Consider the following 144179-nt stretch of genomic DNA (forward strand, 5'->3'; position numbering starts at 1 on the left):
TAGTATGAATCCAGAAGTTTTTAAAGAATGGACTGGAAGCAGGTGTAGCTAGAGGGTGCTTTCAGTCATCACAGAGAGAAATGAATGGTAGAGAAGGGATGGAATTGGGGGGGGGGCGGTCGTCACCTCAGAGCTGAGGTTCATTCACCAACTGGCCTCAAGCAATTCTTAGCTCTGGGAAGTCACAGATCACTGAGGATCTGATGAAAGCAGTAGTCACTCTCCTCGGAAAGAATGGGCATAGGCTATCCTCCACAAAATTCAGCAGAGGATCTAGATTAAAGTTTTTATTTTTGCTGTTTTAACCAGATGTTTTAACCTGAAGGGAAGGTATACAGAAGAGGCCAGGTCCCTGGCCTCAAGAAGCTCGCAGTCTAGTAGCCAGGAAAAAGCAGTAAAAACATATCAATACACACATAATAGTGTATCATGGGGGAATAGTACATCGTGGGGGAAGGAAGAGTTCTGGAATGTTGAATTGGAGAATTTGAACCGTGTGCTTTGAGAGGCAGCAGATGAGAAGAGGCAGGTGTGGTGGGGGGGGGGCCTAAAAGAATGGAGGTCAGCCTAAGGCAGGTGGATAAAGGAGGTCCTCCAGTGGGAGCCCCGGAAGGCTGCGTCTGGAAGAGAAGTTAACGGTGAGCGTGAGATAAAAATAGCCTTGATCCACGCTGCTGCCAGAGGTCACTGACATAGTGCCACTGATTGGCTGCGGTCTGCGGTGGGGAAAGCTATTCAGATGCCGATGAATACAGTTTTATAGCCGACTCAGACGAGACACTGGCAGGAAGAGAGCAACCTGGCGCTGGGAGGGCGGCCTTGGAGTCTCCGCTCATTGCCAGGGTCAGAAGTTGGCCCTGTGTTTGCTCTTCACGATGAAAGAAAACCGCGGGAGAGCGCTGAGCGGCGGAGAACTGCATTCAGCCAGTGGGCACGAAAATGAGTTTTAGCTGCTCTGTGCAAAAACCCTAGGTGTGGGGACAGAAGGGAGCCGACCAGCAGGTTACAACAGGTCAGGAATAAATAACCACCAGGCGGAGGATCCCAGATTCAGTCCTTCCTTTTGTTGAGTGAGGAGCGAGCACCAGGCAATCGCGTTCACAAAGGCTTTGGAAAGAAGCGGTTCCACCGTCCCCGCTCGGCTCCAGCCCCGGGTAACTATGCGGGGTCCCGAGGGGTGGTGGAAGCCGGAGGCCCCGCGGGGGTGTGGAGGGGGGTCACTCTCCCCGGGAGGCCTGGAAGCGGGACCCCAGAATAAGCCGGGGGCGGGCCGCGGCGCGGCGGGCGGGCAGATCCCACCCCTTCCTGAAGGAAGCGCCCTCCTCGCCGCGACTGCCGCCGACGCCGCCGCTGCCGCCGCCTCAGGTCACGGCCCCGCCAGGCGACAGCGGCCCCGCCGCACCGGAGCAGGTAGGCGCGGCGCCCCCTCTTCCGCGCGGGGCCGCCGGGCAGCCAGGGGGCATGGGGTTCGGCTCCGCGCCCAGCCCGGAGGCGGAGAACAGGGGACTGCGGGAGCCGCAGCGGGGCTCGGGCGGCGGGGTCTTCCCGGCGGCGGAGCCCTGCTCGGCGGCGGCCCCCACCCCGGAGCGCCGCGGGCTCGGCGCCGCCTCCCGAGCCCCCGCGGGTGCACTCCCGGAGCGAGGCGCGGTGGCTGGCGGCGTTTCGGAGTCCCGGCCGGCGCGCCTACTCCCCGCCGCCGCCACCGCCGCCGCCGCCGCCGCCGCCGCAGTGCCGTCAGCCGAACCCCTGCGCCTCCCGCCCGCTACGGTTCGGATCCCGTCTTTGACAGGTGTGCCCTCCGCCCCCCGCCGCCCCATCCGATACCCAGGCCTTTTGTTGTCGGGGGACTCGGAAAAGACCCCAAGTTTGGCCTCCCGGTCTCCCTGCCGTTCGCCGTTCACTTTCCCGTTAGCCGAGACAGGCTGGCGGGGGCAGCAGGGGAGCCGGGAGGGAGGCACTAACTTGCCTTGCCCTGTGCGCAGCTCTCCGCTCTAAATGAACAATCTCGCTTTCCTCTCCTGGGTGCACACTTGGGAAGAAATGGGATTTTCGGTTTCTCCGGCGAGATGCCGGTGAGTGGGCGACCGACCGAGGCTGTTTGACCATCCACTGCAATAAAAGCATGATTAGCTTTGGGTTATGGAGAGAGCCCTTGTCGAGTGATTTTCTCCTCCTTAAACGAATCAAATGAAGAACGAGAGAGTTTTTCCCATTCTAAATTCATATTCCTTTTTTCTCTACTCACGCCTCTCCTCCGTCCACCCCTACCTCCACGGCACTTTATTATATCCCAAACACTTCCCTGATTTTTTTGGTCAGGTTTATTCCGGTCAGACCGTCTTTCACGGCTGAGCCAAGGACTGTGACTACAAATGTGAGAACACAGCCCAGTTGGGATGGAAACCCCTCTCCTGGAGTGAACCCGGTCCCACTTCCTGTGGGAGACCAGGAGAGGTCCTGTTAGGCAACCACATATACTAATAACATGGGTTTTTAAAAAAAGTTCTTGGATCTGTTACAATAACACAGCCTAAACTGTAATATTAGTTTCTGCTTCTTCATTTCTCTGCTTGAATCAAAGGCAGATTTTTAATAATTCAGGGTTGTAACTCCATTCAGGGCTGCAGTTCATCAAAAAGATAGGCAAATGTGGATGTATAAACTCCATGGTAACAGTTAATAAGTTGACCTACTTAAAGTTTTCAAGGAAAAATTGTTAGATTCATATGTGTGGTATTTGCAGATCATAGAATTTTACATTCTCAGCTCTCGTGCATTAAATAATCCCAAACTTTTTCTTCTGTGCGTCCCAGACACACCATGTTTCTATGATTAACTATAGCTACCATCTTTTAATGAGCTAGAAATGTGAGTTTAATCTTCAAGGCATAAGCATAAGAATTTTAATGGTGTCTTTTATTTATACAGTATTTAATAAATATTTTGCAAGCTCTCCAAGTTGGAAGTTCAAAAACTGGACATGATAAATAAGTTTTGCTAACAATAATGACAGTTGGTAGATGTTATGACACTGAACAAACATATTAAAGTGTTTGGGAAACGCATGTTTATTATAATCTGCCATTAGCTGAAGGAAATTTGTTTGTATTATTTAAATTGACCTTAAAGTATCCTTATAGCAATTACTTAACTCATGTATTTCTCATCAAATGCCTTTTACAGGTTGCTTGCTTTCGGGGAGATAGTTTACTCTGTGGAGTAATTCTTTCTTTTTTTTTTTGCATGAACATAGTAATGCCTTACGTTTAGGCTTTGTTCTAGAAATACCACAGTCATGCTTACTATGACCTTGCAGGGTTTTCTTGTACTCACTTTATCTGCTTTGTGTTCATCAAGAGTGACGGCACTTGACTTTACACTCCTGTGTGTCCTCCTGCTTTGTTTCCCCTGTGACCTAGACACACCTCTGCAGTACAGTGGCCAGATTAGCAGGGCAGCCTAGAGTCATGAAGAATGAAAAGCTAGCTGGCCCCTGCAATCCTAGCCATTTGGTTTCAACCTAATCCGGCCACTTGGGATCAGTTCAGTAAACAATTAAGCAAACAGACACTGACAAGATAATGTATTACCTCTCAATCTTCCCCTTCAGAAGAAGAATCTACAGCATTCAGAATCCACACTATAACAGTGATTAGGTGCTGTGTGAGGCTCAAATGATATATATGCGAAATTTCTCAAAATGTGATACAAAGACCAAATGTTACAGAATCTAAGTTCATGAAAAAGCTAGGAAAAGACCCAGGTGTGTAATATATATTTTCTTAATCCTAAGGGCAACAACAGATGTGCATCCCTACTTATTTTAACTATAAACTTTAATTCCCGGAGCTGATGGTGCCATATATCTTTATGTTGTTTTTTTCATAATTTGCTCTAAGCACTAGCTCATAAATTAGTGGAACTTGTTTAAGTTATTATTATCACCAAATATCATTTCCTAGCATGTTTGGATTTTGAAAGATAACTTGTGGCTATGGAAAGTCTTAATGCAAAGAGATTTTACACTGGCCAACTGCAATGATATTTTGAAATAATAATGAAATCTTTGGCAGTAGCCTTCAAATTCAACCCCATGGTATTCTGAGTCAAACCAGCTCTGCTAGGTAGCACTTGGAACTCTTAGATGAAGGGAGAAATGAACAATTTTCTTTTTAGCATCTGTGAATGGCCTTTCTCTAGATCAGTGCTGTCCAATGAAGCTTCGCACAGTGATGGAAATGTTCTATAATCTGCACAACATGGTAGCCATGAGCCACATGTGGGTCTTGAATCCTTGAAATATGTCTAGCGTAATTGAAGAACTGAATTTGAAATTTTATTTAATTTTAATTAATTTAAACAGCCACATGGGGCTAGTGGCTACCATACTGGACTGTGCAGCTTTAAATTCTCTCCACCCATTTCCTGCAGAGATAGCACTTAATGACAATTATCCTTAATCAGAAGAAAGTGGAGATTGGCATTGATAGAACTAGGAATTAAGATTTCACTTTGTAACCCTGTTATTATGAAAAAATAGTTGCAGTTACTCTGAAGAAGGTGTGTTATGCTGAAGTTCAACTCTATTCTAAAAATAGTTTCCCTTTTTAATTTCCTTATGTCTGCTAGCCACAAAAATAAGCATCACCCAGAGTTGTTTAGATGCTTGGCCCCATGTGTCTGTGTTCTTGAACTTGCTTTATTATTTGCTCTTTTGCACATTATAGAATCATTCATTCTTAGAGTCAGTTTCTGCACTTTTCAGTATTTCAAAGGGAGGGAGATTTAGAGGGGCAGGAAGTTGATGATGAGGTACAAGCAGCCCCCCTACCTCTCCTGCACTCACAGAGACCCTATGAAAAGTCTGACAAGTGAGTGCCCCTCAAGGAGTGGCTGAAGCCTCTGTCTTCCTTGGGCCCTTCTTGTCTGGTTTCTTTCCCTTAGGCTTCAACCCAGACCCTCCCACCTAGCCCAGCCCCTAAGGATGAACAAATCCACTTAAAAAATAACCTACCTTTATTTTAGTAAAACCATTAGAATGGGATTTTATTTAACATCTACTATGTTGTTTCAATTTTTTAATTAAGTTGGCTTTCATTAAAGCCATCATTTTCACGATTGAGAGGGACACTTTTTTTTAACATCTTTATTGGCGTATACTTGCTTTATAATGGTGTGTTAGTTTCTGCTTTATAACAAAGTGAATCAGCTATACATATACATATATCCCCATATCTCCTCCCTCTTGGGTCTATCTCCCACCCTCCCTGTCCCACCCCTCTAGGTGGTCAAAAAGCACTGAGCTGATCTCCCTGTGCTATGCGGCTGCTTCCCACTAGCTATCTATTTTACATCTGGTAGTATATATAAGTCCATGCCACGCTCTCACTTCGTCCCAGCTTACCCTTCCCCCTCCCCATGTCCTCAAGTCCATTCTCTACGTCTGCGTCTTTATTCCTGTCCTGCCCCTAGGTTCTTCATAAACATTTTTTTTTTAGATTCCATATATGTGTGTTAGCATATGGTATTTCTTTTTCTCTTTCTGACTTACTTCACTCTGTATGACAGACTCTAGGTCCATTCACCTCACTACAAATAACTGAATTTCGTTTCTTTTTATGGCTGAGTAATATTCCATTGTATATATGTGCCACATCTTCTTTATGCATTCATCTGTCAGTGGACACTTAGGTTGCTTCCATGTCCTGGCTCTTGTAAATAGAGCTGCAATGAACATTGTGGTATGTGACTCTTTTTGAATTATGGTTTTCTCAGGGTATATGCCCAGTAGTGGGATTGCTGGGTCATATGGTAGCTCTATAGTTGCTTTTTTTTTAACACCTTTATTGGAATATAATTGCTTTACAATGGTGTGTTAGTTTCTGCTTTATAATAAAGTGAATCAGTTATACATATACATATGTTCCCATATCTCTTCCCTCTTGAGTCTCCCTGCCTCCCACCCTCCCTATCCCACCCCTCTAGGTGGTCACAAACCACCTAGCTGATCTCCCTGTGCTATGCAGCTGCTTCCCACTAGCTATCTATTTTACGTTTGGTAGTGTATATATGTCCATGCCACTCTCTCACTTTGTCACAGCTTACCCTTCCCCCTCCCCATATCCTCAAGTCCGTGCTCTAGTAGGTCTGTGTCTTTATTCCCATCTATAGTTTTTTAAGGAACCTCCATACTGTTCTCCATAGTGGCTGTATCAATTTGCATTCCCACCAACAGTGCAAGAGGGTTCCCTTTTCTCCATACCCTCTCCAGCATTTATTGTTTGTAGATTTTTTGATGATGGCCATTCTGACTGGTGTGAGGTGATACCTCACTGTAGTTTTGATTTGCATTTCTCTAATGATTAGTGATGTTGAGCATTCTTTCATATGTTTGTTGGCTATCTGTATATCTTCTTTGGAGAAATGTCTATTTAGGTCTTCTGCCCATTTTTGGATTGGGTTGTTTGTTTTTTTGATATTGAGCTGCATGGGCTGCTTGTAAGAGGGACACATTTTTAATTAGACTTTTTCTCAAGACACTGTCTCTCATATTTCTTGGGTGAGTGACCCTCCTTCACCTATGTATCCCAGCCTAGGTACCTGGGATACCTCTCCCCAGGCCAGAGCTCGCGGTCCTGGGCGTTCACCTTCTCCGGGAAGGAATCTCCCTAAATCAGTTATTTGGAAATTTGTCAAAGGTGTTTGTGCATACTAAAATATAAATTAAATTAACCCCCAAATTGTCTCTGCCCTTAAGGTGTTAACACTATCGGATAACATTTCCCAAATTAGTGTCCATTCCACGAGGGGATGGAGATGCTTGAGTAAATTTAGGAACTATTCCATTTAACCACCCACCCCCTGCCCCGCCTTCTTTTTGAGATTTACGATGCACTATAGCATAGTAAAGTCTCTAAGATGAGATACGTATACTTATTTCGCTTTTTTATTGTTGATGTTTTTCAAAAAATTTTTCATACAACACTTATCATAATATTTTTCAAAGCATGTGTCCTGAGTTATGAAATCAATTTAACAGGTTAGCATCAGCATTTTTTTTAATGAGATGGGATATATAATAGAATAGGAGTTATCACTGTGAATCCCTCTTAGTGAGGGTTACTAGTGTTTGATGAAACGGTTTGGTTCCCCCATGCATGCAAGTGCAAGGCCACGAGGCAGTGGCGAGTGGTGGTCAAGAGCACGACAGAAACAGGACCCCTGGGTTCCAATTCTAACTCTCCATGTACAGTAAGCACTATATAAACTTGGTCATTATTCGTTTTTTATTATATAAATGTGTGTGTATACTGGATCATGATGTAAAATACTACCTCTGCAACTAGGCTTGAGAATCACTTTGGGAAACACCGATCTAAGACAGGACTCCATGCTAAATGCTGAACCTGGGCAGTCTGCTGACCGAGCCCACAAGTTCAACAATTTCAGCTCCCATATTGCAATGCAACAGTGATACATAGATGGACATCGGCAGACCCGTGAGACTCAAACATTGTACAGCATTGCAGAAGTGTGGAAGTGAGCTGATGACAGTTGTTTTCTGTGTAAGATGAGGCCTGATGAGTGAGAGAGGAGTCATTGCACATTTAGGCTGGAAGAGACCTCACTGCTGCCAGCCTGTGGCCTCTGAAGGCTAATGCCCTTGGACAGGCAGCCTGGGGCCCAAAGAAACCCAAATGTCCCAGAGGCTAAGAGCTCAGTCTTCCTTCCCTCCTGACCAATTCCTAACTTTTGCATACTGGTTTGTAGCAAATAGTCACAAAAGTCTAAATAGATATGTTTGTCCCATAAATCCCCCACTTTTTACTTCATTCTAAATTATTTGTTTTTCAAAATCACTTTCTGCCTGTTAGTGCTTCATGATTTATTTTCAATATGATAAGTGGAAAACAATGTTGCTTCAAGAATTTCATATAAAAGGAGATGTCTTAAAATTGAGGCTGGGAGTCTCCCTGCCCCGACCCAGTGCAATCTGGAAAGTAAAACTGATTTCATTTTGGAAGTAAAGTTCAGTTTTTCTTAAAGGTCAAACTAAATGTGAGCAACCACTTGTCCATAGACTTTGTCAGTTAGAATAAAAAAGGCAACAGCTTGTCATCATGGTTACTTTCCTTCTTTAACAAGTACAGAGGCTGTGTCTAACATACTAAAAATTCATAAGATATGCAGATTTTGCTCAAGGCTTCAGAACCATCCGTATCCGAGGACCATGATACAGACTCTCTGTGAAATGCAAAGGAGTGAGATGAAGTGTCTTTGACAAAACATTGAAAGTCATGTAATACTTTTAGGCTAATGTAGACAAAGCTTAAGAAGTAAAAAAAAAAAGAGGAAGTAATTGTGATTAACTATGGCAGTAGTGGAAATTAGCCTGTAGTTTAAATGGTGTTATGTAACAATGAAGTAATTATAATGAATTATAATGGTTTTCAACTGAATGTAAACATAAATGTCTCCAAAAATAGCATAGCCTTATTATTCATCAAATATTTCATTTATTAACAAAGTAGATATCTTCCTGGGTTTTTTTACACTTATGATGACTTAGCTGCCAAAGAAATATTTTAAATGGTAATAATTGGAAGTTTTAAAGCATAAATTAGAACTGTACATAGCTAAAATAGGTGGTGTATTTTTTTAACTGGGCTGGTTAATAAAATAGTCTTCAAATTATTTTTTATTCTATTGATTCATGAGTGAAAAGGTGTTAATTAAGAGATATTGATACCATTGTAAAACAATCCAAATAGAAATATAATTTTTTACTTAACTTGGAGTGTTTGTGAATTAGAATTCTGTAATGTAATTGTCCTGGAGTTTCAATGGGAGTATATCTCCTGGAATTTCTAAGTTCTACTTTTCACTAAAACTTAAAGTGTATTTACATAGAAACACTAGTAACTAAAATATATCTACATGCAGTAGCAGGAATATTAATTTACAGGTGACAGTTTTTCTTCCTTGTGGTATTATGTTCCCATGTAGCCTAGACTTCAAAAGTATGTCCTTTTGAAAAATTTGCCAGTCTTGTCAATGACAGCACAGTGTTTACAAGAACCATATTTATCTCCCTGTAATTTTAGCAGCTAATAGAATTGTTCTTGAGAAAGCTGTCTTTTCTATGACAGTTTGATTGGTGTTTTTCCATTTAATCTGAGCTTATATGTGACATAAAAATTGATTATATGAAAAAGAGTGGGTTGCCATTTGTATACCAAAATTTTGATTGTATAAATAAGAAAAATCTTAAGTAAACAGCCTAACGTACCACCTAAAGGAATTAGAAAAAGAAGAATAAACAAAATTTTGATTATATATGTATGCATGTAAAAATAAAGACAAAAATTTTCCAGTAACTGATTTGGGGGACGGATACCATTGTGGTCAAATAGTGGCACATTGTGTTTTTTTTAAGATCAGGCCACTGACCCAAGTGAGTGTTCACTTGCAGAGCCATAAATTTGGCAGTTCAGAAATGGTATTCTTTATTAGCTATTGGTCAATATTTGTGAAATCCCTAGAATGGTCCCTGGCCCAGAGTAACATTTTTTTCACTGTTACTTCCCCCTTATTCATAACATAGGTTTTAACTCATGTCATCACACGGATAATTAAAGAGGATTGTTTTGGATAACTGCTCCCCTACTGAGCATCTATGAGCTAGAAAAAGCCTTTGGAAGTCACATTGTTTCTTAGAGTCTTGGCATGACCACAGTCATCACAGAGAGATGATGTGTAGACTCCATTCTACTTTAGTCCATGAATATTTTACATTAGTTCTTGACATGCTGTTTATCCAGGCTGACTTAACAGGACTCTGACATAGAACCTAGGTTCGCTTCAGTTTCATATAACTCCTGGTTTGCTTGCTTGTTGCCTGTTTACCTTGTTTTTCCAATTAAATCATTGGTGTTTTTGTGTGTAGAAATTACTATGCCTTTTTTTTTTTTTTTTTTTTTTGGGTATCCCACTGGGCTATCTGAGAACAGGAGTTAGCAAACTATTTTGAAAATAAAGTTTTATTGGAACACAGCCATGCCCATTGGTTATGTATTACCTGTGACTGTTTCTCCACTCCCACCACAGAGCTGAGTAGCAATTAAAACAGAATCCATGTGGCCCATAAAGCTGAAAATCTCTACTCTTTGGCCCTTTATAGAAAAAGCTTGTCAACCCCTGTTCATTTGATACTCTTCCTATGGAATTCTTGAAGAAAATGTGAAAAAAAATGGTCTATTACAAATTATCTGTGGCTAATTGCTTTCTGTAGGGACAAATTTCATACCTGAATGACTAAATGAATGACAGCTCTCTTCCCTCTTCCTATTTCACTGTCCATTGGCTATGAAAGAAGGTGGTATCAGCCTAGGCTTAGGTGTCATGTAGACCTGGGTCACTAGCTGTGTAACCTTAAATAAGTTACTTAATCCTCTTTAAGTCATTGTTTCCTCGTGTACAAAATGGGGATAAGTAAGGCACCTACTGTTGGGAGACAGTTCTCCATGCGCCCCATGCATTTCAACAGGTTTTTCAAAGAGAGGCACTGACTGCCCTTTCAGTCTAAACTGTCTTTTTAAGGGTGTTTGTGTAGTAAATGGTCTTGGATGATAGACATAGTGTTGCCCTCAGAAGCCGAGAGCAGGCATGCTTATATCCAATATAATAGATTTAAGTTCTTGCAGCTGAGTTCCTCTCCATTAATGCTACTCACTGCATGTGCAGGAGTTACATGGCCCTCTTTTGATGCCCTACAGGAACTGGAGTTGGGGAACTAGTGCAAGGAAATGCTGATACTCTGGCTACTGCTGTTGCTGTGATAAAGTCCTTTGTCTCTGACCCAGAAGTCTTGCGTCTTCTGCCAGCAGCCAGGAAACTGTGGTAGGCTAACTTGTGCAAATAAAATCTCAGCCCTTTCATAGTTCTTGGATAACTATTTTATGGAGTTACTATGAGAATTGAATAAGGCAATGAATGTAAAACATTTAACACAATGCCTGGCATATAGTAAGTGCCCAATAAATGTTAGCTATTAATTATTATCTAGCTGGCTATTAACTCTACAGTGTGAAATTGAGTCTCAGTTTTGTGTGGGCAACTTCTATCTTAAGGTAGTGGTTTTTCAAGCTATAGGCCACCAGAGCTATGAGAACTGTTAAGTAGGTTTATTTTTCTTTAATGAAACAGAAAATAGAATATAATAGAATTATAAAATATCCAAGTGCAAAACATGTAGTAAGGATAAATATTGATGTGTAAAAAAATTTCTGTTATATACATGTATATCTGTATACAAGGTTGTGATAGAAAATATATTTTTTACTGTCACACACAGGCAAAAAAGTCGGGAAGCCACTGCTGCCCTAATACATAGATGGGACTGTTCAGAAAAACTTTTGTTCGTGATAGCATAGAATTCCTTTCTTTGTTCTTTTTCCCGAAAAGGGGTGAAGAGTCACCATCAGTCATCTGAGAAAAAAATGACCAGAGATGCAGTGTGTTCACCCTCTGCATACCATGTGGCTCATTTTGCCCATGATGAGAAGAAAATGAATATAAGCACCCAGATTATTTTCAGAAGAAAAGAATATTTTTGTATTAGCAGTGTCCAACAGAACTTGCTATGGTGATGGAAAGGTTCTATCTCTGAACTGTTCGGTACAGCAGCCACTAGCTACTGAGCACTTGAATGTGCAGCTGGGGAACTGGACTTTTAATTAAAACAATTTCAAATTTGGATTAGTTTAAGTTTAAATAGCCATGTGTGGTTGTTGGACAGCGTGGCTTTTGCTTGAACACCCAGCTATGGTTTTCTCACAGCTAACTGCATGATTTGGCTTTTATTAAGTCCTAAGGGATAGCACCCTCCCCTTGGATTGTTCAAACAACCACTGACCTTTGCCCGTGGAGGGCTTGGGCAGACATTGGGGTGAAGAAGTGCTTAATGAGCTACTGACTTGGCCACAAGTCAGGGGAAAATGGCAAAGAGCCAGACGGCAGAGGTTCTCAACCCTAGCTGTGCAATAGAATCATCTGAAAATCTGTAAAAATCCAGGCTGCACCCCAGATCAGTTAAATCAGACATTTTCACAAAGCTTACCGGGTGTTCTATCATACTCTGTCAGCTGGGCAGCATCACAGGTGGGCAAGGCAACCCATGCACTTTGATGATGCACTACCAGAGTATCACAGGCATGCCCAGGATCAGATGGACAGGGGAATGGGCACATGAAAGACAGTGGACCCCTCTTATTTAAACAAAAAGACTCCAATTTACTCCAGTCGTCTAGGTGGCATCCTAGATGATCTGACCATGAATCTGGCCTCAAAATCATTAGATACCTTCTCAGTGAGTTCTCCGGCACTAAACCACAGCTACTCACTCTCAACCCTCCACCCAGATCCTCGTCCAGCTGGTACCTTTTCACCTCAGAAATTTTAACCTCAGTGTCTTATTCTCTGAACGTAGCTATGTATCCTTCCAACTCTTTCATACCCTACTTCTCTACCACTTTATCTTCATTAAGATGTCATCTCTTGACTTCTTCAATTTCCCAAAGTCTTCTTTATACATGCAAATCTATTCATACCCATCTTCATTTCCTTTCCTCAGAGGATGTGGTATCCATTTTTCCCCGTGTTTAAGGTTAGCCCATTACTTGAGCCCCGAATGCCATCTCCTCACGCCTTCTTTGGAACCTTTGCTCTATTAATATTCCTCTCTCTTCTGTGGTCTTGAATCTCTCTCTGCTCTTTACTGGCTCCCTCCCATCAGCCAAGTGTCACTGGCTGCTTCCTATCAGCCAAGTGTTTGGAGGTTTCTTCCATCCTAAAAAGTAATTCTCCTGGGTTAAATAAATTAAGGTAGATCTCTGCAATAGACTATTATGCAGTTATCTGAAATATTGATGGCGGAGTATGTATCTTGCATGGAAAGGTGATCACAAAAATAAGTGGAAAAAGTATTAAAATAGCTTTATCAAGTGAATTTCTTTTTTATATTTTATTTTCTTTTTTATATTTTATTTACTTATATATTTTATTTTAAGTGTGGTAAAAAAAAACACATAACATAAAATTTACCATCTTAGCTATTTTTAACTATACAGTTCAGAGGTGTTAAGTATAGTTACATTGTTGTACAGCTAATCTCCAAAATCTTATCATCTTACAAAATGGAAACTCTGTACCCATTAAACAATAGCTCCCTGTTTCCCCCTTCTCCCCCAGCCCTTCGCCACTGCCACTGACTTACGTCTCTATGAATTTGGCTACTCTAGGTACGTCATATAAGTGGACTCATACAGTATTTGTCTTTTTATGATTGGCTTATTTCACTTAGCACAATGTCCTGATGGTTTATCCATGTTGTAGCATGTCAGAATTTTCTCTTTAAGGCTAAATAATATTCCATTGTGGGTATATATCACATTTTAAATGATTTCATTTTTGAAGAAAAATATATTTGTTAGTATAGGTACGTATGTATAATATATAAACACACATACATATATATAAAAGATTGTACATGAGAATGTTAACAGTGGTTATCTCTAAGCTGTGGGATTTTGAACACTTTTCATCTTCTTTTTCCTGATGTGTACCTTCTACAGTATTTGCAGTGAGCACACTTCCCTGGCGTAAATGCCAAACGAGGAACCAGACATTCAGCGGCGCTGCATCAGCTACAGTGTAGTCATCCCTGTGCCAGGCACCTGCCCTCCTCCTCAGCTCATCCTTCACCACTCACTGCCTTACCCATTGTGCTCTGAGCACCACAAAACTCTGGTTCCTGCACGCACAGGGCTTGGATGCCTTGGTTGCTTGCCCCGTGCTCGCCACCACAGCCGCGTGGGAAGACTCCACGCCCCTGAAGACTCAGCCCAGGGTCATTTCCTCCTTGCTTGCCCTCCCCCTGCCCTCCGTGCTGGGTTAGCTTCCTCCCTTCAAAGCTTCCTAATCCCTGTACCAATCTGGTGCTGCACTTGTTTCCTGATTGTCAGTGAGTGGCCTGGGGGCAGGGGACTGTGTAGTCATCCTTGTATTTGCAGCCCGTAGCGCTGGGCAGCTTGGGGAGCCACTGGTTGTTCAGAGGGGCTGGCTTACTGGATGCTCAGAAATGAGGCTGGAAGGGGAAGTGGAAGACCTCCCCCAAGGCCCTTCATTCCACTACACCCTGCTGCCCCTTGCATGAGCAGTGTGAAGATGTGAAAATACTTTACATTTTACTAAAAATAAATTAGATATTAAAATTATCTAAAGCACTGCGTTTCTATCTTAATGATACTGGTGAACTCTGGCCCCTGTCCTTGGTCACATGGGCCATGCCTGGTCTCCTGTTGTGTTGGGCTCATAACACACATTTGGTAAATACCTGTTAACCTCCTTAATGACCCTAGTAGCTCCCTGTAATCAAACCTCTCTTCCGTAAATTTAGCTACTTTGGCAGGCTGGGATAGGGGTTATTTAGGGCCATGGGAGGCCTTTACTGTCACCCTCCAAGTCATGTGATAGTGACTAGCTACCTACACTACATGTATGGTTGATCCCAATCAGGACCCTTTTGAGAAATAAAAAAGAAGCAAAAAGATCTACTGCTGGCATGGCTTGAGTGCTGTGTTTAAGCATCCTGTGGGTAAAAGCAACTAATGAATCCTTGCTGCACTTGATGTTGCCAGTTAAGCCTGGGCCAAGAGGGGCTTAAAGGCGTATGGGGAGTAATAGTAGTCCACTCTGAAAGCTGGAATGCGCCAAGTGTGGTGAAACAAGTTTTGCAGGCCAGTACAGTTAGGTAGTTTGGGACAATTCTCTTACATTTAAAAAAAGGATTCTAGGCCTCCTTTAGGGAGCATTAAAAAGAGCAGAAGGAAAAATGAAAAATAGTTTTAATGACTGTGGAACTGAATCATTTGGGGTCATCTTCAGCATCTCAGACCACAAGGATGTATCTTGGTTTTCCTTGGGAACAGTGGCCCAATGTAAGTGATTTACCCAAAGTATCTGAAATATTTTTAGCAAAAATTATTGATGACAGGACATTTAATGTTTGAAATGATAGGTTTTTCAGCTGTTGAAATGATATGTAGTTTATTGGCATAGGTGGTCTGTGCTGTTTGCATCAGAATCACAATAGCTTAGTTTAATGTTTCCCACTTAACGAGATCAGACTCTTTTTGTAGAAGTTTGGTTAGACTAGATAGTCCTTGCTATGATATTGTTGGGTTTTTTTCTTTCTTTTTTTTTAATTTCATTTATTTATTTGGTTGCCCTGGGTCTTAGTTGCAGCAGGCGGGCTCCTTAGTTGCAGCTTGCAGACTCCTTAGTTGTGGCATGCGAACTCTTAGTGGCAGCGTGCAGGTCCCTGTTTTGTTTTCTTTTGTTTTTCCCAGTAGGCCAGAAAAGGAAGCAGCAACGTTACTCAGAATAAGAATTAGACTTGGAGATGTAAATGTCAGCATTTAAGCCCTGGCCTGACCACCCTCTAGCTGGCTGTGTGCTTGAATAAGTTATTTAATTTATGGAAGCCTAGAGTTTCTGTTGTTCATCAGTAAAATGTGGGTTTGTCTGTCTTGCTCACTAGACTGTAAGCTTCTTCAGAGTAGGGGTGGTGTGGCTCATCCATCATTGGAAACTCGATACATGGGATGAGGCCTGGCAGGTAAGAACTCTATAAATATTTATCAGGTAAAGGAGATTCATCTTACTTACTTTATAGGTTGTTTGAAAGAGCAGGTAAGATGAGCAGCAGTAGAGTATAGTGCTCAGAGCTCAGCCCCTGGGTCCCAATCCTGGCTCCAGCAAGTGACGGTGGGTGAGTAACTATTCTCTGGGCATCTGTGAAAGTGGATGGTGGTACCTACCTCCTAGGGTTGTATTAGATGTGCCTGTGCACAGTAATTGCTATATACATACCAGCTATTGATGTAACATGTGAATGGGTTTTAAAAAGTGCTATTCACATAAAGGTAGTACTTTTCAATGATGTCTTACCAAGTGTTGGACACACTGAAATACTTCCAGTACTGGGTCTTTTCTTATCTTAACTAGAGGTAATTCAGTTCCGTTTCACATTTTCTAAAGCCCTCTTACAGTGTCTTTCACCTGGACCCTTTTAGTGACACCCATGATCACCTGAATGCAAAGTATAAGTTCAGAGAAGGCCTGACCTTGGCTGCCCTGGCCTGGCACTGCTGCCTGCTCTCTTTTTACACTGTTTGCTATGTAGAAATAACTCTGGTCAGTTCCCAGGCAGTAAAGATTGTTAAGATTATGCTAAATAATTCTGATTTCATATGTGCAGACACTGTAGTAGTTTCCACTCTGGTTTCCCTGCCTCCTGCCTCCTGGCCACTAGAGCCTCATGTGCGCAGTGTGCTGTCTGCCTCATCTTGCCGTTATTTCACTCTCGTAAGGTCTCCCCAGCCCAGGAACCCTCTTGAGATAGTATCTTATTATAGGACCAAATCCAAGCTACCGGTGTTGCCTTTCAAGGCTATGCATAATCTGAGCCTTTTTTTTAAAAAAATTATTTATTTATTTATTTTTGGCTGTGTTGGGTCTTGGTTGCTGTGCACGGGCTTTCTCTAGTTGAGGCGAGCAGGGGCTATTCTTCGCTGTGGTATGCGGGCTTATTGCTGTGGCTTCTCTTGTTGCAGAGCACGGGCTCTAGGCACATGGGCTCAGTAGTTGTGGCTCGCGGGCTCTAGAGCGCAGGCTCAGTAGTTGTGGCGCACAGGCTTAGTTGCTCCGTGGCATGTGGGATCTTCCCGGCTCAGGGCTCAAACCCGTGTCCCCTGCATTGGCAGGCGGATTCTTAACCACTGCACCACCAGGGAGGTCCCCTCTGAGCCCATTTTATCTGTCCATGTTTTACTTCCAATTCCTCTCTAATGTAGACTTTTACTGCCCACTCACTGGGATGTAGTCTTGTCTTTCTTTCATTTTCATGATTCCCAACACTGAAATGACCTCCCTGCCCATTCTATTTATTTACATTTGCCCATGGATTTAAGACCCCCCTTTTTCATAAACCCTGTCTTTCCTGAATATCAATTGGCTTCTCCTGTATTTTTACATTTGGTTATATTTAATATAGAGCTTTCTTAGGTACCATTTTGAAAATTAGTATCTTCTCATTAATGACTCAGATGTTAACTTGATAATATTAAAATTATTATAAGCTTACCAGTTACACATTCAGGAAAATTGTACTAGTTTCTTACTGGTGTAAGTTTTAAAAAATTTAACTTTTCCTCTTGGCAGCTGTAATTACACCACACTGCCTATAAATAAAGCCCTGGAGTCCAGACCATATGCAGTAAAACAAAATAATATAGTTGAGCAAGGAAGGGCTACTATTGCTAGTATGGGACTCATAAGTCTCTATTTCTTGACTTTTATAATACATGAGACTTCGGCTGTTGCGTATATCAACATTTCTTCACTATTAAACCATGGATAGACAATAGAATGAAGAGCCAGAACCCTGATATCATTTAAGGACATAGTAAGAATTCAGTAACTGTTGTGGAAAGATTAGTTTGTGGTTTATTTTTGGCTCCTCAGCGATTTAGTCTGATTTGTACATGTCAATTCACTTTTCTGTACTAATTTAGTAGATCCTCTAAATATTAGAATTTATTAAACTTAAGATATAATGGACTTCCCTGGTGGCGCAGTGGTTAAGAATCCGCGTGCCAATGCAGGGGACACGGGTTCGAGCCCTGGTCCGGGATGATCCCACATGCCTCAGAGCAACTAAGCTCCTGAGCCACAACTACTGAGCCTGCGCTCTAGAGCCCACGAGCCACAACTACTGAAGCCCGCACGCCTAGAGACTGTGCTCCGCAGCAAGAGAAGCAGCCACAATGAGAAGCCTGCACACTGCAACGAAGAGTAGCCCCCGCTCGCCACAACTAGAGAAAGCCTGCATGCAGCAACGAAGACCCAACACAGCCAAAAATAAATAAATAAAATAAAATAAATTAAAAAAAAAAAGGTGGTTAGAATTTGGGGCCTAATATGTTGTTGTATGTCAATTATACCTCAAATAATAAAAAGAATTTGGGATATATACATGACTTCCTAGGGGAAGGGGAGAAGGGGAACTTAGGGAAAAGCAAATTATTTTTCCTAAGGAAAAATCCTTAGGGAATGGGCCCTTCCTTGGGAGAACAGACGTGTGACAATATCTGACTTTTCTTCTGTGCAAAGAGATTAGAGTTGCTCCTGAAGGGATTTAGAACAACTGAGTTCCTTTGGGGAAGCTCTTCTTTTAGGCAGATGAGGGATTTCAGGAACTACAACACCTTTACTTCAAAATAGTTCCATATCAAAGGGGCATGTTTTGGGGTAGCATATCCTGATCCCCTCAAATCTCACACAGTGCCTTTTCAGTGTCTATTTAAGTGATAATTTTTTTCCTTCTTTTTTTTTTAAATGTATGTTAATAAAATTCCCAACCCATCCTCACGCTTCTGAAATAATTCATATACCTAGTTGTAGCTTATTCTTTTCGTACACTCTGAATTTTATTCCTTACAAAAGCAATCTCTCCACCTGTGAGAATTTTAGTTCTAAAAAGTAGGTTGCCTGGCAAAACTACAGTTGTCAAAACCAAGGTTTTAAAGGAGACTGAGGTAAGGAACCAACTTCAGTTTTGAATATGGAACTGAATTCAGTAAAGGGAAAGTTCTACGTGGTAACCTCTTCCAACACAAACCAAATTTGTTGATACTAAAACCTGTGTTGATAGGTAACTTTTTTCCTGATTCACATTCTTTAGTTGATCAGAAAACATTTCTGTGGTTTTCTAATTCATTGAGAGACTGAATATGCTTTGGACTTGAAGTCTCCCTTTTTGTCTTTACAAATTTGGCTAAATTCTCCTTAAACTATGGTCATTTGAGGGGATTATTAGAGTACTTACTGGAATGTTCGGGGAGGTTCCCTAATGGTCAATCCATCAGGGAGTCAAAGAGATCTTTCTGATCCACTCAGGAGACGCACCCACAAGATCCAGGGACAGAAATGATTGCTGTCCTTTTTTTTTTTTTTTTTTTGTATAAGGGCATAAACTGTGGATATGTGAAAAAAATCAAGAATTTATATATATATATTTTTTTTTTTTTTTTTTTTTTTTTTTTTTTTGCGGTACGAGGGCCTCTCACTGTTGTGGCCTCTCTCGTTGCGGAGCACAGGCTCCGGACGCGCAGACTCAGCGGCCATGGCTCACGGTCCCAGCCGCTCCGCGGCATGTGGGATCCTCCCGGACCGGGGCATGAACCCGTGTTCCCTGCATCGTAAGGCGGACTCTCAACCACCGCGCCACCAGGGAAACCCAAGAATTTATAATTTTTGATAAAGAATTATAAAATTTCACCAAATCAAAACTGAGAGTTGATGTCTTTTGTTTTTAATCACAAATGAAATTGTTCTATAGGGTTTTTTTTTGGAGATAATGCTTTTCAGTTTTTGGTATCAGAAATATCCTATTTTCAAAAAACTTTGGGTAGTTTCCCATCTATTTCATGTTCTAATATATTTAGCTTTAAAATTAGCTTTTCCTTAAAATTTTGAAACTGTTAAAAAATAATATTCAGAAAAAGGAAAATTCATGACTCTCACACCAGATATGAAAATGAACATGCATTACAGACTTCATTGTACTCAGTAGTGACGGAACCAGGCACATGTTATAACTAGTTCAAAGAGAATTTTTTTAAATGGACACACTTACAGATCCACAATACTGAATTATAGATAAGCAATATTGAAATGAATTAATAAATGTGTAAATGAAAACAAAAGCTTTCACAGGGAAGAGGAGAATCAGTTGAACTTCTACCAGACAGAACAGAATTTGCATGTCAATTGATAAGAATTATTTTGCACTGCTCTCAGTTACCTATAATTTACAATTGTAAAATAGCTTTCATAGAATCAGATAACCTGGAAAGTTGTCCTCTAGATGATACGGTTTTCCACTACACACAACTTTTTTCCTACAAAAAATGACACATTAGTAAAGCTAAAGAAATAATACATTTATTCAACAAAAGTTTGAATTTCTATCCAGTGTCAATTTCTTTCTGAATTTGATCCGTTTGGATTGCCTACGTTTAGATTCAGTTTTGGAAATTCGAATATTTCCAGAATATAGTCTATTTCATTGTGATTTTCAAATGTATTAGCATTCAATTGCTTATAATATTCTCTTATGATTAAAAAAATCTGTATTTTCTAGAACTTTCTTTTAAATTATTTTTGAATTCCTATGATTCAAATATCAAAAATTATTGTTATATGGTGAAGTATATCTTTCCTATCTTTTCCCCTATCTGCCTAATTCCCACTCCTCCCAACAAGTAACTACTATTTGTTTTACAGGTGTGTGTGTATATAAACCCGTACACATATGTGCATATATATACATATATATGTATATATATATGTAGTAGACTGAAAAAAAAAACCCCACACAACATGAGAGCTGTGAGTTCAGTTTTACTGGGGGCTGGCTGAGGACTGTGCCTGGGAGACAGCCCCTTTGATAGCTCCAAGCCACTGCTCTGAAGAGGTGCAGGTGGGGGGAGATCAGTATGCACGCGATTTTGGTGAAGGGGGCATGTGCGTCAAGCACACGTTTTGGCAGAGGCTTGCTGCTGGTCACAAGGAGCAGATGTCTCCGTTAATGATTTTAGTGCTTTTCTACGTGTGAGAAGGTGAAAGAATTTGTGTTCATAAAATTTCCTCCTGAAAATATCTAACTATCAGAAGGCCCGTTCTGCCACTTTTTGCCAGAACACAGAGTGCCTCATTCCTCATCTCCACCCTGAATTCCTTTCAGGGTGTGTTGGAGGTCAGAGCCTGCAGTGGTTAATGACCTAATCCTTGTAGAGCCAGATGGGAAGCATCGCTTTTTAGCTGGCAGCACCAATGAATGTAAATACACATTGTAGGGCTTCCCTGGTGGTGCAGTGGTTGAGAGTCCGCCTGCCAATGCAGGGGACATGGGTTCGTGCCCCGGTCCGGGAAGATCCCACATGCCGCGGAGCGGCTGGGCCCGTGAGCCATGGCCACTGAGCGTGTGCGTCCGGAGCCTGTGCTCCGCAATGGGAGAGGCCACAACAGTGAGAGGCCCGCGTACCGCAAAAAAAAACCCCAAAAAGCAAACAAATAAATACACGTTGTAGATATTTTCTGGAGCCTGTGCTCCGCAATGGGAGAGGCCACAACAGTGAGAGGCCCGCGTACCGCAAAAAAAAACCCCAAAAAAACAAACAAATAAATACACGTTGTAGATATTTTCTAACAGTATTTTTGCATATTTTTATTTTTAAGATATTTGATTTATGAAATTTTCTGTGGTGGAGGTAGCTGGTTTAAGAACCAGCTCTTGGATTTTTATGTTAATTTGCTCTTTTTTATAATTCATTGATTGTTGCTCTTAACTTTATTATATTCTCCCTCTTAGTTTCCTTACATTTGTCCTTTTTTCCCCTAAATTCATGAAGAGAATTCTTCTTTTATTCTTCCTTCCTTTTTTTATTATAATGAAAATATTTAAGGTCACCCATTTATTCCTGAGTATAACCTGGGCTGCATCTTCCTATGTACAATATTTGACAAATTCAGAAAGATTTTGCTGGTATGCATTATCACCAGCACTAATTCTTGTCATTTTTATTAAAATTTTGCTGACTTCATAAGCAAACATGTTATCTCATTGTCTTACTCATACTCTTTCATAGGTTCTCCACTGGCTTCTTATTCTCAGCCTATATAAACCATTGTGCTCCGTCTTGCCATAGTTCCCATCCCCAAGGATCTTTGATCCTGGCTCTTTGAACTGTTGCTCCATCTGTCTGTTTATAGCCAAAGCCCTTGAAAGAGTACCCACTGCCTCACCGCTTTCTCAACCCAGTTGTACTCTAGCTTCTGAGCCATACTTTATGAATACCATTCATGCCAGTGTCACCAATGGTTTCTGAGTTGTCAGATCCAATGATTCCATGTTGTTTCTGGTCTTTGCTGAGCTCTCAAAATATTTGGTGTTGTTGACCATCTCTTTTCTAACAATATATTCTCTCCTCCTTTTGCTCAACCTCCATGACCACTTTTTCAGCCTCCCTTCATTGCCCTCTAAACATGAGTGTTCTGCACCCTTTCTTCTGTAAAATAAATTTCATATTTTATGGCAAGAGAAGAAAAATTTTTTTTTAATAAATTTATTTATTTATTTTTGGCTGCATTGGGTCTTTATTGCTGCACGCGGGCTTTCTCTAGTTGCAGCCAGTGGGGGCTGCTCTTTGTTGCGGTGCACAGGCTTCTCATTGGGTGGCTTCTCTTGTTGCAGAGCATGGGCTTTAGGTGCGTGGGCTTCAGTAGTTGTGGCTTGTGGGCTCTGGAACGCAGGCTCAGTAGTTGTTGCACATGGGCTTAGTTGCTCCGCAGCATGTGGGATCTTCCCGGACCAGGGCTCAAACCCGTGTCCCCTGCATTGGCAGGCGTATTCTTAACCACTGCACCTCCAGGGAAATCCCCCAAGACAAGAAAAATAAAAAATTTTCTCTGCCGTTTGGCCTCCTCTCTTCCCATTTTGTATCTGCATTATGCATGGACCAAACCTCCCACATCAGCAGAAATACCTGCTCAACCATAAACAGCAACATTCTCCCAGCATCAACAAGACAACTCCTTAAAAGATAACATTCCTCCTTGATCTTGTAAGGGACCACAATGACGGTTAGGTCTGGATTGTGTAAAATGTCAATAATATGTCATTAATGTACAGCCCTTGGTCTCAGAAAACTTATATAACTGTTTTGACTTCCAAGGGACAGAGCAGTTCTTGGAGCTTTCTGGGATGCTGTCCCCAGGTTATAATCCTCAAATAAAAATTTTCATTTCTTTCTTAGATTTCTTTCTTAATTTTCCGTCAACTCTTCTCACCCTACACAGTATGTCTGAGTTATTGCAATGGCTACCTTGGCTTGAATTTTGAATCTTGGCTTGAACCTCTATGCATCTGACTCCCAAACCTCTGTCTTTAACTTCACCCTCACTTCTGAGAGATGTACTTCTTTTCTGAATGTCCCAAAGGCATCTCAGATGCAGCTTGTCCAGACTATCAAATTTGTTTGCTTCCTTGGGCATCTTGATTCTCCTTTTGCTACTCCTATCTTAGTTAATAAAACCTTACTTGTCACTCAGTCTTTGCCTTTGCTCCCTTGGGTTCTGCTGCAGCTGCCCTGCCTTGGATCCATCAGCTATCCGGCTTTTATGCTTTTATATATTGGCTGTTGATCACTGATGAAGAAAACTCTAGGCAGAGGTCTCCAACCTTTTTGGCACCAGGAACTGCTTTCATGGAAGACAGTTTTTTCATGTACAGGGGTGGAGGGTGGTTCAGGCAGTAATGTGAGCGATTGCGCAGGCGGAAATGCCCGCGAGCGACGGGGAGCAGCAGGTGAAGCTTCACTAGCTCACCCGCCGCTTACCTCCTGCTGTGCAGCAAGACAAATTCAGGATCTCCAGCCTAATTTAGGCCTTCAGGTGTGGAGCTGGATGGTTTTTATAAGTCTGCTCACTCTCCCAAAACCTCAAAGTGATTACCCTCTCCAGGCCCCTTATATCCCACTGCCTTTAATTTTTTTTAAGTCTTTATTGAATTTGTTACAGTATTGCTTCTGTTTTATGTGTTGGGTTTTTTTGTTTTTGTTTTTGGCCGCGAGGCCTGTGGGATCTTAGTTCCCCAACTAGGGATCGAACTGCACCCCCTGCACTGGAAGGCGAAGTCTTAACCACTGGACCACCAGGGAAGTCCTGCCCACTGCCTTCTCTTTCTGTCTCTCTCAACAGATGTACTTTGCTTTGGCTTTCTACTTTCCCAGGAAAAATACTGGAAATTATCAGGCATGAACTAACGGAGATTTTCACCCTCCTGTCTTTTACCGCCTCCCTCCTGTGGCGGATAATCCTCACCGCACTGTTGAGCCAGTCCCGCCCTGCAGGATCTGGAGCGACTGTATACTGCGTCTCTACCTACTAACGTTTTCAACCTTCTGCTTTTATTCCCCATTGGCCATAAAATATGCTTGAATCTCTGTTTTTTGAAAAACAAGCTTCTCTCTTGACCTTTATCTCGATCTCCTTTACTTATGGTCGCATACCTTTGCTTTCCTAGCCAAGCTTCTCTGGAAGGTAGTCCACATCACTTTATCTACTTCTTCACTTTCCTTTCATTCTACATTGTTGCAATGCGACTTCTCCCGCCACAATTCTGCTGAAACTGCTCAGATAAAGACCATCACTGATCTACTAATTGGCAAATCCCTTGGCCTTTCTTCATCCAGCGACTTGACCTCCTTGCCTTTGAGAGAGGTGACCATTCCCTTCTTCTCAAAACCTTTCCCTGGCTTCCATAACAAAACTCACTCTTGTTCTTCTGTCTGGCTGATTATTCCCACTCACTCTGCTTTGTCCTCCCACTCGTGGTGTGCCTGGGCCCTCTGTCCTTGGCCCTGCTGAGCTCTGCTCTGCTCTCTTCCCCTTCCCTCTCCACTCGCTCATCTCCTGCCCTTTGCGCACTCTCCTTAAGTGGTATCCCCCCTGCACTTCATGGCTCCCCCTATCACCAGGACGTTTAACTCCCAAATCAATATGTACAACCTGACTGCTTTCCTGAACTCCAGCCGTGGATCATCTCTTGCCGTCATGCCTCAAAGACACTGTAAAACTTGACTCATCCAGAATAGTGGGCCAAGAGGGCAAAGCAAGTATTATAGAAATAGTAAGAGAGAAGGGAGAACAAGAGGGAGGGTCATGGGAAGGGGAAATAAATTGTCAGTGAATTTTTATGTTTCTCCCACTGTGCTTCTGCTGTGTCAAGGATGCTCGCCACCCTATCCCCACTTTTCCACACTAGAGCCGTAGTTTTCAGAGTGTGGTCCCCAGGCCAGTAGTGGCAGCATCACTTGGAAACTTGTGAGAAATACAGATTCTCAGGCCCCTCCCCAGGCCTACTGAATCAGACACTCAGAGGTGAGGCCCAGAAATCTGTGTTTTAATGAGCTCTCCAGGTGATTCTTATGCCTGCACTAGTGAATTCCCTATTCATTCTTCATGGCCCAGCGTCAGTGTTACCTCATGTGCAGAGCCCTCCCCAATCCTCTCATACAAAATTAATGACTTCCTCCTCTGTTTTCCATTGTACTTTATCCATGCCAACTATATAGCACTTATTCTATTGTAGTTAGCTCTTTAAGAATCCTTCCTCCCCCACAGATTATAAGGTCTGGGGTTATTATTGATCTTTATATTTCTAGCACCAGACATGGTGCCTGGTATGAAGTAGACATGTTACATTATCACAAATTACTTTTATTTTTTCTGCTCCCATGACCCCTTGTCACTCCCTTCTTACCTGTTCTTTTTCTTCCTTTCCTGGAACCTGGCTTTTGGGTATGAATAAATCATCACAGTGAGATCTTACCATTTAAAGGCAATGTTTTCATTGGGTTCAAGCACTCAACCCTTTCATATCTATCAATCAGGGTTCAAAGAGAGAAGCAGAACCACAAGTAGAGATATTTAGGGGGGTGTGTGTGTGTGTGTGTGTATGTGATTGGATGATTGGTTACAGGGATTTGAACTTACACGATTATAAGCTAGTTAAAATGTCTGTGCTTCTAAGTTGGAGCTTGAGTCCACTTGGTCAGACATTTGGGAAGGGAAAGATAGATGAAAAAGGGGTGTGTAGGGAGAGCAAAGGAAAACTGGGTCCCACAGCACCTAGTGGAGTTCATGAGCATGAACTAGTACCCAAGGACAGACTGGAACCAGTCCTGTCTCCAATCTTGGTGACATGGATGTCCCATCAGTGTAGCGAGTGCCTGTGTCACAGAGCTAAACACACTCCCCACCCAGCAGTTGGAGGCGCTGACGGAGAATCCGGGAAAGGGGAGCAGCTTCAGGCCCAGCGGCTGCCCCTCACTGAAGAGGGAGCCAGCAGATAAACAACTGCGTGTGGGAGCCACAGAAGCGCCTGCCCCAACCTTCTGAGTGTGAAAACAAATGCTTCTGTGCACCTAAAAGTACTCCAAAATAAACTTTTTTTAAAAAATGGCTGCTGCTTCACTTTCACCTCCAAATCTCATGTGAAAATATCCCTGTGTTGGGCTTCCCTGGTGGCGCAGTGGTTGAGAGTCCGCCTGCCGATGCAGGGGACACGGGTTCGTACCCCGGTCCGGGAAGATCCCACATGCCATGGAGCGGCTGGGCCCGTGAGCCATGGCCGCTGAGCCTGCGCGTCCAGAACCTGTGCTCCGCAACGGGAGAGGCCACAACAGTGAGAGGCCCACGTACCGCCAAAAAAAAAAAAAAATTCCCTGTGCCCCATTCTCACCAGGAACATATCGGGAAGGAAATTCTGGAAAACTTAGTTCAGGCTAGCAAGTTGACACCTTACATAGCCACCACAATATCCATGAGTCTGATTCTGAAATACCTGAGATTTACTCTCTGAACTGAAAAATCTGAGATACGGGCAATATTTTGCAAGAAAACCCCACTATGGGCTGGGTGGTGGAGGAAAACTCTTCTTAGATTGGCTGGCAGTGGAATTGGTTCCAGAAAGATAGATAAGAATTACATGGGGGAAGACTAGGACATCCCAGGGGAGACAAATCATGATTCTCAACAAAAGACCCTCAGTCACCAGTGAAAGGCATAATTATGCTGAGGACATTATCTTTACTGAGGTAAGATAGATTTTAGAAAGATTATCAGTAAGAATTAAAAGCAAAGCCCTCTAAATTTAATTAATTAGAATATCCTTCATGCATTATAGTTTATTGAGGTCTTTTGTATTAGTGAGTGTAATAAAGGATAATAGAGTTTAGTAGAATGTAGTGGGCGAGAGCCTGGACTCCCCACTTACTAGCTCTGTGACCCAGAGCAATATATTATACAATACTTCTGCAAGCCTTTGTATTCTCGTTTGTAAATGAGCACTAATAATAGTCTCTACCTCATAAATTATTGTGAGGACTTAATGAGAGAATCCATGTAAAGTACTTGGCAGAATACTAGGGACATAATATGTTAACTGCTGCCAATGTCTCATCATCGGTGCTGTTGATGTTGTTACTGATAATGCTATTATTTCTCTAGGAAATACTTCTCAGGCAGGTTGGTTCCAAAGGTTCAGTCATACCTTTACCACTCTAACTATGAAGCCCATTTAGCAGACAGGACCCAGCATTCTTATCAGAAGAAATTTGCTCTCCTTCTATTAATCTTTTCTTTGGATTCAAATATAGTTGCCCTTATCTCCTCAGCCTCAACTCCAAAATGTATCCCTCCACTTTCCTGTAAAAGTTCTCTTTCCTTTGCCTAAGTAATGGGCTTTGCAGCTTTTCTCCACTACCTGTGCTACCAGGCCTTGGGCAAGGATGGTTTGAGAGCCCAGGGTACAATGGCTGGAGCCCCAGCCTGCCTGCCTGTTCACGAGGGGTGTGGCTGTGTGCACACCACCCATGGTTGGTCACCTGACCCACCCTCAGGTGCTAACAGGAAAGAATGGGATGTGGTTAAAGCAATTTTATGGTCTCCCTGTAGCAGAGTACAGAGACTTGTTTTGTAGGGACAGGGAGAAACAGACTGAGTCCGCCCACAGCCATGGGTATCAATTTATAACCATAATCAGAAGCTGTTAAGCCTTTTTCTGCCTAAGGGAAAGTCCTGCATATCTCTTTATCTTTGTTAAACAATAAAAAACAATGAATGGAATGTTATCCTTTAATTAAAGAGCTATCCTAACCTCTTTTTTTAAATCTTGATCATTTTTGAGTTTTCATAAATCTCTATCTCTATCTGTAAATCTTCAGTCTCATCCTCTCCCCCCACCCCTCCCCATCTTTAATTAGATTTTCTGGTTTTTGGCCACTTTAACTGGAGAAAAATCACTGAAGTACAATTTGAAAATAATACAGTCCCTTCTGGTTTTATTACTCATTTTCAGTATTGGTTGGATCCCCAGAATGTACTTTCATTTACATACTTCTCTTTTAAAACAAAATCTATGGATCCTATCAAAGCAATACTTTTTTTCTTCTTTACTAAGCCCAAACTGACTTTACTCCAATTACAAAAATTCCTACAGCAGAATAAATTAAAGGGTTCCTAGTCATTGAGATGTGTATTTTGCAGGCCCTGTCTCAGCTATATTTCCAAGAATGAAATGCCTCAAGCATTCTTTCTGCTTTCATGTCCCACCTTCAAAGTATTTCTTGAATTCATCTCTTTCATGATGTCTCAACTGCTACTGCTTTGGTTCAGGATATCAGTGTCTCTGCAGGACAGTGCAAGAACTCCCCCAGTACCTCAGCCATACTGAAATCCTGTTCATTGGTAAAACAGGTTCATAATCGAATCGTGTTTCCATGGCTTTGTTCAAGCTGTCCCCCTGCCCAGGATGCCCTTTTAGCTTTGTCTGCCTGGTGAATTCCTTCAAGACCATCTGAAATGTCACCTCTCTTTTCATCTCTCTCCAGCTTCCTCAGTGGGATCATGCATGCCTTACTTTGGGCTTGGTAGAGCTTCTTTGTATTATGAAAGTCATTACATTTGCGTTTGTAATTATTTGTTTCCATCTCCTCCTCTAGACACCTTGAGGGCAGAATCCTTGCCTTCTTCATAATTGTAACTTCCCCACTACCTAATACAATACCTGATCCAGGGAAGGCACTTGGTAAATACTTGTTGAGAGAATGAAAATGCAATCTCCTTTTTTAAGGTTGGTATATAAAGAAGAAGAAAAAACATAATAAAGAAGACTATTACTTAGATATTTTTCTGAAGAAACTAGAGAAAGCCACAAGTAATTTGTTTCTCGTTTAAAAGAAATGGGCTATTCCTTCACAGCCAGAGGATAAAAGGCAGGATTCCCAAGATACTCTTCTCTCTTTTTAGAAATGTATAATATCTACCTAAATGTACAATGAATGTCTTTGTAGAAAGAAAAAAACAATTTTTTTGTTCAAAAAAGATCAAAGAATAAAATTGTACATCTGAGATAATCTTAGTCTCTACAGCCCAATTTTGTTTTTGTTATTTTAATTAATTTATTTTTATTTTTGGTTGCGTTGGGTCTTCGCTGCTGCGTGCAAGCTTTCTCTAGTTGCAGCAAGCGGGGGCTGCTCTTCGTTGCGGTGCATGGGCTTCTCATTGCTGTAGCCTCTCTTGTTGCAGAGCAGGGGCTCTGGGCTCACAGGCTTCAGTAGTTGTGGCATGCGGGCTCAGTAGTTGTGGCTCACGGGCTCTAGAGCACAGGTTCAGTAGTTGTGGTGCACTGGCTTTGTTGCTCCGCGGCATGTGGGGTATTCCAGGACCAGGGCTCAAACCCGTGTCCCCTGCATTGGCAGGCGGATTCTTAACCACTGTGCCACCAGGGAAGTCCCCCAATTTTGAAGTATGGTAATGTTTTTAGTTGTTGTGTTTTAATGAAGTAGATTATTTTGACCCTACCTCGTCTTTCTTCTCACTTTATTATCATATAGAGTGCTTCAGGACCCTACAGTTGGCTATCTGATGCCTCTCAGAGCAGTACACTTTTTGATTTCATGCATTAAGGTGCCAAATTTTCTTTGCACCCCAAATAAACCTAGAAGCATCTCTTTATCTTTGTAAATCCACCATTTAACTGAACTGGAAATAAAATTTTGCATGCTACTGACCCCTAACTGATTTTCAGATTATGTTCTGTGATGTTTTGTTAGAGCTTACTTCCATCATGTCAAAACCATTTCAAGAATAGTCAATGTTTTGGTTTCTCCACATTGTTTCATTTGGTCAGTTGTGGATTTTGGTAACAAGGACAGGGGATGCCCAGGCTAGCTCACCATTCTTAACCAGAGAACTCCCAAATCAGAGACGTGTGATTAGAACATGGAAATGGCAGGCGAAAAAAAAAAATCCATACCCTCATGGAGCTTACATGTAGCCAAAGAAGAAAGACTGCTAATAAAATGGATAAAATATAGTGCTGGGTACTGTGGAGGAAAATAGAGCAAGGAGGTTCAGGGAATTCTGGAGGTGAGGAGTGAGGGTGATTTAAATTGGGTTTTCAGGGAGGGCCTCCTCAAGGAGGTCCCATTTGGGTGAAGATTTGCAGGGGTGAGGGGGCAGTCATGTGCATTTCTGGGGGGCAGCGCAGGGAGGTGCTGGGGGTATCCAAGGTCCGTCTGGAGGCCAGAGTGGCCGGAGCTAGGGGAAAGACATGGACAAAGTCAGAGAGGAGTTAGCCTTCGGAGGTAGGGGTTGGTGTTTACCCTTAGCAGGAGTTGGGCTAAAGAGTGGTCTGATCTGACTGTGTTTTAAAATGATCAGACCACTGTGTTGAGAAGTGGCTAGGCTTAGGATCTCTTTTGGAACAGGATTTCCTGGCACACGGAAGGTAGGGTGTGTGAGAAATTGAGCCATTTAAGGCGACCCTGAGATTTCAGCTTGAGAAACAGGAAGGGTGGAGCCACCATTAATGAGGAGTGGAGACTCCAGGTTTGGGGCAACAAGGTCAAGAGGACATCTGTGTCTAGTGATGTATAAAGCTGCCCGTGGTGTGTTAAGTAAAAAATTTCAGGGCTTCCCTGGTGGCGCAGTGGTTGGGAGTCTGCCTGCTGATGCAGGGGACACGGGTTCGTGCCCCGGTCCGGGAAGATCCCACATGCCGCGGAGCGGCTGGGCCCGTGAGCCATGGCCGCTGAGCCTGCGCGTCCGGAGCTGTGCTCCTCAACGGGAGAGGCCACAACAGTGAGAGGTCCGCGTACTGCAAAAAAAAAAAAAAATTTCACACTTATACATATGGTGGGGAAAGCCTGGGAAGAAGCATGTTTAAGTGCTAGCAGTTAACTGTTTAGGGTGTGGCATTACTGGAGACTTCACCTTCTATTTTTCATGTGTATACAATGCACAAGTCCAGGTGATATGAGGGGTACAAAAATGTATAAGACATGGCCCTGACTGCAGTGCATGTGAGAAGGCAAAGAGCAGAACTGGATAAGGTAGGGCGATCAGACCCGGTGAGTCTACCCAGGTCCAAGGTCTAAGCTCTCAGCTTTTCAGGTTTCCTTCATCATTCTCCAGAAGGCGCTCAAACTCTGAAGGCCAACTCACACCAACAAATTCATAAGACATTTCTAAACCAGAATAGAAATGTATTCACAATAGGTTTAAAGTAATATTAATTGTTTGCTTAGGAAAATCCTTTCTTGTGAGTAACTCCATTCAGAAAACCATATTATAAGCCAAAATGTGACTTGGTAAATATAGATTTAGAACAATAGAAGTGAGGATATTTCTACCAAGCAAGGCTACTTTGGCAAATTGCTATTCTTTTCTGTCGAGTTGTTTCTTTCCAGAAAACTAATCATCCTCAGAATCAAAGAAACTTTTCCCCAATCCAACACTATTCAGACACACTAAAAATTCTAATGGATCAACTTGCTCAGTTCACGAATCTGCCCTTAATTCACACCAGGCAAGGTACAATTCAAGATATTAAGGGGAGTGTAACTAATTTGAGAATCTGAATAATATGCTAGAAATTAGTTATCTACAGAGAGAGAACAGGTTATCTATTTGCTGATGAGCTATTTCTAAAAGAAAACTATTGTCTCAATCTGTTTTTTGTAAGGGAACCAATTACTGCAGAGACATTAAAGGAGAATTTTGCAGATACAATAGCTGGAAGGAAAAGTAACACGGGCGGATGGCAAGTCTTGAAAAGTAGAACAGTACTAGTCCAGAAACTGGGCAGCCAAATCACAGTCAGAAAGAGACTTGGGCTAGGTATGGTAGAGGGAACTGTCAAAAGTTTAGGAAAAATCAACAGAAGTAAAACCATTGAGTCACTGAAGTAATCATACTAGTTTACGTTTATTGTGAACACACGAAAAAGATAGTTTGCAAGACAGGAGCACTCAAACCAAAACATGGAATGAGGCTCAGAGGTGTATTGCTGTAAAGCAGCTGATATAGTACGGAGGCATTGGTTGTTTATTCTTCACAGTGATTGGTTACGATATTAGAATTTTCTTAAATGAAAGGAATTGGTTCGTGATGACCTCATATCAATTCAAGAGAACAATTTTAGTTTCGCTTATGATTTTCAGAGGCATAAGCAAGAAGTGACCCAGGTCACATTACCATCGTTTTGGCTTGCAAAATAAGCTAAATTAAGCTTTGCTTTTATAACTAAACTGGTTTTTTCTGCTCAAGGAATTTTCAAGTCTAGTCTCCATTTGTGTTTGATTTTAGCAGTCCCCTGCTTTGGTCATTCTCTCAGCAAGCTCAGAGTGTGAACAACTTGTATAGCATTACTCTTGGTTACCGTTGTTGCTGTAGCCAGGCTGAAGAATCACATATTCGCTGTATCCAATATTTGTCAGGACAGAGGGTCATGCAATTGCTGTTACCAACAGTTGCATCGTCATCATAGACCTGGGAGGTCAGATCATTGAGTTCCTCAAGTTGTCTAATCCTGATGGTGTTATCACTGATGTGTGTGTGGCTGCCCAAAGGTATTTAAAACGCTTAAGAGGAAACAGCACGCTGAAAAAGTTAGTCAAGGACTGAAAAATTCCCCCAGCAGAGATTTCCAGAGGCCAAGATTTAACCAACCAAACAACTCAAATGGATTATAATCAGATTCAGACTTTACCTTTCTAAGTCAATCTACATTTCTATTTTGAGTGATTTATGTAGCACAACATGATGTATTGACAATCACATATTCTCATGATTACTTAGGACAGGATGAATGTGAGGATGTTTTATTTCAGGAGGTGGTGCTGCAGGTGAGTTTTCACCTAAGTTAGGCCTCTACATGCTGTGGGCAATCGGGTAATTTAATAAGAGACATTTCTATGGAAAGAAAAGGAAAACAAAGGGTGATAGTTTCAGCAGATTAGACATTCAGTTTCTGAATTTGGAGAACAGCTAGTTGAGAAAATTTCTAGTTTTGAGTTCGGAGCATCTCTAGCAGATGGAATGAGGATGGCAGTCTCAGTCTGATGGATTTCCCTGGTTTGCAGTTTGACTGTCTTTGATGAAGTCATCAGGTATTCTATTGAACTTTCTTGAGTGGCCCATATAGCAACAGGCATGAAGGTTCCAAATGTGATTTACTGTAGTAATTTCTCTGAAGTTTAAAGTAGATAACAAAACCTCAAAGACAATGAACTGGACCAGAATCTGAGAATAGGTATGCTACAGTTTTCTATTGAGATACAATTTTTATAGTAACCCATTTTTATCAAAAATATTTACAGTGGGGCTTCCCTGGTGGTACAGTGGTTGGGAGTCCGCCTGCCGATGCAGGGGACGTGGGTTCGTGCCCCGGCCCGGGAGGATCCCACATGCCGTGGAGCGGCTGGGCCCGTGAGCCATGGCCACTGAGCCTGCACGTCCGGAGCCTGTGCTCTGCAACGGGAGAGGCCACAACAGTGAGAGGCCCGCGTACCGCAAAAAAAAAAAAAAAAAAAAAAAAAAAAATTTACAGTGAAACTAATTTGTTTGTAAAACAAAATAATAAGTCTAGTCTTATTATTTACATAAATGTAGTAACAATAATAATTCTATGCAATTCTCAAATATGACATTTCAGCCGAAGTTTTGGTAATATTCAAGGGGCTTTACTGATAAAGTCAACCTTAGGTCTTTAACGTTGTCTGGTAATAAGGAATCTCAGATTAGATCTTTAAAGTCTATTTAGGATAAGAAGCCAAGCTAAGGACTTGTCTAGTTGTGTCCTGTTACAAGGAGAACAGATTCTTATTGAGCTTATACAAATACATATATTGTCATGAAAAATAAAAATATTTAATAAGGGTTTCTGAATTCTGGGGGAATCGAATAGTGAGAAAAAGAGAAATGTTTCAACTTTTGTTTACAAAAGTATACTTTATCAAATTGCTGTAAGGTATAAATAGTTTTTTTAAAAGAGAGGAGGAAAGAGGCTCTTTAAATCTGTAAAACAAATCATTAAAGAAGCAGCAATGTTTTCAATGAAGTCATAAAAATTGTAGTCATCTTCATCAGTTCATTCAGTCTCCTGTAATTAATTTTTGTTTTGCTTCATCTTGGGTTTGAAGCTTTATGAATCTATCAGTTTTCCATTAGCATTTAGAAATTCTTACTCAGTTCAGTAGTATGATGTTAAAGTTGCCAGCGTCTTGGCCTTGAATCTCTTTGAATATAAAGAGATTTTTGCCTGTAGTTGATAGTAAATGCTTTCAGCGAAGAATGGAGAGTAAAACAATAACTATCTGTGAGTGACAAAAGACTTAAATAGCCATCGTTAAAGATCTGGTGAGAGAAAGTTCACCTAAAATGATGCAACTGAGAAGCAAATTGTTATTTTTGTGATACACAAGATTGTAAAATAATAACTGGAATTATGACTGATAGTATTATACCAGGACACATCAGATTTTTAGGAATTTTCTATAATTTCTGGAGCACTTATATAACCATGTAAATATAATCTAAAAAGTTTAAACATTACTTTTTATTTGACCTTGTTTCCCATGTAATTTAACATATCAAATAAGCCTAAATAAATTAACATTTTTCTTTTATAAGGAGAGAGAACAAATCTTTTGAGATCTTCCCTGGGCCCTCTGGAAAATCCCAAATTTAGTTTGAGGTCAAAAAGACTTCATTCAGAATTTGATTTGGGGAAGTTTGTCCAAAATGTCAAACGGTTTAAAACACTTGATCAAACAGGATCACAGGTCACTGTGAAACAATACCTAGTTATACATTCAACCAAAGTGACAATTAAAAGATTTCAAAGGCTAATAGAGAAAGTTATATAGTTGTAAAAAACCTTAGCTCTTTTAATATGGAAAACTCAGTTTTCTTAATCAAAGACATGATAAAGACAACGTGAAGCCCCAGAAATTATTTTGATAAAACACAGAGTCTTTGTTTTCTAGGCAGCTTACTTTAAGGGTAAAGAAGAAGCTTGCAGAAGCTTATCAAGAGCAGACCAATGGTCCAATAAGTTTTAGTTTTACATAAGGACACTACTTATTAAAGCTTATTTTTTAAAATCCTTATAACAAAACCATTTAATTTTAGCCAGCTTTGACTTCACAACATAAAATTTCTTTTCCACAAACGTGTAACTTTCTATATCCATTTAGGTTTTGTCTTATTTTTTTCCTTTCTTAATCTGGAACAACTAGTTATTTTATTTTAGACAGCATTTCTCTCTTTTTCCCTGACAAACTCATTCTATATTCCTTGCATACTCTGCATATAAAATTACATCCCATTTTCTTCCCATATTTTGTATGCAAAGTTGTTTCCCTTCACTCTTATTGTTTCTTATAGTTTTGTTTTTATGTATTGATTATAAATTTTAACCATTAGTAAATTTTACCTTCCAGTGAAAACTGGGAAGCAGGCAATTGTGAACTGTCTATCACATATTAGCATCCAGTAGTAGATTAGCAAATTTATATAATTTAATAATATATATATTATTTTATATATAATATATATAATATAATATAATATATAATATATAATAATATATAATTATGAAAACATTCTTTTTAGAGACATGTTTTTCATAGTATAATTTTTAATGTGGTAAAAGATATTTATTAATAAACCTAAACATATTTTGTCTCTCTGTAAAAATTAAAAAACCAAAAGTAGATAAACTTATGTTTAGCAATCAGTCTCAGTATATTATCTTATTTGGATATCTAAATATTTGAATATCTAGATATCAGTGAATATCCATTATTTAGTTTAACTTAGTATAAACTTTTCTCATTTGTTTATTTAAATTACTTTTTAAATTTACTTTTAACAACCATGCTTAGATTATACATCAAACAGCTAAACATTATCTTAAGTTATTTTTCTTGTTGACAAATTTTGTAACATAGAGATAGCATGAGCTTATGTGACAAGCAAACCCAAGGAAAAGTTGTATGTTTGTATTACATTTAATGTTGACAATCCTGAAGACATGTCTGTTTTTATTAACCCAACAAACTTAAACTAGTTTTTTTTTCCAAATTAGTTGTTATTTTATTTAAAAATTCTTTTAAGTTTTTATACAATTTTTCAAAGTTACTTTCCATTTACAGTTATTACAAAATATTGACTATAGTTCCCAAGTTGTACAATACATCCTTGAATCCATCTTACACCTAATAGTTTGTACCTCCCATTTCCCCACCCCTGTGTTGCCCCTCCCCTGCCCACTGGTAACCACTAGTTTGTTCTCTCTAACTGCGTCTCCTTTTTTTTATTATATTCACTAATTTGTTGTGTTTTTTAGATTCCACATATAAGTGATATCATACAGCATTTGTCTTATTCTGTCTGATTTATTTCACTTAGCATAATGCCCTCCAAGTCCATCCATTGCTGCAGATGGTAATATTTCATTTTTTATAGGTGAGTAGTATTGCATTGTATATGTATACCACATCTTTTTTATCCATTCATCTGTTGACAGACACTTAGGTTGCTTCCATATCTTGGCAATTGTAAATCATGCTGCTATGAACATTGGGGTGCATGTATCTTTTCAAGTTAGTGTTTATGGATTTTTTTGGATATATACCCAGGAGTGGAAATGCTGGGTCATATGGTAGTTCTATTTTTAGTGTTTTGAGAAACCTCCATACTGTTTTCCACTGTTGCTGCAATAATTTACATTCCCACCCACAAATGTATGAGGGTTCCGTTTTTTCCACATCCTTGCCAGCATTTGTTATTTGTGTTCTTTTTGATGATAGTCATTCTGACAGGTGTGAGGTGATATCTCATTGTGGTTTTGATTTGCATTTCGCTAATAATTAGTGATGTTGAGCATCTTTTCATGTGTCTGCATTTCCTCTTTGGAAAAATGTCTGTTCAGTTCTTATGCCCATTTTTTAATCTGGTTGTTTCTTTTTTTGTTGTAGAGTTGTGTGAGCTGTTTATACATGTTGGATATTAATCCCTTATCAGTCGTATCATTTGCGAATATTTTTTCCCATTCAGTAGATTGCTTTCTTCATTTCGTCAGTGCTTCCTTTGCTATGCAAAAGCTTTTAAGTTTTATTAAGTTCCATTTATTTATTTTTTCTTTTATTTCCTTTAAGAGATGGATCCAAAAACATATTGCTGCGATTTATATCAAAGAGTCTTCTGCCAATGTTTACCTCTAGCAGTTAAATTAGTTTTTATTTATCAAAGATTATCCCAGATCATGTGAACTTGAAAAACATTTGGATTAGATTTTACATTTCTGAGAGTTTTAGGAATCAATTTATATGAGCATTTATTTTTCTTTAAGTCAATTAAATAGAACTCTTAAAAATATCACATGTACATAATATACATACATACATACACGTAAACATATAGACAGACACAAAGAGAGATCTTGTGGCCTTCATTTAAAAATTTTAGCCACGTTGGGAATTCCCTGGCAGTCCAGTGTTTAGGACTCCAAGTTTTCACTGCTGAGGGCCCAGGTGCAATCCCTGGTTGGGGAACTAAGATTCCGCAAGCCACACAGCGTGGCCAAAAATAAATAAATAAAAATTTTAGCCATGTCTTAGGTACAAGACAAAAAAATAACTGGATCCAAATTGTGTTTTGGGCCGGTGGACTCGGTTAAGATAACCTGCTCAGTTAGACAAAGTTATTTACAAAAGATTTTTTTTTGCATTCTGTAAGGATTCTTTTAGAGAAAATATTTTTGGAGTCATTTTGTCTTTTAGAAGCTTCTGCATGCCAGTCAAAGAATGCATTCCATTATCTCTGAGAGGTTTGGGATCCTCTCTTTTCCAGGGTCTCCCTTTAGGTGGACTTACCTCAGTTAAAATTTCCCCAAAATGGCCACTGCAATTACAAATTATTCAAAAGTTCACCCATTTTTCCAGAAAGGCACAAGATCCTGGTCCCTAGTGGGTATACATATAAGAAGCAGGAGTCTTTTAAGGGAGAAAGAGGAACTTTAGATCAGGTAGACCCCCTCTCTGCCTTTAGATTCCCCGAAACAATCTATGGGGAGCCCAGTAATCCAACGGCTGCCTAAACCCCAGGGAATCACGGGTTTCTCCCCTCACAGACAGAAGCGTGACTTAGCAAGAAGCTTCAACAAACAGAAACAGAGAGCAAGTGTGCACAATAAGGTTGGAGAACTCAGAATGCAAAGAGAGGAAAGCTCAGACCCAAGAGAGACTTAACCCCCAAACTCCAGGGTCCGCGAGAAAGCAGTGAGCTCAGTGGGCTGTGGGTCCTGACTCCTGATTGCTCACCAGCCTTGGAGTCATTGGGGGAGTCTTCTTTGGATCCCACTTCTGATGCTATGAACTGTCAAAAGTTCGGAAAAAAGCAAAAGTAAAACCAATGAATCACTGAAGTCATCATACTAGTTTAAGTTTATTGTGCACACACCAAAAAAGACAGTTTGCAAGACAGGAGCATTCAAACCAAAACATGGAATGAGGCTCAGAGGTGTATTGCTGTATTGCTCTAAAGCAGCCTATTGATTGTTTATTCTTCACAGTGATTGGTTACAATATTAGAATTTTCTTAAATGAAAGGGAATTGGTTAGCGATGCCGCATTATCAATTTGGGGGAACGATTAAGTTTCACTTTTGACTTTCCCAGAGGCAGAAGCAAGAAGTGACCCAGATTGGCCTTGCTTGTCTTGCAAAATAAGCCGAATTAAGTTTTGCTTGTATAACTAAACTGATTTTGCTCAGGGAGTTTTCAAGTCTGGTCTCCATTTGTGTTTGATTTTAATGAAACAAAAAAGAGACACTTGGGAGAGACGGCATGTGTGTCCTAGGGGATGATTCCTCTGCCTCCACCCTGCCCCTCCCTTCCACTCTCAGGAACTGAGTATCATGTATGATCACATATGATCCATCTTCACAGGGAAGCAGAGATGGGCCGCAGAAGGGAGCTGGCATCTGAGCTGTGAAAGGGGCAATTGGGAGAGCATTGATTGACCTAAAGAAGTAACCCAGGACCAAGGCCAAAGCATCCGGGGTCTGGTGAAGGACACTCGAGCCTTTGGAGAACCACCAAGGGGCACAATGGCTGGGCCCAGCACACTGAGTGGTTCAGAGTTCCAGTTTCACGCCAGTCACTACTTTCTGAGAGTTGGGAAGCATGCCAGTCTCTTAGCAGGATGCTTGTAAGTCGTTATTCAGATGTGTTACTGCTCAAAGTGCTTAATTTCATTGGTTCACTATGGAGCCACTTTTGTTGGTGATTTTGCTAATTTTGCTCTTAATTCTGCAGGCACACCCTTATGTATACCCTGTAGCCTTCTAAGTGCTTAAAATTAACATGCGGTGACATCATCTGTGGGAATGAGGATTTGAGGAAGACAGAAGAGGTTGATGATTTATGAGGTCTATTCCAGGTTGTTTTTTGTGCAAGGGAACTGTATGAAATGAGAAACTGCATTAGGTCACCTTTCACAAGGTGTGTGGAACGCCAGCTGGGTGTGGAAGACTAGGCATCAGGCAGTAAACTACATTTTATAAATCCCTGGTTTCACTGATTTTTATTCTGGTGATGTAGTGGTTCTGAGTGTTCGGGGGAGTTCAGGTTCTGAGTTGCTGATTAGTTCCTCTGGCCTTGAGAAAGATGCAGGATGATGTACAACCTTCTTCACTGCACATCTGAGCTCCACAAAGCAACCTCTGGTCTCATATATTTCATGTGGTTTTTTGGTCCTTCCAAAGACGTCATCAGCGTAATTTCTAGGAGACAGTTTGAAGGATTTTTGTACCATACCCTGCTTCACCAAGAGAACATTAAAAGCTTACCTTACTTTCTCTTTCAGGTTCCTCACTGAATTCCTGAGCAGTCACTGTTAAGCTAGAATAAATTTGCACATTTCTACTTTCTTTTTCTGGACCACAAATGGGTGGGCACTAGTGATATTAAGACAGCAATTTATAATAATAGGCTTCCAATTATTGAGCTCTTGCCATATACTTATCAAAGAGCCTTACATGTTTTAACTTCCTTAATCCTCATGGCAGCCCTAGGAAGTAGGTATTATTATGATCCCATTCTATAGATGAGAAAATTGAGGCTTAGAGAGGTTAAGCGATTTGCACAGCATCACCCAGCAACTCTGTGGCAGACTCTGGATCCAGGACACATGCTTAGGGATCCAGCTCTATTCTGTGTTCCCACTGTAATGGAGAGTGGAAGAATTATCATTTTGACTCTCACTTTTGATATATCACATCCACTGAGCAGCTGCCAGTTTGTTGGATGAGGAGATACAAGTTCAGTGCTTGGGGCTTGATGGTCATGTGCAGTAGTAGCCTAGCATTTTTCAGCCACATAAGATTCTACCTGAATTTCCTTCTCAGATCCCCATGTCTTGAACTTACCGAACTTACCTATCCTTTGGGGATTTCTTTTTTGCTCTTGTTTGCTTCATGTTTGTTTCAGGCCTGTGGAGTTGGTGTCAGAGCCCAGCAAGAGAGCGCCAGCATCACGAGGAGTCGTCGTTTGTTTTGGCACTTGGAGCTGTGACTGTGGGTCAGAAGGGGTTGTTGTGATGCTGTTTCAAAGCTCTGGATCAGGGACTCCCGGGCACAAGGATTTCATTTCCAGTTAGCCTGTGGTCAGATGGCTTTATAGTCTTTTTTGTGTTTGTTTTTTGCCTTAGGGATAGGAAGGCACATGAAATAATTGCATGTGGCAAAGAGTCTAGACAAGATTCTTTAGAACTGGTGAATCGAGAATGTTAAAAGCAATGATGTCATTGTCATCTATAAAATAAAATTAATAATATTACTCAACTTTTTTATACCTCCCAGGATGCCCTGAGGATTCATTTGATTCCAGATCTATAAAATACAACTAGCTCTTTAGGAAAAACATATGTTTGTGTATTTGTAAAGACTTTTTGAAAATTATGTGTAAAATATTGGTCACTGCTAAGTGAGGAAGATGTCCCCTGGCCTTAATTATTTCATGTACTTAGAGAAAACACCTAGTCACTTGGAATGCTTGGGTATCATCTGATCATCAGGGCAGGATTCTCTTAAATTGTTGTCACCTAAGAATCCATGTACTTCTCCAATAGCTCGTGGACAGAGTGGCTTCATCATTTTTATGGGAAATGATGGCAGGTATCAGATAAGATATTTGGGCTGCGGTGAACAGAGTATCTGAATGTATTCGCTGTGGTAAAAGGTTCAGCTGCTGTAAAAAGAAACCCAACAACAGTGTGGCTTAAAAATGAAGTTTGTTTTCTCAAGTATCAGTCCCGGGCGGGTGTCCCATATCAGCGGGAGAGGAGAGATTCATGACAGGCCGTGCTCAACGTAACTTCTTTCTTCTGGTCACCACTGTCTCAGCCCGTAGGAAATGAGTGTTTGAGAGACGTGTGTGCTGGGACGGGAAGTGGCACCCATCTCTTCTACGCACATTCCATTGGCAGGAATTCAGTCCCAGTGCTACTTCACATGCAGAGGAGGCTGGGCAGCCAAATGATGCCTAGCTATTCTTTTAACACAGTGGAAGAAGGGGAAAGTGGATTTTCATAGACAGCTAGCTAACAATCTTTTTAAATTTTTATCGAAATATAGTTGATTTATAATGTTGTGTTAGTTTCAGGTGTACAGCAAAGTGACTCAGATATATATACAGATTCTTTTCCACTATAGGTTATTATAAGATATTGAATATAGTTCCCTGAACTATACAATAGGTTATTTATTTTATATACAGTAGTGTGTACATGTTAATCCCAAACTCCTAATTTTTGCCTCCCCCCCTTCCCCTTTGGTAACCATAAGTTTGTTTTCTATGTCTGTGAGTCTCTGTTTTGTAAATAAGTTCATTTGTATCATTTATTTAGATTCCACATATAAGTGATATCATATGGTATTTGTCTTTCTCTGTCTTATACTTCACTTAGTATAATAATCTCTAGGTTCATTCATGTTGCTGCAAATGGCACTGTTTCATTCTTTTTTATGGATGAATTAATTTTCCATTGTGATATCATATGGTATTTGTCTTTCTCTGTCTTATACTTCACTTAGTATAATAATCTCTAGGTTCATTCATGTTGCTGCAAATGGCACTGTTTCATTCTTTTTTATGGATGAATTAATTTTCCATTGTATATATATATACCACATCTTCTTTATCCATTCATCTGTTGATGGACACTTAGGTTGACAGCTAACAGTCATATGATTTTGTCTCTGTCTGGCATACTTCACTTAGTATGATAATCTCTAGGTCCCTCCATGTTGCTGCAATGGCATTATTTCATTCTTTTTTATGGCTGAGTAATATTTCATTATATATATATATATATATATATATATACCACATCTTCTTTATCCATTCCTCTGTTGATGGACATTTAGGTTGCTTCATGTCTTGACTATTGTAAATATTACTGCAGTGAACATTGGGGTGCATGTATCTTCTTGAATTATGGTTTTCTCTGAATATATGCCCAGGAGTGGGATTGCAAGATCATGTGGTAACTCTATTTTTACTTTTTTAAGGAACCTCCATACTGTTTTCCATAGTGGCTGCACCAGTTTACACTCCCACCAACAGTGTAAGAGCGTTCACTTTTCTCCATACCCTCTCCAGCAGTTATTATTTGTAGACTTATTAATGATGGCCATTTTGACCAGAGTGAGGTGATACCTCACTGTAGTTTTGATTTCAATTTCTCTAATAATTAGCAATGTTAAGTATCTTTTTTTGTGTGTGCTTTTTAAAAATTTATTTTATTTTTAATAGATCTTTATTAGAGTATAATTGCTTCACAATACTGTGTTAGTTTCTGTTGCACAACAAAGCGAATCAGCCATATGCACACGTGAGTCCCCATATCCTCTTCCTCTTGAGCCTCCGTCACATCCTTCCTACCCCACCCCTCTAGGGCACTGCAAAGCACTGAGCCGATCTCACTGTGCTATGCTGCTGCTTCCCACCAGCCAACTATTTTATATTCGGTAGTGTATACGTGTCGATGTTACTCTCACTTCGCCCCAGCTTCCCCCTCCCACCCCATGTCCTCAAGTCCATTCAGGGCAGATTTATTCCTGCCCTGCAACTAGTTCATCAGTACCTTTTTTTTTAAGATTCCATATATATGCATTAGCATATGGTATTTGTTTTTATATTTTATAACAGCTTTATTGGAGTATAATTACTTTACAATGGTGTGTTTGTTTCTGCTTTATAACAAAGTGAGTCAGCTATATGTATACATATATCCCCATATCCCCTCCCTCTTGCGTCTCCCTCCCACCCTCCCTATCCTACCCCTCTAGATGGACACAAAGCACCGAGCTGATCTCCCTGTGCTATGCGGCTGCTTCCCACTAGCTATCTGTTTTACATTTGGTAGTGTATATATGTCCATGCCACTCTCTCACTTCGTCCCAACTTACCCTTCCCCCTCCCCATGTCCTCAAGTCCATTCTCTACGTCTGCGTCTTTATTCCTGTCCTGACCCTACGTTCTTCAGAACCGTTGTTTTTTTTTTTAGGTTCCATATTTATGTATTAGCATACGGTATTTGTTTTTCTCTTTCTGACTTACTTCATTCTGTATCACAGTCTCTAGGTCGATCCACCTCACTACAAATAACTCAATTTCATTTCTTTTTATGGCTGAGTAATATTGCATTGTATATATGTGCCACATCTTTTTTATCCATTCATCTGTTGATGGACATTTAGGTTGCTTCTGTGTCCTGGCTATTGTAAATAGTGCTGCAATGAACATTGTGGTACATGTCTCTTTTTCAATTATGGTTTTCTCAGGGTATGTGCCCAGTAGTGGGATTGCTGGGTCATATGGTAGTTCTAATTTTAGTTTTTTAAGGAACCTCCATACTGTTTTCCATAGTGGCTGTATCAATTTACATTCCCACCAACAATGCAGGAGGTTTCCTTTTTCACCACACCCTTTCCAGCATTTATTGTTTCTAGACACTTTGATAATGGCCATTCTGACTGGCGTGAAGTGATACCTCATTGTAGTTTTGATTTGCATTTCTCTAATGATTAGTGATGTTGAGCATCTTTTCATGTGCCTCTTGGCCATCTGTATGTCTTCCTTGGAGAAATGTCTATTTAGGTCATCTGCCCATTTTTTAACTGGATTGTTTGTTTTTTTGATATTGAGCTCCATGAGCTGTTTGTATATTTTGGAGATTAATCCTTTGTCTGTTGTTTCATTTGCAAATATTTTCTCCTATTCTGAGGGTTGTCTTTTTGTCTTATTTATGGTTTCCTTTGCTGTGCAAAAGCTTTTACGTTTAATTAAGTCCCATTTGTTTATTTTTGTTTTTATTTCCATTACTCTAGGAGGTGGGTCAAAAAAGATCTTGCTGTGGTTTATGTCAAAGAGTGGTTTTTCCTATGTTTTCCTCTAAGAGTTTTATAGTGTCTTGTCTTACATTTAAGTCTTTACTCCATTTGGAGTTTATTTTTGTGTATAGTGTTAGGTAGTGTTCTAATTTCATTCTTTTACATGTAGCTGTCCAGTTTTTCCAGCACCACTTATTGAAGAGACTGTCTTTTCTCCATTGTATGTTCTTGCCTCCTTTGTTATAAATTAGGTTCCCATATGTGTGTGGGTTTATCTCTGGGCATTCTATCTTATACCATTGACTATATTTCTGTTTTTGTGCCAGTACCATACTGTCTTGATTACTGTAGCTTTGTGGTATAGTTTGGAGTTGGGGAGCCTGATTTCTCCAACTCCATTTTTCTTTCTCAAGATTGCTTTTACTATTCGGGGTCTTTTGTGTTTCCATACGAATTGTAAAAATTTTTGTTCTAATTCTGTGAAGAATGCCATTGGTAGTTTGATAGGGATTGCACTGAATCTGTAGATTGCTTTGGGTAGTATAGTCATTTTCACAATATTGATTCTTCCAATCCAAGAACATGGTATATTTCTCCATCTGTATGTGTCATCTTTGATTTCTTTCATCAGTGTTTTATAGTTTTCTGAGTACAAGTCTTTTGCCTCCTTAAGCAGGTTTATTCCAAGGTATTTTATTCTTTTTGTTGCAGTGGTAAATGGGAGTGTTTCCTTAATTTCTCTTTCTGATTTTTTGTTGTTGGTGTATAGGAATGCCAGAGATTTCTGTGCATTAATTTTGTATCCTGAAACCTTACCAAATTCATTGATTAGTTCTAGTAGTTTTCTGGTGACATCTTTAGTATTTTCTATACTATGTATAGTATCATATCATCGGCAAACAGTGACAGTTTTACTTCTTTTCCAATTTGTATTCCTTTTATTTCTTTTTCTTCTCTGATTGCTGTGGCTAGGACTTCCAAAACTATGTTGAATAAGAGTGGTGAGGATGGACATCCTTGTTTTGTTCCTGATCTTAGTGGAAATGCTTTCAGTTTTTCACCATTGTGTATGATGCGTGCTGTGAGTTTGTCATATATGGCCTTTATTACATTGACATAGGTTCCCTCTATGCCCATTTTCTGGAGAGTTTTTATCATAAATGGGTGTTGCATTTTGTCAAAAGCTTTTTCTGCATCTGTTGAGATGATCATATGGTTTTTATTACTTAATTTGTTAATGTGGTGTATCACATTGGTTGATTTGCATATATTGAAGAATCCTTGCATCCCTAGGATAAATCCCACTTGATCATGGTGTACAATCCTTTTAATGTGCTGTTGGGTTCTGTTTGCTAGTATTTTGTTCAGGATTTTTGCATCTATGTTCATCAGTGATATTGGTCTATGATTTTCTATTTTGTGATATCTTTTTCTCGTTTTGGTATCAGGGTGATGGTGGCTTCACAGAATGAATTTGGGAGTGTTTCTCCCTCTGCAGTTTTTTAGAAGAGTTTGAGAAGGATTGGTGTTAGCTCTTCTCTAAATGTTTGATAGAGTTTGCCTGTGAAGCCATCTTGTCCTGGGCTTTTCTTTGTTGGGAGCTTTTTAATCATGGTTTCAATTTCATTACTTGTGATAAGTCTGTTTATATTTTCTAATTCTTCCTGGTTCAGTCTTAGAAAATTGTACCTTTCCAAGAATTTATCCATTTCTTCATGGTTGCCCATTTTATTGGCATATAGTTATTTGTAGTAGTCTCTTACAATCCTTTGTATTTCTGCTGTGTCAGTTGTTATTTCTCCTTTTTCATTTCTAATTTTATTGATTTGCGTCCTCTCCCTTTTTTTCTTGATGAGTCTGGCTAAAGGTTTATCAATTTTGTTTATCCTCTCAAAGAACCAGCTTTTAGTTTTATTGATCTTTGCTACTGTTTTCTTCATTTCTATTTCATTTACTTCTGCTCTGATCTTTATGATTTCTTTCCTTCTACTTTGGGTTTTCTTTGTTCTTCTTTCTCTAGTTGTTTTAAGTGTAGTGTTAGATTGTTTATTTGAGATTTTTCTTGTTTCTTGAGGTGAGATTGTATTGCTATATACTTCCTTCTTAGAACTGCTTTTGCTGCATCCCATAGGTTTTGGGTCGTCATGTTTTCATTGTCATTTGTTTCTATGTATTTTTTAATTCCTTCTTTGATTTCTTCAGTGATCTCTTGGTTATTTAGTAACGCACTGTTTAGCCTCCATGTATTTGTGTTTTTTACAGTATTTTTTCCTGTAATTGATTTCTAGTCTCATAGCATTGTGGTCAGAAAAGATGCTTGATACAATTTCAATTTTCTTAATTTTTCTGAGGCTTGATTTGTGACCCAAGATGTGATCTATCCTGGAGAATGTTCCATGTGCACTTGAGAAGAAAGTGTATTCTGCCACTTTTGGGTGGAATGTTCTATAAATATCAATTAGATCTATCTGGTCTGTTGTGTCATTTAAAGCTTGTGTTTCCTTATTTATTTTCTGTTTGGATGATCTGTCCATTGGTGTAAGTGGGGTGTTAAAATCCCCTACTATTATTGTGTTACTGTCGATTTCTCCTTTCATGGTTGTTAGCATTTGCCTTATGTATTAAGGTGCTCCTATGTTGGATGCATAAACATTTATAATTGTTATATCTTCTTCTTGGATTGATCCTTTGATCATTATGTAGTGTCCTTCTTTGTCTCTTGTAACAGTCTTTATTTTAAAGTCTGTTTTATCTGATACAAGTCTTGCTACTCCAGCTTTCTTTTGATTTCCATTTCCATGGAATATCTTTTTCCATCCCTTCACTTTCAGTCTGTACGTGTCCCTAGGTCTGAAGTGGGTCTCTTGTAGGTAGCATATATATAGGTCTTGTTTTTGTATCCATTCAGCCAGTCTGTGTCTTTTGGTTGGGGCATTTAATCCATTTACATTCAAGGTTATTATCGTATATATGTTCCTATTACCATTTTCTTAATTATTTTGTGTTTGTTTTTGTGGGTCTTTTTCTTCTCTTTTGTTTCCCACCTAGAGAACTTCTTTAGCTTTCTTGTAAAGCTGGTTTGGTGGTGCTGAATTTCTCTTAGCTTTTGTTTGTCTGAAAAGCTTTTGACTTCTCCATCAGATCTGAATGAGATCCTTGCTGGGTAGAGTAATCTTGGCTGTAGATTTTTCTCTTTCATCACTTTAAGTATATCCTGCCACTCCCTTCTGGCCTGCAGAGTTTCTGCTGAAAAATCAGCTGATAACCTTATGGGGATTCCTTTGTATGTTCTTTTTGGTTTTTCCCTTGCTGCTTTTAATATTTTTCCTTTGAATTTAATTTTTATTAGTTTGATTAATATGTGTCTTGGTGTTTTTTTCCTAGGGTTTATCCTGTATGGGACTCTCTGTGCTTCCTGGACTTGGGTGACTATTTCCTTTCCCATGTTAGGAAAGTTTTCAACTGTAATCTCTTCAAATGTTTTCTCAGACCCTTTCTTTCCCTCTTCTTCTTCTGGGACACCTATAGTTTGAATGTTGGTGTGTTTAGTGTTATCTAGAGGTCTCTGAGATTTTCTTCAATTCTTTTCATTCTTTTTTCTTTATCCTGTTCCTTGGCAGTTATTTCCACCATTTTGTCTTTGAGCTCACTTATTCATTCTTCTGCTTCAGTTATTCTGTTATTGATCCCTTCTGGTGATTTTTCATTTCAGTTATTATGTTGTTCATCTCTGTTTGTTTGTTCTTTAGTTCTTCTAGATTTTTAAGTATGTTTTCATGTGTCTTTTGGCCTGTATGTCTTCTTTAGAGAAATGTCTGTTTAGATCTTCTGTGACATTTTTCTTGTGTCTGTTCTTTTTTTTTAAATTGTGGTAAAATATCATATAAAAGTTACCATTTTAAGTGTATAATTTAGTGGCATTAAGTACATTCACATTGTTTTGCAACCATCACCTTCATCCGTCTCCAGAACTCTTCTCATCTTGCAAACTCTGTAGCCATTAAACACTAACTCCCTATCCCCTTTTTCCCCCAGCCCCTAACAACCACCATTCTACTTTCCAACTCAATAAAGTTGATTACTCTAGGTACCTCATATAAGTGGAATCACACAGTGTTTGTCCTTCTGTGACTGGCTTATTTCACCTAGCATTATGTCCTCAAAATGTCCATGTTGTATAGTATGTCAGAATTTCCTTCCTCTTTAGGCTGAATAATACTCCATTGTATGTTTACACCACATTTTGTTTAGCCATCCATTGATGGACACTCATTGCTTCCACCTTTTAGCTACCTTGAAAAATGCTGCTGTGAACATGGGTGTGCAAATATCTCTGAGTCTCTGCTTTCAGTCCTTATGGGTGTGTATCCAGAAATGTGTTACTGGCCCATATGGTAATTCTGTGTTTAATTTTTTGAGGAACTACCACACTGTTTTCCATAGCAGCTGCCCTATTTTACATTCCTGCCAATACTACACAAAGGTTCCAGTTTCTCTCCATCCTCACCAACATTTGTTATCTTCTGGGGTTTTTTTGGTTTTGGTTTTGATTTTGATAATAGACATCCTAATCAGTGTCATGTGGTACATCTGTTTTTTGATGATGTAGGTTTCTAAAATTATTTTTCTGTTATGGTAAAATATATATAACGTAAAATGTACCATTTTAACCATTTTTAAGTATATAATTCAGAGGCACTGATTAGATTGGCAATGTTTTATAACCATCACCACTCTATTTCTAAAATTCTTTCATCGCCCCATGGATGAAGTTTTTAAAAGTGAATTTTAGACACTATGACAATTAATCCCCAAATACTTCAGTGTGCATCTCTAGAAAATAGATACCTTTTCCTATATAATACAATATTTTTATTGTAAGAGCCTTCACTTACATTCCATTGGACAGAACTTACACACAGGGCCACACTCACTTGAAAGGGAGGCTGCTAATTATAGTGTAGTTGAGCAGCCACTTGCCCAGTTATAATGGAAGAAGGGAGAGCAGATTTTGATGCTATACCAACCTACAGTAATAAAGCAATGAAGACTTAATTGGTTTACATTACAAGAAGTTTGGGAGCTGGTGATATCGGGAATTTAGTACAGTGTCTAATGAATGATATTATCAAGGAGTCAGTTCTTTCCATCTGCTACTCTGCCATCCTTAGTATTTTGGCTTTGGGTCCTTGTGTTTGTTGTCTCATGGTTACATGATGGCTGCCATAGCACTAGGTATCATACTTTCACAACAGCATCCCAAGGGGGAAAGGAGAAGAGTGGGCAGAAAAGAGGCTTTCCGTTTCATCTCATTGGCCAGGTGCAAGGGAGTCTGGAAAGATATTTGTCTAAGGAAAATGAGATAGCTATAATTGACTTATACTGGCCATGACTTATACTCTTGGGCCGAACACATTGCTATGCTGGGTAAAACTAGATTCTGTTAGCTAAGAAAAAGAGGAGAAATGATTTTTGAGTTGGCAATTATATTTGCCATATGTGGGAAATATTTTTATTATTGAAGGTATAAATGGACTCTGAGGAGGATCTTGGCATAGAAATTCTAAGAGGTTAATATTGAATTGAAATACTGGAAGAAGGGACTTCCTTCTGGGATTATTCCGTGAATGGTGTGAGGACAGTATGTTCCATCTATTTCTGAGAAAAAGAATCATTTGGGCCACTAGCGTGAATGGATCCCTATAAGTCATTTGTCGACTGAATGAAAGCGATTGATTTTAGAAATCAAGAGCCCACTGAAGAAAAACCAGTCACCATTCATTCCACATAGAAACTATCATATTCCTTTGGAGATGGTAATATTTTAAAGAATTCCATTATTAATTAATATATTGTTTCTTTCCAGTGCTTGAGGAAATTATTTTGGCTCAAAATTGACCTCATAGCTTGAATAGTATTGTTTATATCTGTATGATTAAAGGAAGTCATATATTTTTATATGACACCAAGTCACTCAAGCTATCATGCTTTCCCAAACTTAGGATTTTGAAAGCAAAATTTTAACCATCAGCATATTGAGTTTGCTGTATTGAAGATCTCTATGCTGACTTACATCTGAGACCCTGTAAACATTTTAGGGCTGAAACAAAACAAAACAAATAGTCCTTGTCTTTACCATCTATAATTGTAAATGAATTACAAAATAACTCACGCTCTCCGCATTTGTCTATGATACATGTGGAAAATAACTCGAGATTCCCAGAAGGTTAAAAAAAAATCAAGGGTGCTCTTGGTCCGTAGACACTGCAACAATCCTGGTCATTAGTGGGTGACTCGTTAATCTTTCCTGCTCCATGCCAGCTGGCCCTGGGAGCAGAATGAAAAATTGCTTTGGTAGAGAGCTTATTTCCTGATAAATTACAAAATTTTAAGACAGATAACTGAAGACCCCGAAGACCACTTGCAGTGGCATATAGTTAAGACTTATTGAAAAGCCATCAAATGTTAGGCACTGTTATCAGAGCCTTAAATGTATTTTCAACCCTCATAAAAACCCAATGAGTAGGTACTATTATTGTTCCCACTTTACTGATGAAGAAACTGAGGCACAGAGAGGACTGAAAAACCGAGATCACACAACCACTATAATAAGTGGCAGAGCTGGGATTCCAAGCCCTGGTAAGCTGGCTTCTGAGTCCATGAACTCTAGCTGCCTCTCACCACTACCCTAGGTTATACAAAATCCTTCCAGTTCATACCAAGCAAATCGTTTCCAGCCCCAAAAGATATTATCTTAACTTTTGAGACATTTCACTGTCATAAGTAGTTTCTTATTAATAAAGTTTTAAAATCTGTAAATCAAGATGATCCAATGGGCTTTCTTTTTCCATTTGTTGCTTGGAGGAGTTTTACCACCACCTGAAAGAACGGAAAGTTTGTCTTCAAGGATTATTATTGGTAACAGTATGCTATATTCTTTGACTTGAGTAGCTTCATTAGATTATACTATAAGAATCATCTGTTTGGAATTTGGTGATATAATTATGAATATATGACCTCAATTTTATCAAGACCCGTTCATGTAGTTGGAGTCAAATCACGTTTTTCAAATCACGTTCATGTAGTTGGAGTCTTGGGTGCTGAGCAAATGTGGGCTTAAGTGACACTTTGTTTCTTTCCATGAGATTGTAAATTTTCAAATGACCAAGTGTTCTCTTGAGCATTAAAGCTCAAGGAGCATTAAAGCTCAAGGAACAAAAGTGTCGACAGCAGAGCCACTGCAAACGTTTGACAGTTCATTTTTCTTTCTGAGGAAGAAGGAGCACTCAGGGAAGCAGGGAGCAGATTGAGATTTTCAGCCTTTGACTCTGAGTGCTCAGCAGTCCCCACTGTGCGGTCCCACTCCTACCACAGATTCCATGAAAGAGACTGAAGATCGCTCAAACTTTGAGAATGCTATTTATTGGAAGAAAAGAACATGCAAGAGAAATGTACAGGGGATTAGCAGTACTGGCATTCGAGGAGGATTTGACCATCTGGATAACAGCTTTGCAAATCATTTGGGTAAATGACACCATTTGGAGGGGAGTCTTCCAAACTGAGTCTAAATGCCAGAACCCTTTCGAGAAGGTTTATGCAATTCTGGCTCTTTTCCTCCTTTTGTCAGAAACGCATTACGTGACCTTGTTCCAGATATAGTTTACCATTTGGGACATGGAAGCAATTATCCTAAGTTTTTTCCTATGAGGTATTATTGGAAGATTAATATCAATGGAGTAAATATTACACAAAAATTTTAAAAAGTATAATTCAGAATGCACAGATAAAACTATCTTAAGAGTATGGAGTAGTCCTTCCTTCTTCTCCTCTTTCTTTAAAAAGGCAAGGAAAAATGTATCCTCATAGCTGGTAGGTACCATGTTGATGCAGCTCAGGGAAAGAGTGGAACTTGTCCTTGCTTGGAAATATAAGTAAAGTTTGTGTGACACTTTCTACTGTGATAGGAAGAATTGGGCCAGTTTATTTTAATGGTGTCTGGAAGGATGGGAGAAAGAGAACCACCTCTCAGTTTTAACTTTTAATTCTTAGATAACATTGAGGCAATGAAGAGAGTTGATTGAATAGATCTATTCATTTTTTTCTTTTAGAAGTACTTCCAGTCAAACATCTGAACTTGTCAAGACAGAACACCTTATGAACCAAACCAAATCAAACATTCATCTCCTGGCATCTCCAGAAATCCTCGTCCAGCACAGAAAGTAGAGAGTATATCAGTGTTTTTTCTATTGCAGGTTCTTTGGTTACATTATCAGCTGGGTATGCGCTAAGGAAAGACAAATAGATTATTTTGGACGAGAAAAGTATATGTAACAGAGTCCCCTTCTTTGGTTAACACAGTCCCACCAGGGAGGGAGAAGGAAATAAAAGCATCAAGATATGTCAGATGGGGTACTGGTAGGTTAACAAAACCAGAAGCTGGTCCTGAAAGAGCATTTTACTTTGATTTTCTGGTCTCCATGATAACTCAAAGGTGGGTAAGGAGGTGAAGTAAGTAAGGGAACTTCCCCCATCTACACACATACACCTCACTGTTCTGTTCTTAACCTCATACTCGTCAGTTGACCAAAGAACCTGGCATGGTAGGGTGTATTATGGCTTAAATATATGTGCTTCATTGTAAGAATCTTCTTTACTACTTATTACTAAGTCAGAAGACTGACTTAGCTCATCACCTATTTCCTGATCCTTGTTAAAGTGATTTATAAATGGTCTAGGGTCTAATACAATTGAATAAGACAATAGAAATCTATTGTTTAAAAAGACATAACCAGATCACAGATTTAAATGTAAAATTATACATCTTTTAGGAAAAAAATACAGGAGGAAATCTTCAATATTAAGGGCTAGGCAAAGAGTTCTTAGGCTTGACATCAAAATCATGATCCACAAAAGGAAAACTTGGTAAGTTAGAACTCATCAAAATTTAAAAAGACAGTCTTTTAAATAAATAGTTCTGGATACTATCAAGAAACCAGAAAATAGGGAATTCCCTGGTGGTCCAGTGGTTAGGACCCCACGCTTTCACTGCCAAAGGCCCGGGTTCAATCCCTGGTCAGGGAAATAACATTCCACAAGCTGCACAGTGTGGCCAAATAAATAAATAAATAAATAAATAAATAAAATCTGACACAATCCCTGTTTAAATAAAAAAGAAGAAAAAGAAACCAGAAAATAACAAGTGTTGGTGAGGATGTGGAGAAACTGGAACCCTTGTACATCACTGGTGGGAATGTAAAATGGCGCAGCTACCATGGGGGTTCCTCAAAAACTTAAACATAAAATTACCACATGACCACCAAGTACCAGCAATTTAATTCCTAGGTATATACTCAAAAGAACTGAAAGCAGGGACATGAATAGATATTTGTGTATGTCATACATATGTTTATAGCGGCATTATTCACAATAACCAAAAGGTGGAAACAAGCCAAGTGTCCATTTACAGATGAATGGGTAAACAAAATATGGCATATACATACAGTGGTATATTATTCAGCCTTAAAAAGAAATGAAGGGCTTCCCTGGTGGCGCAGTGGTTAAGAATCTGCCTGCCAATGCAGGGGACACAGGTTTGAGCCCTGGCCCGGGAAGATCCCACATGCCGTGGAGCAACTAAGCCCATGCATCACAATTACTGAGCCTGTGCTCTAGAGCCCACGAGCCACAACTACTGAGCCCGTGTGCCACAACTACTGAAGCCCATGTGCCTAGAGCCCGGGCTCCACAACAAGAGAAGCTACCGCAATGAGAAGCCCGCGCACCACAACAAAGAGTAGCCCACGCTCGCCGCAACGAGAGAAAGCCGTGCACAGCAACAAAGAACCAAAGCAGCCAAAAATAAATAAGTAAAATTAATTAATTTAAAAACAAAAAGAAATGAAGTTCTGGGACTTCCCTTGTGGTCCAGTGATAAAGAATCTGCCTTCCAATGCAGGGGACACGGGTTTGATCCCTGGTTAGGGAACTAAGATCCCACATGCTACGGGGCAACTAAGCCCGCACACCACAACTACTGAGCTTGCGCACCTCAACTACAGAAGAGAAAACCTGCAGGCCACAACTAGAGAGAAGCCCACGCACTGCAAAGAAAGATCCCGCATGCTTCAACAAATATCCCGCGTGCCGCAGCTAAGACCCAACACAGCCAAAAATAAATTAAATAAATAAAATTTTAAAAAAGGAAAAGAAATGAAGTTCTGATACATGCTACATCATGGTTGAACCTCAAGAACTTTATAATAAATGAAATAAGCCAGACACAGAAAGACAAATACTGTATGATTCCACTTACATGAGGTAGCTAGAGTAGTCAAAATCATAGAAATAGAGAGTAGAATGGTGGATACCAGGGGCTGGGGGAGGAGGGAATAGAGTTATTGTTTAACGGGTATAGAGTTTCAGTTTGAGAAGATGAAAAGGTTCTGGAGATGAATAGTGGTGATGGTTGCACAACAATATGAAGGTACTTAATGCCACTGAATTGTACACTTACGATGGTTAAAATGGTAAAATTTTTACATTATGTATATTTTATCACACATACACAAAAATAATTTTTAAAAAGACCCTGTATAAGAGGATAGAGATGCTACAGACTTGAAGAAAATAAATTGCAAACTACATGTCCAAAAACAGACAAGTATCTAGAATATATGAAGAAATCTCAAACTGTTTTTTTATTCTCAACTGTAAAAAAAAAAAGAAAGAAATCCAAGTTGAAAATGGGTAAAAGACAAGAATAGACATTTCACTGAAGAGAGCATACAGATGGCAAATAAGCACAGGAAAAGATGTTTAATATCACTAGCCACCAGGGAAATGCAAATTAAAACCACAATGAGATATCACTCTATGACTCTCAGAATGGCTAACATAAAAAATTGTGATAGCACCAATTAACACTGATTATTTAATGATAACACCAAATAGTGATATCATCGATAGTGATAATGATGTGAAGAAACCACATCAATCATACATTGCTGGTAGGAAAATAAAATGGTACAGCTGCTCTGGAAACAGTTTGACCAAGTCTTTAAAAACTAAACATGTATTAGCTTTGCGCAGTGGCAGTATTGTAGCCAATGAGGTTTATCCAAGGCGTGCTTATTGCTAACTGAAAACTTTTCCCAGTACCCCACCACCATAACGACTTGAAATATAGTCCGCAATGGCAATTTTTGACAGTCTCTATGGAGATTGAAAGAAAAAAACTAAACATGTATTAGCAAATGACCCAGCAATTGCAATCTTGGGTGTTTATTCCAGAGAAATAAAAACTTATGTTCCGAGACTTCCCTGGTGGCGCAGTGGTTAAGAATCCGCCCGCCAGTGCAGGGGACACGGGTTCGATCCCTGGTCCAGGAAGATCCCATATGCCATGGAGAAATGAGGCCCGTGCGCCACAACTACTGAGCCTGCGCTCTAGAGCCTGCAAGCCACAACTACTGAGCCCATGCGCAGCAACTATTGAAGCCCACGCGCCTAGAGCCTGTGCTCCACAACAAGAGAAGCCTCTGCTCGGCACAACTAGAGAAAGCCTGCACGCAGCAGCGGAGACCCAATGCAGCCTAAATAAATAAATAAATATTTTTAAAATAGTAATAATCAATTTAAAAAAACTTATGTTCCCACAAAAACCTGTACACTAATGTTCATAGCTTCTTGATTTGCAATGGCCAAAATCTTGAAACAAACCAGATACCTTGTAAGAGGTAAATCAACACAATTGGTCCATCCATACCATGGAATACTACACAACAATGAAAGCTACCAAACTGTTGATCAACACAAACCTTAGATGGTCTCCAGGGAATTATGATGAGTGAAAAAAAGTCAATCCTAAAGGTTGCATACTATATGATTCCATTTGTATATCATTCTTGAAATGGTAAAATTATAGGAATGGAGAACAGATTAATGGGTGCTAGAGATCATTAAGGAGGGTGCAGGGGAGGGAAGTGGGTGTGGTTATAAAAGGGCAACATTAGGGATCTTTGAGGTGTTGGAACTGTCCTGTACCTTGACTGTAGTGGTGGCCACATGAATCTACAAATGTAGTAAAATTGCATAAACTAAATACACGTGCACACACACACACACACACACACACAGAAAGGAGAGCATGTAAAGCTGGTGGAATCTGAATAAAGTGAAAGGATTATATCAATGTCAGTATCTTGGTGTTGATATTGTACTGTGGTTATACAAGATGGGAAGACAGAGTGAAGGATGTACAGGATCTCTCTGTTTTCTTTCTTACAACTGCCCATGAATTTGCAGTTTTCTCTAAGGGGAAAAAAAAAAAAAAGCATAACCAATGTAAACTTCCAAGGCATCCTTTTAGGTTAAAAAAGGGAAATTTCATCTATCATTAGGCAAGGGATACAGTATGGTTTTCTCGTAATTTGTATACAAGGTTTCCCTATGAGAATTAAACTAGTAAAAATAAAACAATTTAGGGCTTCCCTGGTGGCGCAGTGGTTGAGAGTCCGCCTGCCGATGCAGGGGACACGGGTTCGTGCCCCGGTCCGGGAAGATCCCACATGCCGCGGAGCAGCTAGGCCCGTGAGCCATGGCCGCTGAGCCTGCGCGTCCGGAGCCTGTGCTCTGCAACGGGAGAGGCCACAACAGTGAGAGGCCCGTGTACCGCAAAAAAAATAAAAAATAAAATAAAATAAAACAATTTAGGAGAGTAGCCATTAGCCACCTTAGCTGCTTCCAAAACAAAGTAAGAAAAGCAATGCATACTTAATGATAACCAGAGGGTAGAAAATTAAGAAGGTGGGCCTTCAATATATGTGTAAGAAAAAGGTATTAATTAATTTTTTGGAGCATCATCTGAAGAAAGAAACTATTATTAATACTATCAGGAAGGGAGTCTGCCCTGTTCTAGAAAAGCGGGAGCCCAGAGAAGAAAGTGTTAAGCTGTCGTGAGGCCCTGCCCTTGTCCTAACAGGTGTATTGATCTGCTTGGCAGTTAAGAGTTGGCAGGGATGCCACTTACAGAACATGTGTTTATGTGTGAGGTACTTTACCTGCCTTGTCATTAATCCTCAGCACAACTCTACAAAATAGAAGTTATCTCCATCATTAAACTAAGGCTTAAGAGATGAAATAACTTGCTAGTGAAATAACTTACTAGATCACACAACTAGTGAGTGGCTATTGTGCTTGATGCCTTGGTCTTAGAATTATCTCATTAACTCTCTTCACTCTAACTTCCTGCTTCAAAATTTTGATTTTCCATATAGACATTCCTAAAAGGGAAGCCCATGTGAATATTTAACCTTTTGGCAGTTCTGTTTTCACTGTGTATCAGTTAAGTTGACACTGTGATTTACTCACCAGCCTAGTGTGAAAATGGTTCATAGGCATGAGTTCTTCTGCAGCTGATTATTCTGGGTATACAGGAGCATTCTGTTACTGTAAAAATATAAGATACTGAACTTGGGTTAATTTCCAAGGTACCACCACCCTGTGAGGCTTCAGTCTTTGATGCCCTTCTCCCTCTCTTAGAATTCAGTCTTCGTGCGGCAAGATGGGGAAATGGTGTTGCTGATTTAAGTAAATGGCTCAGGCTTACGGAGTCAGTTACAGGCAAAGAAGAAGTTGAGAACTAGGTCCCCTAACTCTTACTCCAGTGTAACCCTTTTGGCTGTACTCATCTTTTCAGAGCACCCTATTTCAAGGGGCAGATCCAGAAAAATTGGTTTACATGCTCAGTTAACATCCCTATTTTCTGTACTCCCTCTGCATCTTGGCTACTGGTGGAATTATTTTTGTTAGCATTATTGATAGCTTTATTATGAGCTCAATTTTCTGGACATAAATAAATGAATAGACACTGAAAAGTCATATTGTATTTGTTTAAAATGTTCATCGTTTCGACATCGTATAAACTGGGCAGCCATGCACCACTGGCTCAGATAATAGCTTTTATATATTGCATAGACTATTACATATAAAGAGTTATACTCATTAGACCTCAGTATTTCCACTGCCTGGTATAGTACCTGGCACAAGTAGGTTGTCAGTACCTGTGAACTGGATCAGATTGGATTAGACTGAATCAAATTGATTGAAAGTGGCTCTAATGTGTTTCGACTCCTAGATTCTGTAATTTATTTAACACCCCTACCCAAGTAGGTGTTTACACTACAGCATGTCTGTTCAAAGACACATTATTAGGTCAAGTTGTCTGTCCCCTGATCTGAAAGATCTACCTAATCAGGTAGGTCAGTTCTGGGAACTAAGACCTTCCTGAGACCGCGCAGATTACCAGCCTGGAAGGGAAGGCTGTGTTCTCTCTCTGTTCTCAGCACTGGGAAGGGCCAGGGAGTCTCAACACATGATAGCAGATATTGCAGAGGTGCTCAGAAATGTGGCAGCGCTGGTTCAAACCCAGTAAGTGACTTTTTGAAGTTAATTGTAAAACCCCAAATAATGAGCAGTGATATTTCCTTAGAGGTGCCACTTAATCACTTTACCCTTCTCTTTGTTAGGTCACCTGCGGAAGTCACTAGGGCACTTTATTTTCTTGAAACAGGTTTTTTTCCATCTTGAAAGAGTGAGATCAATTTTTGCCTTAGTTATTAATACCTGTTCATTTTATTTCAGGGGTACAGGCATGGATGGGAAGAAATGCAGCATATGGATGTTTTTACCCCTTGTATTTACCTTATTTACTTCAACTGGATTGTGGATAGTGTGAGTATTCTCTTATTTAAGGACTCAGGTGCAATGTAGATAAAAATGTCAAGTGTTGATAGTATGGTTGCCCCTTCGTATCTGCAGACTGCACATCCTTGGAGTCAACCAACTGCAGATCAAAATTATTCAGGAAAAAAAATTCCAGAAAGTTCCAAAAGGCAAAACTTGAATTTGCTGCTCACTGGCAACTATTTACATAGCATTTACATTGTATTTACAACTATTTATATTTTATTAGGTATCATAAATAACTTAGAGATGAAAGTATACAGGAGGATGTGCGTAGGTTACAGTTGACCCTTGAACAACAGGAGTTTGAACTGCGAGGGCCCACTTATATGTGGTTTTTTTTCAATAAATACTACAGTACTGTATGGTCCATGGTTGGTTGAGTTCGAGGATATGGACCCTTGGATGTGGAGCTGACTATGGGACTTGATTATCCACAGCATCTGGTGTCCACTGCTGGTCCTGGGACCAATCCCCCACATATACCGAGGGACAACTGTTCATATTCATATGAATGTATTTGTAAATACTTTAAAATAATGTTTACTAATTCAATCATGCTAAATTCCCCATTTCTCTTCCCTTCTTGTTTCACCCAAAGTAGATAATAAGAGCAAGTAACAAATTATGCAAAGCAGGTGGTGAAGAACACTGGTGATGTGGACTCATTATTTGCAAGATTTGCTAATTTGACATTAACATGCTATAAAGATTCCATTCACAGTCCCGTTGATAGTCCAGTTTTTTGGTGTGTGTGACTGGGTCTGGTATGTTTATAAAATGGGTATCATTACATTAGAAGTCTTGCTTATCACAAAACATTCCCACACTTGCTTATTTCAAGTACTGTTTACTTCTAGAAAATTATTTTAGTTCCTTGCAGTTCATTAAGAAAGGTGGACACGTATTCCTGAGAAATTAGAAACTGAATCCTAATTTTAGTTGCCCAAAGTTGTATGGTCTTACTTCTTTGCTTCCCGGTTTCCAGATTATAATGATTGCCATTAATTAATTGCCATTAATTTTCTTTTGAAAATTACAGAAATACTATTAATGACATTTATGGTTCAGAGGGCTAGGTGAGCTATAGGTAAAGCATTGTAGTAAAACAACATTGTCCCAGTTAGAAAAAAATGAATATGATTTAATGTGGTTAGTCCAATAAAACTGGGAAACAAATGATTCTTGGGTTTTTTGTTTTGTTTTGTTTTGTTGCGGTACGCGGGCCTCTCACTGCGTGGCCTCTCCCGTTGCGGAGCACAGGCTCCGGACGCGCAGGCTCAGCGGCCATGGCTCACGGGCCCAGCCGCTCCGCGGCATGTGGGATCCTCCCGGACCGGGGCACGAACCCGCATCCCCTGCATCGGCAGGCGGACTCTCAACCACTGCGCCACCAGGGAAGCCCGATTCTTGGGTTTTTTTACATTTCTTTGTTTTATAAATTTTTTTGTTTTTTCTTCATAGATACTTTATAGCTGTGGAGGATGACAAAATTTTCCCATTAAACTCAGCTGAAAGGTAAATTTATCTCTGGGTAATTCTTTGTTCATCAGTAGATTTAACAAAAACTTTGCCACTGATGAAGTTAAGCTATGCACAAGTGACCATGCTTTAACCTGAGCTTCTGGGTTTTCTTTTGTTATCCAGGAAACCTGGTGTGAAGCATGCACCGTATATAAGGTAACTTGATAATTCTCTTCTGATCTGTTGGATCTTAAGAAAGTTTAGGGTGTATTAGTTCTGGCTGCTAAGACGAAGTAGCATAGACTGGATGGCTTATAAACATGAGAAACTTATTTCTCACATCTCTAGAGGCTGGAAGTCCAAGATCAGGGTGCTAGCATGGTCAGGTTCTGATGAGAGCCTTCTTCCAGGTTGCAGACTGCCATCCTCTCATTGTGTCCTCACATGGCAGAAAGAGGGCAAGAGAACTCTTTAGGGTCCCTTTTATAAGGGCACTAATCCCATTCACCAGGGCTCCACCCTCATGATCTAATCACCTCCCAAAGGCCCCACCTCCTAATGCCTTCACATTGGGGGTTAGGATTTCAGCATATGAATTTTTAGGGGACACAGACATTCAGTCGATGGCAGAGAGTTATCAATTTTACTACAGTAATAATAAAACACTTCCTGTTTTTCAAGTATTGCAGGTGATGAACCTCCTGCAAGCTGTGTGTTTAGTCAAGTTATGAACATGGCAGCATTCCTAGGTAAGAAGAGCATAAAGAATGCTTTATGTGCTTTGGTATGTTTCTTTTTTATTTTAAATTCTCCCAAACTCATATCAAAATCATGGTGGACTTAGTTGATAATTCGGTATCATATCATGTCAATATGCTGAAGAGGGCTTTTTGTTTTGAGGGTCTTTTTTTTCTCATGAATCCTTTTACATTCACCTGCTTACCTTACGTTTTCTTTTCCCTTTACCATCTTTAATCATTTCAGCCAATTCTTGACTTTATTTCTTTTGCTGCATGAAATAATATATTTCATGGGCCATAAAATCCTGCATGAGAATGTAATATTGTGCAATATGTTTGCTTTAAAAAGAATGCCTTATTTTTTCTTTCACTGACAAAGATGAAAAAATGCTTAGGCTCTGTGATAAATATTGATGGGTGTAGATATTGTCTTTAAATCTAAAGGTCAGCCTTAACATTAGGGTGATGCTCTCCCCTCTGCCTATACACATATCAAGCTGGCAAATGGAAATGTAGGTTAAAAAAAAAAAGAAAGAAACCTTTTGTACTCATGTCTGGCCCCAATTCCCCACTTTTCCTTTAGGGACCAAGGCCCTCATTTAATATCCTGTCCCCTTTGTACTGTTCCCTGGGGATCGTGGGAACCAGCCATGCTCTCTGTCTTCCTCCAAATTGACCTTATAGCCCATTTCCTCCAGGCCAGGACTCTCGGTGTCTTTCAAAGGGTCAACCAGCTACCACCACTGGCATATTGTTGGGTCGGCCAGTGACAGCTAAATTTTTCAACAGTGGTTTTCTGGAAGTGTTTATTTTGCATAGTAAGACTTTCACTCCAAGTAAGAGAGAATGATGATGTTATTACCAAGGGAGTATTGGCACCTGTCCCCCAGAGAGGTGCCCTGTTATTTCATCTATTTATAAACACCCCACAAAGAAATTTCTATTCACTCTTACATGTTCCTTTTTAATGTTTGCTGTAGGAAAAGGGAAGACCTGTAGAATTCCCTGGAAAATCCAGGGAGACTGTTGGTCCAACATGCAACACAGGCAGAATCTTAGTTGGTTCAGAAGGCTGATAATGTGAGAAACATGGAGAATGTTCCCTGTGAGGCACCAGGGGAAGTGCTAGTGGGTCCGGTTTTGTGTCACTGCCTTTACCCTCAAAGTTGCCAGGAGCTGTAGACTCACTCTTTTTTCCTAGCCTTGACACTACTCTTCTGAAGAGCTCTAATAAACATATTCATGCTAAGGCATAAATGACCTCTAAGGAGATATTTGCATTTAATAGAACACAAAGTCCCAAGGGTGAATCTGGACTTGCAGGGTCAGGGACCCTTCCCAGCCCCTCTGCAATCACACCACATAGGCCTGCAGGTTGTTACAGACTCATATGATCATCCCCACGGAGCACAATAATAACAATAATTAATGGCAGTCACTTAATATTCCAGGCACAATGCTGAGTGCTTTGCAAATACTACCTCTTCTAATCATGATACACAGGAGACTGCCTTTATGAGGAAGGAGACTGCCTTTATGAGGAAGCTATCACAGGCTGTCTGTCCTCCACTGGGCTTTAAAGAAACCAGTGAACATGTTGGAAACAATATATTATCCTTTATATTCTTAAGACAAATTGATATGTCCCAATAGTCTTTAGTGTAAAATCTAAAATATGCCAGTTTGCACAGCTCACAAATTTATCCAGTTATAAAGCTGATGATTAACTCATTATAAAAGCATTTCCAAAAACACAGTCATGAAAACAAGTTCCCCTCTTGCAGATGACATTCGTCATCATCTGACTCTCCAGTCCTCCCCTGCTCCACCAAGAAGCAATTAAGTTTTTACTAGCTTTTGCTCTAAGGTATTACAGCATCCAATATTTATACTTTATTATCTTTCATCATTTTTAGTGCCATCTGGTAGACACAGAACTGATTAAGATTAGTGTTCAGTGGGAGTGAACCAACAATTATTTATCTGGGAATGAAAAAGAATCAGTTTACTAATGATTCTTGCTCTAAACTGTGGTTGCTTTTGTCTCCCCAGGCCTACCCTCTTAGACCTCAGGCTGTTACTTTAGACGACATCACTGACTATAAGAAACAACATAGACCACCTGTAAATCACTGCTTGTTGGCAGCTGTATAGATGATAATTTATAACCTACAAATGAGTTGGTGTAGCAAAGATCTTATATCTTTTTGATGGACTAATCAAAGATCAAATGCTCAGTGATTTCCTTATAGAATTAGTTATGCTTTTTGTCCTGAATCCACACTTCCATTTCTCCTGGGGGGTGGGGTGTAAAGACCTAAGACAAATTTCTTTTTTTTTTTTAGGTAAGAAGTGGATTTATTTAGAGAGAAACACACTCCACAGACAGAGTGTGGGCCATCTCAGAAGTCAAAAGGCCCCAGGTTACAGGGTGGTTAGTTTTTATGGGCTGGGTAATTTCTTTTTTTTTTTTAACTTCCTAAATTTTATTTATTTGTTTGTTTGTTTATTTCTTTTTATACAGCAGGTTGTTATTAGCTATCCATTTGATACATATTAATGTATACATGTCAATCCCAATCTCCCAATTCATCCCACCACCACCACCACCCCACTTTCCCCCCTTGGTGTCCATACGTTTGTTCTCTACATCTGTGTCTCTATTTCTGCCTTGCAAACTGGTTCATCTGTACCATTTTTCCAGATTCCACATATATGCGTTAATATACAATATTTGTTTTTCCCTTTCTGACTTACTTCACTCTGTATGACAGTCTCCAGATCTATCCACGTCTCTACAAATGACCCAATTTTGTTGCTTTTTATGGTTGAGTACTATTCCATTGTATACATGTACCACATCTTCTTTATCCATTCATCTGTCGATGGGCATTTAGGTTGCTTACGTGACCTGGCCATTGTAAATAGTGCTGCAATGCACATTGGGGTGCGTGTGTCTTTTTGAATTATGGTTTTCTCAGGGTATATGCCCAGTAGTGGAATTGCTGGGTCATATGGTAATTCTGTCTTTAGTTTTTTAAGGAACCTCCATACTGTTCTCCATAGAGGCTGTGTCAATTTACATTCCCACCAACAGTGCAAGAGGGTTCCCTTTTCTGCACACCCTCTCCAGCATTTATTGTTTGTAGATTTTCTGATGATGCCCATTCTAACTGGTGTGAGGTGATACCTCATTGTAGTTTTGATTTGCATTTCTCTAATAATTAATGATGTTGAGCAGCTTTTCACATGCCACGGCCATCTGTATGTCTTCTTTGGAGACCAAGAAAAATTTCTTAAAAGGAATATTATTTTCTGCTCTGGAGAGGTTGTGAGGATAAACTAATAGCTGAATGATTTTGGTCACCTAATAGCAGCGTCTTTCCCTCCTTCAGCCAAAACATATTGATTGTCATGTTCTACTGCTGTCATAAATAAGAATTATTGATGCATAAACAGTAAAACTAAACAAAATGAAAAAGAATTTGGCCAGACACCAGTCTAGAACTGCAGTGAAGAGCTGCTGTTTTGAGTTTGAACTTTAAAAACCCGATCAGCTTCAAAATAAAAGAATTTAACAAAGGAAATAAGGAATTACTCTAATATTTATATTTTTTAACAGGCAGATAAATTAAATAAGGGACACTTGTGTAGCAAAGGACTGTTGGGAATATCAAAAACAACAAAAGGGTGGGTTTTAAAAATCTTTTCTAAAACTGTAAGTAAAATTTTAAATTTTTAAATGAAACAAAAAATATATCTATTGAGCAGAATGTTAATGTGGTAAAAATTGGTTGACATATATAAAGATGGTTTTGAAATTGCCCTACTGCCCAAGAAAGCTTTTTCAATAAGGTATAATTAAATCATTACTTGGTTGTAAATAGACTTCATAACAGATAGTCTGAATCTGTCTGCATTTAAACCTGTTAATAAAACTGTTAATGGATCAGAAGCTTTATTATTTCCACAACCATAAAATTTCAACTAGACCCTATTATGGAAAGAAATTAGGCCTAGCCTCAGCTGATTAATAATGGAGTTAATAGGTTAAAAGGGCCAAGTGTGGTGTTTGGAATGCTGTTCTGGAAGTTGGGAATGTTGGGATGATTCCTGTCTTCAGGAAAGTTTCTGTTTCCTGGTTAATGTCATCATCTGTTCTTGATGAAATGACTTACCATCCGTATTACAAATGAGAAGGCTAGCAATGCTGGAGCCAGGAGAATAGTACACATCCAGAGTTCACTGGAGAGAAATGAGTAACACAGACAGTGGCACTGACTGTGTCCCTTTGGGTAGAGTGGCACAAACTACCTGGATGGTCAACGTGAAGAGCCATTTCGGTGTCTGCTTTGGCAGTGGGTTAGGGCTTCGGCGAGAGTTCCGACACCATCCTAGCCCTCCAAACTAGATGACAACCAGAAAGTTCCCAGAGCCATACTCTCCACTAGTCGTTTTTAAAAGAAATTAAATGTGCCGCCTCAGTATTCTGTCATTATGTGCTGACTAATATCCACACACAATTAATTAGCAAATGTCTCCCCTGGTGCCTTGTGTGGAGATTTCTGGTCTAAATCTAATGACTTCTTTATCTGAAGATCACTTTGTGTCAGGGCGCTTATGTTGAATTTCTCGTCTCCCCACTTCTTCCTCCTATTCGTATCCCCCAAAGTATTAGAAATTGTGCTTATTTTTTCATCCTCTAGGATAGGTATTGTCAACATTAATAGACTTCTGATAATATGATAACTCCTAACTTGATCCCTCAAACCATTAGGTTGAAAAACTATTATCAAAAAAATGGTTCTGAAGAACCTAGGGGCAGGACAGGAATAAAGACACAGACGTAGAGAAGGGACTTGAGGATACGGGGAGGGGGAAGGGTAAGCTGGGTTGAAGTGAGAGAGTGGCATGGACATATATACACTACCAAATGTAAGATAGATAGCTAGTGGGAAGCAGCCGCATAGCACAGGGAGATCAGCTCAGTGCTTTGTGACCGCCTGGAGGGGTGGGATAGGGAGAGTGGGAGGGAGGGAGACGCAAGAGGGAAGAGATATGGGAACATATGTATATGTATAACTGATTCACTTTGTTATAAAGCAGAAACTAACACACCACTGTAAAGCAATTATACTCCAATAAAGATGTTAAAAAGCTATTATCAACTCAAGTATAATCTATTAATTTGAGGATGAATCATGGGCATTAGCTTTAACATAAATATACTAAAAGCTAAATCAGATCCAAACAATTTAAGATTTCATAGATTGCAGTTTATTTCTATTTTGTTTCCAGAATCCAACTATTAACCAAGTTGTATACCACTCTTTGACCAGAGGTACTTGGAACTGAAGTACCTCTGTTACTGAACTGAGTACCTCTGTTAGTTCAACTCACTGAACTAACTTTGTAGCTTGAAACTATGAAATTCGTCATACTTGGGAAATGCAAACTTGTGAATGGGTTTCTTTGTTAATGGCTACTAATAATGGCCTGAAATCAAGGCAGACTTACAGCAAATAATTACCTACTAATTGTTGTATAAATAGAATGATTCTTGAATTCCTAATTGTCTTCCCTGCTAAACCTTAATGTCAAAATAAATTGCCTTAGGAAGTAGTAAGTGCATTTCTTCATATTAGATATAACATATTAATTGCAAGTGCTTTTTAAAAATCATTTGTAGACTGACCTCTCCCAGCTTTTTGTATAAATATGAAAATATCCCTGCACCAAGCAATTAATAAAAGGAGATTCTTAGATTAGTGACTTGAGTATGGACTGGCCTCAAGGTTACTATTAGAAGTCAGATTTGAAATCTAAGTAACTTCCTTTTTCTCTCTGCAGATTCTCCAATGACAATTTGATTCAAAAGAGTGGGATTTTAAAATAAGTAATTAACATCATGTGAAGAATTGAGCTTTCTTAATATAATCAATATGATTTTCAGTACATACCAAACCCCCAAATCTGCTATGTTAAAATACAGATTCCATGATTTTATTGCTGTAACTGCTCTAATTTGGGTGAGCTGTCTTTGTCCTTTGACAATGAACACCTGCAGGTAGAATCAGAAGGGAGAGGGAATAAACCAGTAATAAAGGGATTTGTACATGTGCCTTTATCTTCCTTCCTATCCCCGGGAATGATTTCTGGCACAGGGGCCAGCAGGTTTGTCTAGATTGGTAACCTTGTCTTCTTCCCCGTGTTTTCTTGCCCTATCTGTTCTAACACGGTTCTAAACTAAAGGCTGATTGAATCAGTGAATTCCCGTGCCACGGGCTGTCTCTCTGTGTCTGATCTGTTGTGTGCCAAGCCTCTGTGATGTTCTCCTAAGCCAGTCTGTCTTGTGCTGACCTTGTTTTTGAAAACTCTGAGAACAACACTAGTTGTTACCAGTCTATCATCTTGCATCACCCAAATAACATATAGCACGCTGCTTCAGTTCCTCTCTGCTTTCCCCAGGTTAGCTAGAATAAAACATCTCAGTAATCAGAAACATCGCATGGAAAATTTCTTTTAAAAATGCATCGGTCATTTTAGAGATTTAAAGGTGTACTGTGGCAAAAAGTTTACTTCTGCACATTGTGGCTTTAGAACGCTGCTTCCTAGTCTGACTGTGTGATTTAACTTTTTCACTTATAACATTTTGTTTTATTCCCAGCTCTGGTGGTAGCTGTTCTGCGCTTCATACAACTGAAACCAAAGGTTTTAAATCCATGGCTGAATATTAGTGGATTGGTGGCGCTCTGTCTGGCTTCCTTTGGAATGACCTTACTTGGTAATTTTCAGGTACTTCATTTGGCCTTTTTCACCTCCATCTCACACTTCACCTATATGATGATCACAGCCACTGAGTTATAGTCACTATGTGGCCCATAGAATTCTCCATGAATCTTTAAAAAAATGCTAACAGTGGTTCCTGATATGCACAGTTTCTCCAGCAGTCAGCCCATCTGTTCTTTGAGCCTCGCCTACGTAAGTCTGAATTAAACATGAGAAATTCCTCCCTGTGCATTGGAAATACAGCACAGCTATTGGGAAACGTATCTACTAAAATAGGGCTTTCAAACCGCTATATACTTTTTTTCATAACAAATTGTATTCTAATGTACGTTTCTAGAAAATTAATAGGATCATTGCCTTTCTGTAATTAAACATTGAACATTCTTATTGGATGAAACCTTGCATTTTAGATTAGCAAGCTCACATGGGAGTCAGTTTGAAAACCCAGAATTTCTCTAGAACGCCTGTGACTTGAATAAGGAGGTACTAACCCTCACTCTTCTTCCCAGAGATGTAGAAACCCAAGGTCACTTAAGCATAATTTCCCTTGCCAATACCCTCACACAACTCTTGACCTAAATGACTTCATTTGTAAAATAGACATGGAGACCCTGCCCAGTTACAGTAGTTTTCTGTTTTCCCTGCCTCCATTCCCTCCCCAGCATCCTCCGGCCTCTGTGATATACTACTGCTAGAAACTTCCTCCTTACTGTCAAACACCAATCCTGACACTTCTCCGCTGTCTGTTGAGTGAAATCCAAATGGTGCAGGCATTCCAGACACTCAGCATTCTAGTGAGTGTTTAGGAATGTTCTTACTGAAAATATGGTAGTGGATTTTCTAAGACTGTCTCTCGTCCTTGACCCTCAGTGCTGATAATTCATTAAATTAGGATAACTCATTCCCCAAGATGTCCCCTGGCACACAGTAGCAACTCAATAAGTATTCTTTTTAATAAATAAATTTATTTATTTATTTTTATTTTTGTGGCTGCACTGGGTCTTCGTTGCTGCACGCGGGCTTTCTCTAGTTCCGGCGAGTAGGGGCTGTTCTTTGTTGCAGTGCGCGGACTTCTCATTGCGGTGTCGTCTCTTGTTGCGGAGCATGGGCTCTAGGTGCACGGGCTTCAGTAGTGTGGCACGTGGGCTTAGTTGCCCCACGGCATGTGGGATCTTCCCAGACCAGGGCTTGAACCTGTGACCCCTGCATTGGCAGATGGATTCTTAACCACTGTGCCACCAGGGAAGCCCTTAATAAGTATTTTTTACTTAATGGGCTGTCTGACAGATAGGCAGGCAATCCCACCCATTCCTATAACTATTCTAGATTTCATTCCGTATCAACCTAGATAATGAGAAAGCTGCATTCTTAGAACATATTGGCTAGGAGGATGAATTATCAGGAGAATATTTGAGAGTTTATCTGTTAAGCTCCAAAATGTTAGGGCACAGAGCATTTTTTATTGAGATTTTGGTGGTAGTCTTTCCTCCACTTATCCATCTGTGCTACAGGGACTGGCATGTTGTAAAATGCTCAGTAACTATCATTTCTCTCAACCAGGTCTTAGATGGAAGTTACTGAATAGACATTTTGTTTTTCACTAAAGTTCCCCGAAGAATCCCAGTGATTGGGTTGTTTGGGTGAACCACAGATATTCAAAACTGTAAATGATGACGCTATATATGAAGAACATTTTCTGGAATATCTACAGAGATTACACAGGAAACAACACATTAGTTGCCTGTGGAGAAACCAGGTGGCTAGTATATGAGATAAGAGACAGACTTTTCAATCTATACTCTTTTTACAATTTTTTAAAGTTTGGCCCATGTAACTGTATCATCTATTTTTAAAATTAGAATTAAAAAATAAATGAACAGACTATGTAGACCATGGAAAACCAATTTCCTAGTAGTAAAATTTGACTTGGGGAATCATTACTTAAAGTGTTTCAGGACTTTCCTGGCGGTCCAGTTGTTTGGACTCCACGCTTCCAATGCAGGGGGTGTGGGTTCGATCCCTGGTCAGGGAACTAAGATCCCACATGCTGCGCAGCCAAAAAATAAATAAATAACAATAAAATAAAATAAAATGTTTCAAAAATATGTGTTTTGAACTGTGAGGGGGGGGGAAGTGGCTTCTTCAAAGAAGAAAAAATCCTACAGCCAAAACAATAGAAAAAAATTGTAAAGGGAAAGTAATATTGATTTGATACAACCATTATTCATAGCAACGCTAAACAATAAAACACCTGAAGGCAATGGCGATTCAAAAAGATATTTTCACCATGTTTTTAAAGCCATCTTTCAACAGTAGATTTTATTACCTGTGTTTCCTATATATGTGGGGTACATGTGTAGTTAAAAATATATGCAATTAATAAAGGTGTTTTAAGTGACAGATATATTTTTTAAATCAGTGGGTAATGATTTGGGCAGTTTACATCTCTAACCCCCAATTGAAATAACCCAGATGGGTCTCCTTTAACCTATTAACTGTATAAAAGCCTTGACCAGGGATCTTCGAACACTGTTGCCCTTTAATGGGTCTCCGGATATGGCAAAAGCTCATTAAGTGCAGTTTTCTTATTATAATAGGAAACAAAACAAAAGCCCATTAACAATGAATTGGCCACATTACATAGACTGGCCAGTTTTGTAAGAGTAAAGAACAGCTCAGGTGTTATTAGTTGTCCCAGCCAGTGAAATCTTGACCTGCTTAGAATTGGCCATCCTCAATCAGTAAATACACAGCCGGATTCTGGTCTCATTTCTTAGTGTAGAAAACAGAGTTTGGGGTTTATGTCTGTAGAAACTTTGACATTTCTCTTTTTTTTGTGTAACTCTCCTGCTTTTTTCTTTTACTTTTCTACAAATCTTTTCTGGAAAATAAATTCAAAGAATAAATTACCACTGCCTGTATGATTCTTCCAAACAAACGTTTTGAGGTGTGGGCATACTATTCATTTCTCTTCTTCCCCTCAGAGTTGGAACCAATGGAGAATAGACACAAAGAGCCAGTGGAGATGAAGGGTTCTACTCTTTCTACAACCTATCATCCCATTATTGGGACATCTCTTTACCTATTTTTTTCTCCTTCACGTATTCCATTGGCTTGTATGTATTTTCTAAATGGGCCTCCACAGGTCATTATCTGTTCATCCCTTAGCTCACAAATGATGAAGAAATCCATAATGTCGGAACTTCCTTGACTTTTGGATTTGGCACACTGACCTGCTGGATCCAGGCTGCATTGACACTCAAAGTAAACATCAAGAATGAAGGACGGAAAGTTGGAATTCCACGAGTTATTCTCTCAGCATCTGTCACTCTCTGCGTGGTCCTCTGTATCCTTTGAATGTGAAAACGTTCTTTGCCAGTGAGATTAAAACACAGATAAGTTGTCCATGTAGAAGATGAGAAGAGTGCCATTCTCAGTTGGTTAGGATATACTGTCGTATCAACTCAGAATATTAGACAAAAAAGAAAAATAAATAGGTATAAAAATGAAAACTTTCAGACCTATTTTTCATGCCAAAGAGGAGATGGAGAACCAAGCTCTGCCTTCTCAAAACGGTTTCAATCTGTAGGAATGGTGCCATGCATTCTCCTTTTGATGTAAAGTTTCCTTTTGTGAAAAACATAGAATGCATAACCAAAAGAGAATTGTAGGGTTTTTTTCCTTCCATCTTGAAAAATTCTTTTCATTTTCGACTTTATTAGTGGCTCTGTTATTTCATTTAATCTATTAACTCTAAAATGAATTTCTAGGGACAAAAATACATTTATACCTTTCAGGAAAACAAGTAAGCTTTTCTGGAAAAATTCAAGAACTAGATTACCACTGCATGTACTGTTGTCCTAAACAAATAATTTTGAGGTGCTATTTATTTCCCTTCATCCGTCGGAGTTTGAACCAATGGAGAACAGTCACACGGAGCCAGATGGGGATGAAGAAATCAGCCTTTATTCCTAGTAAACTTGGAAAGGAAAATTGTGCAGGCCTCTTATCTTACACCCTGGAATTCAATCTATCCACCCAGTAAGAAGCAGAGAAATCAGGGAAAGGCAGAGGAGAGCACTACACTCAGCTGGAGCCCAAACAGATCGCAGAGGGACTGGTCTAGGGTGGAGCACAGTGACCCCACCTACTATAGCAGGGCCCAGTGGAAGTCGGCCAGTAACCACCCCACCAATCAGATCAGTCACTCAATCCTAAGTGTTTACTCCATTAGGTCCTCTGGAAACTGGAGAAGAAGGGAGTTCCTAGACGGCAAACTGTATAGCTAACACAGTTACAATCATCAATATAATAGCCAATATTTATTGGGTACTTATAATGTGCTAGGCAGTATTCTAAGCACTTTAAATGTGTCAACCCTTTTAATCCTCACTTAACAAGTAGGAATAGTGAAAAACGAAGGTTAATTACCCAAGATCACACATGGTATGTGTCGATTTGTTCTGAACTCAGGCTCAGTTCTTATACTCTTAACCACTATGCCATCCCTCCTTAGAGTGGCTTTAAAATACGAAAATGTTGGGCTTCCCTGGTGGTGCAGTGGTTGAGAGTCCACCTGCCGATACAGGGGATGCGGGTTCGTGCCCCGGTCTGGGAAGATCCCACATGCCGCGGAGCGGTTGGGCCCGTGAGCCATGGCCGCTGAGCCTGCGCGTCCAGAGCCTGTGCTCAGCAACGGGAGAGGCCACAACAGTGAGAGGCCCGCGTACCACAAAAAACAAAACAAAACAAAAAAAAACCGAAAATGTTTAGCGTTTGGAGATGTTCATTAGTGGAGTATTTGGAGCCATTTCTTTATTCTTCCCTCACAAACTGCCATTCAGTCATTTTAGCGGTTTTCTTAAGTCTCATTAGATTGAGAACATTTAAGGACTTGAAATTCAAGCCAAAAAACTTGCTTATTACTAGCAACCTGATAAAATATTTTATGAGTAAACGGGTCAGAATTCTGCCAGTGCAAGATTTGAAGATATATTCCTCCCCTGTAAGTTAATATTGCTTTGGCAACATTTTGAACCCTCAGTCAGAAGAGTATGTACAGATTTTAAATCATTCTGAGTTTTGAGCTTATACCAAACAATTCTGATCCACGATATTTCCGAAGACTTGGAACCATTTCGTGGTTCCCAGGTGAATGAATCCAGGCCTAGTCAGGAGAGCGAAGTTTGGCTGAAGTAGTTGTCACAGAATTTTTCACTCTCTGAAAATTTCCCAAGATTTTAAGGCTAAGTTCTGAAGGTAGAACTAATTCTAAGGGAACAATTCTGATTTTTCTAAATAACTTTATTTAGTCCTTGGCCTCTTAGCTTTTCACTATAGAACGTTATGAACCTCTCTCCTCCCCAGCTCCTACCTTCATATATACTGATGTGTGTGTGTGTGTACATATACATACACTCTGTGTATAGTCAGGCATAGATGAATCATCTGTTCTTCGGTTTTTTAATTGCCTGCTTTCATTTAAGTTTAAATGCAACACCAGGAATGAAACCAGCCTATAGAATATTGTCTGAAAGGCAATAGTGAAAACTAGAGAGAAGAAGAGGGGCCACTTAGACCTTATTAGTATCACTGCAGAGACAAACACAGCCTATATGGAGGTAGTTAGCTGTTTGATACGTTCACATTGTTCCATCGTCATTTGCAGTGTCTTTTTTTTTTTTTTTTTTTTTTGTGGTACGCGAGGCTCTCACTGTTGTGGCTTCTCCCGTTGTGGAGCACAGGCTCCGGACGCGCAGGCTCAGCGGCCATGGCTCACGGGCCCAGCCGCTCCGCGGCATGTGGGATCCTCCCGGACCGAGGCACGAACCCGTGTCCCCTCCATCGGCAGGTGGACTCTCAACCACTGCGCCACCAGGGAAGCCCTGCAGTGTCTTTTAAAAATACAGCGTTATTTTTCTGGCCAACTAGTTACTTTGGAATTGTAATTCTTTAGCTAGTCTCACAGTTTATTAGGCAGCCGTAGAGTATAGTGGTCGAATGCATGGCCAGGGAGTCAGAGTGCTTGTGTTTGAATCCCAGTTCCACCAGTTAATACCCGTGTTACCCATTTGGCCTCCGTTTCCCTATTTTAAGCGAACTGCTGATAACAGGATGTTGTGATGAATAAGTTAGGTTTTCCATGAAAGCACCTAGAAGCATGTCTGGCACAAAGTAAGGGCTCAATAATGTTACCTTGTATTATTTATGTAGATGGTGTTCAGCTGGCTCTGTGAAGCTCTTCTGCTAGTCAGGGGGAGAGCCAGGCTTTTCCCGTAACCTGTCTCTGCCCAGAAAAGAGCCCCGTCTTAATGTGGCCGATGGAGGAACTTGCCTTGACTACTTCTCCCCAGACTTCATCCTCATGGCCCAAGGCATCCACCTGTACGCAGCCAGGGTCCAGTGGGGCCTGGTCATGTGCTTCCTGTCTTACTTTGGCACCTTTGCTGTGGAGTTCCGGCATTATCGTTATGAGATTGTATGTTCTGAATACCAGGAGACTTTCCTAAGCTTCTCAGAAAGCCTGTCTGAAGCTTCTGAATATCAAACCGACCAGGTGTAACCCATCAGTTTTTCCTTGCTGGTGAGGTGGGTGTAGCATCAGGGGAGGGGCCAAGGCACACCCACAGGACTTGACACACAACCTCATGACACATCGTAAACACAGGCACGTGCACACGCACACACTCACACACACATTCATGGCCACGTTTGCCAAACGAGCGTTTCGGGGCGAGTTATTTAACAAAAAAGCACAAGCCCTATGTGTCGAAATACACGCTGTTAGCACTGAAAATATAATGCACGACAGAGCAAGAAGCTTGTGCATGATCACCTCTCTTTTCCCCTCTCTCCCAGCACCCCCTGCTCTTCTTGTCCTCTTCACATATTCCAGACATCCTGATCACCCTACCTTGGGCAGGCCAAATGTAACATGGGAATAATGCCAACTCCCAACTGCCTTCAGATCCAGAGGGCTTGGAACCAGCTCACGAGGACATTCTGAATCTGGCACTAGGGCTCTTGAATGGACAGAGTGTCATTTGGTTGGATGGAAACTGTATAGAGATGTGACCCCGTGTAACCTGTGGATGATGTTGGATCAAGGATAGAACTTTCCCACAAAAACTCCCTTCATCATCGTTCAGTGGCTGTCTGAGCAGATTCGACAAAAGGAATACGCTACGAGCTGTGAGGGGGAAGCCCACCACCACGATTTGGACTTTACTGTGACTGAGAAAATATTTCCAAATGTGAATATTTGTAGGCCATGGTCTGCCATGGAGAGATGGGGGTAGCGAGGGTGTGGTTTCAGTTTTGCTTCCATAGTATGCTATGTTCAGTTTTTATTTTCTATTTCATAGTTTGCTTTGTTTTCTTTTTTTTTTTTTTGAAGTAACTACCATGGTTCTCTTGGGGCCTCACGGACAGAGAAGATGTAGGCCAAACGCAAGAACTGAGCTTGTTTGGGGTTCAACATGATAAAAGAAAAAAAAAAGAAAGGTCACCTGCAGGCTTAATTTGCTGCTTTTATGTTTGAAGCTAAGAAAATGTTCACAGAAAAGCACAAAGAAATACGTGTGGAGGTAATAAAAAGAGCTCCTGCTGGACATTTGTAAAAGAGAGGAGTTTCAGAGGATCGTGTTGTAAATCCAAATCAAGGAGGAGTTTCTTAATATGTATCTGTTGCTCAAATTTAGTATTTTGGGGGGCGGGAGGTTAAGGGCTTTTCATACTCAGAATTTGTAGAAGCCAATTAAATGGTTACCCTCCCCGAAAAACAAATTGGTTCAGTTCGTCCCCTACAACACATCATGTAGTTCCCACCTGTGAAGAGTTTAGAACTCAAACTTTATTCCTGGGCTTTAGAGGATGTGCTTCATAAAAAAGGGCAGAATTCTAAATCAAAATGCGTTGGAGTGGGCCAAGCTGATGGACCCTCCGTGAGTGCACTTTGTTTCAAGAAATCCCCAAACTTACTTCATAGGGGCTTGGGATTTCATGGAATATAATGTGAAAAAATGTTTTTTTAATCCAACCCAAACTCTGAGCTTCTTGAGGAGGGGGTTCAATGACTTTTCATCTCTGTATTTATCCCCACCTCTTAGCACAGTGCCTGGCACATATTAGGTGCTCAACAAACATCTGTTGAATAGAATTACTGGTAATTTACAGTACAAAAAAGGAGTATCAGAGAAAGACTCAAAGATGTGTGAGAGAATGGAAGATGACTGTTTCATGCAAGACAGGAATGGAAGAAATCACGAGGGTTAGATGGGGGAGGCAGAACACCTCTAAGGGACAAGTAAAATGTGAGAAAAAGAGACAAGCAGAGAGTGTTCTCCTATTAGAAAGTCATCTTACTGTAAATAGTCCAAGGTGACATTTATTATTTTTGAATACTGCTTTTGGGGTTTTTTTTTCATTTTTATATTTTAAAAATTTTATCAGAGAACAAAGATTTATGAAGTTTTCTTTTACTCTACACGATCCAAATTAAATAGCTTTTGGTGATGCACCGTACACTTTCTTAAGAGTAGATCTAATAGCGCATTTTAACAGAATCAAGCAATGACTGGCATTATTCATCGGGATCTGACCACTAAATAAAATTCTTTTGTGCAGAATTGTGATTTTTCTTTTGTCTCTTACAAGAACATTTCTTCTCTAATATTAAAGCATGTGTAAACTGACTCAGATATTATGTTGAAAACTTCAGTGTGACATTGGCAGCATATTTCTAGGGTGTTTTCCAACACTAACAACCAATTCTCTGATTCTCTGGACACCAACTGGGTGTCCTACAATTCAGTTCAATTCTGACACTACCCAAAGTTATCCTCAGACCCCACGGGTTTAAAGGCTTGGTCCCGCAAGACCTCCCTCGCTTCAAATGCCGGTTGCAAGTATCATGTCCCCAGGTAACCCACACTTCGGTCCAACCTGGTCATAAAATTGGAGGGTTCCCACAATTCCCTTCCCTTCTGGATTCAATAATTTCCTGGAACAGCTCGCAGAACTTGGGAAAACACTTTACTTCCATTTTCTGGTTTATTATAAAAGATATAACTTGAAAGCAGCCAAATGGAAGAGATGCATGGGGCAAGGAAGGGGAGGGATGCAGGGGCACAGCATCCTCCCAGGGTTCAATGTGCTCACCAACCCAGAAGCTCTCTGAATCTCACTATTGCTGAGTTTATAGAGCTTCCTCTCCAGCCCCCTCTGCCACCCCTGCCTGGAGGTCAGTCAGTAGGTCTAGCCACTTGGTCTTTCTGGTGACCAGCTCCAACCTGAGGCCATCTAGTGGCCTCACCCTTAGTGATCTCATTAGCATAAACTCAAGTGTGATCAAAGGGGCTCATTACAAAAAACAAAAGCCATTCCTATCACTCAGAAAATGCCAAGAGCTTTAGCAGCTCTTGGCAGGAACCGGAAGACAAAGACCAAATAAATTTTTGTATTAGACCACACAGACACATAAAGATCAAGATTACAGAACCTCCTAGGAGTTAAGGACCACAGCATTCATCCAGAAGGACAAGGCCAGGGAATCTGCATTTGGAGTGAGCATTCCTGGAGGAGCTAACAGAGATGACCCAGAGAACAAAATAGTAAATATACTACACTATGTGTCTGGTAGTCCAGCTAAGTCTCTTGAAGAAAAGTTGCCTTCCTGGTCAGGAGAGAAATATTTTACGAACAATGTTAACATTTTCAAGGTTCAATAGTTTTTGATTTAACGGAGAACTGACAGTGAGGTCAAGTTTTATTACCTGTGTTATTTATTGGGTTTTCTTTGCCCCTGGTATGGGAAAGTAAAACTTGCGTACCCTGAAATTTGCATTCTGCTGGTTATTGTGGAGACTGGTACATCACTGTTTATTTTGGTCCTTAGGCATTGTGTCAGGATGGATCGGGTTTTGCTATCCCAAAATAAAACTAACGAAACTAAAGTTTATTACTCATGCTAGGTGTCTAACCCGGGTTATCAAAGGAGCTCTGCTCATCACTATGACTCAGACCCTGGCTGGTAGATGCTCTGTCTTAACACTGCTCCCACAGTTGCTGTCAGCCAAGGCAATGTGGGAGACAGCTCACTGGTCTTAAAGCTGCTCTGAAGTGACAAAACCACGTGGCCATACCCTAGAGTGGCTCTCCTGCCATGGGCTCAGAATGGGAGAAACATTTGTGAACAGCCTAGTAACTTACTGGCCACAGTAAATGGACTCCTGGCCACATGTGTTTTGTCCCTCAAAGTAGTGGGAAGTTGGGGAAAGAGAATTCCACATGTGAAATAAGTTGATTTTCACAATCCTCAGTTCCATATCAGCTCAGATTCCCTATTAACATTCCTCAAAGTGAGGGTTCCAAGAAACAGCAAATATCCAAATCTGAAGTCCAAGGAAGGGAGGGTGGGTGAGAAAGCTAGGTTCCTCACTGGAAAAGCAAAGATCTTTCCATTAGCATAACTATTGTTTTATTTCTCCTATCTTAAAAAAAAAAAAGTCCATATTTGCTCTCTCCAGCCCCTCTCTCCCAATTCTTTCTTCTTCTTTTTTAAAATTTATTTATTTATTTATTATTTATTTTTTTGGTTGCATTGGGTCTTTGTTGCTGCGCACAGACTTTTTCTAGTTGCGGCGAGCGGGGGCTACTCTTCGTTGTGGTGCGCGGGCTTCTCATTGCAGTGGCTTCTCTTGTTGTGGAGCATGGGCTCTAGGCGCGCAGGCTCAGTAGTTGTGGCTCGCGGGCTCCAGAGCGCAGGCTCAGCAGTCATGGCGCACGGGCCTAATTGCTCCGCGGCATGTGGGATCTTCCCAGACCAGGGCTCAAACCTGTATCCCCTGCATTGGCAGGTGGATTCTCAACCACTGCATCATCAGGGAAGCCCCCAATTCTTTCAAAAAATTTTTAAAAATTTTGTTGAAGTATAGTTGATTTACAATTGTGTTAATTTCTGCTGTACAGCAAAGTGACTCAGTTATACATATATATTTTTTTCATATTCTTTTCCATTATGGTTTATCACAGGATATTGAATATGTTCCTTGTGCTATACAGTAGGACCAATTCTTTCCTGAACACACTCCAGTCTTGCTTGTTACCACTTCACTGGACCTGCTCTGCTCAAGTTCTCCAAAGACCTTGTCATGTTATATACACAGTTCATTCTTTTCATACCTTACCTAGCAACACTTCACAACTGGATCACCTACCTGCATAAACATTTTCTTCACGTGGCTTCCAGAACACCATGCTCTTTTAGTTTTCCTCCTGCTTCTGTCCCCTCCTCAGTCTCCTTTGCTGGGCCTTCTCCTCCCTGACATCTTTGAATGTTGAAGTCCCCCATGGCTCAGGCCTTGGAACTCTTCCTTCCCATCTACACCCACTCTCTTGGTGACCTCATGCAGTCTTCTAGTTTGAACAATTGCCATATGCTGACCCCTCCCAACTTCTCCAGCCCAGACCTCTATCCTAAATGCCAGACCTGTATATACAACTACCATTGTGACATCTCCCCTTGAAGGGCACCTAAAGTTTAACAGTCCTGATCTGATCTCTTTAAACTCACTCCTCCAGGAGTCTTCCCATCTAAGTTAAGGACAACTCATCTTTCAGTTACCAGACAGAAACCTTGAAGTAATCCTTATCTCTTCTTTCTCTCACACCCCACCCACATCTGTCAGCAAATTTGGTTTGCTCTATCTTCAAATTATAATAGAATTCGTCCACTGCTACCATCTAATCCAAGCCACTGCCATCTCTCCTGGACTTTTAGAATAGCCTACAAAAACTACTTTCTCTGCTTTTTCATTTGCTCCCTTCAGACTGTCCTCAGCACAGCAGTCACAATGATCTCAGATCATCACTCCTCTGCTTAAAATCCTCCAGTGGCTTCTCTTGTACTCCTACTAAAAAACCCCGTTCACTAAAATGCCCTACAAGCCCCAACAGGACCTGCCTCTCCATCTTTCATTTCGCCTGGTCCACTCCCTCTGCCTCCTTGTGTTCCTCCAACAGCCAGCCATGCTCTGACCTCAGGACTTTTGCACTTGCTAAAACCTCTGGCTTGGACAATCTTCCCCCGTCTCTCACCTTCTTCACCTACTTAAGTGTTACCTTCTCACTAAGGCCTCCTTGGCCTCTAAAATTCACCCCCCTCAAGCCCATCCCAACACTGTCACTCTTTCCAGCTTTATTTTGCCCCATAGCATTTTTAAAAACATGGTCCTGGGCTTCCCTGGTGGCGCAGTGGTTAAGAATCCACCTGCCAATGCAGGGGACACGGGTTCGAGCCCTGGTCTGGGAAGATCCCACGCAGAGCAACTAAGCCCATGCGCCACAACTACTGAGCCTGCGCTGTAGAGCCCACGAGCCACAACTACTGAGCCTGCCTGTCACAACTACTGAAGCCCGTACGCCTAGAGCCCGTGCTCCACAACAAGAGAAACCACTGCAGTGAGAAGCCCGAGCACCGCAACAAAGAGTAGCCCCCACTCGCCACAACTAGAGAGTCTGCGCACAGCAACAAAGACCCAACGCAGCCAAAAATAAATTAATTAAAAAAAAAAAACATGGTCCTGTGATTACTTAAAAGTCTGACATATGTAACCCTCTCTAACACATTTTACTTATTTTATTATCTCATCTTCTCTACCCCTAAAGTGCAAGCTCCACAAGGGCAGGGATTTTTGTCTGCCATATACCTGGCACCTAGAACAGTGCCCAGCATATAGTTAAGTGCTTAGTAAATTTTTTTAACACCTTTATTGGAATATAATTGCTTTACAATGGTGTGTTAGTTTCTGCTTTATAACAAATTGAATCAGCTATACATATACATATGTCCCCATATCTCCTCCCTCTTGCGTCTCCCTCCCACTCTCCCTATCCCACCCCTCTAGGTGGTCACAAAGCACCGAGCTGATCTCCCTGTGCTATGCGGCTGCTTCCCACTAGCTATTTGTTTTACATTTGGTAGTATATATATGTCCATGCCACTCTCTCACTTCGTCCCAGCTTACCCTTCCCCCTCCCCGTGTCCTCAAGTCCATTCTCTACATCTGCATCTTTATTCCTGTCCTGCCCCTGCCCCTGGGTTCTTCAGAACCATTTTTTTTTTTTTAGATTCCATATATATGTGTTAGCATATGGTATTTGTTTTTCTCTTTCTGACTTTGGTAAATATTTTTTAAAATAAATGAATGACTGGTAGCTACTATCCCCTTCTTTTTCTTTTCTTCTTTCTTTTTTTTTTAATTTAGTCTCTTAAATATGAGCTGCTCAGTGTTCAAGGCACTTAGGAAACAATAGTAACAGGGTCAGATTTCAGAGGATGCAACTGTCCCCATGCTTCTCATAGCAAACAGCTTTATGGGTCTTAAGGAGGAAATTCTAGATTAAAAAAAGGGTTTTTCTTATGATGTCTGCAGCAACTAGTACACGTTAAATACCCAAGTTCTAAATAGGACCTAAAATAATCCTTATGCAAACTCCGTGTCAGTACCTGATTTTCTCTCATGGAGCTTCAAAAATAAAATCGTTATTTTTGGATAACTGGGTCCTTACCTGAGGAAAATTGCATCTATTTCATGGTTTTAAGACAGGAAGCTGAGATGACTCTGCAGGTCATACTCAGATATTTTAAATTTAAATCGTCAAAAACTCTTCTTACAAATACTGTTTGGATTAGGATAAAGAAAATGGTGTAAGTTATTGAATGAATATTTTTGTAGAAAGTAGAACTGAGGGATTTAACAGTCAATATTGGAATAATATCTAACACCTCTAGATTTTTGTTAAACCAAGTTTAGATTTGTAGCCCGGGATCGTTCAGAGGGGCTGGAGCAAAAGAGCTTTGACTAAACACAGGAATAAAGTGGATCCAGGGACTAGAAGTACTCCAGGGACTTCCCTGGCGGTCCAGTGGTTAGGACACCGCACTTCCACTGCAGGGGGTCTGGGTTTGATCCCTGGTCGGGAAGCTAAAATCCCACAAGCCGTGCAGTGCGGCCAAAAAAATAATAATAATAAAAATTTTAAAAAACAACAAAAAAATAAAGAAGTACTCCAGAGACTACCCAGTGATTTGCTTCTTGAATGGCCCTGGAGGCGCCTTCTCAAAATACAGCCGACTTCCATGTCATATCTATAAGCATTATCATTTCTTGCCCTTGGAAAGCTTTAAATGCTACCTTTCGCTAGTATGAAACCTGAGAGCATGATGCCTATTATTACTGGCAGTCTTTTTCTACCCCATTGCTCTGTATTCTGTAAGTAATAATGAACTCCTGGAATTTCAAGCACAGGCTGTTAGGAATGGGAAGTAAAGAACAAATTTGTGAGGCTGTGAAAAAGACAGTGGGTGTCACTTGCTACCCATGTGAGGAGGGTGAAGGGGAAGGAAAAATCAGAGACATTCCGAGGTTTCAAGCCTGGATGATTGGGAAGGTGGGACACTCACAAAATCTAGGAAGATAAGAGATGCCACTGTTTGGAGGGAGGAAAAGGGAGCACGTGAGGCAATCTTGATGCTCCTCACTTGCACTCTGCAGCACAGGCCCTTTAAATCCATCTGTGCTGAAAGGGATGAGAAGTCTGTCCACTGCTTGATACCATATGACACACTTGGTGACTTTCCAGTTACTGTGGCTGCCTAGCAAATTACCACAAAATATAGCGGCATAAAAATAACTATGCATTATGCTCACAGATTCTGTGAGTCAGGAATTCAGACAGGGCACAGCAGGGACAACTTATTCCTGCTCTACGATGTCTGAGGTCTCAGCTGGAAGACTTGAGGGCTGGAGGCTGGAAGCATCTGAAGGCTAGTTTATTCCTATGTCTGCAGATGGAGGCCAGCGTCAGCTTGGGGCCTCCTTTCCTCTCCCCAGGGGCCTCTCCACCTGGTCTCTCCCTATGGGCTAATTTAGGCCCTCACAGCATGGTAGCTGGCTTCCTCAGGGCAAGTGTCCGAGGCCTAGCTCCTGAAGAAAAGGATATAGAAACTGTATCCTTTTCATAACCTACCCTGGAAAGTCACAGAGCATCACTTCTGTGGGCCTCTTTTGGTTGGAGCAGTCATAAGCTCCCACCTAGATTCAAGGGAAGGGAACAAAGGCCCCCACCTCCTAGTGGGAGGAGTGTCAGTGTCACACTGTTAAAAGAGCACGTTGGGTGACATCAGTGAAAATGGAGGAATAAGGAACATCAAAAGTGCTTCCCTCCAAAAAAGCAACAAATAGACTGGCAAAAACTGTCACAATCAACTTTTTCAAAATTCTGGAAAGTTAGTAAAAGCTTACAGCAGCCCGGGGGAATGCTTAGTCAAGGCAAAAACAGCTGAATCTCAGTAAAGACAGAGAGCTTGGTGGTGTTTTAACTCACCTTTGTCCCATCCCTGCTCCCCAGCTCAGGGGTAGCCTAGACAATAACAGCCTGTATTTCTGGAACGGGTGAGAGAACCAAAGGGAGCAGAAAAATGGACCTCATTTGCCAAGAACTGTGGTTGTTTGTTTTGAGCTGTGTATTAGCTCAAGCTGCAGTCACAAAATACCACAGGCTGGTTGTTTGAAACAGCAGAAGTTTACTTTCTCACAGTTCTGGAGGCTGGCAAGTCCAAGATCAAGGCTCTGGCCGATTCAGTTTTTGGTGAGGGCTGTCTGGTGTCTCTTCCTCCTGCTGTGAAGACATCAATCCCATCAGACTAGGGCCCCACCCTGATGACTTGCTTTAACCCTAACTATCTCCTGAAGGTCCTGTCTCCAAGTAGAGTCACACTGGAGGTCAGGACTTCAACATATGAATCTGAGAGGGGCTGGTGGGGGGAGGGGGCGAGCCCTAGAATCACAATTCAGTGCATAACCATCTGCCTGGCGGCTCCTTGGAGGACTGGCTCAAAGAGTTTACCTTTATCTTGCCGAGCTAAGAATTCTGCCAGTGTTGAGGCAGCTGCCCAGGGGCATTTGTCAAAAAACGTTTAAAGGCAATGTATTAGTCACAGTTACCGGGAGCACTGGATAACAAATGGGACAAAAGACAGACTAACCAAAAAGCTTGAGAGGAAAGAGTGGAGAATGAGGTGCTTCGGCAAATAAGGGCTTTGAAAAGCTCTGACATATTCCTGGTGTTATGGGTTGAATTGTGTCTCCCCAAAAAGATTTGTTGAAGTCCTAATCCCCAATAGCTCAGAATGTGACCTTATATGGAAATAGAATTGTTGTACATGCAGTTGGTTAAGATGAGGTCATGCTGGAGTAGGGTAGGCCCCTAATCCAATACTACTTGTAAGACAGCATGTGAAGACACAGACACACAGGGAGAATGCCATGTGCGATGGAGATGGAGATTAGAGTAATACATCTGCATGCCAAGCACTGCTAAGGGTTGTCAGCTGTCATGAGAAGCTAGGAGGCAAGGGACAGATTCTCCTTCAGTGCTTCAGTGCTTCCAGAAGGAACCAACTCTGCTGACACCTTCACTTCAGATTTTTGGCATCCAGAACTGTGAGAATAAATTTCTATTGCTTTAAGCCACCCAATTTGTGGTATTTTGCAGCCCTAGAAAACTAATACAACAGGTAAATATTAAAAGAAAATATAAATATGTTTGTTGTTTGTAACTCCTTTTTTTCTCCTATCTGGTTTAGAAGACAACTGCATAAAGAAATAATTATAAATCTATGTTGATAGGCACACAATAAAGATGTAATTTGTGACAACAACATAAGTGTGGGGGGGATGGAGTTACATATGAGCCAAGTTTTATATCCTATTAAAATTAAGGTAGTAGTAATTAGAACTGGATTGGTATAAACTAAGATGTTAATTATAACCCCCAGAGAAACCACTAGGAAAATAACTCAAGAATATAGTGTAAAAGAAACAACAAGCAAACTAAAATGGCGTACTAAAAATTACCTCTTTAACACAAAAGAAGTCAGCAATGGAAGACTGAGGAACAAAAAAGATATAAGAAATATAGAAATCAATTTTGAAGTATATAATGCAGTATTGTTGACCATCATCACAATGTTCCGCGTTAGATCTCCAGAACTTATTCATCTTCTAGTTACAAGTTTGTACCCAACAGCAAAATGACAGAAGTAGGTCCTTATCAGTAATTACATGAAATGTGGTGGATTAATCTTCAATTAAAAGGCAGAGACTGACAGAATGGATTTTTAAAACATAATCCGCTATACTCTGTCTCCATGAAACACATTTTCAATTTAAAGATAAAAATAGGGCTTCCCTGGTGGCGCAGTGGTTGAGAGTCCGCCTGCCGATTCAGGGGACGCGGGTTTGTGCCCCGGTCTGGGAAGATCCCACATGCCGCGGAGTGGCTGGACCCGTGAGCCATGGCCGCTGAGCCTGTGCGTCCAGAGCCTGTGCTCCGCAACAGGAGAGGCCACAACAGTGAGAGGCCCGCGTACTGCAAAAAAAAATAAAATAAAAATAAAGGTAAAAATAGGTTGAAAATTAAAAAATGAAAAAAGATATGCCATGTAAACAGTAACCAAAACAGGGCTGGAGTGGTCAGAGTAACATTAGGCAAAATAGACTTTTAAGACAGAAACTGTTACAAGACACAAAAAAGTTTATTCATGATAATGTTAAAGGGCCAATCCATCAAGAAGATATGACAATTATAGACATATATACACCAAAAACAAAGCACCAAAGTAAATGAAGCAAAAACAGACAAGAATTAAAGGGAGAAATAGTCCAACAATAATAGATTGAGAATTCAATACTCCACATTTACATTTAACAATGGAAAAACAACTAGACAGAAGACTCAATACTATAAACCAACTACACCTAGTGAACATCTACAGAGCACTCCACCTAACAACAGAATACAATGCTCTTCTCCATGGCATAGAGGACATTCTCCAGGACGGACCATATGTTAGGCCACAAAACAGGTCTCAAAAAATTTTAAAAGATCAAAATCATACAAAGTATGTTCTCCAAGTACAATGGAATGAAATTAGAAACCAATAACAGAAGGAAATTTAGAAAATTCACAAATATGTGGAAACTCAACAACACACACTTAAACAACCAATTGTTCAAAGAAGAAATCACAAAGAAACTAGAAAATACTTCAAGATGAACAAAAATGAAAACACAAGATCTATAGGATGCAGTGAAAGCAGTACTCAGAGGGAAATTCACAGCTATAAATGACCATATTTAAAAAAATAAGAAAGATCTCAAAGCAATAACCTAACCACCCACCTTAAGGAACTGGAAAAAGAAGAGCAAACTAAACCCAACACAAGCAGAAGGAAGGAAATAATGAAGATTAGAGACAAATAAAATAGAGAACCTTAAGGAACTAGAAAAAGAAGAGCAAACTAAACCCAACACAAGCTGAAGGAAGGAAATAATGAAGATTAGAGACAAATAAAATAGAGAAGCAAAAAACCCAAATGTTGCTTCTTTGAAAAGATCCACAAAATTGATAAATCTTTAGTTAGACCTCATATTATCTCAACTTAAACTAATCATACTTTTGTTCCCACCACTCCACTGAGACTGCATTTGTCCAATCCAAGGGCCACTGCTATTCTCAAATGACTTGAATTCTTACCAGCACTGACACATTTGAGCACCCCCTTCTTCATTTGGTCCTCATGCTTCTCTCCTGATTTTCCTTCCTCCAGGCCCAATCCTTTTCCATCTCCTTGGCTGGTTTCTCTCCTTAGCTTGATCTCTAACGTTGGAGACTAAGGGCTCTGTCTAGGCCTTCTATCAACAGTCTCTTCTTATGTGCCCACATCCCATAGCTTCTAATAGCATCTCCAGGCCAATGAGCTCACAAATCTGATCTCCAGCCAGGGCAAGACCCTCAGCTCTAGACTTAAATTCAACTGCTTGTTGGTCACATTTACCCTGGCATTTCACACTTTACGTGCTATGTCAGTGGCACCACCTATCCAACTGCTCAAGCTAAAAGTCTAGAAGTTATCCTACCAAATCCAATCAATAAACAAGTGCTATCATTGTCACCTCTAAAACATACTCTGAATGTGTCCACTTCCATATATTTCCACTTCTGCCACCCTAAGCCAAGCCACCACCATCCTTTACCTTTATTACTGCAACAGCCTTCTATCTTAGATACAGCAAACTGTCTCTCTGAAGCACCATTTTATTCATGAACTGGAGGTTATAAACCTAAAAACATGTCCCAGACACCCTAACATGTAGAGTTCTGGGTTAGAATCAGCTACTGCCAGTTAAAAGCACTAGCACAATATTTGTAAAGAGAAGGAAGACAGAGGCAATCTTCCTATTGGTATTGCTGTTGGTAAGCGAGGTCACAGAGTACCAGTGCTTGGAGGAAGTTGTAAGGGTTAATTTGGTATTCCAGTATCTGGCCAGCTTTGTGGATATGAGGCACAGTGTCAGTGATGGCAGGATTCCTGAGCTCTGGATTCAACTACTGTGGGAGTCCTTCAGCTCCGTAGCCCAGCAGTAGCCCCCCACTACTACTACTCTAGTCCTTCCCATCAATTTTGTAAATGTCTCGCTCTTTCTTTAAAAACCCTCTCTGAATAAAATACCTAAAGCAGTTTCTGCCTTGGCATTCAACCCTGATATATCTAACTGCATCCACTCTTGCCCACCTATAATCCATTCTCCATCCAACAGAGAATTCCCTGAAAAATGTAAGTCACATCACGCCATCTTCCATTTAAAATTCTCCAGTGGCTTCCCACCACACCTAGAAAACAACCCAAACTCCTTACCATGGTACCAAGCCCTAATGATCTGGCTCTGCCCACTTCTCTGATGGCATCCAGCCACTGGCCTTCTCTCAATTCCTGGAATAGGCCAAGCTTTGCCCTAGATCTTTACTACATGCTGTTCCATCTTCATGGAATGCTCTTCCTTCTAGTTTCTCAAATATCTATTCTTTTATGTTTAGATTAGATGTCACCTTCTTTAGCATCCCCTTTGTAAAAAGCCACTCTACCCTAGTTTCTCTGCAGAGCACTTACTGGTGTCTAATTTTCTGTTGCTGTTTATTATTGACTGCTCCCTCCAAAAATGGATGTACCATGAGAGTAGGGAGGGACTTTGTCCCCTTATAGCATACTGTAGATGCTCAAAAATATTTGCATGAATAACTTAGGTAAAATCTGCAAGCAGAGTGCATTTTACTTCTGTTAGAGTTACTCCAATGTTTCAACAAAAACTACAAATTCTTCTTAAATATTAAGTTGAGGATAACAGCAGTTTACCATCTAGGCTTGGGTGCTAGGAATTACAAATTCTTTTGGCATACATTACATTCAACTTTGTACTCCAATGGGTTTTTTTTTAAACCCCAAAACAAGTCCATTTTAACACTGCAGCTGGAAAAACCAGCTATCCAAAAATCACTGATTTTTTTAAAAATGTGACTTAGGGAATAAGGGGGGAAGAGAAATATTAGTGGGTAGATTTCATTCAGGATTACTGCCATTTTTTCAAAACTACTCTGACTTTTGCAATATCATGTTATGATTTTTTGGTTTTTTTTTTTGGCTGCATTGGGTCTTTGTTGCTGCGTGTGGGCTTTCTCTAGTTGCAGCGAGTGGAGCTACTCTTCGTTGCAGTGCGTGGGCTTCTCATTGCGGTGGCTTCTCTTGTTGTGGAGCACGGGCTCTAGGCATGCAGGCTTCGGTAGTTGTGGCATGGGGGCTCAGTAGTTGTGGCGCACGGGCTTAGTTGCTCCGCAGCATGTGGGATCTTCCTGGACCAGGGCTCGAACCCGTGTCCCCTGCATTGGCAGGAAGATTCTTAACCACCACGCCACCAGGGAAGCCCCATGTTATGGTTTTTAAGAATAAATATACTCATTTTCCTCTCTTAATGCTACCTCCTAGCTCCCATCTGCTGTGTCTGGGGAGGCCTCACACTTGCTAGTCTCTAGAGAAACAGCACCATCTGCTGGGCAAAGCCTGCTGTGCACCTGTCTTGGTGAAAAACGCTGGGCTCTCAACTTCTTGTGCCACCATGAACTGGACACCAGTTGGGCTTAGCAACTAAAGCCTGCCTTGCAGAAGGCCAAACAGAAAGCTCTGCTACCACAGAAGTGCTGATAAGATTAGAGACGCCTGAGGCTTCTCTTCTAAGAAACCAACTTGGGTTTTGACCCAAGATTGGAAATCAGTGCCCCCGAGGGAAAGAGCACAACTAAGGCAGATCTGGATTAACAAATAGAAATAACAAGAGCCACAACTTTAAGAGACCTTTGTCCCCTGCATTCTCTGCAGACAAGATGCTGAGAAAATTTAGTAACTTTGTCTGTTTCCGGAAATTGCAGAGGTGAGAATTTTTTCCCCTTTCCCTTACTAAGGATCATGATTTGAACTGGACTCACCTCCTAGCTCACTACCCACTCTCTAGGCATTTTTCCCTTCCTCATGACCAGCCTACTTTATGACTCAAGTTCTTCCTAAGATCCTTTTCCATCACGTTAATTATGAATGCGTTTCCTAAGACCTCAGAAATATTCCACTCACCTTCTTTTTCCCTTCCTTCACAGCCCACTCTGAGGAACTGAATCTGATATTGCAACTTTCTCTTAATTTTTTAATCTATTTCCATCTTCAGCTACTCAGTATAAACTACAGTTTTTCTGGTACCTTTTTTATCATGGATAGTAAATGTCTCTTGCTGTAGACAATGTTAGTGTCCCCCCAAGGTGATGTATTGATGGTGGGGCCTTTGGGAGGCCTTTGGGGCCATGAATGGGATTAGTGTCCATATAAAAGAGGCCCAAGAAAGCGGCTTTACCCCTTCTGCCATGTGAGCTTACTGTGAAAAAGACAGCCACGTGTGAGGAGACAGGCTCTCACCAGACACTGAATTTGCCAGCACCTTGATCTTGGACTTCCCAGCCTCCAGAACTGTGAAAAATAAAGCTTTGTTGTTTATAAGCCACCCAGTGTCTGGAATCCTGTTACAGCAACCTAGATGGACTAAGATACTTCTCCAGCTCAATTCTCTGCTGGCTAGATACTGAGCATCCTCCTTTTCCTTTAATTCCTTTCTAATCTAGTCCCTGGTGCATAATTTTCTTTCTTTCCTTCCTTAATTTTCCAATTGTTCATTTACTATCATTAAGAGACCCCTTTTCTTTCGCCTTCTCATAAACTTTTTCAGAAACTATATGAAGTTCATCCTTTAATTACCATTTGGGCTTTACCATCACTTACAAATTACTCCCATTTCTAAGATTTACGTATATTCATTCCCCTTTCACTACTCTTCTGTATCTTCATAGTCCTTAGATTTCTTCATTAGCTACTAGAAGATAATAACTGTCAACATAAAATCTTTTACATTCCCTGTCCTCTCATATTTGCAAGGCTACTTCCTTTTCCTTATTCAAAGCATCCCCAAAATTATTCCTCCAGGATTCATTAGTTTTTCTTGATTAATTAGGAGAATAATTGCCTCCTTCAAGCATTATCTTATATACCTCAAATATAAGATTCTCAAAAATCTAAGAAATCTACTCATATCTTGAATGTTTACTATCCAAATGAAATAATAACCACTAAGGTTAGCCATATATGTATATATAACTCAAATGATAGTCAGTGATTTTCTACTGGCATTCCATTAAAACACACACATGCATATTCACACATATCACAAACACACACAAGATTAAGGCAAAAAACTAAACTAAAATTCTTATTTGTCCAATCTCTCTTCAGTTTCTCTTCTGCTTATGGCAGTAAGCAAACCTACATAAAACTGAGTGAAGGAACTTCCCTGGTGGCGCAGTGGTTAAGAATCCACCTGCCAACACAGGGGACACGGGTTCAATCCCTGGCCCGGGAAGATCCCACATGCCGCAAAGCAACTAAGCCCATGAGCCACAACTACTGAGCCTGCGCTCTAGAGCCCTCGAGCCACGACTACTGAGCCCGCAAGCCACAACTACTGAAGCCCACGTGCTGCAACGAGAGGCCACAGCAATGTGAAGCCCTCACACCGCAACAAAGGGTAGCCCCCGCTCACCACAACTAGAGAAAGCCCGCGCGCAGCAACGAAGACCCAACGCAGCCAAAAATAAATAAATACAATAAATAAATTTATTTAAAAAAAACAACAACTGAGCAAAGAAGAAAATGTTTTTATTAATTACCACATGAAATTGACACGACATCCTATTAGGCTGAACTAGGATAAATAATGCTGTTATAAAATTTACATTTCTCATATCCATTTCAGAGAAAACATTAGATATTAGGGCTCTTCTAGGTCTTATGGACAAATTTCAGCAAACCTTTTGTTTTTTAATAGTAAACAGCAGTTAACATATGTTCTCAAACTGTGCTAAGAAGTAGTTAGCAAGGTTAACTCTGAAATCTGTGATAAGTGGCAGGGTTAGGACTGTTTTGTTAAACATTAGGAAGCACATTTCTATTTTAGCTGTTACGTTAGTGCATCTTTTTCACTGGTAAGGCAACTGCTTGCTGTGGGTACCACAACGATTAGCAAGTTTCTTAAGTAACAGATATATGATTAATCAAGACTCAAATGAGTTTCCTTTCCCAACTTTGCTCTCTTTTGGAGCAGAAACAAATAGCTTTGTCATTTGTAAATAGGGAAGGTTAATAGCTTGAAATTCAGTTGCTGTAATCTTCTAACTCACAATTTAAAAGAGGAGTAGATTATTACTAGGAATGTCTTCGAAATACTTCTAGTTTTTAAAATAACCAGGCTTCTGAGTAACTTCTCAAACCTACCTTTCTATTTTGGTACATGACTTGATAAAGATAACACATTTGACCTGTATAGTAGTAATTTCTTCTATCAACTATATTTCGCCCTCAATAATGGTTAGAGCTGTGGTTTCAAACAATTTCTACATATAAAGCATCATCTTTAAATAAGTTTCCTTTTCACTGAACTGAGATTCTTTTTCCCACTTACGTGCTTGTGAAAGGTAATTTGAACATACACACACTTACATACCTTATGTATGTGTATGTATGTATTTTTTAAGTAAGTTACTTTTACCATTAGAATAAAACTAGACTACAGGGACAACTCTGTGAAGACAGTTTGGTCTTCCTTAGAACTCCTCCTCTAGGTTGAGGAAGGCAGGTACAGTTCACTGAAGGACGTGATGAGGCTGAAGTAAGTCTTCTCATCATCTGTTAACCCTGCATTGCCAGGTCTCACCACCACAGCTACGTGCACGTCAGCTTCCTCAGCAGCGCTGGCCTCTGCGAAAATCCAAATATGTGTCAGAAATGGCAGAATATGATGTTTGGGATTTGCTTCAAAATAATCAGAGGGATGTGGGAATGTAACAAATAAGTCTGGTCCAGATTTGGTAACTGTTGAAGCTAAAAGACAAGCACAGGGGGTGGACTTATTATTCTTTTATATAATTTTTAATTTTTCCATAAAAATTTTTTTCAAACGCATAACTAACTGTACTGGCAGACAAGGAGGGCAGTGTGTCCTAGACTTCTAAGCTTTATTAAGTACTTATGAATGCACAAAGACAGAGCCATGTCCACAGCTTTCTTCCATTCCCTCCCATCAGTCCTACAGAGAACTGAGCTGTTTCCCAAAGGACAGGCTGTCAGGAATAATACCAATTAAATAGATATGGGGCAAATGGAATCCCAGGATCTAATCAGGCTGAAATACCTACTCTCACACCTGGAGCCCAAACATGTCACAACCCTTGGCTAGACTGCCCATCTTTTTTGTCTGGCAAATTCCTACTCTTCAAAATTCAGCTCAAATATTCTATCTTCTAGAGCTACTACCATCTGTATTAGAACATCCTATGTGCTCCATTAACACCCTGTATTTAGTCCTATCAAGACAATATGATTTGACATGTTATTACCTGTTGTCTCTCTCCTCATTGGACTAAGAGTGTTTTAAGATCAGTGACTGCGTGGAAGTAAAAACAGGACTAGTCAAATGAAACTAAGTAAGCTATGTATTTGAGGGGATATCTCTAATATGTCTTGGGTTATGTACCCCTCCTCATTTTGTGTCCATCTGAAAGATAATAGCTAATACCTTGTATTAATTTAGCACCTACTATGTGCCAGGTACTATTCTAGGACCAGAGATATGTGAACAAAACAAAGTTCCTGGAACTTCCATTCCCATCTACATCTTCACAACAACCCTGAGGTTGTTAGTATTACTATCTCCATTCTACAGATGCAGAAACTGAGAGCTAGCAAGTGGTAGAGGTGAAATTTGAAATCGTGTGTCAGACTCTGTGGTCTGTGCTCTAGAACAAGGGTCAGCAAATTATGGCCCACCGCCTGTTTTTGTAAACATGGTCTTATTGGAACACAGTCACACCCACTCACTTATGTACTATCTGTGGCTTCTTTTGCATTACAAGGACCAGAGTTGAACAGCTACTACCTGGCCCTTTACAGCAGTGGTCCCCAACCTTTTTGGCACCAGGGACTGATTTCATGGACGACAATTTTTCCACGGACCGGGGTGGTGGTGGGGGACGGTTCAGGCGGTAATGCGAGCGACGGGGAGCGGCAGATGAAGCTTCCCTCGCTTGCCCGCCACTCACCTCCTGCTGTGCGGCCCGCATCCTAACAGGGGATTGGGGATCCCCTGCTTTACCGAACAATTTTGCCAACTCCTGCTCTAGAGCATTGCTGCTCTGAGTGTAGTCCCTGGACCAGCAGTGTGGAAATCACGTGGAAGCTTGTTACAAATACAGAATGTCAGGTTCCCCAATGTGCAACTACTGAATTAGGACCTGCAATTTAACAAATGACTCCTCTGCACAGATAGTAAGTTTTGATCAGAAATTTCAAGGAAGGAAAACTGGCAAGAGAGGAGGAATTGTAGGCAGACATAAAGTACATGTGCAAACAGTAGGAGAATGGACACAGGACACAGGTCTGTGGTCACAGAGATGGGGCATACTTGGGCAGATAGAGCAAAACTGGGGAAGAATCTGAAACACATTCTTTGCAATTCAGATCTGGTGTAATAAGAAACCCCAGTAGTTTCTCAATCTGTGGAAAACAGCCAGAGCAACGGAATGCATTAATTAAAGGGCAGCAGTACTAAGAAAGAGTAAATGGGGCAGAGCTGTCTCTTCCACCTACCCACCTCCTATGAAAGGACTGTCACCTCCCAGACCAAAAATAGTGCTCCAAAATCCCCACCTCTGGCAAATTCTGCAGATGCCATTCACTCCAGCAGCAAAGGCATTGCCTTCCACGCACCCCAAGTTCCCAGCCTGGCTGCCTCAAGCACAGTCCTCTGGACCAGCAACCCGGGATCTCAACCACGTTGAGTCATCACGATCCATGTGGGACTTACTAGTGGCCGTTCCACATTCAGCCTCTTACCAAGATCACCGTGGGGCAAGTTTTTGTCCTTAAGCATCTATTTGCTCTTTTCATATATTATTGAGACACTTATCTAATAATACTTGTTGACTTCAAACCCTGGACCTCTTTTTTCTTTCCCTCCAAAGGGAAAAGTCTTTCAGTTCTCTCTTTTATATTTGAGTATTATTTGGGATATCAACTTAGTCTTCCACTCTGCCTTGGCAGTGGAAGTCTGGACACGTGCTACTAAAACACAGGATCAGAGACAATAGAAAAGAGCAAGGCAGGTAGCCAGGTGCCTGGCCCTGTCCCAGCTACAGGTGAACCCAGGTCTGGCCCTACTGCCTAAGCAGGAGTGGGGCTGGCAGAAGATGAACGGCAGGAATAAAACCTCCTTGCAGAGGACTCAAGGGAGAGACAACTTGGAGATTATCTCTAGTCTCTAAAGAGAATAGGAATAATTTCTGGGATATGGCTTAAGAGAAAAGAGAAAGACTTGAAATTATGATGTACTTTGATGGCAACTAGAAAAAAAATGTGGCTAAAGACAAGAATATGAAGAAACTATAAGTGGTCTTCAGGCAGGGGTTACAATTATTAGCGGTAACCAAAAAGCAGGGAATAAGGCGAGAGTCTGGGGATCACAGGTTGAATCATGCATTCAATCCCAGAATGCTTGGGACAGGCTGACTTTGTGGGGAGCTCCAGCCACAAAGCAGATCTCTAATTCTAAGCCTGCAGACACTCACCGATCAAAATCCTAGCGGAATTAAATATAGGGCAAACCATGGATTTTCATCTCCAACAGCCCTGTTTACATGAATGATTAAAGAAAAGCAATTCACAGGTTAAACCAGCTAAACTCACCAGAAAGATCTATTTCCTTTGCATAAGGAGCAAAACAAAGCAAAAGGTCTTCAAATTATCATTCCTCACACCTTTATCTACACAGATAGTAAAGTGACCTACCCAGCCCACCACTCAAAGCCCCAAAAAGCCATTCAAGGAAGAGGGTAAAATGTAGCTTTGAATCAGTAAATGGTTTATACACAGAAATATGACAGGCAAACATTTACAGTACGCTGACAGTTCAAAGCAGAGGCCAGGTGAAATGGCTATTGGTACATAGGTGTAGCCTGGCCAGCTGGTTACACAGTGAACCTTGAAGCTGTGTGTCCACGCGTCTGTCTCTCACCTTCAGTGCAGTTAAGACACGCAAATGCAAAGCTTTCCAGGATGCAGAAAAATAAGATGAGTTTCTAGAACCTTGCACTTTGAGGCTGACCCAAACCAGGACGTGTAGCAGGGGCAGGTCTCCGCTAAATCTACTGAGCTTTCAAAATTCCAAACAACAAATGGCTGTGATTTGCTACCATCTCCCTAGATCAAAAATTCCAGTCTAGATTCACCGAGGATTGAAATTTAACAAAGATATTAGCGGTTACTGAATGTCAACTGTACGTCAGGTAGAATTAAGCCTGTCTACCACTCTTTCTCTGGAACACACATTATGACTTCTTGAAGTCATTAGATGACCTATGCTGGTTAAGATATTTTTTTTAAACTGCTTCACAAATTAGTATATATTTGTTTATATGCCTACAGATCGTACCTAACATGATAAACCAAAGCAGCAGACAAAGAATATACTCACACTAGCACAGATAAGATGCCTTTGCCAGTAGCCTGGGTTTGCCTTTGGGCGACATCTCTGAAAAGTCCCAGTGAGTGGGAGTGACTCTAGTTCTGCCACAACGAACAGAAGGGCTGGAGGGAGGAATGTCAACTACAGACTGCTTCCACAGGGCCCAGGAGTCCCTCGGAGCCACCAGATAGGAGAGCGCCCCTGCCCTCCGCCCCTTTTCCCTACTTCCCTTCTTGAGCCTGGTGAAATAGATGTAGTGTATCAGAGCAGCTGCACTGTATACAAAGCCCTGTACTATGGGTAAACGAATGGTAAAACTTATGATCCAAGATGAATGGAAGAAACACAAAAAAGTAAAACTATCCTCCAACACAAGTGCAATTACAAATACACCAAAGTAGGACCCCGAGAGACGCACAGACTCTAAGGAAAATGACCACAAGATCAAAGGCTGCAGCCAGCTGAGGGAGTCTGGGAAAGCCTCGCCAGCCAGGGGCAGAGACCCCCCACCTCCCCCAGCACCCCCCGACCTCTTCGCCTGCTGCTGCTTGCTTCCTTCTTCACTACCGGTTCCTTCTGTAATTCTCTGGAGGACTCATATTCTCATACAGATAGATGCTTGAGCGTATGCTTTACGTTTGGTCAAAACTGCTCTTGAGGGCTTCCCTGGTGGCGCAGTGGTTGAGAGTCCGCCTGCCGATGCAGGGGACACGGGTTCGTGCCCCGGTCCGGGAAGATCCCACATGCCGCGGAGCGGCTGGGCCCGTGAGCCATGGCCGCTGAGCCTGCGCGTCCGGAGCCTGTGCTCCGCAACGGGAGAGGCCACAGCAGTGAGAGGCCCGCGTACCGCAAAAAAACCTGCTCTTGAAATCACTTAAATTGCCGATACTGTACAGTATGTGCTGTTTCATACATTCACTCCTTACAGTGATAATGCATGTGCTAATGCACTGTATATCATATAAAGAGGGCCATGCTGGGTAAAAAAGATGCCAATTTTTAAACATGAGATCCGTGTGCATGAGGGGCGCCCAGGGCCTGAGCCCATCTGAGGGAAGGGAGAAATGAGGTTCCTCCTCGCTGAGGGGCAGTGCTCATCAGCCAGCAAGAAAATGAGGCAAAATCGCTCCAACTACAGACTTCTCTCTCTCTCTCTCTCTCACTTTTTTTTTGCTGAGGGTGTATAGCTGATCTCACTTCTGTTAAGTACATTTGATGCAGGTCCCCTGTGACTTGACTGTGCTGGACTGGCCACACACCCACGCTCATACTCCTGGCTGCATGCTCCTTCCCACCCTTACCGCTGGGTGCCTCTGTTATCTCCCCATTTCATGTTAAAAGGAGAAAAATTCATCTTTCCAATGCCACTTCCCCCAAGGATGGGTAGATGGAGAGGGAGGTGGGTTGGCTGTTTCACTGTTTCCTTTTATAAACCTGCTTCATTTTCCGGGGCTACCCACATAAACTTTCTTTACGAAGGCAAAGCGTGTGCAGTGCCAGGCTCGGCTCCCACCCTGGAGTGTACAGTGCAAGAAGTCAGATTACTCACCTCGGGTAACGTCCGTCAGAAACAAGATGTTGTTGGTTGAGCACCCAATGCTGCTGGCAATCTTTCGATAACTCTCACTCTCCACTTTGTGTCCAATCTTGGTATCAAAGTGACCGTCCACAAGCTGGACACAGAGAAGGGGAAAGAACGATGCTACTAACACACATGCAACCCAGCCCCTCTGTCTCTCATCCCTTTTCTCTGAACTACTCGACAATCATAGTGACTTCATCCACTCAACAAATATTCCCTGTAAGTCTACTTCATAGAGAATTTTATGGAAGCTACAAAAAGTAAATATAAACTAAGGTTTTATAGAAATAAACATTTGGAAAAAGAAAACTACCAATTCAATGTATATAAGATCATTTTATAATCTTGGCCTTCTTCCATTAGCATTAATTTTGTATCCAAAATCTTTTAAAATATATATGCCCTACTTCCTATCCTTAAAACACTATATTCACTCAAACTACTTGTTAGACTGGGTTTCACCCGATGAAAGGTTCTCAACATTGTCCTTTTGATCCCAGAATGACCAGATTTCTCTAACCTGCTTAATTAGTAAGCTATTACTTTACTTTCAAGAAACCTTCATTTTCTAATTAAAACATTTTTAAATTCTACCCAAGAGGTCATATATACCCTTGACATCTTAGAAATAATTGGGGTCAAATATATAACTTACTAATTTAACCAACAGTCATTAAAATAAGTTCACATTTAGGATCAGCTATTACGATGTGATCTTTCGAATATTTTCAGAACTTTTCACAAACTAAAAATAAGCCTAACAAAGATAAATTAAGGTAATATTAATATTGTGATTTTTAAAGTTAATAATTGTTTTGCATATTTTCTTTCTCTCTGAAGTCTGCCTCACACTAAGCAAGTGTAGAATAAAGTTTTATTACTGAACTCGTAGGGTAATTACTGTGTCCTGTCTACTCTCACCTTATTGTCTATTTCATCAGAGAGAGCAGAAAAGAAGCTTATATCTGTATTCAGAGGAGAATAGTTAACAAGCAATTAAAGGGTTTTACTACTGATTTAATATTTGACTTAGAACTAAGATGAAAAGCAGGAAAGTAAGATGAGACTATGACAACTCCAAAGTCAAAGTGTTCTCTGCACATGGTAGAGGGTCAATAAATATTTATTTAAAAAAAATAGTTGGCTGAGTAAACTACTGTGAATCACTAATTTCAGCCTGTATTCAGTTAGTCAGCATTTCTTTTTAAAGTCCTAAATGTAGTCCCTTTTTCCAATGACTACCCTGTCTTCCAGGGGACGTAGGGACTGTGGGACAGAAAAGCTAGCAAGACTTTTCTCAGGTACAAGGAATGTTAATAGGAGGCCTTAAGTAATCACTGTGTAATAACATGCCCAGTTCTCTTACAGAAGAATGCTGAATCTGCTAAAATAAAATCTGTCTCTCTCCAAAGTACCAGAAACAAATGAATCCACCATTTACTCTCCTGCATTCAAGAAGTCTGTGTGCCCTTTTGTGAGGGACAGTGGCATGTGCCACTCTTTTACATCTTACCTAATACTTTAAACAACCAAAAGAAGCCATTAGTTTCCTTTGCTTTGGGTTGATGATTTTCTAATACTGACAAGATAGCTGATTTACAAGCTAGCTTAGGTCTTATTTATCTGTGAGATATATAGATATATATATATGGTTCTAATACTACTGTCATCAGAATCACTTAGGGTAGATATTTGAAAATGCAGATTCCCAAACGTAGCCCAGACCTTCTGATATAGATTTGCCAGGAAACAGGGCCCAGGGATCTACATTTTTAACAAACTCCCCAGGTGATCCTTATGCACAGCAAAGTTTAAGAACCCCTGATGCAAAGATTGGTACCACAGCTACACTTCACCCTTCCACAATGTATTCCCCAGTTTTTCCACTTCTTTTTTACAACCTGCATAGCATATGTAAATGCAATTATCTGAATGCTGCTTAGCTTATAACTTTAGCACTCACATTCACTGTTTTATGCTTTGATGGTGTCAAAAAAACAAAGTAATCGGGTAACCTACCTCAAGAATATCTCCCTCTGTAGAATGCCCAAATAACAGTTTCTGTGCCTCTACACTCCCTGAAGAATAGATATACACCTTCATTCCAGCCTCTCTCCATTTCCTGACTGCTGGAACCACATCTTCAAAGAACCTAGAGGGAAGACCACCAAGTTGAAATGAAGGAACATGTTATCCAGCCAAATGAAAACCAGTCAAATAGCTGCCACAAGTTTCTCTATTTGTGTCCAAATGGTGGCCAGGAAAAGCACCTCCATGAGACTGTGAACTCCTGCAGATCTAATGAGCGTGTCCCCAGAGTTCCAGGGTCACAGTAGATTAGAAGCAGTAATTTAGGTCGAGGGGAAAAGAGTTTTTGACAGACAGCCACACTAAGGACAGTAAAAAGTGATTACAGAAAAAGAGATAAAATAAGAAAGGAATTTTTTTTAATTGAAGTATAGTTAATTTACAATGTTGTGTTAGTTTCTGGTATACAGCAAAGTGATTCAGTCATATATACATATATATACTTTTTCAGATTCTTTTCCATTATAGTTTATCACAAGATACTGAATACAGTTCCCTGAGAAAGGGATTTTTTGAATTGCCAAGAAATTCAAAAAAGCAAACAACAATACTAGTGTACTATTGTGTGCCTTTGATATAATTCATGACGAGAAAAGGTTCAATTATGTCCAGCGTGCCTTAAGAGAGCATGGAAATGCTTTTAGAAAGATCTACACCCAAACAATTAAAAAAATGTTTGGAGGCTCAAAGCTATTAATCTTTGATTAGCTAGAAAACAGAACTACGTTTCTTGAGAACTAAGAAAACCTTAGGTTTTACTATACAGGAAAAAAATTATGTAACAAAGCAGTGAACAGACATGTACCATTTCACATTAGCTAATCAGCAATGATTCCTGACAGTCTTGTTCACCAACTCTACAGTGGACAACATCACAGGAGATGGGTGAAAAGAGAAGTACAAGCAACTTGGGATGTGGAACCAGTCATCTATAAAAGATTAACTGGAAAATGTCAGAGAAGTCTTCTACTGGATGAAACAACATTGAACAAAATGAAGAAAAGGGATTAGCTACTAGTTCAAAACAAGCAGTAACTGTTACTTTGTATGTTACTTTGCACTCAGAGACAGGATTAGTCCATGTTGAATTTGCAGATTGTTATTGCTCCAAAGCAGGGCTTAGAAGTCAAAGATGATTTATTTCAAGTCCTTGGTTTTATAATTAAGGAACTAAAACCAGGAGAAGGATGGGCTAACTCCTGTGAGCATCATCTCCTGACTCCAATGCTTTGAGTGTTTTACCAAGTGAACTAACTGATATTTACTTCCACATCAATGGCTTATCCTGAAATTCTAAAGCATCCTTAAAAGGTGGAAGCCCCTTGTAAAGTACGTAAGGAATGGCATCTCAGTTGACAGAAAAACAAAAGAAATATAGGCAGCTAGTAACAGTCTTGGATCTTAGGGTTTACATCAGGCAATGCCCTGAAATCCTTAGTGGCAGCAACTTATTAAGATTTCTTAATATAGCAACATAGGACTCACGAGTCTCCTTCGGCAGGAGTGCTCTTAGGAACCCCACAATCAAGACTCCGAGGTCTGGAAGTTGCTGTAAGAGCACAGAACAGAGTGGCACTGCTGACACTGAGTAACCCCACAGTGACGGGGTGCATAATTTTATAGGATTCTTACTTCTCTAACAGAGCAGAAAGCAGGTAATCTAACTTTCAATCCTGGGAAGCAGCCCAACAGTGCTGTCACTCATACACTAAGGATCAGATATGACTTAGTTCAAGGAAGTTGCCATTTTCTAAGAAGCTGTTTTTTGTGTGTGGGGTTTTTTTTTTTCTTTTTTAATTGGAGTATAGTTGATTTACATCTAGGAAGCTGTTTTAGACTTGAGTTAAAAGTCTCCAACCATCACACAAAGCCAGACATGGGCCTGGGGGATTTATCTGGGTGAAATGCTTTATCCCAGCTTTGAAAAAACAAAACAAAATAACTCACTCACTTGTTGGAATAAAAAGAATGTTGATTTTATCTACTTGGCAAATCATGCAACTTACACTGGAGAGAGAGGACTAGTGGAAAATGTATTTGCTTTGGTGGCTAGTGAAGTGTTTAGAGTCACTTGAGGAGCTACATACTCTGCTTTCATGCTCCCAGCTTTGAATGCCGCTCTCCACATGTGGCCCTGCAGCTGTTTCAGCGCCGTGGTCTTCCGGTCCAGAGACATCTGCCAGCACACGTTATCTACCACGGCCTGGATCATCCGCTGCAGGTCATCCGCCCCATTCCCGGATGCTGCTGGGATCGGAACAGCCCCATCCAGGTGGGAGTCCTCTTCAGCCTTTAAATCATAAACAACACAAAATTTGTTTCTTACTCATTTTTAAAAAGATCCCTTAAATGATACCTGAAAACTAGCAGACCAACTTTCTCCAACCACCATTAGCACCGAGCCCTGTTAAAATTAAAGTATCCTACGCTTTGGGACTGATATGAATGATTCCTAAAAAAAACTGGATTATAATTAATAAATTTACCTTTCCTGTATCACTAAAGCTGAAACTTAAACCAAGAGGCATGTTGTGTGTGAGAAAAGGGATAGCACAAAATGATAAAATGTTATAATAAGACCTGGTTTGTTGATTCACTTACTAGGATCAACAAACCAGGACTTCAATTAAATCAGATCATTTTCTCTGCACTATAACTAACTGAGGAAGAAATAAAGAAAATCTCAGTGAAATTAGTTTATGCCTGGAATTCAATGAAAAGAAACTAGTGAAGCAATGTCTGGGGTTGGTTTACATTCAGTCTCCTGCAATCTCCCACATCTTGCAAAACCTTAATAGCTATTTAGAAGCTGTTTAGCCTATGACAATGCATATGTCCAATCCCTAAAGACTCAATGATTGATTTATATGCTACAATGAGGGATTATGTATGTATGTTTCAACAACAGGAGTTGAGACAACAAAAAAAGGTAAAGAAGGGAGTGTTTCAGACTAACCCTGAGTTATCTGGAAAATTCAACAAATCCAAATGCCCCATGCCTCAAAGGATGTAACTCTCTTTCCAATCCTAACTTCTAACATTATAGAATTTACAGAAAGCCTTCCACATTGTCCAATGTAGAAAATTAACTCAGAAAAGCCAGAGAGTTAGCTCTGCATAGCATGTAAGACCTTTGCCAATGAAGCAATTTTAATAAGAAAAACAACAGATCGGTAGTTCCACAGCACACGATGTGGAAGGAGAAAGACTGAAAACTGGGGAGGGATCAAAGTAGAACAAAGTACATGTAACGAAGGCGAAGGCAGGTATGAAGGCTGGGCTGAATGTGAGCTGGGGAGGGAGGTATGTGAGGGCCCAGGAACTCTGTGGAGGGGCAGCAGGGGCTCATGCCATGAGGAGAAGAGAGTGGAGAATGAGGTGATGAGGTGTTATCACTTGGAGACATTGATGAAAAATGTGATCAGATGGCACAAGACCCTTTTGCATTCCACCCAGAAATGACTTAGTTTTATAAATACATGATATTTTATGCAACTGAAATAGCTCCAGAAAGAGGCAATTGTAGAGACCACAAACTGCCACTGATGTCATTATATCTGGCCTTTTAATTAGGTACTGTGAATTCCTAAGCAGGCAAGTCACTACAACGTCCGTGCCCTGTGAATCCAGAGCACTTATTTTAAAATAAGCTCAGAGAATATTCTAAGTCTTTAGGCATCCTCAGTTCTAACACCCTTGGGAATGTAGAGGCAATGGAATAGAAATATCCCAACCTGTTTCCTCAAAAGATTGATATCCTGCTGGCACTCCTCTTCTTCCCAATGTGTCTGCAGATACTCTTTAACATTTTCTTTGATGTAAGGAAATAAAATGTCCTGGATAAAAGTGCAAAAGAAAAAAACAAGAATTAGCTTTAGTGGTTTGCATGAGATCAAGTTCTTCAACAATCTCACCTTAGCTAATTCTAGCAAATAAGACAATGAAAATTTCATTGAAAATATGAAAATTGGTGCTCCGGATATAGGAGTCAGACGGAGACTGAGAAACAAACGAACTAGATCAAGAGTCAGCACCTACAGCCTGTGGGCTAAATCCAATCTTCTCCCATTTTTATAAATGAAGTTTTATTGGAATGTGTCCACACTCATTTGTTTACAGAGTGTCTATGGCCACTTTGGGGCCACAATGCAGAGCTGAGTACTTGTAACCAAGACCATATAGCCCTCAAAGTCTCAACATTTCGCATTCAGTCTTTTACAGAAAAAGTTTGCTGACTCAAACCAGATGGCTAGACTATACATCCTTGAGGGTAGGGATCAAGTATACCCTGCTCACAGCTACATCCCCATTGCACACCACAGTACTTGGGACATGCACATAACTCAAATATCTTGTGACAGAATGATGTCCACGTATGACAAATGTTTTTGTTGTTGTTGTTGTTTTAATTAATTTATTTATTTCTTTATTTTTGGCTGTGTTGGGTCTTCGCTGCTGCGTGTGGGCTTTCTCTAGTTGAGGTGACCGGGGGCTACTCTTCGTTGCAGTGTGCAGGCTTCTCATTCTGGTGGTTTCTCTTGCTGCGGAGCACGGGCTCTAAGTGCACAGGCTTCAGTAGTTGTGGCATGCGGCCTCAGTAGTTGTGGCTCACAGGATCTAGAGCACAGGCTCAGTAGTTGTAACACATGGGCTTCGTTGCTCAGCGGCATGTGGGATCTTCCTGGACCAGGGCTCAAACCCGTGTCCCCTGCATTGGCAGGTGGATTCTTAACCACTGAGCCACCAGGGAAGTCCACAAATGTTTTAAAAAAACACCTGATCATGATGATTCTTTCTTGGAAGTCAGAATACCTACAGAATTACCCTATGTATTCTGATGTGCAAAACAATTCAGAAATAAATAACCTGTCAGTAATCCATGCATTGGGAACATGATTCTTCTTAGGTCAAAATTTTTACATCTACTTGCAATTGTAGTGTATGTATCTTTTCAAATCCAATTTGACACATTCAGGAAAATATTAGTGTCTACTATATACTAAGATATGCTACTGCGGCATGGAGAAGGGGATTGAAAAGATAAACAAGTCACAATCCCTTTTCTCAATAAGCTTCTGAAGAATCTAGTGGGGGGGGATGGAAGGTAAACAGAGAATTGTAACATGGTGCAATGGGTGAGACAGAGTATGAGCAGAATGCTGCACAGATCCGGGGTGTAATGGCCCTGCAACAGTCTTAGCAATAATCAGTCTGAAAAAACAGAAAATAAATATATGCTCTGAATAGAGACAACAGGTATACAATTCAGAGAAGGACTTACATTTTAAGGGAAAGTCTATAATCAAGTGGAATCCAAGAAGTCTGTTTATTTAAATTGATTCACTCATTTATTTATTTAAATATGCACCAAATGCCCAGTACGGGGCAGGCCTTTGTGGCAAGGGCTGAGGATATAATTGTGCGCAAAACCCATACGTGATCCCTAATCTCAAGGAGCCAAGTAGCAGAAACAGACATTAAAGTTAAGGTGGTACTTCAATAAATGGTACAGACGAGAGGTACACAGTACTACTAGGGCATAATAGGAAAGTTTGACCTAGTGAGGGAGGTCAGGGAAGCCTTCGCTGGAGAAGTGACAACAGAACTGAGATCTAAAGCAATGATTCTGAAAGTGAGATTCAGGACCCCTGAGGTCCTGAGACCCTTTTAGAAGGCTCCACGAGGTCAAACTATTTTCAAAAAAATACTAAGATGTTATTTGTCTTTTTCACTTTCATTCTTTCAGGAGTGTACAATAGTTTTCCAGAGGCTACACAGGTGTGATATCACAACAGACCCAATGCAGATATGAGAATCCAGCCATCTTCCTAGCCCGTTTATAAAATGTAAAACAATGTCTAAAACAGTCTTCTAACCATGTTTTCCAAAACAAACAAAATATTCTTCATAAAAATATATTATTTATTAAAGTTAACAAATTAATAGGGTTTATTGTTTAAAATGAATAAATATTTTTAAATTTCTCAGTTTTAATTGTTAATATGGTAAATGTTGATCAATATAACCCACATAGGGCTTTCCTGGTGGCACAGTGGTTAACAACCTGCCTGCCAATGCAGGGGACACGGGTTCGAGCCCTGGTCCAGGAAGATACCACATGCGGTGGAGCAACTAAGCCTGCGCACCACAACTACTGAGCCTGTACTCTAGGGCCCGCGAGCCACAACTACTGAGCTCGCGTGCCACAATTACTGAAGCCCTCATGCCTAGAGCCTGAGCTCCGCAACAAGAGAAGCCACTGAAATGAGAAGCCTGCACACTGCAACGAAGAGTAGCCCCCGCTCGCCGCAATTAGAGGAAGCCTGTGTGCAGCGACGAAGACCCAACACAGCCATAAATAAATTTATTTTTAAAAATATATATATATACACATATATGTATATATATATATATATATATATATATATATATATATATATAAAACACACATAAACAGAAGTTCTTTGGGTCCTCAGAAATTTTTAAGCGTGTAAAGGAATCCTGAGAATAAGAAGTCTGAGAACCACCAAAGGTGGATAGGACTAACCTGGAGAAGACTAGAGGAGAGAATGTTACACACACAGAGAACAGTGTGGGTAGGGAAAGACTCCCGTAGTGTGCAAAAGGCCCTGGAGACAAGCAATCCTCTTCCCTGCAGAGAGGGCTCACTAAATGTAAAAATAAGAATGGGCTCCAATTCACTAAGTGCCAGCATGTGCTACTGCAGGGTCATTTGTGCCAAACGGCACACCCAGTTTCTTCTGATTAGTACTAACCAGTAGCAGCCCACCACCCAGCTTTGTGCTGAAAACCACTGATCTGTGTCTTCTCCCTCTCTTCCCTTTCCGCTTCCTCCTTATTACAAGCTTCTGCATCATGAGATTTTCTTAACTACTGCTACAATAGAGTGAACAAGGGCAAAAAGAGAAGAAAGAAGCTGGCAGAGGAGAGGGGGTGGGGGGATGGGCAAAGTAGGTGAAGAGGTACAAACTTCCAGTTATAAAATAAATAAGGCATAGGGATGCAATGTACAGCATAGGGAATATAGGCAATAATACTGTAATAACTTTGTACGGTGACAGATGGAAACTAGACTTATCCTTATTTTGTAGTGTATAAAAATATCAAATCACTATGTTGTATACCTGAAACTAATTTAATATTGTAAGTCAGTGATTCTTCAATTAAAAAAAAAAAAAAAGAGGAAGCTGACAGAAAACTTTTTATTTTATTTCCTGCTAACAGGCCTGGGGGATGACATGGTTAGGACATAGTTAATAGATCATTATGAATAAAACCATGTTTTTTAGTGTGCATAGAATTTCCCTGACTGGAACAAAGGCTTGGCTCCATAATTAGAATTTTTTTAACACTTCAGAAGACCCAATTCTAAGTTCAACTTAAATTGCACTCCCAAATGAAAATATACAACACAAGAAAGTTATTTTGGATTTTTTTTTAAATGGTAGGACTGAAGTGTTTACCTCTCTTCACAATACGTTTTTCAAATTTCACCTGCCCTAGTAAAAATAAAGAAGCCATTCGGGATTCCCTGGTGGCGCAGTGGTTGAGAGTCCGCCTGCTGATGCAGGGGACACGGGTTCGTGCCCCGGTCTGGGAAGATCCCACATGCCGCGGGGAGGCTGGGCCCGTGGGCCATGGCCGCTGAGCCTGCGTGTCCGGAGCCTGTGCTCCGCAACGGGAGAGGCCACAACAGTGAGAGGCCCACGTACCGCAAAAAAAAAAAAAGAAGCCATTCAATTTTGCTTGTTCTCATGGTGCATTCCAGTAAGTAATGGATCACTCAGCAGATTCAGAACAGTGTGATCAGACAAAATTTTCAGCATACTTGACACAAAAGCTTTGTTTAAGCTCCATAAAATCTCATTTTTGATCTTAAAGAAGGAAAATGAAGAGCCAAGATTGACAGCTTTCCTTTTCTACAAGAGATTCCTTTTACTGGGCTGATATACTTCTGATTTTCTTGAAATACTCGGTTTTCTCAGCATGCCCCTCCTCATTCCTTGCTTTCTCCCACTTAGCATCTCTCCTGCACTCATGCACTGTGGCAGGACTGCAAACCCGCTCCCACTTGAGAGTGCTATCTGAGAAGATGCAGCAGAACCGAAGGCGCACATACACAGCACTTCTTCTCCTAGGCAGACACACATGTGCAGAGAAGAAAGTAAAAAAAAAAGTTTACTGTCCCACTGGGTATGCTGCAAAATAATTGGAAACAACCTAAATCGTCATCAGCTAGAGAATAAACGGGTATATTCATACTCTAAAACATTACATAGCAGTTAAAAATGAATGTACTAAAATCGTATTTATCAACATGAATATAAACTCTAACATATGAATAAAAGTCTAATACAAAATGGGATGTGCTAAGGGACTCGGTTATAGCTGTAATGTTCTATTTCTTTAAGATCTGAAACAAACATAATATGAAGGTTTAATTAGCTTTGTGGTCGGTGCATAGTCACTACATTAATCTTTATCCTTGCTCGTTTTAAATGGGTTACAATTAAAAAACAAACAAGCCACCTTTGATCCCTCGTCCTACACCTTTCTCATTTGGTCCTTCTCCTCCAGCGGCCAGCCTCCATTACTCCCCAACTCCTAAGCAACTGGAATATTCCCCAGGGAAAACTTTTGGTCAGATTCAGGGCCACCCAGTAACTGAAGAGCTGAAGTACTCAAAAAATTTCTAAACGCATGCAGTGCTGTATTATTTACTTTGTGCTTCACAAAGTTGAATTTCCTATATCCAGCTTTACTGGTACCAAGAACAATTCATGAAGAGCCTGTTAATCCTGAGAGCCCAGGTCCTTAATCTCTGTGGGAGAGCAGATAAAGAGTACAGACTACAGGCAGCATGCCAGGCTGGGGTCCTACCTCTGTCTTTTACTAGCTGTGTTCAAGTAACTTATCCTCTTTGAGCCTGTTTTCTCATCTGCTAAACGGCAATGACAATACCAAGCAGTCACTGCAGACATTAGAGATAATCAGATGAAAGCACCCAGTACCTTACCACTAATTATATACTCCAGCACAAACATTTAAACTGGGCAAGCATCACCTTTACCCCAATTTAGTGATAAATAATTGCAGAGAAGTCCCCAGAGATAAATCACAAAGACAACCAACTCATTCATTCAACATTTACTGAGGACCTATTGAGTGCCAGACATTTCTGATAACAGAGTTATAAACCAGAGACCCTCTCCTCAGAGAACTCACAGAAATAAAAGGTTAAGATTTCAAACAATTCTAAACTTTTAGGAAAAGCTTTAGAAATTAGAAATTACTTTAGAACTCCTGGTCATCCAATTTGCCTCTTTCCTCTATCCATAAAACTCCCCTCTGCACTAATACACAAAGGCAGGCAATGAAGCTTGAACTTAGTATAACTGGAATTGGCATGCTAGCAGATCGAACAGTCTATTTTAGTGCAAAAGCGTTACTGCATAACATAAAAGTACATGGGGCAAATAACTAAATTGTGAAGATTTTATCCATTCTTTAAACATACTTATTGAGCATCTATCATGCAAAAAAAATGCCTTCAAGTTGCTTATTTTTAAAAGCCAATAATTATATCATAGCCTGATATGTACTACGATACCAGGTAAGAATGCTCTAAAAATAGACTTTTTAAAGTTAGTACTTATTGCCCAAACCTGCACATTGAAAATTTTCAGGCTTTAAAATTAATTCCAGAAATAACTGTGATGATAAATACTTTAACTTCAGTTATAGTTATAATCCATTTATAGATAATTTCAGAATTCTATAGTATGTAAAAATGCTACAATAAACCCAGGATTCTATAAGCATGTAAATATTTTTAGTTCACCAGTCACCTATGGGGTTGTTACAGTAGTACATATAACAAAAGGCTACAGAACTAAATGAGAGTACTTGTCTTTCAGGGGACTACGATTAAATTCCACTAAATGTTAGATGGGATACTCTGCAAGCAGAAATTTATTATTCTACACAGCTCAACGACAGCATTCTGAAAAAGCTCCATTAGGGCTACAATATTTCTGACGATCTAATTAAAGAAGTTGCCTCATAAATGTTCAGAAGTCCAAATATGGATTTGCTTTATGGTCAAGTGGCTGTTTTAATGAAAATGTCATAGAATCAATAAAAATAAAATTGTTGCTATAATATTTACTCAAGTCTCCTTTGAAGAAAATGGGTAATAAAAAAGTAATGGGTAATACTACTGCTATTTAAAGAAACTATTTTAAAAGGCTTCCAAAGGAACCACACAGTGCAAATGATTTATAGTATTTGAGAACTTAATATTTTCCAGCCAGAAAATTAAACAACACAAAGGCAATATTGGTGGGCTATTATTTCTGTATTAATCTCAGAGGATAAAAAGCAAAGGAACAGACTTCCCTGGTGGCACAGTGGTTAAGAATCCGCCTGCCAATGCAGGGGACATGGGTTCGATCCCTGGTCCGGAAAGATCCCACATGCCACGGAGCAACAAAGCCAGTGAGCCGCAACTACTGAGCCCACGCACCACAACTACTGAAGCCCGTGTGCCTAGAGCCTGTGCTCCACAACAAGAGAAGCCACCGCAATGGCCCGTGCTCGCCGCAACTAGAGAAAGCCCGCACGCAGGAGCGAAGACCCAACACAGCCAAAAATTAATTATTTTTTTAAAAAAGCAAAGGAAAATCAAGTAGCTTGATGGATCTTAAGAACAAATCACAATTCTTGGGACTTCCCTGGTGGTGCAGTGGTTAAGACTCCATGCTCCTGATTCAAGGCATCCAGGTTCGATCCCAGGTTGGGGAACTAAGATCCCACGTACCGCAACTAAGCCCGCACGCCGCAACGAAGACCCAGCGCAGCCAAAATTAATTAATTAATTAATTTTTTAAAAAAATCACATTCTCTAAATAAAAAATAGAACATAATCGTATTTTCGGAAATGTCTAACAGATAAAATCTAAGAGAATATGGACATAAAGGTTTACAAAGGTTTTCTCTGGGTCATGAGATACCGAGGGGAAACCCCCCCTTTTTTTTGACATATTTATTTCTACAATGAAAGTGTATAGTCTTTTTTTTTTAAGATTTTTAAAAAATTTTTATTGGAGTATAGTTGATTTACAGTGTTGTGTTAGTTTCTCCTGTACAGCAAAGTGAATCAGTTATACATATAACCACTTTTTTTTAGATTCTTTTCCCATATAGGTCATTACAGAGTATTGAGTAGAGTCCCCTGTGTTATACAATAGGTCCTTATTAGTTATCTACTTTATGTATAGTAGTGTGTATATGTCAATCTCAATCTCGCAATTTATCCCTTCCCCACCTTCCCCCGCTGGTAACCATAAGTTTGTTTTCTACATCTGTAACTCTATTTCTGTTTTGTAAATAAGTTCATTTGTATCATTTTTTAGATTCCACATATAAGTGATAATTATATGATGTCTTTCTCTTTCTGACTTACTTCACTTAGTATAATCATCTCCAGGTCCATCCATGTTGCTGCAAATGGCATTATTTCATTCTTTTTTATGGCTGGGTAATATTCTATTGCATATATATACCACATCTTCTTTATCCATTCACCTGTTGCTGGACATTTAGGTTGCTTCCATGTCTTGGCTATTGTAAACAGTGCTGCTATGAACACTGGGGTGCATGTATCTTTTCGAAATAGAGTTTCCTCCAGATATATGCCCAGGAGTGGGATTACTGGATCATATGGTAGTTCTATTTTTAGTTTTTTAAGGAACTTCCATATTGTTCTCTATAATGGTTGTACCAATTTACATTCCCACCATCAGTGTAGGAGGGTTCCCTTTTCTCCACACCCTCTCTAACATTTATTGTTTGTAGACTTTTTTTCTTTTTCTTGGCTGTGCCACACAGCACGTGGGATCTTAGTTCCCCGACCAGGGATCGAACCCATCCCCCCTGCAGTGGAAGCGCAGGGTCCTAACCACTGGACTGCCAGGGAAACCCTGTAGATTTTTTGATGATGGCCATTCTGACTGGTGTGAGGTGATACCTCATTGTAGCTCTGATTTGCATTTCTCTGATAATTAGTGATGCTGAGCATCCTTTCATGTGCTTTTTTTGGCCATCTATATGTCTTCTTTGGAGAAATGTCTATTTAGATCTTCTGCCCATTTTTTGATTGGGTTGTTTTTTGTTCCTTCTTTTTTTGACATAGAGCTGCATGAGCTGTTTGTATATTTTGGAGATTAATCCCCTGTTGGTAGCTTCATTTGCAAATATTTTCTCCCATTCTGTGGGTTGTTTTTTCATTTTGTTTATGGTTTCCTTTGCTGTGCAGAAGCTTTTACGTTTAATCAGTATAGTCTTTTCTTAAATTGAGATATAACTGACATATAACACTATATTAGTCTCAGGTGTACAACATATTGGTTCAATATTTGTATGTATTGTGAAATGATCACAATAAGTCTAGTTGACATCAATCACGACACAGTTAAAACAAAGTTTTTCTCTTGTGATGAGAACTTTTAAGATTAACTCTCTTCGCAACCTTCAGATATACAATACAGTATCATTAACTCTAGTCACTGCGTCATATATTACATCTCCGTGACTTATTTGTTTCATAACCGGAAATCTGTACCTGCTTGAATACTTCTAACAATGGAAAATTTACTGCTTCTTGGAGTGGCTCATGCCATCCATCAGAGTGCTTCAGCAGTTGTGGTATTAGAATTACTCCTTAAATATCCTTCCTGAAGACCATACTAGGAGCTACCAAAAAGAAGTTTCGGTGCTCTGGCTGCTACAAAGGGCCACAGGGGCTCAGAAATTATAACTTTGCTGTCCCTATTTTCAAGGGGTAAGCAGAGACATAACCGTTCCCCTTTGAAAGCTGAAGCGTTTAAGGAATGAACATTAGATTTCATCATCTGCATTCAAAAAGAATTAATAAAATGTGTTGCTCATAAGACAAGTGTCTTCTAAATCACATTAAGAAGATTAAACTGTAATTCGGGCTTCCCTGGTGGCGCAGTGGTTGAGAGTCCGCCTGCTGATGCAGGGGACACGGGTTCGTGCCCCGGTCTGGGAAGATCCCACATGCCGCGGAGAGGCTGGGACCGTGAGCCATGGCCGCTGAGCCTGCGCGTCCGGAGCCTGTGCTCCGCAACGGGAGAGGCCACAACAGTGAGAGGCCCGCGTACCACAATTAAAAAAAAAAAAGATTAAACTGTAATTCAAGAAAGATAAACTATAATCTAATTAATTGCAATGACTCACATCTCACAAAGGAAGGTTATCATTACAAGGGGCTAGTAGTTGGCATAAGGTTTTAAAAAGAAGCACAGAGACAGAAAGAATATCAGTATCTCATGAGCTGCAGAGAGGGAACCCTGACTGGCTCTAGGATGGAGTCCAAGTCCCTATGAGCAGAGAAGACAGGGAAGAAACTGACATTTACTTCCTTGAATCCACCTGTCATCTCTGCAAGGTGACCCCTTTGAATAGATGAAGAAGTTGAGGCTCAAAAAGGTTTCACTCTATACTGAATAGGGTCAACTTCAGAAAATATATATGTAGAACACATATACTGGGACAAAATACACTAAACTGTTGAGCAATTACCGAATGGTTAAGATATGGTGATCTCTATTTTCCTTTTTATATGTTCGTCTTCCAGACTGCATCTTAGTCTATTGTACATTTTTAATCATGATGCTATTTAATAGAAGAGGCTGATCTGAAAAATCAAAAATCTAAAATCCAATCAAATAAATGTATGTGGTTTGCCCATGGAAAAAAAAAAGGAGAGCTCTTTAAAGTTCTTATTTATCATTCATATTGTTTAAAAATAATTAAACTTGAAAAAAGCACCTCTTTTTTGGCACGCGGGCTTCTCACTGTTGTGGCCTCTCCCGTTGCGGAGCACAGGCTCCGGACGCGCAGGCTCAGCGGCCATGGCTCACGGGCCCAGCCGCTCCGCGGCATGTGGGATCTTCCCGGACCGGGGCACGAACCCGTGTCCCCTACATCGGCAGGCGGACTCTCAACCACTGCGCCACCAGGGGAGCCCAAAAGCACCTCTTAAATAGTGTTGTATTAGTTTCTTATGGCTGCTGTAACAAATGACTTCAAACTGTGAGGCTGAAAACAACAGATATACATCACAGATAAACATAAACAGATAAACATTCTCTTGCAGTTCTGGGGGCCAAAAATCTGAAATCATAATGTTGACAGCGCCTGATTCCCTTCAAAGACTCCAGGAGAGGTTCCATTCCTCGCCGCTTCCGTTTTCTGGTCTTGTAGCTGCATCGCTCCAATCTCTGACTTTGTCCTCACACTGCCTCCTCCTTCTCTGTGCATCTATCTTCCCTGTGTCTCTTATAGGACGCTTGGCATTGAACTTAGGGCTCACCAGATAATCAAGGGTGATTTCTCCATCTCTGTCAATACTCCTTTTTTCCAGTAAGTTAACATTCATAGGTTCCAGGGATTAGGAAATGGATATCTTTTGGGGGGCTATCATTCAGCCCACTACAGCTGGCTTATTCATCGTATAATCAATATTGTATTTCCAATTAGGAACATCACCGTTTTTGAAAGCAGATTCTAATAAGACATGACAGATTAAATGACTATGATGTACATTTGAAGACTGTATAATAATGCCACATGTTTTAAGGGTGAATGCTAATATGAAGTATGTTACTGGGTTACATTAAATTCCTTGAATGCTGTTTTATTTTAACAGAATATTGCTTGATAAAAGAAAATCATTTTATTGTCCAAAAAAAAAAAAAAAGGTTTCACTGCTGGTACAAAGTAAAGCCTAGACTCAACCCCAGGTCTACTGAATTCTAATGCCTGAGCCTATCCAGCTCTGGGGGTGAATGACTTCGGGGAGCACAACTCATTAGGATCATCCAAATCCCTGGATACTGATAATATATTCTCTACAGAAACTTCTAATACCATTTTTCTCAAAGAGATTTGTACTAAAAAGAATGAGAGATTTTGGTTCACCTGGCAGTTCTGTAACAGTTCTAATAAGTAGGAATAATATGAGTAATCGTAGTAATAGTGGGAATAACTGCCAACACTGACTAAGCCCTCACTATTCCAGGCACTCATTCTACAGTCAATCCTTAGTGATCTCATCTAATCCATGATTTTAAATACCATCTGTTGCTGATGACCCTCAAATCCATAGCTTTAGCCTGGACCTCTTCCCTGAACTCCAGACTGCTTTTTTCCAGCTGCCTACCCCAGATCTCCACTTGGATGTCTGAAACTCAACTCTTGCTTCTAGCCCTTAACCCTACTCCTCCCACATCTCCCCCAGCTCAGTAAGTGGCAGCTCCATCCTGCCAAGATGCTCAGGCCAAAAGCCTTAGAGTCGTGCTTGACTCCTTTTTCTCTCACATGCCACATCCAACCAATTCATCAGCAAATGAGTTAGCCCTACCTACAAAATACATCCAGAATCTTATCACTTCTCACATCTGCCACTGTTCCCAAGGCACTCCAAATTTACTCAATGAATTGATTAATGAATGGCCTGAATTATGTCATTTCAATCCTCATAATAGCTCTATGAAACAAGTGCCCTTATTTCCTCCATTTCACAAAGGCACATAAAAGTTAAGCATAAATTAAGAAACTATGGTTATAGTTTATCAAACAGGTCTTTTTTTTTAGTTTGAAGAGTCAGATCCCCAGAACCCGATCATCCCAGGAAAAGGGATCTAATTAGCTTACTGGACCCACACAAGGTCTGGGGCAGGAGTCAGCCAGCCTCTCGGAGCACACCACGTTAGCTGCCAAGCGCCGATCTAACCATGAGCTCCTCTCTCAAGTCCCACCCAGGCCCCACTGCCAGGATTACCACTAGTTTCCAAACCACATGTGCTAGTCTCTCTCTACTCAGTAAAGGGTATCAGCTCCACACTTTTTAGACTTAAGAAAAGGAACTTGTTAGAAGGTCACATAATGAATCATTGAAAAGAAAATCAAGTTAAGAAATGAACCGCTCACGTACATACCCAGAAGACAAAGAACCCTTTTTGTATTAAAGAATTCTGTGTTTGAAAAGAAATCCATGCTTCTGAAATGGAGTCCCCTGGGAAGGGTCCAATGAGTTTCCAGTAGGGCCTCTGAGGACAGAGCTACCAACTTTCCACACAATGCAGAAAGGTGATGGAGAACCAGGTGCAAGAGGGTCAGGGTGGCTTGGCTTCCACCCCTCTTATGACCCCTACCTGAACCAAAACCAATTTTGAAAATTAAGTGAGTTAATAAATGTGAAAATCTAAAGTTTTATACAAAAATAAGCTTTTACTGTAAAAAGAATACTTTTTTTTTTTTTTTAGTGAAGGGGTGACATGGGGTGAGCTGTAAGGATGGAAAATTTTAAGAACCATCAGACAAGGTAGGACTTTTCAGAGCTAAACACAGGATATCCTTTAAAAGTTTACCTGAGCAAGATAAAGGCTTATCTATGTATTTTCAAAACAGGGGTTATTTATTAGAATTGGTACCTTTTTGGGGGTCAATGTGACTACATTTCTTTCAAGGATCTAAGTGACTTTACTGTATGCATAGGGAAAAAAATCAGGAGGAATGTTCACCAAACTCTTAATGACTATTGCTGGGTGGTAGGAGCAGAAAGGGCATTCATTCTCTACACTAAAATCTTCTGTAATGTTTGCAATTCATAACAAGTGTGAATTAATTTTTGAGGAAAAATTTTGGGGAAAAAACACTTCCCTCTATGCTCACATTAACAGATACAAGTTTCCACAGAATAACATATTTAGCTCTTTAAATACTTAAATTTAATTGTTAATCAAAATTTTTTTATGGTTTTTAATTTCCATTGTTAACTGACTTCTTTCTCTAAAACTAAGAGGTTTTAGAAATCTTGGGTCAATGAATATTCTAATGAGACTCTAGAAATACATCAGTTAAATTGCATACTGTGCAAATAAGATAAAAGTATCACCTTGAGGAAATCTGCAATAGCAGGGATAGCAGAAGTGGGAGAAGCAATACCAGCCATTCCCAGGCCCATTCTGGAATGCATCATATCACCATCAACAAGCATTTGCTGAATGCCTTATGTGCAAGTACTATGCCAGGCTCTGCTTTCTGCCCTTAAGGAGCTCTCTCAGCATCGCTGGAAGACAGCACACACAGACACCACCACAAGGCAGCATCTGCTACAGTGGCAAATACATGGCCCTGCAAAGGAGGGAGAGAGAGGATTTTGAAATTCCTGCTTAAACAGAAGTCCTGTGAAAGCAGAAGCAGGTCTTGCCTGTGTATTCCCATAACCTAACACAATAAATATGTTTTAAATTAATAAGTACATGGAACCAACTTGCACTTGGAGAGGAAAAAGTATGACATCCCAAGCTGGAGGAATGGTGGTGGCACGAAAGTGTGGCATGACCCAAATGGGCATGTTCAGCTATTAAAAAAAAAGTGTAAAGAAATAGAGGAATAGAAAGTTGGAAAACCCAATTCACTGAAGTTGAGGAGTTGAAACTATCTTTGAGCCAACAGGAAACCACAAAGGATTCTGATGGTGCAAAGACAACCTGTTAACGTTCCTGTCTTCCTTACTAGGTTCCTTAAGGATGGCAGCAGCATCTTTAAGGATTTTGGTTGCCTAGCAGAGCCTGGCACATGATAGGTATTCAAATAAATGTGAGGGAAAAGAAGGGAAGATTGATTAGGCTGGAAAGATTATGCAAGTGCCATGATACGGAAGGCGGTAGACGAATAAGAGACCAGAAATTAAGGCCGGAGGTGTTTTCTAATCTACCTCATGATATACTCAGACCCAATACAGTGATTCTCCAAAGGCTCCTCCCCTTGTCTCAAGTTGAATCAACAAAATTCCTCTCACATACCACCATGGGTATATCTCCCTTTAGGAATCCTGAGCAACTGGGAAGGTTTGGGGAATGTTGATCAACCCATCAACAGCTACTTATCAAGGCAGTCCTGCCATTCCAGTGCCTCCTCAAGTTCTCTGAGGTTAGCCAAGTTCTGCATCTCGTTCTTAACTTATATCTGGCCAGGGCCATAAGGAACAGAGGCGGAGGTAATCACAGCGGGTTTCAGTAAATGTTAGTTCCCCCTTTTCCACAATGACCCTTCACAAGCACTTTCTGTCTCCACCAAACAGTCTGATATTTCCTGCATTATAATCAGTGTTTCTACAGGGCTTTATATTTTTCAAAGGTTTTTGCACTCTATCTCAATCTTCATCACTACCTTATAAGCATGACAGATCCTACTACCCCATTCTTGAAGATGAAAAAGCCTAAATCCCTAGACTGAATGAAGCCAGGGAAGATGACACAATTACAGTTACTAGCATCAATAATAAACAGCACAAGTGGAAGCAAGCTTGTGGTTGCTGTCCCTTGTGGGTAGTCTTCTAGCAGTTTCATATTGAAAGCAGAATGATAAAACTTACCAAATGGATATTTAACTAAAGTTGGGAGATACTATCAGACAACACAAGCTCTCTTCTTAGAAAGACCATAAAATTAACATAACCGTTTTCATGAGAAAAAAATGTCAATTTCAACATTTCTTGATTATTATCTTCCAAAATATATCGTTAGAATATAAGAGAACATAAAAGAGTAAATTACAAGTATTGTTAAACAATCAAGAATGTATTAGCTATTTCTAAAAGTGCTTTAACATAAAATATCAAGATATTCCAAAGAAATTCATTAAACAAATGTCAGAAAAGCATACAAACATGATTCTGCTGTTAATTGAATCAATATCTTTATCATTTTGATTTTCAATTACTTCAAATAAATATTATTTGTAGGATCAAGGATTTGTCTGCTTAATTCATATTTTCTAACACAGAACGTTCAGTTTGTGATCTCTTCTTTTCCCTTAGTCTTGTTCGAACCTTGCCAAATATCTTTTTCTTTAAGGTAAAACTCCAGTCCCTTAAACACTGTCTTTACCAACCTCCACACCACCACAATCCTTAAGAGAAACACAATCTTTAAAAAAAAAAAAAAAACTGTCAATTTTTTAAAAAATTTATAGATCCTATCCAGTACCATAAATAATAAATTTCAAGACAAAACTGGAGCTACTATAAAGCCGAACTCTGATGTAGCCAAAAACCTGTAAAGGGATCTATTAGTCAGAAATGTTGGTGCTAGCCAAGTGTGGCAGAGAGGAAACTGCCCCCTACCCTCAAATGTACATGTTCCTAATCCCCAAAACCTATAACTATGTTACTTTACTCAGCAAAAGGGGCTGTTTTTAAAGACATGATTTAAATTAAGGATCTCAGAATGGGGAGATTACCCTGGATTATCTGGTTGGGCCTGATATAATCAAAGTCCTTGCAAGTGAAAGAGGGAAGTAGGAGTGTCAAAGTCAGAGAGTGAAGGACCAATCTGAAGATACTACTCTGCTGGCTTTAAAGACAGAGGAAGGGCCCAAGAACCAGGGAATGTGGGTAGCCTCTAGAAGCTGGAAAAGCAAGGAAGAGTTTTCCCCTAGTCTCCAGAAGGGACACACCACGCCAACACCTTCCTTTTAGCTCACTGAGACCTATTTCAGAGTTGTGACCCTCCAGAACTGTAAGATGATAAATCTGTACTGTTTTAAACCACTAAACTTATGGCAATTAGTTACAGCAGCCACAGGAACTAATACAGCAGGTTAAAGCAAGGCACTACTCACCTGCCCATCTGCCAGGACACTTAGGGCCTTATTCTTCAGGTCCCTGTTGTACAGACATTCAGTGAAATGTTTCTACTAACAAATTATCTAGAAAATGACATAAGATGGTGGTAGTGAGGGAGAAGAGGGAGCCGCAGAGGAATTTTGGAGATCTGTCAGGAATTTTCAGGCCTATTATCTTGCTTCCCTATAAGTACACATAACTCCTTTCTATTTCTATTATTAAGAAAGTTGTTTTTACAGTTCAATTTCTGGAAGACAACTTGCAAAAGCTGGGGAAGTGGCCACTTGCTTAATGGTTTGTTGTCTACCAGTTTATTTCATCATCTTGCTCTCCTTTATCAACTTACTTGACTTTTGAGAGGTTTTGGTTCTGTTAATGATAGACCTCCCCTAATTCACCTACACCCTTGGGCTGCTCTATCACCTCCTCTGAGCCACTGGAAAAGAGGAGTGCTAACAGACCTCGGCACAGATAGAACTTACGAATTTGTATAAAGCCTAACTACAGGGACTTCCCTGGTGGCACAGTGGTTAAGAATCCGCCTGCCAATGCAGTGGACACAGGCTCGATCCCTCGTCTGGGAAGATCCCACATGCCGCGGAGCAACTAAGCCCGTGTGCCACAACTACTGAGCCTGCACTCCAGAGCCCGAGAGCCACAACTACTGAGCCCATGTGCCACAACTACTGAAGACCATGTGCCTAGAGCCCATGTTCTGCCACGAGAAGCCACCACAATGTGCACTGCACTGCCTGTGCACTGCAACAAAGAGTAGCCCCCGCTCGCCACAACTAGAGAAAGTCCATGTGCAGCAACGAAGACCCAACACAGCCAATACATAAATAAATAAAATAGACTTATTAAGAGGAAAAAAAAAAGCCTAACTACAGAGTTCAGTCCATGGACCATAGTATCACCTGGGAACCTGTACAAAATTCAGCATCAAGTTCTGTTCCACATTATTCAGCAATAAAAAAGAATGAAATCTTGCCATTTGTGAAGTGGATGGACCTAGAGGGTATTTTGCTAAATGAAGTAAGTCAGGCAGAGAAAGACAAATCCCATCTGATTTCACATATCTAAAAAACAAATGAACAAACATAACAAAACAACAGAGTCATAGATACAGAGAAGAAATAGGTGGTTGCCAGAGGGGAGGGGGTTGGGGGATTAGTGAAATAGGTGAGGGAGATTAAGAGGTACAAACTTCCAGTTACAAAATAAATGAGGATGAAATGTTTAGCATGAGGAATATAGTCAATTATATTGTAATATCTTTGTATGGTGACAGATGGTAACTAGACATATCACAGTGATCATTTTGTAATGTATAGAAATATCTAATCACTATGTTGTGCACCTGGAACATAATATTGTAGGTCAATTATACTTCCATTAAAAAAATACGTAGACACTGGGAGGAAATGCATCAAAATGCAAACAATGGTTATCTCTGGGGGGGTGGAGATTATGGGTGATTGTTAATTTTTACTTTATGCTTTTATGTATTTCTAATTGTCTGCAATGAACACATATTGCTTGTAAAATTAGAAAGAAAACAATAAATGTCATTAAAAATGAAAAAAAAGTTCCTTTCCAGATCTTCTGAATCAGAAATTACATTTTAGACAGATCTCTAGATGATTTGTAAACACATTCAAGTCTGAGAAGCACAAAGAGCCATTGGCAAGGGTACTCACCATGACCCACTTACTATATTTTAGGGACAAATATTCTAATCAGATTCATACTTTCAGTTAATGAGAGGTTCTTAATTATTACAAAGATTTTATTTCCAAGCACAAAAAGTTTTCCTAAGGCATAAGTGAAAAACATGCCCCCGCCCCTGCTAGTACCCCTGCCCACTACTCCTGACAAGATTTGTTGAGATGGTGGATGAAATAGTGATTGTAAGGCCAACTGGCCCGAGGCAGGGGAACACAATCAGATTCACAGGTTGCATCAGACCGAAATTCTCCGGACCACCCAGTTCCAGAAACTGCCCTGGAGACATTCCGGACCACCCAGTTCTGGGGACTTTGAAACCAGCCCAGCCTTCCCGCCTTTTGAGGGGCGGGACTAACGGTCCCCCAGGATACCCGAAAAGACCACCAAATAAGGAATACCCTGCGCCCTCCCAGATTCACCACACCCCTTTCCCTTCTTCCCCTATAAAATCTTGCCCAACCCTCGCCCGGGTGCGACTTCTCTGGCCCCTTTCTCTCGGACCAGTGAACCTCGCCCGGGAGCGCTCCCTAATAAAGTTCACTTGAAGCTTTCCTCTGTTTCGCGGTGCCGTTTGTTAAGATCCGACCTTACAGTGATGGAAATATATTTATTTTTATAAAGTTTTTTCAAGGGCTAAACATTCATTAAATGTTCACAGTAGCCTTATGAGGTGGATATCCCCAAAGTACAGTTGAGGGAATATGTACCTAGACTCAGAGACATTAACTAACTTGCCATAGATCATTTAGGGAAGAGCCGGAATGCTAATCAAGACTTGCAGTCTCCAAGCCCATCCTTATAACTACTACTCTACGAAGCCAGTCCTCATTATTTAAAGATTCTGTATTTGCAAATTCTCCTACTCACTAAAACTTATTTATAACCCCAAAATCATTACTCACTGCACTTTCCCAATTTTTTGAGGACAGGTACATACATGAGCAGAACAGCTAAAATTGTGAAAAACCAGATGCACATGTTCCCAGTATGTGATGCTTTGCCTTCTTATTTCACCTCTCATATTTTAAACAAGTACCCTTTTCAAGGTCTACTTAGCACCACATTTTTCGCATTTTGTGCTTTTTGTTGGTGAGTGTGCAGTTTAAAATGGTCCCCAAGCAAAGTGCTGTCTATTGCTCCTAAAGGCAAGAAAGCTGCCTTACAGAGAAAACACATGTGTTACATAAGCTTCGCTAAAGCATAAGCTATAGCGCTACTGGCAGTGAGTTCAATGTTAATGGATCAACGATATATATTAGATAAGGCAAACAGAAACACACATAAAACAAGGTTATGTACTGATCAGCTGACAAATATGCTGTGACCAGAGGCTCACAGGAACCAAACCCTGCATTTTCTCTAGGGGCAATGATTCAGTGTTTGCTAAGATGGCGTTCACGGTAACTTCACAGAACATAACTGCCGCAACTGTTGTTACATGTACTAACTTGACATGTAATGGCAGGAAAGGCACCAAATTATAGAGCGTTTTCAGAAACAAGACACCATTTTCTCCAACTCAAAAACAATAGTTGAAGGTTCTTGACAGGATAACCCCAAGGACTGGTAATGGTGTTATTTCATAGCTTACAGACTAAAAACACCGGAATAATACAATGCACAAAGTCAGAAAATGAATATTACATCACACAGACAAAGATCAAGCAGTGGCTCTGTGAGGTGCATGCAAGATGATTCAAGGGGAGAAGGGAAGTGAATACAATAACATTCATTTACACTTATTTAAATCTCATCTTTAAATTCCAATTTACTTTACAACTTAATAGTACAGTAATATGTGTACACAATAAATTCTATTGGTAGTGCCTGCCTGCTCCAATTCTGCTGATGATGTACATGACCAAAAACTGTTGGGAGATCACCACTGTAGAGAATCAAAGTTAGCGCTTGAAAAGAAAAGAAAAACTCCAGAGGCACACGTCCTGCAGTGGGCTGGTGGCTTTGAGGACTCGCATGCACTGGGAACCATCTATTGCTGCTCTGTCCCCAACACATTGTGAGGATCCTCACAAAGATATCCCTCCAGGCATCAGTTGATTCATATGAGAAATTAATTAGCTGGTTGTGACACTGATTAGATGATCCAAGCTAGGAACCCTTCGCTTTCTAGAAATTTGACCAAAGAAAATAAGACATAATAGCAGGAAGTAAAAACATTGTTTATTGTTGCCCGGAGCCCAAAGGCTGAAGGCATGCCCTGATAGAGCAACAGCCTGTCCTCAGAGCACCCAAACTGGGAGGATTCTATGGTATCCCATAAGATATCCAGCACTGTTAGTGTCATCTTATATAGTTAAGTTGCATCATATACACATTCAACTCTAAGTGCTCAGCAAAAAGAGAGAGAGAGAGAGAGAGAGAGAGAGAGAGAGAGAGAAAGGGAAAAAAAAACACATAACCAGAGCTGGCAATCTGTCTGCCATTCTACTCAATGAAGGTGTTCTGTTCCCTTGGACAGTCTCTCAGTTCCTCAGTGTCTCTTACAGCATGAATGGTTCATTGTGAGGCTAAAGTTTGACACAATATATTTTTCATCTACATCACCTAATCCCAAACCAACTTCCTCTGATACTCAAAGGAAGAAGCAGGGATACGTTTCAACCCTGAAGGAAAAATGGCTGCATATGACTTACTGAAAGACGGAATCAATCTCCAAAGAGAACTGATTTCCTAAGGGTAGTTCAAGGGCAATTTTTGAAAATACTCAACTTTCACAGTGTACGCTGACTGTAGAAGCAACCCCCCAGATAAAGTGAGACTCAACTATAGTTATTCTGTTCCAAGGGCTCACTCTTATACCTACCACCTAGAGGTGGTGTATATTGAAATTTGCTGCCATATACTTTTATGGTACTTCTTACTGATTAAAGTGCTCTCATACCAGCTGTGTCATTTAACACCCACAAGGCCAGGCAAAGAAAATGGAACGAGCACTGTGGTTCCCATTTCAGAGATCGAGTGCAATAATGGAAAGAGTAAGAGTTGAGTCAGACAATTTGGTTTCAAATCCCAGGCATACTGTTCAATTTTTCAGAGCCTTAGTTTCCTATCAGTAAAATGCAAAGAGTACACACACCTCACCAAGTTTTTGAGGATGAGTCAAGTATACAAGCTGCAGGTATACATTACTCAATGTTTCCTTACACCATTCCACAGGAAGGAGGGCTACAAGTTCACACACCTAATGTGACTAATAAAGCCCAAGTAGAACAAACATCGCCCAATTCCCAGCTCCATGCTCAGAGGTCCAAGAAGCATATAACTTAGCATCTCTTTAAAAAGTGTTCAAAAAGATAGAGATACTCTGGTAAAAGTTTTTCTGGTTCAAGTAAATTTGTGACATGCTAGTCTCTTTAAGGCTCACAGTGTGTGTGTGTGTGTGTGTGTGTGCAAGTGTGTACATGATATAAAGGCTCTGAGAAGGCGTGCAATAAAGAAACCTGGTTGAATACATATAGAACATTCCCCCAAAGTGGATTTAATAATGGAAACCTTTTCTGCATAATTACTAAAAACAGCCACACAAACATAATGTTCTTCTGAACATACTTTTAGAAACACTGGTTTTGGTAAATTAATGTATAACAAACTAACAGACGATTATATTGTAATAGATTAATATTAATAAAAATAATAACAGATTATAGAACAAGGCACAAGAAACTACCCTTTAAACAAGACCCCGAATCATTTTTTGGCAGTCTGGTGTCAAATCCAAAAAAAAAATCTATTTGGGAATTCCCTGGCGGTCCAGTGGTTAGGGCTCCACACTTCCACTGCAGGGGCCTGGGTTCGATCCCTGGTCGGGGAACTAAGATTCCGCAAGCCAAACAAAACCAAAGAAACAAATCAAAAACAAAAAAAATCTATTTAGATCATCAAGGCATTTTTATTCTCAGAAAAATCTCAGGATAAGTCTTTCATAAACAAAGATTCCAAGAAGTGGCTCGTGTCATCTTACAGAAGACATAGTGGGTAAAAAAGGTGAAAGAGACACATAATGTTTTGTTACAAAATTGATTTGCATGAGGTATCTTACTCCCTACATCAACTTTCCAAGAACGCTACATATGCCATATAACAACTACCTGTCCTGTCATTATCCCTGGTCTCCTGATAACAGTGGCAAGCAAGAGAAAGCCAGAATGGAGATAGTGACTTGTAGACTATAAACCACAAAGATGAGGAATCCTTTTTATCTTTGAAAACTACAAGAAAGCAGTTATTATTTTTCCTACTTTGTACTTTCCCTCCTTTCTCGGTTATTACTGCACGCAAGCACTTCTAGTGAATACTTTTATCTTAAACCTCTAGAAGTCAAATAAGAGAAGACCAGGCCCGAGGAATTCTTTAAAAAATTATATTAATATTTGATATTTACTTATCCTGGCAAATACAATATATATATAAAAGGAACCTGCTCTAATGCAAAGTTGTAAGTTTGTGAACTAGGTATAGACAAGTGTTGGTTAGCACTGACATCCTAGGAGGAAGGCTTTTGGTAAGAACTTTAAGCTTCCATGGTTTTTCGAAGAAAATGAACGGAATCTAGACGTTTGCTAGCCTAGTCCAGTAACATACAGTGTGCATTTCGGCCACTAAGAGCAGGAGTGGGAAAGGGCCAAGAGCAACCATTACCGCCTATCACCAGGGGTACCTGAAAAGTCATCTTCATCCTTCAGCCTTCCCATTTTACTAGACTAGAAGCCTCAAGGACCACTAGATCGCGGCCGCCGCCACGCCAGGTCCAACCCGCCACAAGGCGGAAGCTCACCAGCGAGTCGACGCGGCGCACACCTGCCCGGCGGGCGGCGCCCACAACGCTTCACCTTGCTGCGGCGTACCTGCCCTCCTCGGCCCTTCTTCACCACCACCTCCATCCCTTCCCACCTGCAAATAACCGAGGGCAGGGACGCGGGAAGGTGAAGACGGTGAGGAAAAGCATCCCCGCAATCCGCCGCAGACTACCTCCTCCCATCCCAGAGCCGCTGCAAAGCCACATCGTTTCTCCCACGCCTCGTGTCTCTAGTGCAAGGTCTGCAATAGTTTAAAATTTTTGTTTTAAAGCACAAGTAACTTCCCCGCTCCCTTCCGCCCCTCACCTTCACGAAAGCAATCGGGGTTGTGGTACCTTCGATATCTAACAGGATCACAGTGACTTCGGCAGGCACCGAAAGCACAACCATTTCCCCACCGGCTGCTACTACGAGAATCGGCCTACTGGTAGGGAGGGCGGAGGGCCGTGCCGGCTGCGCCCAGCAAACTGCTGGGCTTCCGACAGCCCCGAAAAGAGTCCCGGAGCGCACAACCGCGCGCGGCCTGACGCACGAGGCGGAGAGGACACGTCGGCGCCCCTGAAAATAGAGAAACCCGCAGCACAGGGACCTTGAACTCGCAAGCTGCCCGGGCCTGGAGGCCTAGACCACGTGGGCAGGGAAATGGGGCGGTCCTCGCGAGGTTCCGATGGGGCGGGGAGAGGTAATGGCACCGACGTCGATTGGCCGCTAGAGGGCCTCTAACCCGATCAGTCAAAATGGGCCTCGCGTGGGCGGGAACAAAGAAGCGAACGCGGGAGCCCGGTGCGCGGGCGCGCGCTCTCCGCAGACTGGTTGAGCGAGCGGGAGAGGCCCGGGGCACGTGCAGACGGGAGCCCCGCGAGTGGCGCGCCGGGGATGTGAGTGCCCCTTGCCCTCTACGGCACCTAGCCCCCTCCCTGCCCACGGCCTCCGCTTTTGCATTTTTACAGTAATCCGACTGGGCCCGCGCCCCTCCTCCCGTCAGCCAGCGACAGAGGCCGTTTGCATCCCGGTCAGCCTGACTGCGTTGGCCTCGGTTCCGGCCGAGCGGCTAGGGAGGCCCGCCGCGCCCCCTCGGCCCGCGCGCCTGTAGCGGCAGCGGAAGAGGCCTCCGCGCCGCGCCGCTGTCCGGAGGGGCCAACGCGCGCCCGCTTCCTGTTCGGCTGCTTCCAGCCAGCTCGAGGACAAAACACGCGTGCGCGCGGCGGACGGCAGGGCGCGCTCGCCGCCTCAGCCGGCGCTGGGCGCAGTCCGCCTTTTTCCGGAGCAGCGCGGCCCCGGTGCCAATCGATAGCAGCAGCTCCGCACTGGGGGACCGAGGGCGGAAAAAGGCGGGGTTGACGGCTCTTTGCTGGGAGTGGGCTGGACCGGACGCCAGAGACAAAGGCTCTCAAGGCAAGAGGGGCTGTGACGCTGCTCGGGATTTTTGACCCAGGACTTTTCGCCCCTTCGTTTTTCTCTTCTGACGCTCTTTTCCCAAGCCCGCGTCCCTTCACCTGCGACCTCGTTCCTCAGCGGAAGGGCCGCGATGGAGGTCCCGCCCCGGCTTTCCCATGTGCCGCCGCCATTGTTCCCCTCCGCTCCCGCTACTTTAGCCTCCCGCAGCCTCTCCCATTGGCGGCCGAGGGCGCCGCGGCAGCTCGCCCCACTCCTCCCTTCGCTCGCTCCCAGCTCCGCCCGGCAGGGGGCGCGCCGGGCCCAGCGCCACGTCACCGCCCAGCAGCCCTCCCGATTGGCGGGTGGGGCGGCTATAAAGGGAGGGCGCAGGCGGCGCCCGGATCTCTTCCGCCGCCATTTTAAATCCAGCTCCATACAACGTTCTGCCGCCGCTGCTGCCGCGACACGGATTGCACGCCAGCGCCTCCCGGCCGATAACTCAGCCGCTATGGAAGACATGAACGAGTACAGCAACATAGAGGAATTTGCAGAGGGATCTAAGATCAACGCGAGCAAGAATCAGCAGGATGACGGGTACCGCACGCTTCTCCTCTTTCCCCCCTCCCCCAGCGCTCCGCATGCACCCCTTCGTCCCTCGGGGGCCGCGTGCTGCCCCTGTTCTTTCCCCAAGTCGATTCCCCGCGTGCCCGTTGGGCCTCACTAGGTTGGAGGGAACAGGAAAGTAGGAAACGGAGGTGGGGCGGTGACTCGAGAGGCCCGCGGGAGGTGGGGGAAGGGCAGAGGGGTTGGAGGCGGAGGGCGGCGGCGTTTGTGTCCCGAGTGCGCAGGCGCGCGTGGGGCCCGAGGGGGAGGGGCCGGCCGCGCTGTGCCCCATGCTGCAGCTGCAGCCGCCTCTTCATTGTGTCTGTGTTACGGTTCCGCGCAGTTTTCAGGGGGAGGATTTAGGGAACTTCTGGTTTGGGAACCTGTAGGCGACTGGTACCCAGATTCCCAGTACGTCTGATGATGAGTTCTTTTAGGTGGAACGTTGGCTTGATAGTTGAGGAAGACGGTGAGCCTGAGTTGTGTGGGATCAGTATAGAAAGTTGGATTCTCTAGTCGGGAACAATCTTTACCATGTATTGTTGGCCTCGTTTAAACTTGGCATTGTGCAGTGAGGAGAGCAAGGTGTCCACCGTTTTGAATAAGTGAGGAACTTGGGGATCTTTGTGGTCTTCGTGTGTGTCTGTAAACGGGTTAAATTATTTGTACATCAGGATGTATTTCCCCATGCTTATTTTATACTTTTATTTCGTAAACGTAATTTCAGAATTTAAGTAATCGTTGTAGTTGCTGCTAACCTTAAAAAACAACTTTTATTTCTAGTAAAATGTTTATTGGAGGCTTGAGCTGGGATACAAGCAAGAAAGATCTGACTGAATATTTGTCTCGATTTGGGGAAGTTGTAGACTGCACAATTAAAACAGATCCAGTCACTGGAAGATCAAGAGGATTTGGATTTGTGCTTTTCAAAGATGCTGCTAGTGTTGATAAGGTAGGAACATGTTTCGCATTGTGGTGCTTTTGTGTGTTTCTTGCAAATTGTTCAGAGGGTTGCTTGTATGTTGTCAGATTAAATAAATCTGTCTTTTAGGTTTTGGAAATGAAAGAACACAAGCTGGATGGCAAATTGATAGACCCTAAAAGAGCCAAAGCTTTAAAAGGGAAGGAACCCCCTAAAAAGGTTTTTGTGGGTGGATTGAGCCCAGATACTTCAGAAGAACAAATTAAAGAATATTTTGGAGCCTTTGGAGAGGTGCGCTCTGCTTTTACGTTTACGTGTATTTTCATTTGATATGTTTATATAATGTTTATCCCTGATCCAGTTCTTACAGAGCAAACTCAATGTTGGATGAGGGTGGGATTAAATTATTGCTCAAGTCCCTTCCAGTCACCATACCTTAATCAGTGCTTTCTGTGTTATAATGGAAACTAGTGTCTAATGGAAACTAATTCAGCAAAAAGAAGGATGCTTTGGTGTGGTTAGGGTTTGGATTTATTAACTAGTGGCATCTGTGGAGTAAGAAATGGTATTAAATAAGGTTTTACTCTCCCTTTTCAATGCTCCATAGATGAAACAGATCACTCTAGTTTCATGTGGATAATAAAGCAGTGGTTTATACAGAAGTTATTTCGTTAGAATGACATGTTATGTTGAAGCTTGAAAAGGACTTGTGGCATTCTAAAACATCTTGGTAGCTTTTTACCATTAGTGGGTGACCTTGAGTGTGTATCTTGATTTCAGATTGAAAATATTGAACTTCCCATGGATACAAAAACAAATGAAAGAAGAGGATTTTGTTTTATTACATATACAGACGAAGAGCCAGTAAAGAAATTGTTAGAAAGCAGATATCATCAAATTGGTTCTGGGAAGGTAAAGCCATTTTGATTATAGTAAATGAACAATATCCTTTTCTTTTCTTAAAGTGAAATTTCTCAACCTGTTTTGAGAAGAAAAACAATGGCTTGACATTAGAATATTGGTAATAATTCTGTTTGCTTTTTAAATTTTGTTTTTAGTGTGAAATCAAAGTTGCACAACCCAAAGAGGTATATAGGCAGCAACAGCAACAACAAAAAGGAGGAAGAGGTGCTGCAGCTGGTGGACGAGGTGGTACTAGGGGTCGTGGCCGAGGTGAGACTTAATTCCTGGGCAATGACTCAATGCTGTAAGCTATAAACTGCGGAATATGAATAAGCCCATAGGAAAGTGAAGCCAGATTTAAACTGTTACAACATGGAAACTGCTCAGCTTAGTGGGTGGGCTTTTGTATTTACTGGTTTCACCTCTTCAAACAATGGCCACTCTGACAGTGTCATTACTGATGGGAAAATAACACCATTAAACGTAATTAAGATTACATGGAACACTTTGGCCTGATAGGTTTTCTAGGGCAGGAGTCCTTGTTTTAAAGATAAACACTCTGTCTTCTCCTTTGTCCTGATTTTTCATTGAATTTCGGAAGCCTGATACTGGCACAATTGGACTTTCTGCCCCCTTTTTTATGCCAACTGTAATAATACTTTCTTGGTCAGTTAGCAATATAGGTATCCATTCTGCCTTTTTAAGATTTGCAGAGTGAGGGACAGGAACGCATCATTTTATGTTAGGATTGGGGGTCAGAAGTTGTTTCCTAACAATCATTGTGCATTGTTTCAGGTCAGGGCCAAAACTGGAACCAAGGATTTAATAACTATTATGATCAAGGATATGGAAATTACAATAGTGCCTATGGTGGTGATCAAAACTATAGTGGCTATGGCGGCTATGATTATACTGGGTATAACTATGGGAACTATGGATATGGACAGGGATATACAGACTACAGTGGTAAGAATATTTAACTTAATTTCATAAACCAATGGTACTAAAATTCGGTGTTTAAAGTACAATCCCATTCTGAGACTCTGTGTGTGTGGGTGTTTTCTATTTCTTGAAGTGTTTGGAGTTAAATTTTTGAGACATTTAATAGTCATGGGAGCTTATACTGATAGACTTCAGTCATTACAAACATTCTAGAATGTGATATGTGACTAGTTTATAATGACTTTTAAAATATCTGGTTATTTTAATTGCCATGGAGGATTTTGCATATTTAATAGTTTTTTAAATATACAGTGAAACCATTTCATTAAAAGCTAAGCATAATCTTTTGTTTTTTCAAAATAGGCCAACAGAGCACTTATGGCAAGGCATCTCGAGGGGGTGGCAATCACCAAAATAATTACCAGCCATACTAAAAGGGGACGTTGGAGAAAACAGGTGTGTATAAGAGTTCAAGACACCAGTGGAAATTCTAATTTAATTTAAAGATCAATAGACAAATGAAAAATAAGTGAAAACAAAATATCATGTAGCCTGTTTTTACTAAATTGTTAATTTTTTACTTGCTTTATGAACCTGTTTTGCCTAAAGTGTCTATAGATCTTTAACTTTAAAGTTTTATCTCACTTTCTTTAGTATTACAGAAAAACTTAAGAGTTTTTCTGTTTGCTTTGTGTACCAGGTGGTCTAGAGGAATAATTAAACTTTTTTAGAACTATTAACAGGTAAAGTACTGAAATGGGTACAACTTAAGGAAAACAGGAATGTTGTCTTCTAACTCTGACATTATACCTTGTTTGTACCCGCCAGCGGGAACTTCATTGCAGGCCGTGTGTCACCCTGACCACGTCTATCTCTGGGGGTCGCACGTTGCGGGCAGAGCGCAAGGCATACACCAGAAAACGCTGTCCTGTGGTATGGTCTCTTCCAACTTCATGTACCAGCGTAAAGATTAAAGTGGAAAACTTCAGACTTTGGCTTCTTTTTTAATCTTTTTGAAGATTAAGTGTCTAAACTTAACTTAAATGGTTTTTTACAGGAGTTAAAGTACATAAATGCCTTTTTACAGCTTAATCATTTTGGTCTTCTGTTTAGTGTTGTATTTCAATTGTGGAGCCTCATTTTAAGTGTTCATTTAAGATTTAATGCTTGCTTTTTCTTTTTATAGCTAATAGTGAAATCTACAAACCAAAACAAGAACTTTAAAATCTGGGATATAAATTAAAGATCATATGCACACAGAAATTTGTTTTCTTGTAATACAAGCCTATTAGAAATTCATGTTTGTAATAGCATTGTACGTGGCTTACTAGAGATGTTTCTAGTAGACCTTGAACCTAGCACAGTTCAACCTGTGAATATGGGAAGACTGCATTCCCAGATTTTCTAAGTAAATTTATTTTAATATCATTTGGGAACTTCAGGGTGAATTTATTAATTACCCGAACTGCGTTTTGCCAATGAATTTGCATGTGATCTTTAATTATTGAAGAAAAGAATAAAGTGAGAACTTAAAACAATTCATGAAAGTGGACCTTTGAAAGCTTGTCAGAGTTGCACAAATCTAATTGCCATTTTGTTTTTGTTTTTAGGAAGAGATTGCTAAAGTAACCCATCTTGCAGGACGACATTGAAGATTGGTCTTCTGTTGATCTAAGATGATTATTTTGTAAAAGACTTTCTAGTGTACAAGACACAACTGTGTCCAACTGTATATAGCCGCCAATTAGTTTTTGTTTTTACTTTGTCTTTTGCTATCTGTGTTATGACTCGACGTGGATTTGTGTTTATACAAATTTTATTTGTATGATTTCATGTTAAACCTCAAATAAATGCTTCCTTATGTGATTGTTTTTCTGCGTCAGGTACTAAATAGCCCTGTAAAAGTGTAATTTTAAATAAGCAATAATTAAGGCACAGTTTATTTTGTAGGGAGTGTTGATCCATAGGGAGAAACTGTGGTCCTTTACAAATAGCCAGCTACAGTGTCTACTCTGTTCTCTTTTTGTTAGATGTATTCTGTGTTCTAAGGCTTCATTTCCCTGTTAACTGAGGCTTCCACATACCTTTAAGTAATGTTGTTTTCTCTTTGTGTATCTGGAGACTTTGTCATGAAAGTTTCTGTGGCGTAGTTATAGTGTTGTGATGAGTGGAAGCTTTCTAGTAGACCATAAATCTTCTGGTTATATTTTGAAAAGTAACTTTTTAATGGCACAAAGCATGCTGGTAGCTCCTTTTATGAATAGAAAATATTTTGCTTTGCTCTTGTCTCTGGAAAGGCATTTGTTACGACTTGCTGTATTCAGTGGTCTGCTAGAAAGAGCTTTGGCTAATCATAATACCATAACTTTGTTTTCTTGATTAAACTGTCTAAATATACCCAGGGGGAAAAAAACACTTGAACTGTGTTATAGGAGCCACAGTTTAAGAATATCAGATGTAGTTACATTTAACACAAGGATTTTGGCAAATAGGTATGAAGTTACTAAAATTTGAACAAAAGTTAGATTAAAATATATGACGTAGTGGATGAGTAACTAAATTAATTGTATACTATTCTGTTGGTATTATGTCACAGCAAGCACCAAACTGAACAAAATGTTTTCTGTTGGGGCATTTTTAGGAAGCTGTATTGGGTGTTAACTGTTACGTGGTGTGAGTTCTTAGAAAAAATCATGGTAGTGAGTTTCATCATTTTTAGCGCAGTTAGTGCATGAGCTGAATAGTTAAGCATATCCATATTCAAACGTAAAAGGAATAGTGGGGAAAGGTATCCCTTAAATCTTATGTAAATGCAAATCTAAGTGTGACCAAGTCATGTCATTACAACAGATCTTCTGGTGCATTAAAAGTTTTAGCTGTAGATTTTGGAGGATGTCCTGGGTAAACTCAAGTTTTGAATTTTACATTCAGTGTAGTTATTGAATTTAAGGTTTTTGTTTTTGTTTCTGTGGTTCCATGTTAGCCATTAGGATTGGCATACAAGTTCATATGTGGAATAGTTGACCTCACCTTCAACCAAGTGTAAATTTTTTTATGCTAATGAACCTGCCTTGTTTTATTTGGTGCCTGCAACTTTCTTTGTTCTGATGATGTTTGTACTTGCTGGGCTATCAAGTTACAATGCTTTTGGCCTTTTGCTCCTGTGTCGCTATTTGACCGTACACCTAGGCCAAGTACCAATGTTGGCTGTTGCAAGGGATTGTTTGATTTGTTCAACATGCAACCTTAGGGAACAGAAAGGAGATTTTCGTTTTAAGTTATCTTGTCAAAGTCAGTAGGTGCAGTGTCTTTAGGGCAGTGAATCCTGTAAGTTCAAATTTATGATTAGGTGACAAGTTGACATTGAGATTGTCCTTTCCCTGATCAAAAATGAATAAAGGCTTTTTAAACAAAATCCAAACTCTTCAGTCAAGTCTTGATATATATGACTTTGAAGAAATACATCTAGAGATTATTGAGGTCTTTTAGAAAAACTGAAGTACCTATGACAAACATAATTAACCTGTATATTCTTAAATATGCTTCCTGAGTTGTTTTGAGCAAGTTCTATGTGTTGCTACTTACCCTGAAAGAAACCTAATTAGCAGTTTTGTTGATTAACATGTTAGTATTCTGTAGTCTGATGGCTACATTTACAAGATTAGGGATTTAAGAGTTAAACTGTCATTGGGATACTAACATGGATGAGCAGAGCATTTATTTCATTCTCTTCCATGCATCTTTTTCATAATGGTGACAGTAACTGGACCCTTTGCTAATCTTACAAATTTCAATACAAAAAAACCTGAGAAATTAATTGCTATAGGTTGCAAGTATTTGATAGGATATCCACCACAGGATACTGTGTTTCACTGATGAAAAAGGTGATTCAAGGACACTGCAATTATAATTGCACTTTTAAATGTAATTTTATATAAACTGCAATTTTTAGTTACAGGTGTGTGTGTGTGTGTGTGCGCGCGCGCGCGTTTCTGCCGTTTGAATTGCTCCTAGTGTTAAGCGAAGTCAGAAAATGTCATTCTGTAAAAATCTCTCTCAAACTTTCCAACTTAATAGAATTGCCATCTACTGTGGTCTCAACTTTCTGAGCAAAAGCAATACAACTTTGTTTTCATGTAAAGTCATTCAAAAGTGTATTGCCATAAAAATGTAGGCTGTTCCTTTAGGATTGGTTGAGGTTTTATATTTGTCTTGAAATAGTCAGATGTGGGATTTCAGTGAGTTTGGGTTGAATAGAAAAAAGTGGAAACTTTGACTTAACCACTGTGTTTTATAAACTGTAAGAAAGAATACAGTGGTATTCTATGGATTAGAGGGTAATGCTGAACATCCTAAAGATTGTTGCTTTAAGTGGCAGTTTAATTCCTGACCTTATTCTTTGGTCTACTCATTCAAGAGGAGTACCCCCATTTGAGGAGGTATATCATGATCTCAGTGTGATTGGGGAAGGGATATTCAACAGTCTCTGATTTGTTACTTAAAATCTAAAAATTTCAAGTAACAATGCTTAAGAGTTTGCTTTATCAAAGACTAGCATGTGTTATAAATATGTGAGAAGCACTGTACTGCAGACAGGTTTTCTCATACTGTTCCAATGCTTATCTCCTTTTGAGAATCTGACTAAAATGAGTTTTCTTAAGACAAAAAAAATCATGGCTATATATAAATGTCTCAAGGAAATGATAAACTACTTTGAAAGCTATCTAGTTTTAAAAGACTTGAAGTTGGCTCTTACGGTGACAGATTGACTAGAATTCATTCATTTAGCTCACACCATGCAGTTTGTAGGATCTTAGTTCCCCCACCAAGAATCAAACCGGGCCCCACAGCAGTAAGAAGCACCAAGTCTTAACCACTGGACTGTCAGGGAATTTCCAAAATTTATTGAATTTGCTATCATTGATGTGGTTACCCAAAGGAAGTTTCTTCAAATGTTCTCAGAAGTTTGTGTACTGGCTGGTGAACAAATACAGGGTGATTGTTTTATTGATGAGACAGGAAGGGCCAACCCCATAAAAGGACTTATGGAAAACCATAATCCCCTGATTTTTCAAATTGAGGAAGTTGGCTAATTGAAAGTAACTCATTACATTTTGGAGTCTATCAAGCATCTCTGAGGACTAGATTCAGTGTTTGCCACTTCTGGGAGGGATCTCTAAGCATTAATATTGGTCAGCAGTCTCATTTGTGAGTGCTGAAGTCTTTTGTAGGAAAGTAGCATTTGATTATAATTCATTCATTCTTGGGACTTCCCTGGTGGTGCAGTGGTTAAGACCGAGTTCCCAATGCAGGGGGCCCGGGTTCAGTCCCTGAACTGGATCCCACATGCCTGCCACAACTGAGGAGTCCGCCTGCCACAGCTAAGACCCAGTGCAACCAAATAAGTATTTTTTAAAACAATTGATTCATTCTTGTTCCTCTGATGAAACTGGAGCCTAGATAATCTGAAGCAATTATTCATTCTCATGAGAGAGCTTTTCTATGGTATTTATTTTATTTATTTGGCTGTGCCGGGTCTTAGTTGCAGCATGCGGGTTTCTTTGTTTTAGTTGCAGCTTGCAGGATCTTTTAGTTGCGGCATGTGAGATCTAGTTCCCTGACCAGGGATGGAACCCGGGCCACCTGCATTGGGAGCGTGGAGTCTCCGCCACTGGACCACCAGGGAAGTCCCTGTCCTATGGAATTGAGTGATTACTTTGGTTACCCTTGAACCATGAGACGTATGGGACATAAAAGTTCTTTAGACCACCATACAGGCAGAAGGGTGAAGGGAGGGTGTGACAGTGAGGACTAAAATATTTTAGGGTACTTCCAATATTTTTCACTACCAAGAAACACTAGGTATTTTCTCCCCATAAACTGTGTTTTGAATGGCTGTACATGTCACATATATTGCTCTCATTATGTAGTGACATTTCTATTAATCAAAGGCATATAGCTGTCAATCAGAACATCTACAGTGATAATCAGCGTTGTACCATCAACTTAATAATGCCAGTTAAAATCTAAGAAACAATATTTTCATTAGCTTGTACAGATTTTTTTTAATGTGTGATTTCTATCAGACAAAATACAGAAAAAAAGTCCAAGAATTTTTATTATTTCTTCCTAGGAGTTTAGAACTATACCTAGCACATCATTTGGAGATAAGGACAAACAAAAGGCATTTTTGAGTGTGTGTTACTTTCATAATCTGGAAAAAAGTGATTTTTAAAATATTTTTATGGATATAATTATAATTTTTTAATTATGCATTTGAATGACTTCAGAAATAAAGAGACCCCCAAATTACACCTTTGATCTCATTTAAAATATGTCTATTTTTTCATGTATTTATTCTTTAGTTACAATCCATGTAAAAATAGGACTTAGAGCCTGTCATAACTAAGAATATCTCCACTTTGACCTATCGTCACCACTCGCCCAGCTTGTGGGATCTTAATTCCCCGACCACCAGGGATTGAACCGGGGCCCTCTGCAGTGAAAGCGAGGAGTCCTAACTACTGGACCGCCAGGAAGTTTTCTTCCCTTTTTCATTTAATTAAAGTTATTTTAATTGCTATTAACATGATGCTTTAGAACACCAAGATATAGACGTGGCAAAAGGGTTTTTATTTTCCCTTGATTCTCCATCCAAGACAATAACAAATTCAGACATAACATTCCATTACCAATTCACTGATTGTGGAGTTTGGTTTTTTTGTTTATGTTTGTTTTTCCCACGTATCCCAGACCCCAGGAGAGAAGGGTCTTGGTGTTGGTGGCAGGTACAGGGATTTTTCACCAACCCATAGCCAAGATTCATGGTACTACCATTGTAGGGTTTTGGTTTTGTATTTTCTTGAACGTGAATCTTTTAAAATTCTACTGGTGTTAAATATTTGCCACTTGGTGAAATAAAATCATTCTTCTCTCCATTAAAGACCAAGGAGCAAATTTCTCTCTCTGCCTTTAGTAGAAAAAATCAAGCAGACACTCTTAACCAGGAAATATACAGGCATTAACTGCTGCTCTCTTGACAATTCTCCTGGGAAAGGTATGCAGACTCTTAGTATAACTTGATTAAGAACAACGGTCACAGTTGATTAACTGCATTTATTGCGTAAGAAAGTAAAAAAAGCATTACATGAAGATGTCAAAGGTTTTCAGAATTACTCGATAAATCACTGCTAAGATCATGCCCTGGTTTTTAAATTTGCATTACATATTTACATTTCCATGCATTAGTGCAGTCCTACATATAGTGTAAGAGTATTCAGGTGTACATATATACCTAATAAGATAAAAGGCATACAGGCCATACAGGCATACATATACTTTAAAAATATTGCAGGTAAAGTTCCAGACGATCGCAATAAAGCAATACGGTGAGTCACACAAATTGTTTTTGTTTCCTGGTACATATAGGTTATGCTTACACTATAACTGTAGTCTATTAAGTGTGCAATAGTGTTATGTCTAAAAAAACAATGTATACACCTTAATTTAAAAATACTTTATTGCTAAATAATGCTAACCATCATCTGAGCCTTTAGTGAGTCATAATCTTTTTGCCAGTGGGGGTCTTACCCGGATGTTGATGCTGCTGACTGATCAGGGTGGTGGTTGCTGAAGGTGGGTGGCTGAGGCAGTCTCTTGAATAAGACACCAACGAGGTCTGTCTTTCATGAAGGATTTCTCTGTAGCATGCAAGGCTGTTTGACGGCACTTCACCCTGCTCAGTAGAACTTCTTTCAGAATTGGAGTCAACCCCTCAAACTCTGCAACTGCTTTACCAACTACGTTTATGTAATATTCTAAATTCTTGACACAACTAGGGCAACTCCCAGGCTCCGGTGGGGGATGTCGGACCCCTAAAGGGACAGGAAAAGTACCCACACAACCAGGTAGGACGTGGCAGGGAAGGAGGGGGGAGAGAAAGTGGAGGGAGCAGGGGACTGGCACCCGTGAGGGGTGGCTGGGGAAGGAGAGGAGTTCCATGACCAGAGGGGGAGCCCACCCATGGTGCAGGGATCAGTGGGGACAGAGAGAGACCTCTGGGGGATTGGGGGATCAGAGGGGAACGCAGCTAGCATCTCCCCTGACTGCTTGGGTCCGGCAAGCCTGCTGGGGTCCCAGGCCTCTACCTCCACTCTCCGGGGCCCCCACTGTCTAGGCTGAGCCTAAGCCATGACCCCAACCCCACAAGGCCTTTTCTGGCCATGAGGGTCCTGTGCCTAGGCCCCACCCCCAAGGCGGCTTCTGGCCTTTTTTTTTTTTTTTCTGTAGTGGTTCTGTTTTGCCTTGTCATTTCATTCGTATTTTTATTTTTTTCTAATATATTTTTTATTTTTCTAGTTTTATTTTTTATTCTTTGTTATTGTTATGCTCTCATTTTTTTTTTTTTTTCTACACCGCATGGCTTGCAGGACCTTGGTTCCCAGGCTGGGGGTCAGGCCTGAGCTCCTGTGGTGGGAGCACTGAGTCCAAACCACTGGACTAACAGAACCTCAGACCCCAGGGAATATCAAATGGAGTGAGGTCTCCCAAGGTCCTCATCTCAGCACCAAGACCCAGCTGTACCCAAGTGCCTGTAAACTCCAGTACTGGATGCCTCAGGCCAAACAGCCAGTAAGACAGGAACACAGCCCCACCCATCAAAACAAATTAGATGACAAAAAAATACATTACAGACAGAAGGGCAAGGTAAAAACCTGCAAGACCAAAGAAATGAGGAGGAAATAGGAAACCTACCTAAAAAAGAATTCAGAGTAATGATAGTAAAGATGATCCAAAATCTCAGAAATAGAATGGAGGCAAGGATTGAGAAAATACAAGGAATGTTTAACAAAGACCCAGAAGAACTAAAGAACAAACAAACAGTGATGAAAAAAACAATAACTGAAATGAAGAACACACTAGAAGGAATCAATAGCCGAATAACTGAGGCAGAAGAACAGGTAAGTGAGCTGGAAGACAGAATGGTGGGAATAACTGCTGAGGAGCAGAATAAAGAAGACAGAATGAAAAGAACTGACAGGACAGGCTCAGAGATTTCTGGGACAACATTAAACACACCAACATTCGAAATATAGGGGTCCCAGAAGAAGAAGAGAAAGAGAAAAGGTCTCAGAAAATAGTTGAAGAGATTATAGTTGAGAACTTCCCTAACATGGGAAAGAAAATAGCCACCCAAGTCCAGGAAGCGCAGAGAGTCCCAGGCAGGATAAACCCAAGGAGAAACACACCAAGACACACGTTAATCAAACTAACAAAAATTAAATTCAAAGAAAAAATGTTAAAAGCAGCAAGGGAAAAGCAACAAATAACATACAAAAGAATCCCCATAAGGTTAACAGCTGATTTTTCAGCAGAAACTCTGCAGGCCAGAAGGGAATGGCATGGTATATTTAAAGTGATGAAAGGGAAAAACCTACAACCAAGATTACTTTACCCAGCAAGGATCTCATTCAGATTCAATGGAGAAATCAAAAGCTTTACTGACAGGCAAAAGCTAAGAATTCAGCTCCACCAAACCAGCTTTACAGCAAATGCTAAAGGAACTTCTCTAGGCGGGAAACACAAGAGAGGAAAAAGACCCACAAAAACAAACCCAAAACAATTGAGAAAATGGTAATAGGAACATACATATTGATAATTACCTTGAATGTAAATAGATTAAATGCTCCAACCAAAAGACTGGATAAATGGATACAAAAGCAAGACCCGTATATGTGCTGTCTACAAGAGACCCATTTCAGACCTAGGGACATATACAGACTGAAAGTGAGTGGATGGGAAAAGATATACCACGCAAATGGAAATCAAAAGAAAGCTGGAGTAGCAATACTCATATCTGATAAAATAAACTTTAAAATAAAGACTGTTGGGCTTCCCTGGTGGAGCAGCAGTTGAGAGTCCGCCTGCCGATGCAGGGGACACGGGTTCATGCCCCGGTCCGGGAAGATCCCACATGCCGTGGAGCAGCTGGGCCCATGAGCCATGGCCACTGAGCCTGCACGTCCAGAGCCTGTGCTCCGCAACGAGAGAGGCCACAACAGTGAGAGGCCCGCATACTGCAAAAAAAAATTAATAAAAAAAATAAAAATACTGTTATAAGAGATAAGGAAGGACACTACATAATGATCAAGGGATCAATCCAAGAAGAAGATACAACAATTATAAATATTTATGCGCCCAACATAGGAGCACCTCAAAACATTAAGCAAATGCTAACAGCCATAAAAGGGGAAATCGACAGTAACATAATAATAGTGGGGGGACTTTAACACCCCACTTACACCAATGGACAGATCATCCAGACATAAAATAAAGAAACACAAGCTCTAAATGACACAATAAACCAGATAGATTTAATTGATATTCATAAGACATTCTGCCCAAAAGCAGCAGAATACATTTTCTTCTCAAGTGCACACAGAACATTCTCCAGGATAAATCACATCTTGGGTCACAAATCAAGCCTTGGAAAATTTAAGAAAATTGAAATTGTATCCAGCGTATTTTCCAACCACAATGATATGAGATTAGGAGTCAATTACAGGAAAAATACAAAAACACATGGAGGCTAAACAATATGCTACTAAATAACCAAGAGATCACTGAAGAAATCAAAGAGGAAATTTTAAAAATACATAGGAACAAATAACAACGAAAACATGACAACCCAAAACCTAATGGGATGTAGCAAAAGCAGTTCTAAGAGGGAAGTTTATAGCAATTCTATCTCCCCTCAAAAAACAAGAAAAATCTCAAATGAACAATTTAACCTTACACCTAAAGCAACTAGAGAAAGAAGAACAAAAAACAAAAAAGTTAGTAGAAATAAAGAAATCATAAAGAGGAGAGCAGAAATAAATGAAATAGAAATGAAGAAAACAATAGCAAAGATCAATAAAACTAAAAGTTGGTTCTTTGAGAAGATAAACAAAATTAATAAACCTTTAGCCAGACTCATCAAGAAAAAAGGGAGAGGATTCAAATCAATAAAATTATAAATGAAAAAGGAGAAATTACAATTGACATTGCAGCAATATAAAGGATCATAAGAGAATACTACAAGCAATCATATGCCAATAAAATAGACAACCTGGAAGAAATGGACAGATTCTTAGAAAGATACAACTTTCCAAGACTGAATGAGGAAGAATTAGAAAATATAAACAGACCAATCACAAGTAATATGAAAAGATGCTCAACATCACTAATTACTAGAGAAATGCAAATCAAGACTACACTGAAGTATCACCTCACACCAGTCAGAATGGCCATCAACAAAACAATCTACAAACAATAAATGCTGGAGAGGGTATGGAGAAAAGGGAACCCTCTTGCACTGTTGGTGAGAATGTGAATTGATACAGCCACTATGGAGAACAGTATGGAGGTTCCTTCAAAAACTAAAAATAGAACTACCATATGACCCAGCAGTCCCACTACTGGGTATATACCCTGAGAAAACCATAATTCAAAAAGACACGTGTACCCCAGTGTTCACTGTAGCACTATTTACAATAGCCAGGACATGGAAACAACCTAAATGTCCATCTACAGATGAATGGATAAAGAAGATGTGGTACATATATTCAATGGAATATTGCTCAGCCATAAAAAGGAACAAAATTGGGTCATTTGTAGAGATGTGGATGGACCTAGAGTCTGTCATACAGAGTGAAGTAAGTCAGAAAGAGAAAAACAAATACCGTATATTAATGCATATATGTGGAATCTAGAAAAATGGTACAGATGAACCTATTTGCAGGGCAGGAATAGAGACACAGACCTAGAGAAAAGACATGTGGATACAGTGGGGGAAGGGAAGGGTGGAACTAACTGGGAGATTAGGATTAACATTTATACACTGCCATGTTAAAATAGCTAGCTAGTGGGAACCTGCTGTATAGCACAGGGAGCTCAGCTCAGTGCTCTATGATGACTTAGATGGATGGGATGGGGGTGGGGGTGGGAGGGAGGTCCAAGAGGGAGGGGATGTATGTATACATATAGCTGATTCACTTCGTTGTACAGCAGAAACTAACACAACATTGTAAAACAACTATACTCCAATAAAAAATAGTAATAAAATAATAAAATTTTAAAAATAAATTCTTTGTTGTCATTTTGGCAATCTTCACAGAATCTTCAACAGGAGTAGGTTCCATCTCAAGAAACCGCTTTGCTCATCCATAAGAAGCAATTCCTCATCCGTTAAAGTTTTATCATGAGATTGCAGCAATTCAGACACATAGAAACAAATAACAGACTTCACTTCTAATTCTAAATCTCTTGCCATTTCCACCACGTCTCCCAACTGAAGTCTTGAACCCCTCAAAGTCATCCATGAGAGTTGGAATCAACTTCTTCCAAACTGGTATTTGATATTTTGACCTCTTCTCACAAATCACAAACGTTCCTAATGGCATCTAGAATGGTGGATCCTTTCCAGAATGTTTTCAATTGACTTTGCCCAGATCCATCAAAGGAATCACAATGTATGGCAGCTATAGCCTTACGAAATGTACTTCTTTGATAAGGCTTGACAGTCAAAATTATTCCTTGATCCATGGGCTGCAGAATGGGCATTGTGTTAGCAGGCATGAAAATAAAATAAAACTCATTGTATATCTCCATCAGAGCTCTTGGGTGGCCAGGCACATTTTCAATGAGCAGTAATATTTTGAAAGGAATCTTTTTTTCTGAGGAGTAGTTCTCAAAGTGGGCTTAAAATATTCAGCAAACCATGTTGTAAACAGATGTGCTGTCATCCAGGCTTTGTGCCACTTATAGAGCACAAGTGGAGTAGATTTAGCATAATTTTTAAGGGCCCTAGAATTTTTGGAATGGTAAATGAGCATTGGCTTCAACTTCAAGTCACCAGCTGCATTACCGCCTAACAAGAGAGTCAGCCTGTCCTTTGTAGCTTTGAACCCAGGCATTAACTTCTCTCTAGTTATGAAAGCCTAGATGGCATCTTCCAATAGAAGGCTGTTTCATCCACACTGAAAATCTGTTGTTTACTGTAGCCACCTCCATTAATTACCTTAGCTAGATCTTCTGGATAACTTGCTGCAGCTTCTACATCAGCACTTGCTGCTTCACCTTGCACTTTTATGTTTTGGAGAGGGCTTCTTTTCTTAAACCTCAAGAACCAGCCTCTGCTAGCTTCAAACTTTTCTGCTGTGGCTTCCTCACCTCCCTCAGCCTTCACAGAATTGAAGGAAGTTAGGGCCTTGCTCTGGATTAGGCTTTGGCTTGAGAGAATGTTGTGGCTGGTTTGATCTTCTATT

The 144179-nt window shown here is 40.5% G+C and overlaps 3 protein-coding genes across 17 annotated transcripts; 2 read left to right on the forward strand and 1 right to left on the reverse strand.

Annotated features, from left to right (window-relative positions):
- Positions 1–725: 725 nt before the first annotated feature.
- On the forward strand, positions 726–76778 carry TMEM150C (transmembrane protein 150C). Of its 13 annotated transcripts, none has more exons than XM_082653697.1 (10): positions 726–1154; positions 10776–10899; positions 59068–59157; positions 60634–60687; positions 60817–60849; positions 61315–61382; positions 63719–63826; positions 68041–68168; positions 71331–71508; positions 74516–76778. In XM_082653697.1, the coding sequence occupies exons 3-10, from the start codon at positions 59078–59080 to the stop codon at positions 74722–74724; spliced, it is 858 nt and encodes a 285-aa protein (XP_082509823.1). In that variant the 5' UTR covers positions 726–1154; positions 10776–10899; positions 59068–59077; the 3' UTR covers positions 74725–76778. The 13 variants fall into 13 exon arrangements, 12 of the variants coding, with proteins under 12 accessions (XP_082509823.1, XP_082509822.1, XP_082509824.1 ...); XM_082653698.1 differs by lacking the exon at positions 726–1154 and adding an exon at positions 1317–1410; XM_082653691.1 differs by lacking the exons at positions 726–1154; positions 10776–10899 and adding an exon at positions 39111–39242 and having other exon boundaries at positions 74516–74750; positions 75021–76778.
- A 14516-nt stretch (positions 76779–91294) lies between these two features.
- Positions 91295–126743, reverse strand: ENOPH1 (enolase-phosphatase 1). 2 transcript variants are annotated; one of them, XM_082653393.1, is made up of 6 exons: positions 126461–126743; positions 103574–103675; positions 101927–102129; positions 99771–99903; positions 97719–97842; positions 91295–92409 (listed from the first exon to the last, which is right to left on the reverse strand). In XM_082653393.1, exons 3-6 carry the CDS (start codon positions 102049–102051, stop codon positions 92270–92272), a joined length of 522 nt encoding a protein of 173 aa, XP_082509519.1. In that variant the 5' UTR covers positions 102052–102129; positions 103574–103675; positions 126461–126743; the 3' UTR covers positions 91295–92269. The 2 variants fall into 2 exon arrangements, with proteins under 2 accessions (XP_082509519.1, XP_082509518.1); XM_082653392.1 differs by having other exon boundaries at positions 126432–126743.
- Positions 126744–127402: 659 nt separating this feature from the next.
- On the forward strand, positions 127403–132738 carry HNRNPDL (heterogeneous nuclear ribonucleoprotein D like). Of its 2 annotated transcripts, none has more exons than XM_082653439.1 (8): positions 127403–128096; positions 128889–129057; positions 129157–129318; positions 129808–129939; positions 130086–130200; positions 130726–130896; positions 131236–131328; positions 131701–132738. In XM_082653439.1, exons 1-7 carry the CDS (start codon positions 127654–127656, stop codon positions 131304–131306), a joined length of 1263 nt encoding a protein of 420 aa, XP_082509565.1. In that variant the 5' UTR covers positions 127403–127653; the 3' UTR covers positions 131307–131328; positions 131701–132738. The 2 variants fall into 2 exon arrangements, with proteins under 2 accessions (XP_082509565.1, XP_082509566.1); XM_082653440.1 differs by having other exon boundaries at positions 127404–128096; positions 132483–132738.
- Positions 132739–144179: the final 11441 nt, after the last annotated feature.

Source organism: Grampus griseus (genome assembly GCF_964374135.1).
Source record: "Grampus griseus genome assembly, chromosome: 4".
NCBI classification, from domain to species: Eukaryota; Metazoa; Chordata; class Mammalia; order Artiodactyla; family Delphinidae; genus Grampus; species Grampus griseus.

What these genes read in the sequence shown, in the direction of transcription:
- TMEM150C (XM_082653687.1), top strand. Translation starts at nt 39,142, where the DNA reads ATGGCTGGGCCCAGCACACTGAGTGGTTCAGAGTTCCAGTTTCACGCC. An exon ending in GAACATGGCAGCATTCCTAG is followed by an intron (nt 61,383 to 63,718) that starts GTAAGAAGAGCA and finishes TTTTTTTTTTAG; the next exon opens with GTAAGAAGTGGATTTATTTA. An exon ending in CACTCTCTGCGTGGTCCTCT is followed by an intron (nt 71,509 to 74,515) that starts GTATCCTTTGAA and finishes ACTTCTCCCCAG; the next exon opens with ACTTCATCCTCATGGCCCAA.
- ENOPH1 (XM_082653392.1), bottom strand. Translation starts at nt 126,515, where the DNA reads ATGGTTGTGCTTTCGGTGCCTGCCGAAGTCACTGTGATCCTGTTAGAT. An exon ending in TCAATCTTTTGAGGAAACAG is followed by an intron (nt 102,130 to 103,573) that starts GTTGGGATATTT and finishes TATGATTTAAAG; the next exon opens with GCTGAAGAGGACTCCCACCT. An exon ending in CAGAGGGAGATATTCTTGAG is followed by an intron (nt 97,843 to 99,770) that starts GTAGGTTACCCG and finishes CTCTGTGTCCAG; the next exon opens with CTTGTGGACGGTCACTTTGA.
- HNRNPDL (XM_082653439.1), top strand. Translation starts at nt 127,654, where the DNA reads ATGGAGGTCCCGCCCCGGCTTTCCCATGTGCCGCCGCCATTGTTCCCC. An exon ending in ATCAAATTGGTTCTGGGAAG is followed by an intron (nt 129,940 to 130,085) that starts GTAAAGCCATTT and finishes TTTTGTTTTTAG; the next exon opens with TGTGAAATCAAAGTTGCACA. An exon ending in GGGATATACAGACTACAGTG is followed by an intron (nt 130,897 to 131,235) that starts GTAAGAATATTT and finishes TTTTCAAAATAG; the next exon opens with GCCAACAGAGCACTTATGGC.